The sequence below is a fragment of the Hirundo rustica genome, chromosome 2 (genome assembly GCF_015227805.2).
Source record: "Hirundo rustica isolate bHirRus1 chromosome 2, bHirRus1.pri.v3, whole genome shotgun sequence".
Lineage (NCBI taxonomy): Eukaryota > Metazoa > Chordata > Aves > Passeriformes > Hirundinidae > Hirundo > Hirundo rustica.
This window is the reverse complement of record NC_053451.1, coordinates 33854584-33998762: the sequence shown is the minus strand read 5'-3', so window position 1 is coordinate 33998762 and position 144179 is coordinate 33854584. Positions and strand designations below refer to the sequence as shown.

General features: G+C 39.7%; 3 protein-coding genes across 26 annotated transcripts in view; 1 reads left to right on the top strand and 2 right to left on the bottom strand.

The window, feature by feature from the left end:
- Nucleotides 1-19089, bottom strand: part of SYTL2 (synaptotagmin like 2) — a 53575-nt gene extending 34486 nt beyond the window's left edge. For 6 of the 16 annotated variants that reach the window (XM_040055356.1, XM_040055358.1, XM_040055359.1 and 3 more), the window contains exons 1-2: nucleotides 18986-19089; nucleotides 5345-5758 (exon numbers count right to left, since the gene is read on the bottom strand). In XM_040055356.1, coding sequence (XP_039911290.1) covers nucleotides 5345-5445 — 101 coding nt within the window. In that variant the 5' untranslated portion in view covers nucleotides 5446-5758; nucleotides 18986-19089. Of the gene's footprint in view, nucleotides 1-5344; nucleotides 5759-10506; nucleotides 10532-11948; nucleotides 11992-12072; nucleotides 12163-13547; nucleotides 13620-17287; nucleotides 17361-18626; nucleotides 18671-18985 lie in introns of those variants that run through there. The other 10 variants (XM_040055347.2, XM_058419243.1, XM_040055348.2 and 7 more) reach the window with 10 other exon arrangements.
- Nucleotides 19090-26325: 7236 nt separating this feature from the next.
- CCDC83 (coiled-coil domain containing 83) lies at nucleotides 26326-44794 on the top strand. 3 transcript variants are annotated; one of them, XM_058419514.1, is made up of 11 exons: nucleotides 26326-26457; nucleotides 28949-29033; nucleotides 30527-30649; nucleotides 32115-32283; nucleotides 32909-33076; nucleotides 35846-35937; nucleotides 37064-37132; nucleotides 39842-39963; nucleotides 40991-41070; nucleotides 42541-42692; nucleotides 43644-44794. In XM_058419514.1, exons 1-11 carry the CDS (start codon nucleotides 26372-26374, stop codon nucleotides 43830-43832), a joined length of 1335 nt encoding a protein of 444 aa, XP_058275497.1. In that variant the 5' UTR covers nucleotides 26326-26371; the 3' UTR covers nucleotides 43833-44794. The 3 variants fall into 3 exon arrangements, with proteins under 3 accessions (XP_058275497.1, XP_039912942.2, XP_058275498.1); XM_040057008.2 differs by lacking the exon at nucleotides 30527-30649 and having other exon boundaries at nucleotides 43644-44791; XM_058419515.1 differs by lacking the exon at nucleotides 42541-42692 and having other exon boundaries at nucleotides 43644-43848.
- Nucleotides 44795-49597: 4803 nt separating this feature from the next.
- Nucleotides 49598-115328, bottom strand: PICALM (phosphatidylinositol binding clathrin assembly protein). 7 transcript variants are annotated; one of them, XM_040056999.2, is made up of 23 exons: nucleotides 115058-115328; nucleotides 89827-89969; nucleotides 87575-87650; nucleotides 86248-86350; nucleotides 83947-84040; nucleotides 83326-83437; nucleotides 81827-81933; nucleotides 80601-80642; nucleotides 79820-79905; nucleotides 78514-78637; nucleotides 78039-78175; nucleotides 75605-75705; nucleotides 70730-70879; nucleotides 68816-68896; nucleotides 66247-66354; nucleotides 65229-65360; nucleotides 65109-65139; nucleotides 64188-64287; nucleotides 62419-62442; nucleotides 60335-60394; nucleotides 57947-58051; nucleotides 51837-51939; nucleotides 49598-50943 (listed from the first exon to the last, which is right to left on the bottom strand). In XM_040056999.2, exons 1-22 carry the CDS (start codon nucleotides 115185-115187, stop codon nucleotides 51847-51849), a joined length of 2139 nt encoding a protein of 712 aa, XP_039912933.1. In that variant the 5' UTR covers nucleotides 115188-115328; the 3' UTR covers nucleotides 49598-50943; nucleotides 51837-51846. The 7 variants fall into 7 exon arrangements, with proteins under 7 accessions (XP_039912933.1, XP_039912935.1, XP_039912934.1 ...); XM_040057001.2 differs by lacking the exon at nucleotides 51837-51939 and having other exon boundaries at nucleotides 115058-115325; XM_040057000.2 differs by lacking the exon at nucleotides 62419-62442 and having other exon boundaries at nucleotides 115058-115325.
- Between the last annotated feature and the right edge of the window lie 28851 nt (nucleotides 115329-144179).

Below are 144179 nucleotides of genomic sequence, written 5' to 3'. Positions count from 1 at the left end.
ACTGTAATAGGTCATTTCATGAGCAAAGAGGGAACAACTCATCCCTGTTTTTGAAAAAAGAGTATCTAGCAATACGTACCTTCCACATTGTATGAGCATGCCTCTTTAGTCTGCAAATATCTATATAAGGTATAGGAAGAAAGGCTGTTCTGACATTTGTTAGAGAACTACACCCAAAATATTTGTAGTGAGCAGCCCCAAATTACAAGTAAGTTATCTTTTCTCTGGTAGCTGCATATGATTTTACAAAACCCTAAAAACAACAAAAAAACCTCATCAGTTACTATTTAATTAGTTTAAACAATAGAGTAATATAACTTCAAACTGTTTGAGAGCTATATTAGAAAGAACAAAAGCAGACCTTTGGGGTTATGCAACCCTTCCCCACTTGCCTTTGGGGTCTCTCTAGACAGCAAGATTTTTAATAGTCAGAAGTAGCTGGATACATGAAAAAACAAGCCAATTCTGTTTGCGGTAATGCATGTTCTTCCATTTTATGCTCATTCAGAAGTGTGTGCGTATTAAGTCTACTAACAATACCCTGATGAATGAATCTCAGGTATCATCTTGCTTTTGGGTCCTTGGAGAACTGCCCAGGCTGTAGTCAGCACAAGTCTTGATGACAAGACAAAGACCTGACATCCTCTCTCAGGTCAGAGGGAAGAGAGACACATCCCAGCCTGGAGCATCAGAATGAATGCATGAACAAGAAACATGCTCAGAGGTGTGAGAAGTCAATTGATTTTGGAGAGAAAGAAGAGAAAACATGAAACTCTGCTGCCCACTGAAATATGGTCTCCATCAGGATCTGGAACCAAAACTATGACCCTGTGACAATAGACTTTTGATGTTAGAGCCTGCCTGGACAGCAGCACAGGACAATCGGAACAAGGGGTGGAAACATTGTTAGAAAATATGTAACTGGCAGGTTCTGCTCACACTGTGTCCCCAGCTCTTCACAGGCTTTAAAAGTAGGCACATAAAGCATAAAACCAGCCCCACCAAATGACACATACAAGCAAATATAAGTGAGCACAAGAGCCTGTATCACAGCTCGCTTCACACTACCAGCAAGGACATCTTTCCTGCTGTGTGAAAGAAAAGGTTGCATTTAGGATTTCAGGTGAACTACATATCAAGACTAATCTAATCTGAAGACAAAGGCTTCAGTTTGGCACTTAATATTAAAACAGTGTCAGGTTCAAACATGTGGTAAGTCTTACCAATAAAGTCTTTGAATGGTAGGGAAAACCTTGCCTACAGAGGGAGTCCTCAATATACAGGTTAAAAATTGTTATTATTATCCACTTTTTCCTTTCAGTACGTTCTTCTACCACACAGGGTAAGTCCCATTTTCCCTGCTTCACTAGCAGTTCCAAACAATCACCATCCTGTCAAACAATTTATCTGCTACTAGTAGACAAAGTGGCAATCAGTATTGGGAAGAGAAGGTATCAGCTCTTTTCTCAGTGTAGTCCAATGCTGCATCTCTTACCAAGACCAATAAGAAAGGTCTCTTCCTTAAGCCCAGCTATCTCACGTGGTCAAGATGAAAACAAGGTGGGCTGGGACCATCCTCTCCACCTTTGTTCTTATGTCAGTTGGCTTTTTTAAGAAGGATAAATAGTGACAAGAACATTCTGCTAGAGAATAAAATTGCTCTACTGCCTGAATAGTCAGTGTATTTGGAAAATCATATGTGGTGTTAAACAGTGCCCATAACAGGGATTTCATCCAGAAGACTTGAGCTTATCCTTTTCTGTCACAACAGGTGTGCCAAGAACCTCCTTGCTTCTGTTAAACACACTCTCAAAACTGTTTCATGTAACAAAAAAAAAAATATTTTATGACTATTTGAAGTACCTATTCTGATGTCAGTTATTTTCATGTTACAGTAGTAAGTCTGGTTTCCCCACTGCCAGTGTTAACCTGGCTGTGACACCTTAAATATATCCCACCTCACAAAAGGGTCTTCCTTCTGACAGTCAACAATATTAGGAAAATTGCCGTGAAAAGTAACTGGAGAGAATATCTGTTAGGACTAGCCAGAGACAAGATAACATTTACATTAGGCTTTCAACAGGCACACACTCCCAGCAGAATCAGACCCCTGAAGCTTTCTCTCTTTTTGCAATGCCACACCGATTAATGTCTCAAAGGGGTTTGGCACACAGCAGTCCCCACCCACCACACAAACATCTCCACATGAGAACCTCCCCTATCATTAACCTCCCTCAGTTTACACAGAGGAGCAAACAATCACAAGCAAGCACAGCCCACAAGAGCACTGCTAGGGGGTTCTGCTGGAAAGGGCTGATGGCAACAGCAGGGAACCCTGTCACAAAGGTGACCACAACAGCTTTCTGCCTCAGACACGCTGGTGCCTGGGGCGAGCTTCTCAGACCTCTGAAGAGTCACCCAACCACACTCCACAACTTCAGACAAAAGTATTTCTGCTCACTTTGCTGTCTACAGAAAGGGCTCAAAGTTAAGTTGATTCTGAACTATGCATCTGTAAAAGGAGTTAGGGGTAATGTTGAAGCTACTGCCAGGACATTCAGTTATGTATGTAGCCCACTCATTTGTTCAGTGCTGGAAAAGGACATATCCGAGATTGCTGAACAGGAACGATGACAACTAAACCAAAATAATTAAGTCCATAATATGCTGAAAAACAGCTCTAGTCTTGACAAGCTGTCACCTGACTCTTGTTTTATGCCTTTGCCTCACCCCCAGCAATGCTGCCACTGAGTGACCCACTGCAGCTCCCAGAGTAAGTAAGCAAAGAGGCATCTTCTTGCACTAGGAATAAAAAAGTATACCACGTTTTTTGCTTTCACCCCCTCTTGTCACTAGAGATTTCTTCATCACCCTTTTCCCAATAAGAACATCAAAACCCTCTTTCCTTTGAGACAAACCTCAGCAGAGGTGAAAGAGGAAGCAGGCATGCTGTTGCCAAAGCAATGCTGTACCTGAAACTAATCGTGCTGGTCTAGACCAACACAAAAGGAGCCACAAGATGGGGAAACACCTATCACAGCCCTGAACAAACCAAGAATTAAAGCAGACTGCCTTAAGGAGGCTGCATGGGCCAGATTAATCAGAGCAGTTTTATTAGATTAGTAATACTCGTAACTGTTAGCAGAGAAGAGACTATCAGGTGATTTGTAAAATTCCACTAGGAAGTGGCTCCAAGAGGATTTTGTCACGTTACCAATTTGTCTACACTCCAAGAACATGGCACAGATTATTAGAACACCCTTCAAACCTCAGAATTTCTTCTGGAGAGGAAAAAACATCACATTGAAAGACTTCCATTATATACACATATAAATAACACGTTGTCTGATGTTTGAACGATGACAGTTGATCCCGCTCTTGGAATCTCTCAGCTGTGCAAAGCTATAGAATCCAAACCAAGATACTGCGTCTCCTTGGCTGGAGATATAATCAAGCAGTGTTTTAATATATAAGATATGAAAAGCAGGCTCCATGTGCCCCAATTAAGCAGAAAAATCCATTTCATATGTAAGTTTTGAGTTTCTCAGAAGCTATAATATTTAGAAACCAGAAGAGACTTTTTATTGTAGCAGCAAATGTGCTGATTACAGGCTGCTACAACCTGCAGTCTCCTGCATTTTCCACCACACCCTCTTGAACTAGAATTATAAATGGCAAAAGTAAAGCTACAGGGACAAAAATACTTGCTGACAGTCCTTTCAGACCACTACTGAGAGTGGCTGTTCTGAATTTCTGTTCCAAGAAGGGTTCCTTTCCCTAGATACTGTTTTCAAAATCTCATCTACAATTACTTACCCTGAATGCTTTCAGGCCTGGCATTGATGTAACATTCCAAGACTAAAAGCAGTGGTTTTCTACCTTCAGTAAATAAAATGCCTATTCTGTCACAGAAAAGTCAGTTAACTGCTTTTTGAAGCAGAAGACAGAAGTGTGTGGTGAAAATATTTACTCAGGCTTCACTAAGATGGGGCCAGGAACTTGGAACAGTGCCGGTAATGACTTTACCTTCAGCAAAACAAATGCTTTGAGAGGAAAAGTCTTTTTAACAAGGAGAAGCTAGTGGTCTACACTTTATTGCTCTTAAAAGAGGCAAGTAGAATAACTCAACAAAATGCTGACCACATGCTGATCGAAGAACCTCAGGGCTGCACAAGCGTACTCAGCAAAAGGAATGGTGCTCTGAGGGCAAGGGGCAGGCTGCCTTTTCCTTTGCAGGATCTAGGTTATGCCTACACCGAGGACATTTATCAAAACAACAACAACAACAAAATCTTTCTCAGTAGCAAAGAAGCATCAGAGATGCATCATGGATGGAATAACTTCAAAGCATTTAAACTGGAAATACATTACCTCATGAGGAACATCACAACAAGAAAGAATCTTAGAGAAGATTACCGAGTCAGTGAGAGAAAATCCTGCCTTCGCTGAGGCCTGTAAAAATTTGTTTATTTTATAGCACTTGGAGTTTTCAGCACCTCAAGCTCCATTTTTCATTATCTGTTCAGATATTTTGTGTACCTTGTAAAGGATAATTTCTTTCACACTGGGAAAAAAAACCCCAATGCCTACCAAAATCCTCACTCTTGAGCAGGCAACTATCTATATCAGCAAAGGAACTATTTGACTGTTATTTATACCTGTGTAGAGAGACAGCTTTCTCAGAGACATCTGAGAAACACCACTTTCCATCCATGCATTTCAAGTCATGGCAGTTACCCTAAGAGTAGCTCCAGTAAAACCTCCCAGCACATAAAACACTCCAGAATAACAACACATTGCTCCATCTGTGTAAGGAGCAATTTTCTGCTTTATCTGTGGCAGTGGGGCATAGTGTTGGTACTTTATCTGAACTGCAGATCCATTATATTGCAGCTCCACATATTTTAGGTACAAATTCAGCATTCAGACATATTTGCTGACTGCAACCATATTTTGGTTTGTTGGGGGTGCTTGCACTCCTTTTGAGCCAAGTCCCTCACTTACTAGTCGTTAGTCCAGTCTGCAGTGGTTCTGACACTTACAAACTGAATCCTCTTCTGAGGAAACCAAGGCAGAGGCATATCCACACAGACATGTACAGGGTGCTCTTGGCTCCTTATGGAATTATAAAGGTCTAAACCAACTTTGGCCAGTAATGATCACTTGTGTGGTAGAGGTATTTCATTCAGAAATCTAGTCAAAAGTAAAAAAAAAAAAATCTCCAAACCGCATATACTGAGGAATATGGGGCCCTCAGCAACAACTGTTTTAATCTGTTCCTGAGTAACACAGTACAAGAATTGTGTAGGTCTTCCCAGGACAAGCAGGGTGCTAGATCCCTTACCTGACTCTCTCTTCTTCAGTTCTTTTAAGCTCTGCATCCCGTTGCAGCACCTTCATTATTGCCTCTTGTTCCTCCTCGGTTAGGAAGCTTAGGTCAATCATCTTGATCTGTGCGTCGGGCTGGAAAGGTGTTTGGGAAGATCTTGGTGAGGACACGCTTGTAGCCTGCTCAAAGTTCTAGAAGTCTTTTTCAGCAGGCACTGACAAACCTGGACCAGCTTACAGCCAGTGGCTTAAAGAGTCACAAAGGTTGCTTTCTTGCATGTTCCCCTAGATGAGAGACTTCTGGGAAAATGTTGCATTCCGGCTTGCCATCACAATAATATCTTCTCAGTTTGTCCTCTCAACTCTGCTTCCTGGAGTAACAGTTCATTGACCCAGCATATCCAGTGCTTGAGAACAAACAAAATATTCCCTAAAAAAGAGACAAGGAAGAACAAGTTGCAATATCAGGGATCAGGGAAGTGGATTATGTATGCACTTTTAATTAAAAGAAACAAGTTTTTCAGTGTGATTAAATGACTTTATGAAGTTCAAATGGTCACTTCAAGTCAAACCTGTTTTACAGGCCTCTTGAGCAAGGTGGCCATGAAAACATATTCTTCCCCAATATGACAACTCACACCCTACAATGTAGAAATGAGTGTCATACTATTGGTACACTTGTATCATACAAGTATATTTTAAATCATCCTTACAGTTAGCAGAATGATTTGGAGGAAAGGGGAGATAACCACGCCCCTAAAGTAAGCAAAGAGCACTTATCACAATGATTTAAAGTAAAAAAGAGGAGGAAAAAAAAGGCCAAATCACTGTCCTACAGACCATATGGAATAAATGTGAACTAATTTATACATAATCATATTGAGTATGTGTAATTACAAGTCATGTGGTAACATGAACCTCACTGCTTTATACAAGCCAAACTGCATTTACAAGTAGTAATTTGAAATACTGTTTTGTCTCTGTTTCATAAGCCATGGTTTCAGGACTATCCACTTAGAGATAATTCCAACTGTCAAAGACAAAAACCTCTTCTTCAAAAAAACCCTTAAAGGAATAGAGAGAGTAGCATGGGGAGGAGCTAGTTGTGTCTGTGGTAGGGTATCTTAGTGCCTCAGGATTACAGAGACGTGGATGCCAAAGCCTGAGAAAAAAAGAAATAAATAGCTTGAATTTAATGCTCAGAAGCATGCCTAGTGCCAAACCTGGAGAGACAGAAGAGAAGCAGATGCTCTCACTAGACATGTCTCTGTACCAGGCAGCTCCATCACGGCCCTCCAGGGTTGTGGGTGTCTCCCTTTGGCCCCTGCAGACTGACACTGTGGTGTGGCTGACAGGATGCTGACCTCATATCAATCTACCCAGCACCGCAATCGTGCAATGAGTCACTGCATTCGCTCCCCCGGCCACAGGAGTGCAACCGGGCCATTAAAACAAGATATTGACACAGGCAGGGCTCAAAGAGAAACTTCATTCTGAAAATAACAGCATTCCTTTTAGATTTGGTAGGGAGCTGTAGCCACAGTACTGATGTGATATCTCCACAACAACTCCAATGCCCAACCACCTTCTGCACGCTTTTGCTTCGCTGTGATTCTCATTGGGATTTTGTTGCACGAGGTTGATACAAAAGCATCTCAAACAACCTGCCATCTGTAAACTTCATTTGCATTAAGAAAATTATGGGTTTATAATTAGGCAAAAGTGAAAAGTGCTTACTGATAGGACTATCAACAAATACAACAATCCTAAATTTGTTGAGTAGCTACAAGAGTACTTAAACCTTCAGCTTAGGAACAGGTGTGGATATTGGTTTCAACTGTCACGTGGAATCTTTCTAAACCGTCTCACACAGCAAGCAGCATCCACACTGAATCCAAAGGCCTGGATGTTAGTTGAATGGCAAGTGTCCCACAGAAACTCATGTTGCAGCTACAAACCCTAGACAGCTGTGAACTGGAATAATCAAAGATTTTGCTTTGTTTCTTGCCCAAGTTCAGTCAAGTCTGCAAGAAAGCTGTTGCACAGAATAATATCTTGCCACATCTTTGGTATTTTATGTTTAAAGAAGACCAAAGGAAGATGTGTTACATTGTCTTGTTATATGAATTTAAAAATCTAAAGTGAATAATTGGGCAGCATTTACAAAACCACCTGCAGACTTCACTGATGTCTCTTAGCACTCAAATCAACAAAATTAGTGGAATTAGGGCTTCAGCCCTCCCCATGTGAACAACAGTTTGCAAGGGCACATCCAAACAGGCTGTGAGAGCTCGCAGCAAGCAGCACTGCTACTAAATTTTCCAGATACCATCATTCTGCAGAGCAGTTTCTTCAGCTATGGTTGCACCCCCACTTTGTTTTCAATCAGAGGTGAGATACCAAGATACCACCCACCCTGTCAGGCTCTTCACCCGTGATTCCACAGTTCTTCATAAACAAGAAAACCTCTTTCTGTGTGTGTGGTGCACGGCCAATCTCATGAGATTGTCTGATACAAGTTACTGCAGGGCTGGCTTTCTGCAAAAGATTGTCAGCCCTGATTCCAAATACAGATGGTAAAAACTGCTAGCTTAGAGTATAGAACCTGCTCCAAAACTTAAAGTTCATTTAAAAATAAAAAAAAGGTGGGGGGGGCAGGGGGGGAATCAATGTCTTTCTGTTCAATTCACACTCTAACACCAAGCCAGCCTCAATTATTTAGATTTCTTTTGACATTGTCTTCCTCTTTAAAATTTCCTGTATATGTCAGGAAGAACTGAGAGCTTTGAACAGTTTGTTTGGTGTCACTGCAAGTTCAATGGCAAGGGGTTTTTTTGTCAGGAAAGTTTTCAGACCTAAGTTTCAAATAAGACTGAAAGATCCCTATCAAACTGATTAAATCATGGAAATTGATACCACATTGATTGACTTCTGACACAGGGTTCTCATGTGCTAACATTTGTGAGTCATGGCATATTTGGCATAATTTTTTTCTTAAACATTAAATTCAAGTGAAACCACAAAAAAACCACCTTCCCTTTAATGGAAGACTCCCAGTAATAAATAGGAATCTGAAATTATGTTTTATCCAACTCATGCATGAAAGCTTCTATGTTTTGGCAATAAAAGAAACAGAAAGGCAACTCAAAATATAGTTTTGCCCACACACACTCTTAAGCTGCTCTTGGTTTCCAAGTGGTTTAGGCAGGCACTCATCCAAAAACTTTATCTTGTAAAATTTCTCAGAACCTCACAGGCAGCTGTACACCTCAATTGCTTTAAGTCAGAATTCACATTTTTCTAAAACAGGAACCACAAAAGAAAGACAACTTAGTCCACAAACTCATTAATTCTACAGAGGACTCTGCTTACCCCCACACACTGCTTTCCCCTAAATACAAAAGGGAAATGTTAATTTGCATACTGCATTCCAAACGCTATGGGATATTACATTAAGAGGTACTACAATAATAGTTTAGGTTTCCAAGTTTTTACTCCATGTAAAACTATGGGATGCAATGAGGGAGGCTAGGAAAATGTTGGAGTACTTTGCCATGGCTGACAGGGACTTTACCAACAGTCAGAAAACAAACAGCAAAACCCCAAAGTCAGCTGTTCCATTCAAACCAACAAGATCTCCTTCTGCATGCAGAAACCTCATAATGTCCTAAATTTACATTGCGAAACTACTTTTCAAGTGCTCCTTGTAGAGTAGACCTAAGTTGCTAAAGCTTTGATCCAGAGAATCTGTCTTGCAGCCAATGCCTCCTAACAAGAGGAAGAAGGTGACAGCCCCATCCCACGCTTCTGGCTGCTTCACACAGCTCCTTGTGCCAAGTCCTTCAGCTGAACAACTCCCCTGCAGGCCTGGCTGATCAGAGACTGCTATCTGCACACATCCTCATCCCAGAAAGCATTCACTTACAAGTAACCTACTGGCTCTTGAAAATAAGATGGTTTGGATTTATGTGCTTGAAAGCTACACATTTTTCTAACTATGTTTCTCCACTGCTAGAACATACCAGTGCTAGCAGCTGGGATGAGTTGGAAGTCCACACATAAGGCAGCAGGAAGCTGAGGAAGACAGATAAATGTAATTGTGCACTACAACAATTTGCATGTGCAGAGGAATTCATACTCAAAAGTAACCAAGTTTGGCCTACACCCATGCCCAGGAAATCATAAACCTTTATTTGGAAGCAGGGAAGCCAAGAAGAACAGCAAGAGCAATAAAAGCCTCGGAGAACTGGCCCCTATGGCCCTGGGAAGTGACATTAGGCAGTAACGGTACCTCTGACTGCCGGCCCCACAAGCTCCAGCTTTGCAGCAACAACAAACAAATCAGTCTCCTGAATAAATTCCATTCTCCAGTGATATTTAGCAGTACAGTCACAGGTAACGCAGCACCAGCCTAGGCTTGGAGATAATTTTTCTGTAAATACATGAGGCAAATCCCATGAAGGCAGAACAGCTAATTAAGCTAAACGCCTGTGTTGGCACAAGCACAAATGGTCATGAACATATTTGCTCAGAAGATCAGAGGATTATGGATTTCAGCTTGAGCAGTGGAGAAGGAAAAACTATTAACTTTGAAGAGGGACTTAAGTCACAATTCACAGGAGTTTTAAAAGCTGTTACCTGCAATGATCAGGCCAAGAATTTAAAACAAGCACAAGAAGGCCTGTTGTCATTTTTATTCTTGAAGGGGCAGAAAGGAAAAGATCACCAGTAAGATATGCATAGCAGTAAGATATGCATATCTGCAGCCAATCCAGCTGCTCGTACAAGAGGTGCTGTCAGAATATTTTCAAAATTATAATAGCACAGTATACACACCATATCATATTTCCAACAGTCCCAGAGATTAATTTAGAGAAGAGTGTTTGCCTGTATGGATGTTTAGTCAGTGGGAGGTAGGGAAGTTCTTATCTAGCTAGTTGTGAAGAGTGTTGGTAGAACAAGGACTTTTGCAGAACTGAGGGATATCTATTTTAAGAGAAGTTTCAGTGTTGCCTTATTAATATGTCAATGCTTCACTTTATTGCAATAATAAGCCTATTTGTTCTCCTGTGCAGTATTCCTTACAACATGGTTAAAGGAAAGAATAGGACCAGAAAACTACTCCAAACAGTCACAAAGGGGAAAATATTAGAAGTTACACAGAAGCTTCGCTCTCACCTTACCCCCATTCAGCAGCATCAAAATAATCCTTGCTGGTTTTAACCTGCAAAATAGTGGCAGTCTCAAGATATTTTCACTGACAGCCTTATATAATGGTGTTCAACCAGCTGAAAGAGGAAGAAGTTCAGCTGGAGTAACACAAGCATTTCATAAAAATTCTCATTTTCTCCCGGAACATCTGATTTGTTGGTCCACATGACTCTGCCTGTGGCTTAATTTTATTCCTATTTGGTGAAACATTAAGACCTTCATCACTTTGAAGACTATAAAAGCAATTTACTCTGAAGAAGAGTTAATAACAAAGAGGATAAGAGTTAATAACTTAATATTGAAACAGAAAAGAATAATTTGCTTTGGTTGTGGCGTAATCCCTCTAATCACATATGGCAGCTTGCCATTTCTTTCACAGGGCTTGGATATTGGCAGCACTGCCTAAGAATGTCAATCTCTATACCTGTTATGGTGTAAAACCATTAGGCCAGAGGTACTAAGAGGACATGGTCTCTGGAGAAAGAGGCTCATAATTTAAAGAGAAGCCTCAGGAAAACACCTAAACATTCATTTTCCCTGTGACCACTGTCAGACTAACTGTACATGTCATGCCACTTACTTCACACTGCAATAAATATAAATCTACTAAAAATATATAATTCAGAGGATCTTCAAAATAACAGAAATTCCACCAAGTTATTGATACTAACATCAACATATTTTCAAACCTAGTTATATTCCTTTGCACGTTATACTATTTGTACTTGGCCATGGTGTAATCCCAGTAGGCACATTGCTTGAATTAGTAACAGTTCATTTGAAAGAACTTCATTCTTCTGCCTAATTCTCTTCATCAAGAATTACAAAACAAGGAATATCTTCTCAGGATAATGGACTTGAAATATAATAAATGAAGGTGACTGAGTCCCATAGATCTCTGAAGGCAGAGCACTGTCAGTGTCAATTATTCTCATCTCCATTTAGACAGCAGAAGTGTGACGCTCACGGGACTTAAGCTCCTATTGCCGCTTTCTCATTCTTCATGTCAACACTGGCATTAAATTCAGACAGGGTCCAGACTGAGGGACTGTTTTCCTATCTTGTTTAAAAATAGATTAAAGCAAAATACTAAAACCTTCAGAGAGATCAGAAGCAAACCAATTACTTGGTGGGAATCACCTCCTGATCCTACATATCTGATCCAATTCCGTATTTAATGGTTAGCTATTTCTGAATGTTTTCCCAACACAAATACAAGACAGATTCAAATTCTAGCAAAGAAGTTCACACACCAAACAGCCAAAACGTTGCATCACCTCTCCCTCCCAAAAAAGATCCCAGCAACAAGAAACCCTGAAACTCATAATGCAACCAACTGATCCATTTCTTAAGAAGGTTTGTTAAGAAGTCATGACCTTCCTTTCATTTCACAGGAAAGAAGTGCTTACCCTCTTCTTCTGGAGACTTGCCATCTTCAACACACGGATTCAGCTTGGAAGATAACAATGAGAATGTGACAACAGGACCTCCATTCCCTTCTCACAAACTTTTATTGCAAAATGGAAAACACACCTGCCATTTCTCCCACTGGTACTATCCCATAGAGGACATTCATCTATAACCAGGAGCTGCCAAACTCTTTCTTTTCTTCTATTGCCCACTCTTAAAAAAAAAAAAAAAAGTTATGAAAAAGGCTGAAGTATGAAATAGAGGCCTTGACAAGTTTAGATATTGAGATACTGGAGACTTTAGGGGAACTATCTGACCTCTACCCTCCTTCCTTGCTCTCCAAGAAGCATTAGCTACATTTTAGCTAGGGTTCTGCTTTATTGTAGGAATTGTACTATTGAAGAATGGAAGTATGCAAAACAGTGTGACTAATTAACAAGTATTTCCTATCAGTGGCTATTGGGAAGTGACACACTTCCTGCACTTTGTTAAGATATTCTTTCTTATGTGAAAACAAACTGAGCTGCAGTTTACAGTCACTGTGAAGTTCTGACTCTGCTGGCACAGACAATCCAACAAAAGGGCTTATTAAGGGGCTAGCAGCACTGATGAGAAGAAATCTACGTTTAAAAGAGCAGACAAGGATTCGCATTCAAATACTTAGAGTGATGCTAAATTGAGCTGACCATAAGACAGTTTGTAGAGCGTTCCAGTCCTAAACACGAGCTGGAAGACTGGAGCATATATGTTCTGAAGAAATCTTTTCAAAGTTTTATTTCAAAGTCCATGGACATGACTTCTCAGATTTTTATCTCATTATGGAAATCCATGAGTCAGTATCTGTTGCCTTCCTGTGACTTTGAGAGTCCTGCTGTTACTCCTCATTGGAGCTGAGGTGATGAGCTAGTTCAGCAAGGACAGCCACCATCACTGACAGACTGATTTTTCTCCATTACTTTTGTAAAACTGGGAACCTGTGAGTTAGCAGGTTGCCCCTTTCCATGTATCACTTGGATCTCCTCTAAAGCACTGTCAACACCCAGCTGCTCAGGTCACTGTTAGTAGCTCATTGCCCCTGCGGGAGGGTGCAAAATACAGCTTTTTGGTACGTATTAAGCATAAAATTGCCTAGTCAAGACAGCAACATTTTACATCATCTTTGCTTTCCTTGAGAGAGGCCACTGATCCCAACTCCTCCAGAACACCTCTGCCTGCAGCCCAACAGAAATTTGGGATCACACAGAACATATCGAAAGGCACTCCATGTTCTCAGACAATTAACTGCCTAAGTACCTGTGGAATCAAAAGAATCCATAACTCACCTGAACCACTCTAATTTGTCATTGCAACCTCCGTGCTTTTCAGCTACCAGCCTTGTTCTTGTAACTACAGCTCTATTTAACTGGTTACTACAGAACAGGCCCTTTGTCTGCCCTTTCTCACTGGATGACTGACGAACCACTCACCTCAGACACTCACTCGTGCAAATTCTGAAGGTTAAAATTACCTACCTAGTAAATTACCTGCTCTCAAGGGTACTAAGAAAGTTTGCGTCAATTAATCAGGTCCTTGCTACCGTAACTAAAGCACACACCTACCTGAAAACGGGGCCTCACACAATTGCCAGCACAAATCAGGTGCCGGAGGAAAGAAAATATCCTTTAGGAGTCCTGCAGTCACAGAAACAATAAGCAAGCCAAAGAACGAGTTGCAGGGGGGAAAAAAAAAAAAAAAAAGAAAAAGAAAAAAAAAAAAGAAAAAAAAAGGCACTATAATAAAGTTCCCACGTAAGTTAAAAATCAAAACGGTTAAAAAAGGTAGCATTCAAAATGGTTTAAAAAAAGGTAGCATGCAGTCTGTACATAGACCAGTCAGCATCAGGTCTCTTCTCAGTCACCAAAATTACCTTAAACTTTGTCATGAAGCATTTATTTCAGGGTTATTGGGTTTTTGTTTACTTGTTTTGCTGTTATTATCTTTTTTGTTTTTAATAGATACATTTTTAAAAGCTCACAATAGCTCCCTATTGAGAGGAAAATAACTTATCCTCCCAAGCATAATGTTTTAACAAATAGCCCCATAACATGAAAATTTTGTCTGCCATTGAGGTCATTCTGACTGAGCTAAAATCAGCCAGCAGCAATGTTAGTCCTCCTTAATACTGATATTAAATTGCAAGGATAACAGGAAGTCTATCAGCCATAAAAATTTCACTCATGAGATTGTTTGCACTGCTGGGTTGGGCTGTATCATGCAAAATTGTCTTCTCCCTGACTGGCACCAGTTTCCCTGAACACTTAGGGCCGGATGCGAGCAGAGAACTCTGACACTGAAAAACGAGGTGTGCTATGGTGCAAGGAAGATAAAATGCCATGGCAAGAGCTAAACCAAACTGAGAACCATGAAGCAGGGAACAGTTTCTGGAGCAGCCTTCAGTTGCACTGGATGAGGTGAGGTGTCAATTCGCCCTGCGTGAAAAGGATGTGCCCTACAAATGATGCTGAATGGCACAGGAATAAGAAAGAAGGAGCAAAAGGCTGTGGCAGGAATTGTTTCTCATATACAGTCAGCTAAATCAGGAGTTCAGAGTTTGTGAGGCTGGGCTTTGGAGTATCAGGCCTGTCCCTGAACAGGTATTTAGTCTTGCAGGAGTGGCTCATTCTTTAAGAATATAGCTATGCAAGGTGTTAGCTCACTTGCCCAATAGCTACAGCTACATACCCAGGAAACAGCCAGAGCCAGAGCCCCCATGACCACTTAACCCAAGAAGATTCAAATGCACCCCCTTGTTCACGAAAATAAATTATAATCTCTGAAGGGTTTGCTTGGTTCCCTCTTGGCCCCTCCTAGGCCTGAACAACCAAGGATTAAACCTCACAGAATCATTATTAAAGTGATGTCACAACCTTGCAGGCAGAAGCAGGAAGCCAGGTACACTTTCTCTCAGTCAAGCCACTATAAAAAAATTCAAGGTCTCTCCTAGCTTCCCTCTCATCCAGACAGACCTGGCTATAGAACAGTCCAGTTCTAATAGGGCAGAGGGAACAGGAGAGTAACCTGAGGGTATTCATTTTTAATCCAAGTCTCGTAACCTCCAGAGAAGCAATGTAATCACTATGAAGCAAGGTAAAATTAATGACATTTACACTAACCTAAATTATCACAGGATTAATAACCAAGTTATGCAGGCAGGACCAGGATAGAAGGTTAAAAATCTGCTACTTCTGCTTGTTTGACAGATTTCTGCCTAGGACTTAGAGACATACCTTTTGCTCACAGTGCTTCAAGTGCAATTACAATGGGTTTTTGGACCTCACCCTTAATTTTTCATAACAAATGCTATTTTTAAACCACATTAGACATTTAAATTCATTAGAGAAGAATAACGTGGTGGCAGATCTTAACATCTACAAGCTAATGGTGTAGAAACCATTTCTAACACCGGGGTTCTCAAATACACTGCTCTAGTTCTGGAGCTCTAGTTACATGGCTGAGATCACACACTCTGACTGTAATCCATCCAGCCTGTACAGAGCTAAATCTCTGTCAGTTTATCAGTCAGCCTGAATCAGACACTGGGCAGGAAATTTCATACAGAATTTACCAATATTGTTTGATGCTTTTATAGAGCAAAAACATTTTGCGGTAAATCTAGGATATTGTTCTGCTAATTACTCCACAGATAAGTGTCACCTTTCTTCTTGCCTTTCTTTTTATTTATACTCAAATACATTTAGAGAAAGATGAAGTTCAAAATTTCCTTGACTGGGATAGAGAAATAGAAAAAATTATTTTTAGAAGATTTATACTGCAGAGAAAAAGGAACACACCAAGATGTAAGGGGAAAAAATGGGATCATAGCATGGTTTAGGTTGGAAGAGACCTCAAAGATATCTAGATCCAAACCCCCTGCCATGGACAGGGACACCTTCCACTGGTCCAGGTTACTCAGAGCCACATCCAGCCTGGCCGAGAACACCTTCAGGGATGGGGAGACCCCAGCCTCGCTGGGCAACAAATGGTTAAGTTGCTCATTAATTTGATGTATAGGCACAGGATATTGAGTGGGTTACAGATCAAAAATAGTCTGGCATTATCATCCTGAAAAGGAGCTATAAAATAAAGAAGGGGAAGAAGTATTCTTTTCCTCCTTCTCACATGCACATTACATCTCCTTCCCTTTGCCTCCCTCGATGTAATAAGCAGACACAAATTACATATAGCAAGGAAACCTTATAACACGAAGTAGGAATCTAGCACAGCCAGTTGCTGTACCCTGATGAATTGGAATGACTCCCTGCCACAAGAATGAATCATGAATAAGTCTGCTGAAATCAGCTGTCACTCTCAAGTTATGCCCAAATAAGTTTTAAAAATGGAGACTGCTGATACAGCACATGAAACATCACTGGTTTGACACACACATTTTGGGATAAGTGTTTTGGAGTTGGAAGGTCAGACTATGGAGCCTCCTTAAGTTGAATTCTGATCAACCTAAATAAGCTGCCTTTAAATGCAACAGGTGATGGACTTCAAGCACCAGAAGGGTACCAACTTCTTTTGGCAGTCATCCATTAGTCAGCCATCCCAGGTGAAAAGCACCTTCTGTGCAGAGAAAAAAAATCTTTACTATATTGTTTAAAACAAGTCAATCTTGAACAAAGAGTGACTTCCAAAGGATAGGAGCATCATTTTTAATTTAAGAAAAAAGAAAACTAAACATTTTTCCCAGTGAGAGACTACAAATTGCATTTATATTTCCTTGTAAATAATGTTTTCTTATTAGATATTTGATTTTTCATCCTTTTCTGTCATTAGCATAGGAAACAATACAGTGTGGAAAATAAGTAATTTCTTTAACTTCATCCAACAGCTTTCCTGGTTAATCCTTTTTTCCAGATACAACTATCAAAAATTTCCTCCATGTACTAAACTGGAGCAGTATTTTCACTGGGGAATCTAGCAAGAATCTCCTGCAGAGTAACAGGAGTTTACTCCAGTTTTACTGGTAAAACTCCAATTTTACCTGCACATGGTCTCTATCCAGCAGAAACAGCACTCCTGGAGTGTTATCCAGTGTCCTAAAGCACTGGCTTTTAAGGGAAATTACAAATTCACTTTTCTGTCATCCGTTTTTGGGGGCAAGGGAGTGTTGTTTACTCTGGCCTTTGTCAGAACTGGAAAACAAGAACACGAAGACCTATTTCACTGAATTTTAAAAGTCTGAAAGTGAAACTGGTAATACATTCTTTTGTGATGCAAGAAAGGCTGGAACGACATTTGTTTAACAGGAGACAGGTCCAATGACAGCTTCAAGACATTCAAAAATGTAACTTACAACTAAAGCAGAGAACAGCTGCACACATAAGGTAGAAGCAGACTAAGATGCTCATTATTTCCTTGCCTTAGACCTAGACATAAACACATTAAGGTATGGTAATTAGTAGCAGTGTATAAGCATTTTGTCACACAGCAACAGTATTAGTAGTATTTTATAACTCAGTATACATGAATAACACACAACTGCAAATGAACAGAGACTTGCAGTATACTTGTCCAAATAGGGCACAGGAAAGCGTATGCAAATAGTAAAATCTGCAAGATAAGAACAAAGAATGTAGAGCGGTCAGGAAAGATGTCAGATGAAACTAAAATAAGATCACAGAACAAAGAGAAGATATGTCTGATGGAACCAGGATAATCCTCCAAAACAAATAAGAAAGATGCTTAGCACCACCACGGTAAGCTTATTACCTCAAATAATATGAACTACATCATCTGAGATCACCCCTTTTTCTTCCAGGGAGGAAGCAAAGTGAACAATACATGAACAATTAACAAAAAAGAAGGATGATAATCTATGAAAATCACAAAACCCTTCACTTTGATTCCAGCTTCTCTTGCCAAGGAGCTCTCAAGCACCTTACTGTGACTCCTGCAACTGAAACAAACCAAGAAGAGCAGTCATCAGTGCTAAATATAGAGCACCAGCTCCAGGGTATTGTATCCTTCAGGTTTAGTACCACTCATACATGGGATTGTTAAGAACTGTTTGGGAAAGAGGTAGTAACAACTAATTGTAATTAAGAATTAATGACTGGAAAGATGCATTGTTGCTGTGTACAAGTTTAAGAAAGTGCTTTGATTCATTAGTCTTTTAAACAATCCATCACTGAGAGCTTCAAAACGTAAGCATGCAAACGTTTTAGTACATCACTTTGATCAGTTTTTAGCTAATAAAATCAAGTTTCTCCTCGCAACATCCTGTTAACCATATGTTGCGAATCAACGTGGGGGGATGCATCACCACAACATGTTCTAAGTCCCTTCCCTTTACACTTTCTCGAAAAGTTCAAAAATACTTGTCACTTAACAATCTGTCCCCAGAATTAAGTGACCTTCATCCCAGCAATCTTCTAAGCAGATTGTTCTGCTCACACAGAAAAGGCACAACCGGCTGCATTAAACTTTCAGGCCAGGTCCAATCCTGCAAGTCACTCCAGAGACAGCGTGAATGATGCGACTAATTCACTGTTTTCAGATTAAAAGTGTTTACTGTTTACGCAAAGGTCGTTAACATCTCTCAGCTGAGACCTAAGCCCCTTATCTAAATAAAGAGAGTCCTCCCATTCCAGCAGACTTCAAGGAGCTCTGTGCAGGGAAGTTCTGACAGTTACCCAGCTCTCACCCCGGGCAGAGGCAGCAGCAGCGGGGATGTCCCGGCGCTCGGCTCCCGGGGCACGGGGCACTCGGGAGCGCTCCTGAGGAAAGGCGCTGACCGGCGCCACTTTCCCTGCGGCCTCACCAGCCGCGGCCGGGCGGGCGAGACACCTGTGAGCACCGCGCCGTCCTCAGGCGAACGAACGGGCCCTGCCAGCCGGCCGCGGCCAGACGCTGCGGAGCGCGGGCTCGCTCTCACGCCGTCCCAGCGCTGCGGGCGCGGGTGGCTTCTACGCCCCTTTTTGACTCCGAGTCGCTCCATTAACAAGACCCCCCTCACCTCCCACCCCCGGAGTCTCTTCTAGGTCAGCCTCACCTCTCCTTCCGTCCCCTCCGGCCAGAGACAGCGCCGGCTCCCCGGTCCCGGCGGGCGGCCGCCGTCCCGCGCCTCCGCCCCGCTTGTCGGAGGGCAGGGAGGCGGCGGCGCGGGGCGGGGGCGAGGCCGAGGCCGAGCCCGTCCCGCCGCCCCGGGCCAATGCCGGCGCCCGTCCCTCCGAGAGGGGCGGCTCTCCCCGCCCGCGCCCGCCCTCCTGGTGCCACCTGCGGCACCCACGGGTGTGCCCGGCGGGGCCGTGACCGCCGGGGGCGGTGACACTGCCCGCGGGCCGGGGGAGCTTCGGCTCGGCTGTCAGCGGGCACCGCTCTGGGAGAGCAGCTCCACAGCGGACAGTGCCTGCTTTACACGAAGCCCACGCAGGTAGTGTCGGCTTGACTTGACGAGCTGCCTTGAGGGATAATGATCAGTATTTCACTTCACCTGGCGATGGGCAACCCGAGAAGTGTGAACATACGCCCCTGTTTGACTAAAGATACGGGCCGCGATAGCAGAGGTTTCAGTCATCTATTTGTTCAGGAAGCCGCTGTAAGTGCTTTTCTGTTTAATTAGTGGCACAAAATACACATGCCGCCATTCCATGGGGTGTTTCAGCTTCCCCTCAGCAGCCAGGCACCGCGGCGATTTCTGAAGCCTCTGCGAACAGGGTGAAAGCACCGAGAGAAAGCTCCCTTCGCATGGGGAGAGCTGGTGTGCTGGTATTTTCCCCCTAAGCATGTTCTTCTCACAGCGCTTGATCTAATTGATTGAATTCTGGTTTGGGGCAGCCGGAGACTTTCAGCGTCTGGCGCGCCCGGGAGTGGGGCCGCTTGTGCCCTGAGGGCAGCCCTGGTGTCACCTGCCCGCGTCTGCTGGCTCAGCTATCGCCCGCAGCAGCTCTGCTGTAAATTACACCCCCACTGTGTTCCCAGCCTGAGTCCATCCACTCCCCAAATCCTATACCATCAGCCCTGGCTTCCTGCTAACAATAAATTCTTCTGTTTCTCAAACTTGGATATGGTGAAACAATTTTTAGAGAAAATTTAGTGTTCATAGCATTGGTGTAAAGTTTTGGTCAATTACTTGTCTTTTCAATGTCATGCATTTGGTATGCAGCTCTTCCTTTTTGATGACAAAATAAGGGACTAGAGCATGCTTTTCGTGAACTATGCAGTAAAATTCTGGCTTAACAAGCCTTTAATAGGGCTTACGTTCAGCTCACGAGGATCAGAGTGAATTGGAGACCTTGTGGAAGATTAAAAGGCGCTTGCTCCCCTCAATAATTTTCATTCAGACACCTCTCATCTACATATACTGTTTATTCATCCCAATGCAGCATCCTAAACTGTATCCATTCAAACCCACACTAAAGTGCCGTTCAGTGCAGATCAAGAAACATCACTTAATTAGAAGTGATGCGAAGCCCTTCTGACACTCTTCGTAGATGGAGCATAATTTTCTCTTGTGTAAAATACCTCATCTCCCCCCTCTCACAGCAGTCCCGAAAAGGGACGGTATGAGTAAAGCAGTGTTTCAGGACCAGACACGTCGTATCAGCTGGCAGCCCTGAGTGCGCTTGACCCCTGCTGGATGGAATTGGAATTGATGGATCTGGTGTTCCCACTGCCCGAAATAGTTCCCCCCCTAATCAAGGACTTTGGAGCCAAGCTTAGGAAAAAGCAGCTCCTTGCTGCTAAACGACAGAGGTCTCCGGCACTGTGAGAAGTGATGGCTAAGAAACTCTGTATGCGGTGTGTATTGTGTGTGTTAAAATACATAGCTGAACTCTCCTGCTCAAATTTTATTTATTGATGTGTTCTTGAAATGGATTCAGATGAGATCTGTGGGATTATGTGTGTAAGGACTGTGTCAGCTCACACGAGTTGCCAGTTGATATTTTCATAAAGAAGAAACTGAAAGTATTTGAATGCCCTTCAGGACATGGAATACCTGAAGAGCCCTCAGACTCACTCCTCAGTAATTGCAGATGGAAAAAGCCTGCACCCAGTATCCAGCCTGTCCCCACAGCTACTCTGAGGTGGTGCAGTACACTTGAAGAATCTACGCATTTCATGTAAGCACAGAACAGCTGGTTTTCAAGTGAATTGAGCCTGAACACTCTCAAGGTGGCAGCAAGAGAACAAAAATTAGTCATAGAAGGGGATACTCTACCCACCCTCCTCTTTGTGCTCCCCAGACACAGTCACAGAGTTGTTAAGTTCTCAGCACAACCAAAAGATATAAGCATGGTTTTGATTACAGTGTAACAGAGAGCATTGTGGCATCTTCAGGAGAAAGACCCAAACCATCCAAGTCTGCAGATACCTTTGTATAGTAGTACTGCTATCAGACTCATAAAGTGGATCACCTTTCTTCCTTCACCCTCTCATTCAACATGTCTATCTCTCTAGTAATTTCCCAAAGTAAAAAGGAAGTCATCCCATCTTCTCCCAATAATGAAAAAATTAGTGAGTGCCTTGGTGTGGTTACAAAATGACAGGTATTAGTTGAAGAGACAGTAACTTCCAGTGAAGAAAATCGAGCTGATAATGCTTTCCTTCCTCCAGTTTCCTCCCGTTACTCAACTGCCTTTGAAACTGAGCTGCTCTCTGATGAGCTAACACAAATCACAGCTAATCCTGATGTTGTTCATTTGATGGCTGTAGTGATATTTTCCCAGGTGGCTTTGACTACATCATCCATCGCTTTTCATTCTTCAGTTGGTTCCTGGGCATAAAGGTAATTTTTTGTTTCCTTTAAAATCTTCCACACTGTTAGGTTATGCCATAAAAAGTTCTCCACATGTACAAAGGAAGGCAGAGAAATAATGGTGAGTGGAGGAGCTGGAGAAATACCCTGCCTGGCTGCCCCCAAGTCCACCACAGAAGCTCTTGGACCATGAAAGGTCCATCTCTTCACACATGAAGGAGTGCAGAGTCTTTAAAAAGTAAGCCGTCAAAAATATTTTAGAATTATTTAAAATTTATTTTAAAGCATTATAAGAATGTATATCAGAAGTGCAAACTTTAAAAAGAAACTGTGGATAATTTCTATTACACTGTACAGTGTTCTCTGTAAAACAAATTTAAGTGCAGCTGCCAGTGACCAGGGCATTTTTAAATTTACCCTCCTATGCAGCATGGCTAGAGATCTCTGCCTGTAGGACTAAAAGCATTTTGTCCTTACTTTAACAAATGCATCCTAATTACAGAGACTGCTCTTCTGTGTCAAACAGGACTTGTCAAATGAAAACACAAATGCCCACAGGAATGGCCAAAAATTATGAACAAAGTAAGTAAATGTGAATGTTTGTCATGGAGAAAAGGCAGCTATGGGAAGACCTCATTGGAGCCTTCCAGTCCTTAGAGGGAGCTTATAAAAAAGAGGGAGAGTGACTTTTTTTACACAGGTACATAGTTATGGGACATGGGTGCATGGTTTTAAACTGAAAGAGGAGAGCCCAGAGAGGTTGTGGATGTCCCATCCCTAAAAGTTTTCAAGGCCAGGATGGATGGGGCCCTGAGCAAACGGATTGATGACATCTCTGCCCCTGGCAGGGGGTTAAAACTAGATGATCTTTAAGGTGCCTTCCAACAAGCCTTTCTACGATTCTAGGCTGCCCAAGAATGCGGACAGCAGCATTTTAGTGATTGATAATTTATTTTTGTGCTTGACTATGGCTCCCAGGATTATGCGGCTCAGGCACTGATACCCTATGAAGGATGGAAATTACCGAAGCCTATCCAAAATCTATTGCAGTCCACTGGCGAGGAGGAGAGAAGCAGTGGCTCAGTATCAGACTCCAGCCTTCCTTTCCACCTTCTCGAGCCCTGTCCCCACCGCTGGGCACGGCCTTTTGCACTGATGTAGAGCAAAGGGGTCACAGGCCACAGAGTACAGCTGTTGTTACCGCAATACAGGAGCCACCCGAGGCTCCGTCGCAGTGCCTTGGGCTGAGGGAGCTGGTTCCAGCTCCGCGGCGATGGGTGGCCCAGCTCACATTCGGTGTGGGACTGTCCCACTACGGAGCTGCGACACGCTGTCTTTCTTTAAGAGAGCTCCAGCTTCAGGATATCAGCCTGGCACCGCACTTGGGCGAAACCCAGGCCGTCCCAGAAGCCGTTTTCCCCCGCGCCTCTCACTTCCCGGGGCAGAGGGCGCCGGCGGTCCCCGTGGCGTCGCGATGGCGACCGGCGGGCGGGGCGCGCGGCGGGGCCCGGGGCGGGCCGGGGCAGGCGCAGCGCGGGGTGCGGGCCGAACGCCGGGCCGCGGGCACCCTGAGGGGGGAGGCGGGTGTGGGTGGGGCAGGGCCGGGGGAGCTGCCTCAGGGGCTCTCCGGCGGTGGCGGGGGGGGCTGGCGGGGGGCTGAGGCGCAGGGTGACGGTGCCAGCGGGATTTGGTGCCGGCGGGCAGCGAGGCGCTGGCCCGGCTGAGGTGTCTGGTGGTGGAGGAGGCTGGGGGAATAGTATAAGAGACATGGGGGAAGTGTTAGCCGGGGACGGATTGAGGGCAGAGGGAATTGTTAGCCTGTTTTGGAGATTGGGAAGGGGTTACAGTGCACGATGTTGTAGCGTGACTGGGGTAATCGATTTTCCGTATTCTGCACCTGGAACGGGGCAACCCCGGGTGAACTGACAGACTGAGGAGCGGCAGGATGAACATCAGCCAGCGGAAAAGCACCTGGGGGTCTCGGCCGATGGCAGGCTGAACGTGTGTCAGTGTCAGCAGTGCCCTGGCAGCCAGGAGGGCCGAGCGTGTCCTGGGGTACATCAGCATCACAGCCGGGCAAGGGAGGGGATTGTCCCCTCTGCTCTGAGCTGGGGTGGAATCACCTTGGAGTTTTGTGCACCACAAGGAAGAGATTAAGCTATTGGAGAGCGTTCAAATAAGGGCCACAAAGATGGTGAAGGCTCTGGAGGGGAAGCTGTGTGAGGAGTGGCTAAGGGCATTTGCCCTGTTTAGCCTGGAGAGCAGAAGACTGAGGGGAGACCTCATCGCAGTCCGCAACTTCCTCTAGAGGGGAAGAGAGGGGCTGGTACCAATCTCTCTGTAGTAACCAGTGAGAGGACCCCAGGGGATGGCCTGAAGCTGAGTTCAAGGCGTGTTTGGACAATGTTGTCAGGCACATGGTCTGATTCTTGGCGTATCCTGCATCGGGCCAGAAGCTGGACTCGATGATCCTGACGAGTCCCTTCCAACTCAGTGTACTCTGTGAGTCTGTAAATGTTGGGGACTGAGGGAGTGCAGGCTTCTGGTAGTGCAGCTGCTCCGTATACGGGAGTAGTTATGTGAGTGCCAGTGCTACTTTGGATGGCATTAATGATGATGATTGGGCTCACGAGAGTGGGGAGCTGCTGCACAGGTGGTCTCTGTAAAGAGTGTCTGGGAAGTCACTGTAATTGGGTGGCAGTGTCGGAAAACTGCCTGCTCCTTCTAAGGATGCAACGGCAGTGTAGTTATTGCTTGAGACTGTGGTGGTACTGATAAAGGAGGTCAGTCAAGAGCCTCACAATTTTATTTGTTTAGGAGAAGAAATATATCCTTCCTTCTGCAAATGTTCTCCTGTGGGTTTAAAATGTGCAGTCAACCCTCAGTCCCCTTAAATATGTTCCTTTCTCTCACGTGTGTGTATTTTCTATGGTTTGCAAAATCCTTTGTTGTAGTATGTGCTTTTCACCTTGTACAGCTTGGAGGCTTTCTTGTTCCTCTCTACTTGGGAAGAATTTCGTAAATATATCACTGGAGCTCATCTGAGTCTATAGTTAAAAAAAAAAAAAAAGGCCCTAAGCCTTTTCAAAATACTTCTGCTCAAAATTCTGTGGTTTGTATCCAGTTTTAAGCAGGGAATTTGATTATTCATTTAGTGAAAGGGACAGAAGCAATTTAAAGAACACCTTAGGGAGTGCTCTAGTGATCTTCAGTTTCTGAGGAAATCAGTAAAATAAATGCTCAAGTGGAAATGGAATCAATAGCAGTCCAGTTAATTCTGCACTGAAGACATGTGATGGATTCTTTTTTACACTTAACAAGTGTATCCTAGACTTGTGCATTTGGTTTGGGAATTTCAAAGGATTCTGGGAAGAGCAAAGTACCTAACTTCCTGCCTCAGTGAGATTTTTTTCTTAATTCATTTGTTTGGGTTTCTTTTAAATCTCTGGTCTTAGAACAGCCATGCCTCTAGGTTTTTTGAAAGTTTTGTGAAAAAATATTGTACTGCAAAAGTTGTATGTGAAACAGGATAACAGGTTATTTTGTGTACAGAAAGCTGACATTGCCTTGCTTCAGGGTATTGTGAGTGTGGTGAGAAGGCATAGGACAGTGTATGGATTATAGTGCATCTGTCAATAGTTGGTTTCACTTCATTCCCTTGATTTTACAGGCTTGCTTATGTGGCTTTTTACTAATTTTTTTTTTTTTCCTGTTAACTTGTGCTCATTTTAATAGGAAAAAATATGCAGCCTGCTATATTCAGTCACAGAACAAGTTTTTATCAATTTCAGCTAGTACTGTAAAATTCAGAATTTAAATTCAGAGAAGCAGTTTAAAACAAAAACAGGTTATATATAATGTTTCTACTAATTCAGTAATAAAACATTCCATATTAAAGAAACTGTTTTGGTTTGGACATTTGATTATGTGGCTGCTAATGGTGAGGAATCTTCATAACTGTCCTTTTCTTGTGACATTTTTTATTTTGTATAATATATGCTACCAGTTCCGTTGCAGAACTGTGCATTGCCAGTTGAATTCTGAGCTTGGTTGCCCAGGGAATACTGCTGACATGCATGTCCCTTCAGAAAGTGCTTTTGTTCCAGCTCTGACTGGTGTCAGAGTTGTGGTGAAAGGGAGATATTCATAGTGCTAGGAGAACAGAAGGAGAGGGAAAGAAAGGCATGTGAACAAGTGGACTTGATAAAACGAGCCTGATAAAGGAACAAAGGACTGGAAAAGGAAAAACTGCTGGTTTGATTTGCAGAAACCTAAAAGACAACCTGCAGCAAGGGATGCAATAAGTAACTAGTGATAGAGACCATTGTATTTACTCAGGTATACATTACATGTAAATACATGACATATATATGTATATATACATATATGTGTGTGTGTGTGTGTATACACACACACACACACACACACACACATATATGTGGGCCTGAGTGCTACCCCTGGGCTGGATTATTGCTGTCAAAAAGCCAACTTGGGGTGGTTTTTTTTTTTTTTTTTTAATTTCAAAACTGTTCCAAACTTGTCACAAGTGACAAACGCCAGTGAATGCACAATGTTTTGTAAATCCTTCATCTCTATACTTTTTTTTTTCCTTCACTTCTAGCACAAGTATTAAAAAAAGGGGAAAAAAAAGAAAAAAAAAAAGAAAAAAAAAAGAAAAAAATGGAAGAGAGTGAGAAAAAGAAGAAACCAGAAGAGCAAGTTCAAGATCCTGAATCTGATTTACCAGAAGCCTTATTAGAATATCAGTAGGTTTAATTATTTTAACTTTTCACTCATATAGGATATGTGAATGAAGGAAGCAGATAACAAAGGCAACTTATACAATTTAGAGCCTGAGCTGATTGTTTTGAGGTTTCGAAGCTATTTCATAAAGGTACACTTTTTAAACACTAGCTGTAAGAAAGCAATTCAGTGAGTCAGAAATTTTATGCCATTAGGGTATAACTTGGGAAAAAAATATATTAAAACCAAAAAACCCTGACTTTTTTTTCTGTTAGGAGCAAGCTTTTGCATATGCTGATATGCTGATCAAATTGCAAGATCACATTTGACTGTATTTTTTAGGATACCTTGGTGTTGGTGGAGGCTTGTTGTCACTAGTCAGAACCTCAAGACCTACAGTTTGCTGTCTTCCTTGGTGCAGCTGAGAGCAGAGCACAAAATGTTTTATTTTGAAAGTAAGAGATGGATAAATTAAAGGTCTCTTTAAATCAAGCAGAAAAAAATAAGAGCCAAGGGGCAAAATATCTGAAGCAGTTACAAACCAGTCCAACTTACTTGATTTCGAGTCTCTTGAGTATGTGATTAAAGGAGAAAAAGTAAGCTTCATGACTTTTATCTAAGAGACAGAAATTGAAAGGGAAATACCTCAGGAATGCCCAATATCCAATGATTATCAGCCTTTAGGGAGCAAGGAGTAAATGCCTTGGTGTGGAAATGAAAACTGGAGTAAGCAAACTGAAAAGTATGCTCCTATAGCTGTAGTGACATCTATATGAGTTCACAGCATTTATGTGGGATTTTCTATTTCATTTTACAGAGCACACAGTACAATTTTCCATAGTGAAATAGCCTAGATTTAGCTGAATCATATCAGAAGCAAATACCACCTGAAAAGTCCAAAATTAACTATTTTGTGAAGGAATATGGAAACTGTATTACTGGGCTGAGGAAAAAAAACAACCTGTACTACTTTCTGGTAAAATTATTGTTATGCATATGCAAATATTCAAGCAAATGACTCATTTGTCTGGAGAGTCTTCTACTGAAATAGGTGCTTCACTGAAGTGGAATATGTAGTTTCTACAGCAATAGTAATGGAAAAAGGCAAAAAAGTATTCTTCTTGCTGTTTTTATCTTTCTCCTTCTCTCTTCTCCATCCCTCTTGCTCTCCCTTTTTTTCTCTTCACCTCTGTGATCTGTAACTTCTCTGTACCACTTGACTGATCAAAGGTGGATAATCATACAAGTGAATAGCTGTTGCATTCCACTTTAGGATTTATCAAGTGTGTAGTATTTATTTAACTTCCATTCCTGTTTTTTTTCCCATACACTGAAGAATGATCACTGTTCCTAGGGAGTCTGTTATTTTATATTTTCATTAAAGTTCTCAATTTCAGTGTTTGTTAGGAATGACAATTTTATGATGTACTTTTGGCCGTGACCACCATACCCCCATCTCTCTCTAACTAATACCTTTCTACTTAAAAGAAAACCTGAAGAGTAGCTTGGAGCACACTGCCACCAGAAGATGCAAATTTAGTAACCTGCAATTTGCATGATTCAGTGATCTGAAGTTAGCAAATTAACCAAGAAAAAAAAAAATTCTTTTAAAATAGCTTAAGGCAATAAGGAAGGAAAAAACCACCCCAAACCACAGAAAGCACCCAAAATCCCTGAACTAAAAACCAAAGAAAGAAGAATTGTTAAAAGAATAAAAGACTTTGTGATAATTGTAATGCTTGCCTCTATTGTGCCATATGATGAATGAATGCTGGGAACAGATGTACGTATTACAGAGAATTTTACAAGTAGATACCATTTGCAGCCTGTTTCTCCTTCTAGAAGAGAGAACACCAGAAAGAAATGTTTCTTTTATAGCTGGGGCAAAGAGCATGACAAGTAGCCTATGAAAATGTGAAACCAGTGAGCTAGTTCTTTGGCAAAAATATACAAACAGAAGATACTACTAGGGCAGGAGTCCCTATTCCCTTAGTTCTTCTTCAAGGCTGACAAGTACTTGGTGTACAAATGTAGTTTATGAAGCTTAACAAAGCACATTATCAGAAAAATTGAATCCCATTGGATTCTCCAGTTTGGGATTCATCTGACCGATGTGTGAGTGAATTGCCTAGGCTTTCTCTATAGCTGGTGATGAGTAATATTTTCTGGAGCACGAATTGTCTTGTCCTGAAAGTGACCTGTGTAACAGGTCAGCTAAACCTCAAGCAGGATGAACAGACCAGCTCCAGCCTCTCAGGAGGCTCCACAGGAACAGTATAACCAGGGAGTCTGCTGCTCTGTAGGGGAATGAAATCCAAACTAACATGCAGGCCCAGATGTACATGGGAAATCATTTCTTTATGTGTAGTAAGCAGACAGTGGTATTTACCCAAATTAGTCAAGCAATATGATATGAAAATAAACATTTTGGTAGTATTTACATCTAATCTAGCTTAAATAGCATTCCTTTAACATTTTTGTAAGAATGTCTCTTTCTTTTCTCTCTCTTCATAGCATTGTGGCAAAAGAAGCAGCAATTGAACGGGTTTTGTTTCATCTGAAAGGACTGGAAGAAAAGATCAAAGAAAATCTTAAAAAAGTAAGTGACTATGCAACAAATTTTATTTGTGGTATTCTTACTCACAGATTGAGTTTTATTCTTTCCATTCTAATACTACGTACATTAAAATTAGTTATTTTGGTGAATTTGTTACAGTCAATGAAACTAGAGTTAGTGAGTCACTTTATGTGCCTAAAGTTAAAGTGTTATCTGAATTAAATATGACATATAGCATAAATATCCTAAATACAACATGCTAAAAAGAAGCTGCAGGAGTAGATCATTACAGAATAGGACAGAGCAGTAAGGTAAAGTGAGTTCAGTGCAGGTGCTTTCCAATGCACAAGAGATCCTTATAACCACCTACGTATTCCATGGAATCAGAAAATGGTTAAGGATGGGAAAGACTTCTCGGATCATCAAGTCCAGCTGTTTAACCCAGCAGCACTGTGTTCATCACTAAACCAGGTCCACAAGTGCCACATCCACGTCTTTTGAATGCTTCCAGGAATAGTGATTTCACCACTTCCCTGGGCAACCTCCAATTCCTTACCACCCTTCCAGTGAAGAAATTTTCCCTAGTATCCAATCTAAACCTTGTACAATTTCTTTTTCCTCTTGCCCTGTTACTGGTTACCTGGGAGGAAAGACCAACCTCCACCTGGCTGCAAAGCTGTGTCAGGTGGAGAGAGATAATGTGCCACCTGAGCCTCCTTTTCTCCAGACTAAACATCCTCAGCTGCTTCACATCAGATTTGTGCCCTAGTCCTCTTATAAAGTTTGTTGCCCTGTTTTGCCCTCTTTCTTTGCAGCAAGCACAGGACAGCAATGGTAGGTTTCCTGCAGGACATTCAGATATGCCTTTTAACCACTCCTACAAATATTCTTCAATATTTCAATATGTGATGAATAAAGGGTATAAATTTAATTTTTGTCAGTGGTGTTAGCAGACCTAACCAAGCACTAAGAATTGCTGACCTTTTTTGAATCACTTCTGAAGCAATGGAATTGCACAGGCTTCTGTGAGAATCTAGTTATTGCTGCAAACTTAGTTACAATTAAAATTTAATAAAGTAGAAAGACCATTGTGCTATTTACTAGCTGTGATTTCTAGCACTGATTGATGAAGACATACTTCCTCATGGATTAAAAATTGTTTTGGGTAATTTTTAGAGCAAGGTTGTATAATTACTGATCGCACCTGGATGACACTTTAAAGAACCATGCATATAACCTGTATATAAACAGCCATAATATGACTGTGAGCAGTGAACTTTGAAAATTGATATTAGAGAGTCACCTATTGAAAGTGCTCAAAAATCCACATTCTGGATCATGTTGCAGCTGCACTTCATAGCAGTGAAACACTGAAACAATGTCTCTCTGTCCTTCCCATGCTGATGCTTGCCCTGCTTTTATAAGCATCCATCTGTTTAGCTTTCTGTGGTACTTCTTTCAGTCTTGAAGCCGGGATGGTATTTCATTTGTGGCTTGACTATCACTAGAAGTGGCAATTGCTCTTCTTTCTGCAGGCATCTGAAGGCTTTTATGATTATTGTTGGGTCTTATGTCTCTTGTGGTTATGTTGCTGGATTGGAGGCTGGTTTGACTGCCTTGTTCAGGGACACAGAACAACAGCACAAGGAGAACCCTCAGTGAGTCTCCCTACTTTGAGTGTGATACTGACGGCCATGAAGGACTCACCCACTGACAGCTTATGCAATGATGCTCTTTATTAACATAAAGTTGTGACTGATTAAGGTTTGAGGATTATATCGCTGCAAAAACATATTCAAGGCAATGCACAGACAAGCTCTAATCCCCAATGGAAGTATTCATTGCCCACAAAGTGTGGTTCTAACTCAGTAGGTGTCCCTATGAGGGAGAAGACAGGTTCAGCCTCATGACTGATACCAGCAGTTATGATGGACTTCTCAAACTTCTCCCCATTCCTAACTTCCTTTTATACTATTTCTTTATGTTTAGGTGGAGCTTGAGTGACTCTAGTCATTCATGTTCTTTTCTCTCCCCTGGCTGACAGGTGCTATGCAGTTTATTGGCTACAGAGTGCCATTGAGTTCTCCTCCCTACAAGGATTTCTACACAGCCTGGCCACGGTGTCTCCACTCTGTTCCACTCCCTGTTCCATCCCCTTTAGCATAGGCTGTGGTTGCAGATTGTAGGGAATCATCATGGAATAGGTTTCAAGCATGCCAACTGCATTCCATTCAGACAGCAGCAGCTGCATTTTACCCTATAATTTCTGTAGCACTACAACTCCTGTTAGGATATGAATGCAACTTCCCAGTTTCCTCTAATTTTACCCCCAGCTATTTTTCTACAGTTATTCTCCCAATTCACTACTAGTTCATGGTCTTTTAAGGACTCCATATTTTAGATTGAGCACAGTACTTTAAGGTGTGGGTGAAGTGCTATTGTTTTAATTTAATCATGTTTTGATAGTGCTTTGAGTTCCATTCTTCATCTCCTATAGTTAATCCTAGAAGTGAGGTATGCGTGAGACTTTCTACTGCCTACTAATTGTTACTTACTACTTGTTTGCTCCTCTGTGGTATCCTTTGGGAGCAAACACACACAATCAGTAATTTCAAACAATCTGAGTGTCACTAGAGAGGGCCATGGCCAAGGGTTATGATCACAGCTGTGGGATCAGGAGGTATAACTAACTTCAGCTCTGACAAGACACTTTGCTGTGGTTATATGCAAGTGACCTGATTGTCTCATGATTTTTCTATATGAAGATGGCATGTTCTCATGAAGAATGTTGAAATGAAACAAATAGCTCCTACATATAAATACTGTTATCAAATTATGCCCAAGCACCTTTCTTTCCAGGCAATGGAAGATTATTGGTGTGCTGTACCAAGTACAGCTGTCATTTGTCTTTCATTTCCTTCCAGTGCTCTTGAAGTTACTGAGGAAATGTCTGAGCTTTGCAAAATCTCCCTTCTGCTCTAATCTTTCAGAATATGAAGAACAGGTGTTTAGCGGGGTGTTCTTGCATTTCATCTGGCACTAGGCCAGATTTTACTTTTTTTTTTTTTACTTAGATTTGTCACTTTGAAAACATTTTAATATAAGCTGTGTCTTTTTTCTTAGAATGTTGTTCTGAAGGAAGAACAGAAGGTGCTCATCAGGCACTTAGTAAAGCAAATAGAAGAAAAGGAGAAAAAACGAGATGAGAAGGAGGTTGTAACCCGGGATGATGTGGAAGAGTCACTGAAAGCAGTTTTTCAGTTTGTGAAGGACAAAGAACAACTTCTTCAAGGTAAGTTTTGAGTTGGGGAAATGTGGTTTGCAGTTTACACACTTGGTATGGAGTATGTGTTGTTGTTTTGCAATTTAAGAAGAGATTCAACTTTTTTGTTGTATAAAAAGTATAAAATTCTCCTCTCCCAAAATTTGGCTCTCTCAATTTAGTATGAGGTGGTGGAGGGCTTATAAATCAATCTGTCCCTCTCAAGTGGTGTATTGTATTGTCCAAGTACAGAGACTTCCTCTTTTTTGAAAATCATGACAGTCCTAAGCACTGGCTCTACTGAAGATTAAAATTAAAATTATTGATGGCAGGAAAACAGACCAGTTTTGAGTGTTGAAAATTCTGGCTGCCATACCTGCAATTCTCTGTGGGAGACAGGTGACCTTGGTTACAGCATTTTGGGGAGAACTGTTGTCTCTCCTTGGAAGAATAAGATCAAGCTGTTTTCAGCAATGATGGTGGCCCTTGAAGTTATGTAAGGCCATCAGCTTGTAATATATTGTAGTGTGGAAAAATGCCCCTTCCTTTTCCATTCCTAAATGGAAGCCCCTTTCCTAAAGAAGCTGACACTGTAAGAATTATGAGTTAAAGAAATCAGTAATGAACTTGTCTTTTGATGTTCTTATTTTAATAGATCTGTGCTCCAAAATTGAAGAAACTAAGAAAAAAATTTCAGAAAAGCAGCGTGAGAGAGATTATTGGTTGGAGTACAAAAATGTTGGAAGTGAAATACATGCTGAGAAGATTAGCAGTCTGGAAAAAGACATTGTGGAAGTCAAATGTGAACTTGAAAGAACTGAAGGTCAGTTTACAGCTGGTGTAATGCAAATCTTTGAGTCTTTGCATATTGCTTGCAGGAATTAAATGATAAAATTAATTTTCAGTCAAGGTCTAATAACTTATATCAACTTTTCTAGTAATTTGCCTGAACTTTTCTAGATGCACCTAAGATAGGCTACATAATTCTGAAAAATATAAGGACGCCCTTTCTTTCTTTCTCTCTCTGTAATGTTCCTTTATTAAAGAAACTGATAAAATTTGCAAAAATTATGACACTTGAAGAAATGGATAGGCTGGTCCTTTGGTTTTCTTGTAAAATACAGGCAACCCATTAAAAAAAAAGTTACTGAGAAGCACTTTTTTAAAAAAATAAGTTACCCATATTTAGGTCACCTACACAGAGGGCTCCCTTAGTAGTCATGCTTGAAAATGTTGACTCTGCTGCTGTTACTCCTCATCATCTACAAGCACTTCACATATTGAAAGCTCCTTTGATAGGAAAGTAGTATGAGCTCATTCTTGGAACAGTTTTTTTTTATGGAGCACACTGGTTTACACGCAGGACTAGAGGGAGCTCTTTAGCCAGGTCTGGACCTTTCCTCCTACTCACACAGTGTGAGGCCCTGAAAAATCACCAGTACAGACATAGACACATACTGGGAACTGTTTCAGCCACTGTCACAGCAGTGGGATTAATTTGAGAGTTTATATATTGTGGTGCTGAGTGCTTTACAAAGATTTCTTTATTACTGCATTATTTTAAAACCATTTAAATATTTTGTGGTTACATAACCCATGCTTCCAACAGGAGAAAGATGTCCTGGTTTTCTTTCTTTATGTCCCTCTCAGTATGCGTGACGGCAGCCAAGCAGCTGGTAGTAACAGGCAGTGACACTGCTCTAAGGGTCTCTGTATATTCTGTGCCAGCCATCACCAGGCATCAGCTACTGTGAATCAGAGCCAGCCAGCTATCTTTTTGTCTCTCAAAACATATTTTACCATGATTAAGATCTGCTCTGTGATTTCTACATTTCCAGACAGCTTGTCAGATATCCACGTCTGTATTCAGGAGAGGTTGGGGTTTTTTTTTCATTTTGCATTTTCCGTGTTCTTAATTGATTTAAAACTTTGCTATATAGCTGCCAAAATGTGAAATGAAAAAAGAGGATGGGCTTTTATACAGAATGCCAGTAGGGACAGGCAGTCTGACCTCCTGCGTGTCACGGGGTACAGGATGTCATGGTTTAACAAAAATTCACGGTCCAATAGAAGTGGAGTTGTTGAAAGTCATGTTACGGTGGTACATATGTAAGTGGCCAACATAACATACTGGAAAATGGTGCTGCCAGTACTGGATGTTTGCCATACTATTTTGCTTAATTCCCTAAAACTGACCCCAGAAAGTGTCTGGGGAGTACAGCCTTCCAGCAGAAATCTAACAAGCTTTCAGAGCAAGGCAGCAACAAATTTGGCCAGTTCACACCTTGAATGTGTAACAGGCTTAGAGAATAAGCAGAGGTGAACAGGCTTTTGTCTCTGTGTGCACCACTGAAGGGCTTGAATCTGGCACAGTTCATGTTGTCTGGTGGTGACATTTTAAACAAAACAGCTGGAGAGGAAGCAAAAGAAAGCCACACATTCAGGTGATGTGTGGGGAAAACAGTGTCGTAGTGAGAGGATTAGCGGATGATAGCCTCTTTAGGAACTGTTCAGACATAGTTTCTCCTTTTTCATTCTCCAAGTACAGCTCTAGTTATTTAGCTGTCTGAAATAATGAGAGTGAATTCATTATAGTAAGGAAGTACTTCCTTTTCATTCTGCCAAGTCTAGATGGTGGATTCCAGCTTCCACAGTGTTAAATTAATAATTAATGCAAAACTAATAGACTTTTCTTATTTGGCTGCCTTTGACTCTACAGTGCATCCATGAGCAGATATTCATTTCCAGCCAGATCAGAAATAGGCTCTCTGCAACACAAGTGCAGTGAAAGACTGTATTTCAAGCCTTTGGAACAAGTATGCAGTGCCTTCCTTCAAAGAAAATTACTACAATCTCATTCATTCCTTCAAAAGGAGGAAATATCAAGAAGAAGTGGGCTATTTAGAAGAGAAAAAAAACAACTAAAGGGAGGGATGCAATAATTAAGTAGCAAGTGACTAGAGCATGAAGCCAAACCTATTCAGTTCAATGTAAGACACACTTTCTAAATAATGAGTACAAGTAATGATTAGAAGCAAATCATTGTGGCAATGGCCATGTTCTCCATTTTGTCCTGTTGTCAAATTAGAGCCTTAGATAAGTCAGAAAATTTATTAGGCACATTGTAATACCAAACTGAAAAAAAAGTCACGTGAATAAGGTGAACCAATATGCTTCTATATTGAAAAAATAAATTTTCTAAGCAAATCTCTCACATGGCTTCAGGAGCTCTGCTAGTGATAGATACAAAATTTAATGTTAAGATGACAATATTTTCAGAGAGAATTGCTTAGCTCAATGATCAGTTAGCAGTGAATTGCTCAGCTGTTGCAGTTGTCAATAGAAATGTATAAGTCACTTGCAATTTCTAGTTTTGTAGTTAACAGTACTGTTTTTTGGGTTTAGAAGGACAATTTCTGTGGAGAAGGATATTTGAATCCTTTTCTCGGAGCATCTATGCAGGTGACACTCACTGATAAGTTCCAGTTTAGTAACGACATGCCCATTATCTATCTGTTATCAGGACAAATTGATGTCAAATAATGATTTCTGATTTCCCTGTGGGGTTTTTTTTGTTTGTTTTGTTTTGAAGAACATTATAGAGAAGCTTTGAAGGTTGTGAGAGAAGAAAATCAGAAACTGTTTGACAGGCACATGAAGTTACTCAGTGAAGAAGCTCTTAAGGTATTCTTTTTGCTTTTTTAAAAAAACTGCTAACTGCATTATAGTTGGGATACGTGTGCTCTGCATTATTAATTATTTTAAATCGTGTTAAGACTTCAAACTTTTCTTGGTACACATGGATTTGGTTATTGCTATACCTACATATGCCTTTTTTTTTTCCTTTCCATCATGATAACAGTGGGTACATGTGAGGGCATTTTACAGACAAGGCACAGGAAACTGGGGCACCATGCACTGACAAGGCTTGTTTGAGAACATGTTGTTTTTGCCGTGGCCTTCATTTTGACATTTACACAAACTTCAGAAAGCAGTAACATACAAAGAGATTACATGAAAGTACACATCAATTTGAAAAAAAAAAAGGTTTTACTGTACTTGTAAAGTACGTTTTTAAAATGCCACAATAGTGCAGTCTCAGGAAAATGTAGGTTTATTGATACACTATTTTTTTTTTTTTTAATCTCTGCCAGCTCTGATTTGAACACATAGTTTGCAATAGCTCTAGTGACAACTTCTTAACTTTTAGAAAATGCAAAGCATACTTCAGTACAAACCACTAGGCCCATTAAGTGCTTAAATTCCCTGACTTCAGTGATGGATTTTCCAGTCATGTGTGGACGTAATCCAGAGGACTGTGTTTGTGGTGATGATCTACAGGGGCATCTTCCCTCCTAGTTCTTTCTTTCTTCTTTACTGACATCAGTGATTAAATTGTAGCCTTGGCTCATTAGCACAAACCTCTACATGCTTAGGTCACTCATTTGGGGTTTTACTTAGAGTTCTTAATTGCTGAAGGTTTGATTTTCTGAAAGTGGTAAGATTTGAGCAGTACTGGGAACAGAGAAGAATTTGTTAGACAAAAAGGGAAATGTCCTATTTTAATATGAAAATCAAAAAATGTTGGTAAATTGCTTGACATATAATCTGCTCTAGGCAGGATGATAGAGGAGAAACATCTGGCCTCGTGAACTAAATCCCCTTGTAATCCCTCAGGGGATGCTACAGTCTGTTGTGTGGATGTTTCTTAATTATTTCCTGCTAAAGAGCAGAAGGTTCTTCTTTATAGTATGCAGGACTGTCAAAGTTCTGCTCTCAGATGAGATGATCTTAAATTATGTTTTCTCAGAAAGCTGTGGGATACTTGGACAAAGACTGTCGCAGAGAGATTGAAGAGAATGAGTGGCTGAAAGAAGAGGTAAGAGCATCACTTGCCTGCAGTTTATTGTGACAGTTTATGTTTGAACTACTGGGGCCTACGGTCAGAACTGTCTCCAGTCATGGGCCTCGGGAGACTTCAGCTGGCAAAGGAGAGCAATTTTCCAGTAATTAATCTGTAATCCTCATCAGCAAACAGTGCAATGTGGTGAATAAAGGTAAGAGGTGAACATCTGCTTTCACAAGTGGAGGACCCCCTTTCCTGCCCAAGCTGTTGCATGAAGGACTACAATGTTCCATACAATTAAGGATTTTCCTCTGTGGGGATTGGGATCCTGTGTAGTATAAAGGATCAACCAGGACCAGGTAAGTAGCTGAAGAGGGGAGGTTTGAATCACATTGAAGTTCTAGTGCTGCTGTATTTGAAAGAAAATGCATATAGATGTTGGAAACATGGTGTCTGAAGAAATGGCTTGAGACAACATTAAATGGAAGGTCATAAAGAAACCATGAGGACTCTACACTGAAGAGAGGAAAATCAAAAACATATGTAGTTGTAATTAAATGTTTGATAGCTTTTATACCGTCCTTCAATGAAAATTTAGAGCTATATATTAGATAGCTGTAATTTTCTTGGTAAGAAAATATTTCTGTGAGCCAGATTTAAGAAACTAATTTTTTCTATGGTGGAAGTTTGATTTTATTTATTCCAGTTAGTATAGGTTCTTTGTTTCAACCAAATCTAAGCATAAGATTGGTGAGTGAAATGCCTTTCCTCACTTTTATAGCCTCACAGTTAAGAACTGAGCAAAACTTTTTAGGGAGTTAATAAATGTACTTCTTACTTTACCGTGCCACATCAACGAACCTGGCAGAGGTTTCTTCATTTTAGTTACTAAATTAAGATACTTGCCAGTATGCAGGGACACAGCTTTCCTTCTTCCCCTTAATGAGCTCTGAGCATGCATCTTTAACTTTCCAGGGAGGGTGTCCAAACCACAGGTTCTGAAGCAATGAGGGTAGAGAAAAGAAATGGGAAAGAATTGATGTTTTATTCTGTATAAACAAATAGGAGCTCAAATCTACATATCCCATCGCATATCCTATCCCACCCCATCACTGAATGAGTATGAGTTCTCTTCCCTTCTCCCTGTGTCACTGAACACTTACAGTTTTGACACACATTAGCAGTGCCAACAAGAGAGCACTTTGGAGTACTCTTATGTCCTGACAGGCCCTCACCTCAGAGCTGAGGGATTTGGATTTCTTTCCTCTCAACTAGAAGTTTCCTATGTTATGAATTACTTTCCTATGTTGCTACTTTCCTATGTTATGAATTAGTGCTTTCAATTTTGGAGGAAAACAAAACTATTATCACTAACTTCTCCAGTTCTCTGAATTCACCCATTCATTTTCTCTGCTTTTCTTACATGGATGAAATATTTTTTTCTCAGACTAATGTTTATATGTAGCTGACAGACTCTTTCAGTATTTCCTTTGGGGGAGATAAACCAAAAAATCTAGTTTTGTCTCTGTTCAATTTTTTTTTTTTTTTTTTTAATTTGGCCACTGAACTGAAAAATTACTTACCAAAATAGCTCTAGATTAGCTACCTCTGAAATTAAACAGATTTGGAGACTTCAGTCACATTTTTCCATGGTTACTGTGTCACACCAAGATGGTGCAAAGCTGCATCACCTCACTGTGCCAAGCCACATCCTGTTACTGGTTAATTTCCAGCCATTTTCACCTTTTTAATCCTTGGGAGAAGTTGGACCTAGTTTTAACTGCAAATTTGGATGATTATAGCTGGGTTAATTTGGTTTGAGAATGGATGCTTTTAGATCACTCAGTACTTCTGTTAAACATGTACATATGGCTAAGCTTTCTGGGAAGATACCTTTCCCAAAGTACATTCCCCTTCCCAGTGAAGGGGGTAAGGACTTGCTTGTATTCAAGCAAAAGTGGGAGGAATTGTGGGAACTGAATAACTGGCATCCTTTGGTCAGTATAACTCCACGGTGATAAGGGGCAATTGCCAGTCTGAAAGCAAGTAGTACCCAGGGCTTAGCCAGTGTCAGGGAAGCACGGAACATCCTGAGCTGGAAGGAGCCCACAAGGGTCATTGAGTCCAACTTCTGGTCCTGCAAAGCCCCAACACATGCCTGAGAGCATTGTCCAAATGCTCCTTGAGCTCTGTCTGTCTTGGGGCTGTGACTGTTTTCCTGGGGAGCCTGTTCCAGAGCCCAACCACCCTCTGGGTGAAGAAGCATTGTGGTAACTTGGACTGAAAACTTCACTAATTCTGGGTGAGAAGGTTTTGTGTATAGGAAGGAATTAGAAAAACAACACTTGCTGAGCAAGACCCTGTTCTTTCCCTCTGCAAAGAAGCTTTTCCTCTCTCAAAGCTCTGATGTGAAAGCACAAAAGAAAAATCCAAAGCTCCTGTCTAGCAGACCTGTTTGACTATACAAGAAAGTTTTGCTGTCAGAGCTGCATAGCCCAAATGTGTGGTTGTGATTGACACACATGGGCTGTGACTGTGAAAGAGTTCTAATAAAGGTGTGATAGAATCAGAGAGACCTTCCCTTAGACTGAAAGTGTGTCACCATGTTTCCCCACCAAATGTGCAGTCTTGCTGATAGAGCTACATTTTTTCTAGGTATGTGCTGGTAAAGTAGTTGCTATCAAAGCTTTCCAAAATTCTAAGACCTTTTTTTTTTTTTTTTTTTTTTTAAATTGTCTAAAGGTTAAGATCTACCGAAAGGAAGAAACGGATTTGAAAGCTTCTGTCCAGCTCCTGGAAGAAGAAAATACCAGTTTAGTGGCAAAACTCATTGATATCAAACTTCAGCATCTACGACTATCAGGGTAAAATAATGCTTTCATGGACTCAAAAGTGATTAATTTGTTTTTTAAGATAATGTTCCTGTCTGCCTCTAGAGCTACTTGGGCTCTCCCACATTAAAGCCAAGGTAGTTTCCTAGTTGAGGGAAGACAGGATTTGATTGAGTATAGGTGGGAGTAGAATCTCTGAAGGATGTCAGTAACATTGTGATTTCCCAAGTACCAAATTTCAGGGAAGAAACTGGGTCCTTAATTAATCTGCTGAGACCTAGCACCACTTGCTTTATATCACTGAGGCCTGGAAATAATTTCTTTGTGTTGCAATTATATGGTCTCAGCCCCAGCTTTTCAGACTAAGTGCTGAATAATAGATTTTTCCTTTATTGTTCACAAAATGTTTAAGGATGTGAAGATTAATTTGCAAATATAGGGGGTTTGCAATCTTGAGTAAAACAAATTACCTGACACTGAGAAAGGAAGAGACCTTGGGAAATGTCTGTCTGCAGAGGTGTCTGTAGAATTAGCTTCTTTTGCATTAAAATGATTTAACTTTTTCCCTGGAGAAAGATTAATTTAGCTACAAAATGTCAACACTAATGGTATCAAAAGCACAATGCAACAATGTGAGAGATCCATCTTCAGTTTCCAGTCCCAGCTCAGTGATTTTAGCCATATTGCACAAAAAGTTCCAAGTCTTAAGAAGTGACCATTTTTCTCTTCTTTCTGAACTTTGGATTTATTTGAAGTGAGAGCTGCCAGCTGTGGTCTGAATCTTGGACTGACTGGAGACTATAACATTTGTTTTCTTTTAGTCTCATGGACATAGTTGAACTAAAGCACTAAGAATAAAAAAGAGCAGCTTATTAGCCACTAAGCTACCTGGCTGCCTCCATTGCATTTTTGAACTATTGCGCTATTCTGCCTTTGTGGTTAAGCAGCAGTGGTTCTCAGAAAGGGTGGCCTCCCCCTCACCCCAAAACATTGCACAGGACAGTTTAGAGAAAATTCAGACCTCTATTATGGGTTTCACTTTATATTTTTTACTCCATAGGCATTTGTTTCTTACAAAGGGAGCTGGCTTGCAAGAACTTCCTAAGGATGAAATGAAAAGGGAAAACAGACAATGTGCAGGTAATGCAAATGCCAGCAGCTTATAAGGCTTGATAAGTTACTGAACATTTACAGACTTTTTATTTCTGAAACTTTTTAATCAAACTACCTGTTTGACATGGTGAACACTTTATTTCCCTCTTGATTGCAGCCACCACAGCAATGATAGATTGTAATTTGCATATGCAGACAAAATCACAATCTATCTGTAATAGTTTTTAAATTGAAATTGGTTTCAGATTGTGGAATGTAATTACTCATCTAGAGCTACCCTGGAATACAGTTTACAGGATTGGCCATCTTTTATGAAGATGTGAATCATATCTTAATCAGTTCTTTACTGATCCATATAACTTCATTATAGCTTGTCCCTGAGAGGACACTCTTAAACTTTGTGTTGGCTTTCACTTGAAGCGTACATGAGTTTTGCAGTCATTCAGCCAATACACCAGAGTTCAATTATAACTAAATCCCTAGCAAGAGCACATGAAGCTACATGGAGCTCAGCCTGAACCGAAAATCTTGGTGAGCAGTACTGAATTTGGGGCTGAATCTCCATCCCTTTTGATAGGTGTGTCCAAGGAAAGGATATACTATTAGGCAAGAAGGAGCATGAGCCTGTGCTTACCTCTTTAGGACAGTCTCTGTGCATTCCTGAGTATCACAAGTTTTATTTTACATCTTTGTGCGAGTAGAAGAAAGAGGATTCTAATATATGTATTACAAAATGAAAGAGACACGTTAGGAAAATGGGAGTCATACAGTCATGAATACATGAAGAGGTTTGTTGAAGTTCTGATCAGTCCCAGCCATAGGTGGGCCTTTTGAAACCATCAGGCACCAGCAAACATGTTGACAAATACTTCTGTATTAAATATATGTTTGCTTTGAAAACCTTTGCTAGACTTTTACAATAGTTACCTGGAGGAGAAGGCTTTGTTCCAATAAGCTGGGTCACTGCCCCAGGCAAACCTGTAACTTGGCAGTCCATGTCCAGAATCCTTTATCATCCTGAGAATTAGCCAGCTACACATGTGATCTCTTTAGGGGAGTTATAGGTAGACTAATTGTGTTTTAGAAACTTATATTTACATACCTATAAATACGCAAACATGGGTATAGAAGGAGTTTATACTTGTTTTTGCTGCCTTGCTTATTCTTTTTAACTATTCAGGGCTCTACAGGATTTAAGCTGAACTGATAAAAGCTCATTTTTTCTCTGCCCCCTCCCACAGATCCGTAAGTTCTAACTTCTAATCAATTTCAGTTCCTGGGTCCTGATCAGAATTTGTGAACAAAAAACACATTAAAAACCCCAATGTAAATGAATATTTGGCTTGAATTCCCAATTAAAAATGCTACCAAGCTGTTCTTTGCATCGCACGAGCTAAGCTGTATTAAAGATTGCAGGCCATGCTCATACCAGGTACTGATTCTGACTTCCATAAGGCTAAACAATTACATACACTTCATTTTTCTTCTCTTTAAAAGCAAAGACAGATGGAAAGAGCCTCAGAAGTGCCTTTCCAAAGGTTCAGTCTAAAACAGATCATGAGAAGCCTCAAGACAGTGATGAGAAGCTGTGGAAAAAATTCTTCACTCCAGCTGTGGACAACTTTTTGTATGAAGATGAAGAGTTCCAAGTATGAGTTAGAATTATCAGAATTATTTCACTGACACAAACATCTTTCAGTGTGGGGCATGAGCTACTGTCAGGACCATTCTGTTTCCAATGGTGTTGTGGCATCCACTGTCCTTTACCTGGTGGGCAATTCAGATGCTTGGATTGTATTCCTCTGGTGCTGTTTGGGATAGTAAGGTCACTCTATGTCCTTCAAATGCTGGGCCAAAAGAGCACAGATTCTGTGTCCTTTGGACCAGCCTCATGAGGCACATGCTTTGGCAATTGAGTGGTGTCCTAGGAATCATCCCATGGAGAGTCAGGATGAAATTCCCCTAGAAAGAATTTTGAATGTCACCTAATGAGAGATTACTTTGCTTGAATGGTAATGGACTGGTCCTTTGGAATCTGTTGCACAGTAGCATTAAAGGATCAATATTCCTTCAACAGAAATCCAGGATGAAGGCATTCCTGGGTTCCTTGGCCTTTCCTGCAGCTGATTGACCCTAACCCAGCAGAAAAGCTTTTCTTTTCATTCTCCCCCTGAATTAGTTTCTGTTGGGTTGGTCAACCGAGTAGACTCAGAGATTTGAAGAAGACCAGAGCCAGTGCAGATGGGGCAGAAGCACATGGCTGGCCTTGGACCTCTCTTTTTGGCAGGAGTGAGCTGTTGGATTAGTTTAATTCTTCTCACAGAACTGAATTTGAGATTAGAATTTGCTTTCTAGAGAAGGTGATATTGGTGAAAACACACAGGAGAAAGAAGGGGGCAGCAGGGCTGTGGCCTCCTAAAATGAGTTGTCTTGCAAAAGAAACCCCTTATTACTACTAACAAACACAACTCCAGAGCATCTCTACGGTTGCTTTAAAAAGAAAAGTTGCTGGGTTGTTGTGGTTTTTTTTTTTTTTTTTTTTTTTTTAAGAATGGTTGCTTTCCTATGACATTTCAAAGGAAACATATTTTCTTCTTAAGGCATACTCAAAACTGGGACCTCTGAAGAGAAGGCTGTACGTGGTTGGAAAAGCTGTGCCTGCTTGTAAGGAACCAGAAGAAAGGGCAAGCAGGAGCCACAGAGAAGAGGACACTGCTGGTAAATCAGATGGGCATATCACAGCTGAGATGATCAAGGCCTTATTTAAGGAAAACATTGATGAAAACTAGACAAGCTGTGCTTTTGACGCAGAAATGTAACATTCTCAGTTAATTAAATATTTGCTCTCTTCTGTGTGGCATGGGGCTTTGAGGAAACTATTTTAGAGTGCCTGAATCATGATTATAAGTTTCATGAGAGGTATGTCTGTGTGCAGAGGGTAATTGAAAGGTTCCTTTCCTCACCACTGAGAGAGGTTTTGTGCACTTTTTGGGGTATTTAGTCCACGTAGCAGCACATGTATCTACTAAAAGGTCTGAGCTAGTATTTAGTTTGTGTGGTCTTCACTTGCAGATGTGGAATTCCCTCTTGCTCAGACAGTGAATGGGTCAATGCAGGCTGCCATACAACACAGCACTGTTACAAAATACTTAATGCTCTGCTAAAGCAGAATTAATTTATGCAAGCATAATTCAACTCTTGCTATAAATTGAGTGTTTGAATACTTTTTATATCTATTTCCACAAGACCCCTACTTAAATACATTGAAATAAACAAAAATGATTTTTAAAACAATTTAAAACCAGCCTAAAAATCTCTAAGGTCTTAAATACTTTGTTTATTTGGAACTGGCCAAATCTATTGTGTAAGCTCGTTTCCCTGGTTTGTGGCTGGTCTCTTTGAAGATCTGTCTTAGTGCATTGATGCAGTGGGGGTGTTTCCTCTGGACACTATCTCAGCAGCACACAACAGGTCCTTCTCACATAGAGGCTCTGACCTGTGCATTTCCTCATCAGAAACTTGTGACAGCATTGAATAATCTGATTTAAACCCTTGACAGGATGATCAGCTGTTTGGAATAAAGCTTTTAAAAAAACCCTTATGTTGTAAACAACCCCTATCTCTGTGCAGTATCACAGTGTATCTATACTTCAGTGCAAACACTTCTGCTTTTCCAAGCATGCTCAGCTATTCCTGCCCAGTAGGTGTCTCCTTGGGGTGCAGGTGAGTCCCACCAGTCTCTGGGATCACAAGCAGTCAGGTAAAAGTGGCAGACTCCACATTGATTCCCATTTCTCTGCCATGTGGGGAACAGTGAAGTGAGTTTGGACGTGCTCCTGCTGTAACCCAGTGGTGTTACTGCCAGGGCTGAGGTGATTCCTATCCCTTGAGTGTCCAGGGAATGGGGATCTGCTCCGGGGCAGCTCCTGCTGCGTCTGCAACCCAGCAGAAGCCTCCCCTCGGCTCCCCTGCCTTGTTCTGAGTGCAACACAAGGCCCATGAACTGTCTGACTTGAAAGAGAAATTAGTTCTTCTCAGTGATTAGTTTAGCTTCTCCTTTAGATGCAGAATTAGAATGTGGCTTATGCTGAGTGGCTTTTCTGTTAGAGAAAGGCCTCTCCTTCTTCCCACCACCACCCAGGGATTTACATTTTCTGCTGGTGTAAATGGAGGGCCCAGCTCTAGGCTTCTTGTGGTTAATGCCCATAATGCAGAACACCATGTGCAGACATAGGGCAGGACAACATCAACCTGCACCTTGGAAAAAAGAACCATTGCCTACTCCAGTCAATTTACCCTTTTCCCACAACAGCCTGTGTGGGTGAGAGGGAGTTAAAAAGAAATCCCAAACATGCTAATTAGGGTACAAGCCCCAGGCAGCCTGCACAAGCCAGAAGCAACAGCCTGCAGCAAAACATATTTAGTGAAATGTCCCAAATCCCCTTGATTTCTACAGGATTAGCGTTAAGGCCATGGTGAGGCTTTCATATGGAGAAAGCTGGGTCTTCAGCCCAAGGCATCTGGATTTGATAAATTTGTTACTGGCAAAATCTCTCAGAAATGAGCAGCATGTTGTAAAACAGGGGGCTGATCAGTCACTTTCTGGCAGCACAGCCAGTGCTTTCCAAGCCCCACTTAGAGTTCACTGCTCCAGTTAGGACCAAACTTATGGGAGTCACCCTTGTATTCCCAGCATTATGAAATACCTTTTCTTTGCTGTGTTAGTGTTGCACAAGGCAACTCCAAGGATGTAAGCAAGGCTCCAGGTGTCTCCACAACTGTAATCCAAGCTAAGCTTCAGTTGAGCTGGAGTTATGTGTTTTAGTTAAACACAGCTCAAAGAAAGTTGCAGTCTCAACAGGAAGAAAAAACCCAAGTATTCCTTGGAATTCAAATTAAAGAAATAAAAGCATCACTCCAGTTGCATGGAAATAAAAACTATTTTAATAGAACTGAGGTCCATGAGCTGGAAGTGAGAAGCATCAATCCACAGAATGTCTAAAAAGCACAGTGGGGAAAGGTGTGCTCAGAGCCTTCATCCACTGCAGTCCTGAAAGGAGCTGCTTACCTCAGCCCTCTGCTGGCTTGGACCCTCTCTGAGCAACTGGACTGTACCGCTCTATCGTCTGGCTGTGCTGGCATGCTCTCCCCAGCCTGAGCTGCAGGGAATGTGGGTTGATTTCACTTTTGGTCTGGTTTTTGTGAGGTTTGCAGCCTCTGCTGCAGCGAGGTTATATAACAAGGCAATCTTTCCACAGGTTCAGACCTGCACGTTTTGGGAAATGAGAGTAAGAGACTCGTTCTGCAGCATTTCTTCTTGTTTGGCTGCTTTCTGAGAGAGAAATTATTAAACGCTCTGCTTCTGTGGGCTAAAAGGAGTTTGCCAGAATAGGGTCAAGGCAGAAGCTAATGGACTGAAAAGTTACACTACAGTGACAAGCACAGAACAGAGAATCTATTGGTGTTAGCACCTTTAGCCACTGATGTTTCACAGCTGGAAGTTCCTCCAAAAAAAGGCTTTTCCTTGGATTTTGAGTCAACTGTGAAAGTAAGGACGTTTTTTGCAATACTACATTGCAGAGCTCATGTTCTGCTGTCTCGCACAAACACCATATTATTTTAGGACATAGCAACAAGATGCCAACAACTGTTCCCATATGTGGACAGCTGAACACAGAGCCACGCTAAAAACTAGGATTTACCATGGTGCTAGATCTTTGCTCACTTAGTGATTAAGGTAAAACAAGAAGCTAAAATTGTATCAGATACTTTTCTAAAACAACCCCAGTACTTGGGCAATTGCTGTAGCTGGCACAGGGAAGTTCAGCAGCTAACGCCAAGAACAAAGCAGAGATCCATGCTAGGAAAAATAAACCCAAGACCTCAGTGCTCCTTGTGTACTGCAGCTGCTGATATCCAAAACACTGTGTTTGCATCCAACACATTCTCTGTACCCATTATCACCTCACATGGAAATTTAAGCAAGCTGGCTCTTTGTTCCAAGGCTTTTTAATCTTTGCTTCAGGAAGTTTCAACATCAGAGAAGCAAGAAAAGAATTAAATGTGTTTTACTCACTCCTAGACTGATCTGTTATCTCAGGGAGGCCATCTCCCATAGTATTACTCAACCTTCAGGTACAAAAAGGAGCTGAGTAGGTGGCAGCAATGTTAAACCTTCAGGGAACCTGCCCAGGGTTCTCTCCTCACTCATTCTCCTGCCCCAGCCAGGATGCAGCTGAACAATCAGCTAAGTCCCTCTGTGCTCCAGTTTGGACTTGGAAAACATCAAATCTCACAGATTTTTCTTGTTGGGCAAACTCAGTGGAAGATGGCAAGCCCATTTCTGCTCTCTCCATTGTGGTGTGAGAGCGCCCAAGGTCAAGTCAAGAGATTGACAACAGGCCAAGGAGAAAGCTCTTGTTCAGTTTACATATGCTGCCACTAGCGCTGCTCATTTGTCTGTATTCAGCACATTTTTTCACTGCCCCTCACATTATCTTGTCAATCTTCTGCTCCCATCAGCATTTACTATCAGTTCCCAGTGTTTTTAGCACTTAATTCTCATTTCTCTGCCACAATCTTTATCTCAGTTATGTCATGGCCTTTAAGTTGCAATTCATTTATGCTGCTACAAAATTTGTGTCAGGCCCTGAAAATGGGCACTTTTTGTCTAATGAAAGATGCAGGGTTTCACCCTGTCCCTTTTTCTTGCTGAAGGGCTGTTTGGCAACTGGGAATGTCTGTGACTTATTCGGGCAGTTGGCTGAATGGAACCTCCTATGCCACAAAGTCAGAAAAAGACAGACTTTAAACTTATCTGAGGTACCAGCTCAGTTTAGTTTGTGACTTTGAAACAAGGAAGAAAAGCAGCAAAGGAATTTAGATCTATCTTCAGATGAAGACTGCACATTTGTGCTGTTAGAAAATTCAGTTAAGAGCAGTTGAAGTTCTTCTTCTGGCAAGAGTAAGTGCCTTAAGAGGTCAATCCAGTTGTTTTTGTTATATAATTCCCTGATTTTAAAAAAATTAAAATATTGTGGTTATTCTGACACACCAGTTCCCTACACAAAGCTTTAAGAGGAACCACATCCCTCTAACAAAGCACTTCATCATCCTCTGCTAGGCAGCTTCCCTACACAGTTTGCTCCTGTAGATTAAACAGCTTTTCAACTCAATTCTAAAGAGAACAAGGTTTTCACAAACCCTTATTATTGAAAAATGCTGGTAATTAAAAAACAAAATACGTCTGTGTGCTGTGCTTTTTAAATTAAGCTAAACTGAGTGCTATTTCAATGATACTGAAAGCAAACACTTACTGGGAACAAAGCAAATGAGAAAATACTACTCAGGAAAATTCTCAAGCCAGTTTGTCTCTGAAGAGTAAACCAAAGAGCAAGGGGTGTTTAGCAAGGCCTTCAGCAAGAACACTTAATCTGCACAGCAGCTATTTCAAGGAACACAGAGCAACAAGTGAGCAGTAAAGAGTAACAGGAGTTCAGCATCCCTGCAGAAGACATGGTTTGAGTGTTAGCAATTCTTTGGCGCTCTCATGATTTGCAGCCTCAATTCCACAGCCACCCAAACAGTTTAAGAGATCGAAGAGATTCGGGAACACAGATCTATCCTCAGCCAAAAGCCTCAAGTTAGACTGCAGAGAACACCACAGACCTAAAAAGAAGGTTGGCATGTTTTATAATCCAGCTCATCAGGCTCCAGAGGATGAAGGTCTGCCTTCTTCCTTCACACAAGGTCTGGACTGTATTTCAGAACAACCTGGTAGTTACTGATACAGCTAACAGGTCATAGATGTGCACCTTTTTCTCCAGCTGGCTCCCAGTTCAAACAATTCACCTTTTTTATATTCTGACCACAAGCAAACCTGAGTTGCTCTCTGAGGGCACCGTCCCACACTGAAAGCCTCAGTGGTAGCAAGGCAAAATTTTAGTAAATGAGTATGAAACTCCCCAGATGTGGGTGGTATGTATTACATACTCTATAATAGGTTCTGGAGTTTTTTATTCATGCTTTGAGAAAGAAATTTTAAATCTACTGACCTGTACTGCTCAGTTTATGACACTCTGGCCTCCAGGACAAGCCTCAGGCTGTTGTGAGGAGGAAAAGTTCCACTTCTTATCAATTCTTCCTGTGTCTAATTACAGAAGATGGTCTCAGCAAACCGTTCATAGCTTTTCCAGCACTACCTTCCACTGGAAGACAATTATAATTTTTGGGGACATATTTATGCTTCTTGCCAATGTTATAAACAGTACAAGTTTATTGCCATGAATATTTTGAAAAACTAGAAGATGGTGAAATATCAGGTTAGGTCAGAAGAAGGAGACACCTTGTTACTGGAACACCGAAGCTGTCTGTGACGCCAGCCTGGGAAGAGGCTGCATGGATCACGTCAGCCACAGATTCAGAGCACTGCACTTCCTGCAATACAATATGCACGTATGAAATACATTTGGTATTTTATTAAGTAAACAAAGCAATTATCAGTGCACATTTTAAGCAGCAAAAAGAAAAGAACCTCAGACTTTCATACCGTAACAAAAGTTCTGTGGAAGCTGCATTTTATTTGAAAATCCACCCATTTTTGCTAACATACATTTTAATATTTTAAACAAAAATAGAATCTGCAGAGACAATGCAGCAAGTATGCTTAATTCATGTACAGAATTGCTTTCGTATCATTGACTATCCTTCTGAAGGCCCCACTCCACCCAAAAGTTATGATGTATTTACACAAAGCACCGATCAACAGCGCTACTTTAATACCTCGTGAACTAAATACCCACTAGACATATGTAAGGAAGCTACTTCCCCTTTTTTACTTTTAAAAGGTACATGGCACGAGCCAAATGAAAAGGCTTTCCCTCCAACACACAACACCTCTTTTTTTTTTTTTTTACAGAAAAGAAGGAAAGTCTTAAAAGTGAAAGCAATTCCTCACATTCATCTTGGAAAGGCCTTATAATGTCAAATGTAAAAATAATGACATGCCAAGCACAAAGCAATAAAGTTCCTTCCCAATGCACTAATGCTGAATTAAAAATGTAGTGCTTCTTCTAGTCAGTTAACTGTTCCCTTGCAAAATCCTAGGCACAGAATTGACTATAAGGATTAATGCGTTTTACAGCTCTTCCCTAATTCCCATATATACTGAGAATTCATTAGATTCAGACCTTTAAAATATTTAGTGCTCTGTATGTCAGCTGAAAAGCATTCTGAATCAGATTCATTCATTGTGGATAAAAATCAGACATACTGTATACATCCATACTCATTTTCATAAGGAGTTTTTTTTGATACAATATTAATGTTAAATTGATAATCATAAATAAATACAAACAATAATACATAAGGAATGTCTACTGCAAACTGAATATATAATTTTTAAAAAAAGTTAATTTCCATTACTGCTGTGCCTACATTTGTGAGGACTGAAGAAAAGGTAACTGCAGAATTAAGAGTTAGGATTCGACCCTCCCCTGCCCAGAGTCTTGTTTCGAGTTACGGTAAAGGACATATCTCCAATCCAGACAGCATTTCCAAACACCAATATCAATCTCCAGAATAAAGGCCTCTCTTCATACGTTACCAATTAAGGATATTATTAGAAGCTGAGAGTATTGACGTGTTAGTCACCAGGACAAGAATAGATCTTGGTCTTAATTCATGGCAGTTCTTGGCTTTGTGTTGTGTACTGATGTCTTCTTATGGAGGTGTCCCAGCTTCCTTCATTGGTCTTCATCAATCCACTGCATCACTTAATGGAAGAGGAGAGTTTGAGAGACTGAAGTTCATTTTTTTCTTGGAAGTGGGAGTTTACTGCTGAGCACATCTTTTTGGGAACGTTCCTTTCGCTTCCATCTAACACAGTTACATAAACTGAATCTGGAAAGATGAAAAACCCTGGGGTTAACATGCAACAGAAGCAGCACTTTTCTCTTCAAAACTTTCCATTCTTCTGATGCCCAAGCTACCCCATGGTCTGAAGTTTTGAACAGAAATGAGGTATTTTTAAAAGTCAGGGCCAGGAAACAACCAAAAGTCATCAGGATGTTCTTCCAACGACATCAGCCTTTGGAATAGCTCTGCATTAAAAATAAAACCCACCTAGTTATCCATGCAATATTGTCACCATCGGCAGCATAACACAGACCAACACCATTATGAAGAGAACTCAGGGTCATTTCTCATGGTGAACCAGAGGAAGTGCATGACGAAAAGCAGCTGCTGTGTGCAATAAGCCTACTCTCTCTTTATACTATGGATTCTTGAATTTCTTTTTCGTGTTTTCACTCATTTTACTATTTAGTTCCCACCTGCCCCTGACTGGTCAAAAACGACACAACTCCTCCACTGCACCTCTGTACCAAAACGGATCCCTGGCACACGTGAAACGAGCATCTCCTCCTGCATGAAGGGAACTCTGGCCAAGCCATGGGGAAGTACACAAGCACTCTGCCGGCAGCACTCAGGGCTCTGCTGCTAACAGAGAGCGCTGAACATCTTCCTGATGAGATGGTAAATACCAGACAGCACCAGTTCCTTCTCCCTAACTGCAGCAAGTACTACATGAGCTGAAGCAAAACCACTCAATCAGCCTCTAAACTGCTGAAGTTAAATACACAGTTTCCAAGTCACTTCCACAGTGCTTCCAACTCAACAAGATTTGGGTTTATTTCCTTCAGAAACATTTCTAGCCGTGTTAATAAAACTTAGAATTAGAACTTTTTTGTTTCATATCACAAACACCAGCATCTCCCCAGAATAATGGACAATACCTAAGTTGTTCTACAAGAAATCCTGGAGAGAGAGCTCTGCAAAGGGATCCTTTCCTGAGGCTCTGTGAGGACTCTGACTGGAAGGGCTGGATGCTGCAGACAGCTAGTAAGAAAGACGACAGAGAAAGGGAAAGAAAAAGAAAACAAGGTCTCAGAATGACAGAATATGAAAGCTGAACGTGTAATGAAAGGACAAAGGGAGGTTAAGAGGCAAACTTGGCAGAAGTCAGCTATTAAAACAAGGTGTTTGGTCATATGGAAAACAAAGCCTCTTCAATGGTTGGTGTAATGCAGAAACAAGCTGGACATGACCCTCCAGGAAGGAAATGCCAGTGGCATTTGCCAAATAAGCAGATAACCTCACACTTTCACAGCAGTTTTCTTCGAAAGAAGATACAAAATGTTCAGCCTGACTCCTGTGAAACAGGTTAGTCCTCTCCCTGCCTTCCTGGAAAAACTATAGCCTGGCAGGGAGAGATGATGCTGGGGTCTGGCCAGAGCATGGCAGCTTTCCAGATGGTTTCTCCAGAAGGAATAGCTCTCAGCATCTTTTCTTGTCAAAATAGGATGCATAAAAAAGGAAGCTGGATAGCAGAGAATAGATATTTCTCATTTTGGGACCTAGAAGGAGAACATGGGATATATTCTGTGAGTAGGAGTAAAAAAGAAACAAAAAAAAAAAAAAGGAAAAAAGGTGAGAATTTCAACTGCTACTGTGGCTGTTATAGGTGAGAACTGAAGACTGCGACTGATAGTCTGTACACTCATAAAAATTGCATCCTACAGTCATGTACCTAAAGCACCACACCACAAACTCAGTCATATAAAGCACATAACTTGGAGGTGGGTAATACTGGCATTCCAACTGCTGCTGCTGGCAAGCACCAATAATCTGCAGGCTGTACTTGCAGGAGTATCTGATATTTGTTGATTTGTTTGTCCTTCTGTGTTAGTACTTTTCCCGTTATAAATGGTGTTTTGTTAAATCCTATTTGCCCTCCCCCTGGGTAGAAAATGCATGTTTTTGCAGTTACAAATCAAAGTCACCATCCTCCAATTTGGGTTCCTCACTGGAACAGTTTGTTCAGAACAGAGTCACTTGCACTCCGTGCCCATGGCAAAAAAATACTGCATGAAGACCTTTTCCTTTGGAAATGCCAGGCACCTGCCAACCTACGCATGACGGAATCTGCTCATGGGAATTGCTTGTAGAAGTGCTGAGTGTAAATATTGCCATTGCACGTTTAAATTTTTTACATGAATGTCTATCTCGGAAACCACATGAGCAGGAGGACTTCCTTCAGGATCAGGACATGCTAGATTTGCGTTGAAATCTTCATCTCCTCCAGAAAGCCTACTCCCAGTGGGGTACTCAGATCCAGTCACCATAAATAAATCATGGAAAAGTCATGAGACAGAATGGGAAATGCTTGAGAAGCAGTTTCTGGATGTCAGAATTTCCCCTCTTAAAACTTGGTTCTTCCTTTTGGAAAGCCATAGGCAAACTAGTGATATGGTCCAATAGAGTCCTAACCTTAGCAAGGAATGCCTGCTGCCACTTGATTTCAGGAGACATTCTTCCTCTTCATGGTCAAATGCCTTGAAGTCACATACTAAAACTTCTATCAGACTGAGCTGCCAAATCTCCATCCCAGTCCAAAGTATCATCCCAGTTTGAAAGCAGTGTGGAAGACTGGTAGGTTGGAGTCACTTGAGCAACATCAGCACGTAACCAGACACAGGGGAAATTTCAGGAAGCCTGTTCAGGTTAAAATCTGAGGAAAAAAACCTGACAATGCTATTACCTAGATACCATAATTAAACTCAGATAAGACACAACATCTTGCAGTAAATACATATTTTAACATGATTCCTCTAATTATTAAAAAATATATATGGAAAGTATAGTTAGAGTTTCCTACATTGCACCTCTCCAGATTACTGTTTATAAATAGATCTGAAACCAGGACTGCTCTTAGCAGTTTCTAAGGAGAAGCATTTAAAACAACAGCACTGGCCATCAGTTTCTCTAGTGCTGATCTAAGTGGAGCAGTGGATTTAGTGCCCCTACTGCCCATAGCTGGTGTGATGTGAAATGGACCACACTGCACTGCTCAGACAGCTCAGTCACACTAAGCTAGTCCAGCACTGCCTCCAACAAAGCCAAAGACCCCTGGAGTCACAGTAAAACCTAAGAACCCGTCCACAGGCGAACATTGGGCTGATTGCCATCATTAGCTACATTCTAGTTTCCCATGAAACAAGTCTGTCAAGCTGTTTTAGCACGTATTTTAGGGGTAATGTGCCAAAACAAGCATCTCTAAGGTCTACTTTCTGGCGTAAGTCTGTCCTGAACTCCATACCCTGCTCTTACAGTTTTAAATACCCCTCAAAACCCATCCCCCTACACCCAGCCAAAAAACAACCACAAAACACACCCACCAAACCAATTTACTCATTTGCACATTGACCTATTCCCTATCATCCAGGCAATCACTCCTGTTACTTGAGTGTACAATTGGCAGTGTTAACAACTGCATTGTTACAATTTACAAAGAAGTTGGCGGTAGGTGGAGCGATTTCTTTATTCTATTCCAAATCCTAAATTTTGCACTACCCATCTGCTTCCCCCCCAGGGCTATGTCCTTCTGGGGCCAATCACACCAGAACACAAGGTGTGAAGGCACACGGATTTGTCCCAATGGTACAGTTTTATATTGGCCAACACAACGCGGCTGTTGGTTTACCAGACAAGCCCTGCTGCCGCACCTTGCGGCACTCGGGCCTTGTGATGGGCAGACACATTCCAGCCCCTGGACATCGGTCAGCTCTGGCTTATCAGGAACATTCTGCACTTTTTGTACTGTATCACATCTGCCATCCCTCTGCCTGAACCACTGATTCAGCCTGCCCCCTCCTCAGACACACACACACACACTTCCCCCTCACCAGCTACAATGTCATCAAACAGCTCCAACCATTCTCCCTGTTCTGGCTAGCACAATGTCATAGTCTGCAGTGGGTAATGCCCACTATTTCATCATGATGAAAACCAATTTTCTTTCTCAGGCAGGAAATACTGCAAGATAAATATTTTCAAAGAAAATTTACACATCTTTCAAAACTATGAATGCCTTCTGCACTCAGATTTTCAAAGAAATGACTGTTCCAGTTTCATTCTCAATTATTTCAAATTATTTTGCCCTTAATAACCAAAATACCCTTGTTTTTGACCGCAACAATTAGGAAAAAAGTTGCAAGCATGTAAAGAGAACACTTGGAAGAGAAACAAAATAGGTATGTCTAGAGAGAGAAAAAACTTATTTATTAAGAATAATCTTTAAGAGTATCAAGTTATGAACAACAGTTTAATTTATACAGAAACTACACAACATTAAGATGCCTATTTTCCCAGCGTGTTTTCAACTCACTACAACTTGGCAATTAAATTTTTGGCAACAACTTCCTATTTGTCATCATGCTTTTAAGTACTTTCAGCTTTCTTTACTGTAGACAACACCCAAGATCTACCAGGAGACTGGAGGTGATATAATCTGGTGCTTTAAAAGAAAACATGAAAAACAATTTCATTTTTGGCAGTGATGATGCCATGGACAAAACCAGTATTAGAATAATGGTGTTTACAGTGGTCCATATGGGCAGTTTGAGCTGTGTGTCTTTCAGACAACCATTATTTATTCTTTAAGATTTGTTTACTGGCCCCAAGTATATGTTTCTATTTCTTTTACTTTCCTTTTTCTATTTCTGGCACAACAAGAGAATTAACTAAACTTAAACTGTGAAATACACTCTCAGAAGAGCCTCAAGACTAAGCACACAGTAAATTCAGTGGGATAAAAGTGTAATTCTCCTCTGTGGCTATACATCAATAAACTCTGCTGTGTATGGAGAAGCTCTCACATGCAGCCTCTGTTTCATTTAAGATGCTTTACTGATGTCAGGCTTCTGAAAACTCAACACCTTCCAGCAACACAGACTGTGTGTCTCAGGGAAAACCCTCCTTGGCCACAGCAAATGCTGACTCAAAGGGTGTGTTTCCAATGAAATTAATTCTCACAGGAGCCAAACACTGTCAGATAAGAGAATAAATATAGCTCCACACACCTCACTTGTGACTAATTCCTCTTTCTCCTGTTCTGACAGCCAGCTGGGATTCAACCTAGGCCACGCCCTGCAATGTCAAATGAAGCAGAAAGGTTCACTGAGCTATTCAGACCCATCTACCTGTTCATAACTGAATCAGGCAGCTAGGCAGGTTTGGTTTTATTTAAGGACCATTTCCATTTTTTTTTTTTTTTAATGTAGAGAAAACTCCTATCCTTGAGGATCCTTTCACTTGCTCAATATTTAAAAACTGTCATAAATTTATCCTCTTGAAATGGTATAAAACCCATGTGAAAAATACCAAATCACTTAAGTGACAGTGAAGGTGCAAAGCATCTCTCAGAAGTCCAAGAGAAAGCCAGTTGAGAACTGCATTTCTAGCTAAAGAAATTAACAGTATCCTTTCAGATAAAGCATTTAAAAGAAGATATTTAGAAAAAATCCCTAACCACAAGGCTGTATTTTGAAGAAGACAATGGGTATACAGCCCACTGGCAGCACACAGCAGATCCTTTCTTGTTAAAGGATCAGATTAAGGCACTGGAATATGCTTGAGGCTCTTTTTAGTTCCAACTTCCTGCTGAATTCTCTTCCCTCCACAGTCTTGTCCCAAACAGTGCAGTTACACCAACCTATACCTAGGTGAAGTTATACATGAATACTTTTAAACAGTCACCTATAGAGACAGAGCTCTTTATAGTAAGACCAAAACAGAGGCACAATAGATTTCATTTTTCTAATAGAAGTCTGATGTACAGAGTCAGCTTTGAAAAAGGAACATCTGATAGGTGAGTAAAACCACACTTAATCCTGGAGCTTCAGTCTGCCAGCTAAACTTGGCTCTGCCTCTAACTGCAGTTTGCAAACACAAAGTTTTAATGATCTCAGAATTTTCCAAAAATAGCATGAATGTGGTCAGGGTTATCCATCCCCTCTTCCTCCTACTTTTTAAGATGTTTTTCCTACCGGTAAAAAAAGCCCCTCTTAAGATGCCTATTGGGTTATAAAAGTGAGTTCAGATAGAAATTTCCCAGGGACAGACATTTGTAAAACAGTAAAACAAACCAATAACAGGTACATATTTAACTCCAGTACTGATGCAGTCAGTTCAGAGTGGCCCTTTGGCACACTCACTCCAACAGGTTAGGTAATCAATCTGGACACAACACATCCTGAGAAACAGGTAACCGGGGGATTTAAGGAGCACTCCATCTAAGGAAGCACTTAACAGGGAAAGGCCAGGTAGATGGGTATTGCTGTTGCCATCTTCACTATGCTGCAAATGCAGGCTCCTGCAAAGCCATGGAGGAATACAAAACCCACTGGAGACTGTCATGGTTAAAACTAGATGGATGTGCCATGTGCCTCCCACTGAGGTGGTCAGGACCAACAGCTGGGTGGTGGGTGGAGGTTTCACCAAGTTGGATTCCACAATTTTTTCAAACCCATCTAATGCAGTCATGGACACAAAAGGTTACACATACCCTGTCTGGCCCCTGCAAAATGCTGTAATGCGAGCCCACACCTTGCATCTTGGGTACTTCATAATCTAATACTTTGAAGTGTAACAGGGGAAAGAACAGGAACACACATACTTAGGAAAAAGCTCTAATAGCCAATCTCACAAAGCCACACTCTGAGGGTAAGGCAGTGTGGAACATGACTTTGGGGGAAAAGCTCATCTTCAGCAAAGAGCACAGACATCAGGTTTTCCTATTCTTTGTCATTGTCATATTTCCAGAAAAACAATGCTTTAAAAAAACCTACCCTCTTTGCCTTGATAACACCAGCTTGCTGTTGTCAACAAGGATACAAGCAGATAGGAAGCAAGCCTCCCATGAACCTCTGGGCTCGTGCAATAATTTGCCCAACACTAATAAGATGTATTAATTATATCTATGTATAAAATTAACATATTAAATATACTTCTAAAGAAACTGCCTCGTATAATCCATTCCCAGCACCAATAAATTGAATATACACACCTGTGCTCCCGGTACAGGGCCAAAGGGGTTTGGTGGTCTCATGACTGGCTGACTGTATATCAAAGTTGGCTGCGTCATTACTGGTATGCCTCCCATCTGTGATGGCTGAAAAAACCCAGACAGCATCAAATCACACACAGCATTAATACATTGCAAGTGTTTAAGGAGATAAAGGAAAATGGCAAATGGGTGAAAAGCCTTGGTCTTATTTGAGATACACAACCATGTGAGATCCTTCTATAATACTCTGCAAATAAAGGTCACCAGAAAGGAACATAAGAGCCTTTCCAAGGAATTTTCTCAATAGCAACTGAGGCCATTCAATCTTTTGCTGCAAAGATCTGAAGCACTAAACCACTTGTTAGAGAAACATTTGTGCTGGTCTTCTGCTCCCAAACACGAGGTCTGACAGCACTTCCCTGATTGCCTCTGAAAGCACAAGCACAGTTCTGCAGACAGCAGTGCAGTGCTGACAGAGCTCAGGACAAAACTGAAGACTGAGAGCTGTATGCACAATTAATGTTAAGTCAATACACAATCAGAGCCACAGTGTTACCAGCACTCCAGCTGAGCCAAATTCCGAGTTTAATGTGTATTGATGATCTTACAAGTCAGGTTATATTTATCACAGATGCCCATCTCTGGCACTGCTTTTGGCATTCCCTCAGGCATGGGTTGACAGCCAGCAGCAGTCCTACTGAAGCAATCCCCATTCCAAGCAGCTTTTCCCCGACTAATCCTAGTGGTGGTGACACTCCCTCCTATCATGCCAACCAGGTGTTTGGGCCACCACAGGGTGAACCCATTCAATAAACTGACCCTAATGAAAACACCCTATTAAAAAAAATATAAGAACAACTGAACATCTGCTGGCCCAAGACACAGGAAGCAGCAGCCAGGGAATGCCCAGCCACAGTGCTACACTACTAAGAGTGGTGCCTGTCCCTGCACCCTCACAACATATGGGAGCATAAGGGAAAAGCCTGAACTTAGAGAGGACCATCCTCAGAACTCTGGTCCCCACTACTGTTTTTATGAAAAACAAAAAGGACTTACAGCAAGGGTTGGTAAACTGAGTCAACATTTCAGAGATTCTTCACAGTAAATGTCCTAAGTAAAGCCTGAATGAGCCAGGGCAGATTTCAGGATGTGCGACAGAGCCCACTGGTCATTCTGTAATGGCTGACCTCAGATACTGCACATGTTTGAAAAAGCAGCAGCAGCTCAGGGTAACAGAGTCACGGCTCCTTAATTCCAGTTTCCATTTCACATTGCATTTAAGCCCCACAATTAAACACAAAACAGCAATGTAGCCAAGATCACTTCTCGTACACTGTGTATGTTACCTTCCCCTGCTGCTGACTCAAAATAACTATAAAAATGCTGCTGGCACCCTAAGAGCAGAGTTGTGTAGATTAAGTTTGAATCCACATTAATGTTAGTTTAACCATAGCCACTTTGATCAAGAATAGGGGAGTTCATGGATGGGTAGTGGGGAATGATATGATATGTGATAATCTCCCAAGAGCCCTCAAGAACACAGCTGGCTGCTTCTGCAGTTCACTTACTGAGTGTATACATGTTAAAAGCCATTAAAGTAATTTGGTTATACAATGAAATATTTAACTTTTTTTTTCCGTTTATCTGTGAGGCATTTAATAGAACAACTGCTTGAAGGAAGTTTTCTTGCCTTTTATTCACCCAGGAAAGCTGTGCTGCATCAAAATCATACCAAAAAGAGCTAAGGTATATAATTTCAGGAATATTTTAAAATTTAAGGTAAGAACAAAAAATTTTAGAGTAAAAAGCAGAAAGGTCAGGTTTACATCAAAAGCCTTGAAGCACTGCTGTGTCACTAATCGATCCAATTTGCAACCAAAACCACACCATATTGCAGTGTCACAAACTTGCACTTTTGCAGCAATAATCATCACAGACACTTGCTCCCAACCTCAGCAGTAGGTATTTAAGGAAGGCTTCATTTCACCAAGAAAACATTTCTGTTTTGAAGGCAGCTATTTATACTGACATGGTAAACTTTCTTCTATTATACACTTATTTTTATGCCAATAAAGACCACCAAGAACAGACATTGTGTTAATTTTCATAGAATCACAGAATGGTTTGGGTTGGAAAGGACCTTAAACATGATGTAATTCCATTTTAAGAAGTTTATGAATAAAACAAATGAAGTAAGGAAGGATTTCAGACAAACAGCATGTAAGTGGTTCAGAAAACCAGAAGTTAGTAATTCAGTGAGGAATAAATGAATGGGAGTTGAAATTCAGTCTTCAGTAGAATAGTTCAGGAAAACAAGAGCTACCAAATTATAAGCAATCAAACAACATGCAGCATCTGCCTGGCTGGAGTTGTAGGAATTCCACTCACCATCACATAGCCCATCATTCCTGTTGGCGTTGTGGCAGGATAGGCCATTACAGGGGGTGCCTGGTGTGAGAAACAGTGGTGAACTGAGAGGAGAAGAGACCATCTGCATGCTCTAAGACATTGTTTTCTAAAGATCAACTGCAGCATTCAGCTTATTATGAACATAGCAAAGAGTAAATAGGATTTGCAGTCTGGTGTTAAGAGTGTATCCTAATTATTTCAGATGGAGTACAATACCTAAGCTCAAGTTTTTGGGCATGCTGGGCAAATATCTAATAATGTATTTGCTTTTATCATGTTTAGATTCTCACTGTTTGAACTAAACAGCAAGCACCACTCTCTCAGCATCCTGTTTAGAGAACACAGTACAAGATTCAGAGAAGTTTGAGAGAAAATACTCATAACGCAGAAGCACTTTCTTAACTTCATGAAGTATATACTTATATTTCAGTATCAAAAGTAATGGTACACAAGGAGTCTTAAGAGAGAATTTGGAAGATTGAAAGACCAAATTGCCATTGCTTCTGCTGAACCTTACAGGAATTCTCTTTAGCCAGGATGGACACACTGTAGGGATTCTCCTAGCAGGCTTTGATATAAATTAGCCTCTCACAGGAACAGTCAGTTGGCAGTCCCTCTCCCTCACTCACTCCATTTGAACATGCTAAAAGTCCTCTTAGTACTTGACAGATACATTTGTATTATCCTGATGTGCTTACTGTACTTTTATGAAGGTACAGTAGAATTGTTGTCAACAGACAAAACCTGGGTGAACTTATGTTTTGTAAACAGCTTGGCAATATACATGTAGAAAAACAGCTGATAACTCTTAGAAATAGAAATAAAGACAGTTCTTCATCTCTTAGCCATATTCTTTATGCTACAGATTATTATCCACTTTCTAAACTAGTATTAACTACCATAAGGACAAAAAAGCTGGGTTTTTTTATTTTTTTCCAGACTAAACTGGTGCTTACAGATGTTCAGATTGCTTGCTGTCTATCCACTCCACCTCCTGTTAGGTTTCCCTTCTAGAAAAAACCCAGTCATTTTCATGCTTTTGCTGTGGGGATTTCTATTCAAGACAAACACCGTAAGTATTTCTTGGTACACAGACATTACGGCTACAGAAAAGAGGCAAATAATAAACCATTATTAATACTGGATTAATTAAAGCAGATAAATTGTTTAATCAAGAATAGGGCATCAGGAAAGCTGCTTCTGAATTCAGTTCTAAGGTATCAGCTGCTTTTTCTTATATAGTAGAGCCAGGGCAACTGGCATTTCAATTGCCATGAGAACAGCTAGAAAATCATATGGACAGTGTATTCGCCATATATTTCACACAGAGGGCAAAGCTATCCTGAAAATTACAACTTTTTGTTTTGTTTGTGTACACACACCTACACAAACATGCTGAATAAACTTATTGTTGCGTGCTCAAATAGGAACCTACCACCCTTTAGTTACAGAGTTACCCTGGAATAAAAACAGAATACAAGGGGAAAAGACCAATATTACTGTTGACATAAAGAAAAAGGTCCTTTGAAATGAAAGCCTGCATTCCTCAGACAGCAAGCACAGGTTATTTCTTCCCCTTTGTAAACCACCTGCATTAGTTTCCTTTTTTTTCTTATGAGCATTCATGACATATTGGTCTCTCCCCACTTAGAAAAAAAATTTAAAAAATCTAGATCTACCATAAATGTGGATCAAGTGCCATGTATAACAGAAGCCTGTGAGGTTTCATGCAGTTATTCAAACACAGTATTTTTATCTTCATTCAGAATTCACCAAATGCACTGAAGGCAGCACAGACACACACCCCAGCTCTCTGGCAGCAGATGGTACAGTTTAAAGCAAGGAAAAATAATCTCAGTATTTCCCATGCCATCATTCGATTCAAGAGCCTGCACACCACCTATGAAGTTTGTGTATGCTAGGAAAAGCTCAATTTTTGGCACACCAAAGATTTTCAAATGAGAAATGTGTAAATAGCGAGGAGGTTATGAGATTCTGCAACAGCAGTGGTTAATATCAGCATGCCAGTTGATTGCAAAAAGGCTGTGGGTTGTTTCACTTACGTATTGTGGAAAATGCATGCCATTCTGTATTTCCCAGGGAGAACAATTACATAATGCAATAACACTGGATTAGAAGCAAATACTTACACAACAGAATATACACAGATAGCATTTTAGTTCACAAATACATTAAATGTTTACTCCAACACATTCTTGTAATTCAAGTCATTCACTGAGACAACACACCTGTGATACTGTCATTGGTATTAGGTTTGACATTGGTTTGCATAGTCCACTTATTTGGTATATGCCTTTTTCACCAAAGATTTTCAAAAGCATATTTATTTAGCAAGCAGCAGCAACTCCACAATAAATGGACCAGTAGAGGAAAACAAAGCTTTTTTTCCCCCTCACATTATTTATTTTTAAAGTTTTTTACATTTCTAGAACAGTTTCACAGGAAGTGTCTCAACAGTATTTCTCAATAATAAAAGCTGTTAAACATTATGACTTATCAACACAAGATGTAGATATAAGACATGAGTTATTAAAGAGATTGAAGCACACAGGTAAACTCAAAACACCAGTCATTAATGCAGGTAAGTAGTTACGATTTCTTCAATATCTACACATCCTCTTGTAAGATCCACAAACATATTTCTCCCTAAATAAATGTAGTGAGTCAATAGGGGACACCTGGTAGGGAAGAGGTGGCAGATCCAGGGAGACAAGTTCTATCTCTCCAAATCCACAACACTGCACATTACTACACTGTGGATTCAACCTCCCCCAGTCAGAGCCAGATGCAATAAATCCTTGGGGGCTGTTTGTTATCTTCTCTGTCCAGGTACAGTTCTCCAGGTCAGTGGTGAAAGGGTGAGTAGGATTCACATGCAAAAATGTCTGTGAACATTGTGAAAACTACTTCTGTAAAGCCTTAACACATAATTAAAAGCCCTCCCCCTACACTGCTACCCCAAAATCCTTGTCAATACTACCTGTTAAAATAGACATGAACTTGCTTATCAAAGCTGACACGGATTAAAAACAACTGCACACACTGGGGCAGGAAAGCAGTAGTTATGTACATTAAGAAAGCTGTAGCCACAGACACCTCTGCAAGTATCAGTGGGGCCAATTCCCACCCCCAGAGCGGGCCAAGTTACAGTGTAATGATGTGTGACCTGTAAGTGCACCCAAAGGACACTTTCACACTTCCACTGTTCTACACTGCAAAGTGACTCCTGACTCCTTGGAATTCAGAGTTTCACATCACAAACTCATAAAATGGTTTGAGTTGGAAAGTACTTTGATGATCACCTAGTTTCAACCCCCACCTTCCACTAGACCAGGCTGCTCAAAGCCCCATCCAGCCTGGCCTTGAACACTGCCAGGAATTTGAGCATCCACAGTTTTTTCTGGGAAACCTGTACCAGTGCCTCACCACCCTTGTAGTAAAGAATTTCTGTCTAGTATCTAATCTAAACCTGACCTCTGTCAGTTCACACCCATTGCCCCTTGTCCTGCCTCCACATGCACTTGAAAAGTCCATGGAATGAAACCCAGAGGCCCCCACCTCCCATGAGAGAGGCAACTCAAACACTACTGAAGTTTGTCCTAACCTGCACACATCACATCACAAGCTATTTACTAGTGTCACAGCCAAAAAACCCAAATCCCAGTAGTACACAGCTCCAAATGACCACTTCTTCAATTTTCTATTACCTTTTTACTGCAACTATAGACCATTTTCAAATTCATCCATTATACATCAACCTGTAGATCTAAATTGCAGGGAACTCACTATTTTAAAATAAGCATTTGCTTACCAACGTTGGAGCGTTCCACGCAGTTGTAGGTGCAATCTTGGGTTGCCAGTTGGAACCACCTGTTAGTTTCTTTTCACCTGGCTGAGTCCAGTTTACATCACTTCAAATAAATTTTTTAAAAAATTGTTAGAAAACATTGGACTTTCTTATAAAACTTTCTCAGGTAAACACCATTTCCACTTAGAAATGAGGCTTCTCTTATAAATGAAGCTCATTTAGCAAGGGGTCGATAAAAAATTTCGTGACAACATGGTTTGGCTTGGAAAAGTAAGAGAAGGTGTTCAGCATGAGCCTCCTTAGCATCTCAGTCCAGTTGCCCAGAACAGGTAAGTTAGTGTATCTGACTCGGCTCAGGACATTTGAGTTAGATTCAAGACAGCATATTAGATTTCTAAATTATTTCAGATTCATTGGCACAGATGGTCCCAATAAACTTAAAATTTGCCAATCCCATTTCTCAACTCTGCTGCTAGAGCAGATGTTCACTACCCTCAAATACACACACCCTGCTTCAGAATTCACCTGTCTCAAGGTCAGCCTCAAAATTGAGGCTGCCATTTCACAATCTCTAAAACAGCTCTCCTCACACTCAAATCATACCAAGTATTTAACGAGTGCTATGACTACATGCAACAGCTAGAAAGAAACATTTTGATGAACTAATTTTTTTAATATACCTAAAGTCTGAAAGGAATCAGAGACAGGACACCTTGCCTGCTGCTATCACTATCACTGCTCCACAGTCTACAGTCACCTTCCCACAGCTCTCAACAATTTATTACACCTTGTACAAGAAGTACAGTCCCACATGTGCTCTGAAGGCTAACATTACGCTGGTATGCACAGGTTTCAACATGTACATTCATGAAAATTTACTATCCTGAAAATCCAAATGCTCCACTTCTGATTAAACATACTCACTTTTTAGTAGTTCCATTTCCAATGCCCAAATCTGTCACAAGGGAGAAAAAGAGACTACTGAAATTCTGTTTGTTTAAAAGAAATCAGTAAGTATTTACATGTTACTAGTTCCATACTTACTGCCTACAAGATTGGCTAAAGATGAATCCAGATCATCTGACACTAATTTATTAGGCGGTACTTTGGCAACTGGAAGACTCTGGTTTTGAGAGGCCACTGTTGGTTTTAGGAGACCACCTAGTTCATCAAAGCCTTGGAATGACAAACATAAGTGATTTGAACCACATGCCTCCAACAAATGTCATGACATTCAATTAAACACACAGCAAGGTCAACACAATGGCTAAAAAATAGAAAATTTAACCTGGTGATTCTATTCTATATAAGAAGGACAAAACTTATTATGCCTCTTGATATAGAAGATATTTACTATGGAAATAAGATTTCACTTCAGTGGTTTAACCAATGGGACAATTTTACATGGAATGGATTCATAGCTACTGTAAAGCAATCAAAAGATAAAACAAAGAAAAAATATAGAAAGTGTTCCAATCTTACAAAAACATGTATTTGCTTTTAGCAAATCGTTGGCTTACCAAAAAAAAAAAAAAAAAAAAAAAAAAAAAAAAAAAAAAAAAAAAAAATCTGATGTCAAGATTCTAATGCAAAAGATCAGAAAATATCTACTTTTCCAGTGCTCAAAAGAACAGAAAGAGCACTACGAATTCAATCTAAATTAACTGGTCATTTTCCAAAGCAATCTTAATGTCAAAAGAGGAGGCAAAGGAGTGCCAAAACCATGCTGCAGATACATAAAATGAAGATGAAATTTTACCTCTTCCAACCACACTCTACAAACACAGACTTAATTTCAGCTGACAGTGTATAAAAATTAAGGGCATTTACTGTGTGAAGTTTTAATGTACAAAATATTTAAGTGAGGGAAATCAATGTAAACATTTCAGCAGAGTGTAGAAATAGTCTGTAAAGAAAAATTATTTGATTAATGCTGTTATTGACCATTTAAAATCAGCTTTCTTTATCTGTCCAAGTAGTGTAAGTAAATACATATTAAGAGATTTATACCTCAAGAATAAAATAAATTACAGGATGTCATTTATTTTAGCAAGTGTCTTACCACCAGAATCTGGGACAACATTAGAAGATTTATTTCCAAAAACAGACTCAAAGTCAACATTAAGGCCAGCTGATGGCTGTGGTTGAGCAACAGGAGATGGAGTGAACCCTGTGGGGAAAAAAATAAAAGAATTTGTATGTGTTTATACAGCATTTCCCACAAATCCACTTTTATGCATGACAAGCCAAATACGTATTTCAGCACTACAGAAAGACTAGGAACACCTCAAAAGTCCAGATTACACCCTGACACTGAGCAGTTTATTTGGTCTTTATTTAAAGTTACTCCTCCAAAGGAAGATTTTTGTCTCAAAAATTGAACAGACAGGCCATAAAGGTTGCTTAATCTCTGGACACCTTTCTTATTCTTTTACAATATGCTTACTATAAAATTACTAAGGAAAAAGTCACCATGCTTCTCCAGGAGAAGAAGCTAGCTAGTGTGAAATCTGCTTCAAGATTATTTGACCGGAGATTATTCCTCCATGTTCTACATTAATCCAGCAATTCTCTGAGATACTACTGGAGTAAGATCCAAACCATTCCAAGGTGCCTGAACTAGCAATGCCTTTGATTAGACACTCTTAATACTAATAATTTTCATAGCTCTTAGTTATTTGTGGACACACATTTTGCAGTTGACCATGCTTTGCAGTCAAATTTCTAGAAATTTTGCAAGATATAGGGAGGTACAGTCACATTTCAGCTCCTAGTGCTGTCTAAACTTTGTCTTCTGTAGTGTTCTATAAATACACAATTATTTTTCAACACTGAAAATTTATTGCAGCATGAAGCATTGCATATGATGATCAGCAGCATTAAGTTGATAGTTCAGTAATAAAGAAGGTAATAGCCACTCATTTGTAGCATTTTTTTAATGTTATATATATCACACACAAGCATGTGCATCACCTTGGTATTCAGGCAGTAACAGAAGTCATTATTGCTCTATATGAAAAGCACAAAAATAAAAGCAATGCCACCTTGAAAATTAATTAGCTCTTCTGGTTTCTAACAAAAAGTATGACATGGAGAAATGAAAGGATCACAACTACTTCAGCAGTAGAACACTGCAGTGGGTAGAAATAACTGACAAAGAACACTTCTTCGATTTAATTTCGCTTGTCGGGACAGCACCTCATTTCAATTTTAATGTTTTTATGAAAAATGCCACATTTCACCTAAAAAAAATTAGCAACTACAAGATGTTATTCTTAAACACAAACTTCACAGAAAAAAGCCCAAATTTGGGTGACCTGTTTCTTTTTGTCTTAAGGAACATAAGACTCCTAACTCCATTATTAAAATTTAGACAATGTAGCTTTCATTAAAAATAAATCAAAGTAAACTGTGTACAGCAAAACATGGGAAGCAGTAATGTGGGAAAAGAGAGTAAATAATCAACAAACCAAAATGAGTATCTTTACGACATGTATACCATCAAGTTGTAACAAGCCATTTCAGAGACACTGAACTGCAGATAGGAATTCCTTTGATGGGATGTCCTGCAACTCTTAAAACCGTGCCTGTACCAATAGAAAACTTGACTTACAATAGCTCATATTTTGCTTTAGCAATCAGTCTCAACTGAAACAAGCTGAGTTTCCTGCTCTCACATTTTAGAAGTCTGAACAATACACAGGACTCCTTTGAATCAGCCCTTGAGAAAGATCAAATCCTACTCTTGATATCAACCACCAACTCAGGGCACTTTGTTTAACGGGGATATTTTGAAAGGTGCAAAGGTTTGTGTTTTTAATGGAGATTCTTTGAGCATCAAGACTTAACAGAAACTAATCCTGCTTTTTTAATGAGGAACAAAGGGAACAGAGTAATTTGTAGTATTTAACCTTTTGTTAAATGATGCTCACTGATTTTTATGCAAAAATACTAAACCAGAATGTGACTTTATGGGGCTTTTTAAAACTAAGCCTTCCACAAACCATTACCAAAGGTATTCCTAAGCCTTGCATTGCAGCAATGTTTACACACCCCACTCAGCCTGGTTTGGACCCGTCACAGCACACAGTCTCTCTAGCAACTATCAGGATGGTGTTCTAGAATCAGCACCAGTATGGGGTTACTACAAAGATGTGACACAGCTGCACAGATGATTAGCCAGTACTTTAATGCAGCAGAAGCCTCTTTCTCCCATTGTGTTGCAAAGCTTAACACTGGTTTAGCGCACTGTTTAAGAGTAACGTATCAACAAAATTGCCATAAGCAGCACGAACATCCCAATCCCTTTATCTTAAAAACAATGAGGTAGAGCAGGATGAGAAGCTACTTATAAACATGCATGTCTTTTGTGTGGTATGTAGCAACAAGTAAACCACCAGATTCTGAAATGGGGAGATACTCATTTCATGTTTAGACTAAATAAGCCTTAGTTTGGCACAAATTGAAAAAATACATACCATTCGTGACCACACACCTGGCACAAGCACATGAATAATAGTTGGAGCCACTACAACAAGGCACTTCTGTAGTCAGTAACATGCCTACTAGTTCTAGGCACACAACACAGGGAAACTTCTGTGTGTGTGGCAAGGCTGGATCCCATTACCTACCTCCAAATAGACCAGCTACAGAAGAAGGCTCATTGCGGAAATGAGAAGCGTTAGGATAAGCTTGAGGACCACAAAAAGAATCTGATAAGGAGTATCACACAAGAGAGAAAGCCAGGAAAGGAGAAGAGGGAGAGTTACAGAAAGAGAACCAAGATACACTGTTTATCTGCTATTCAAAACTTTAATTTCACATCAGTCTATAAATCTACATACAGTCTAATAACACAGAACCAATGGAATGAAATCAATACACATCAGACAGACGGTAAGAAACAAGTTTACACAATTTCTAACACAAAAGGGGAAAGCACGTTTCAAAGAACAGCTATATTAGGATCATTTTTTTTTTTTCCCCAATCAAATGCCATGTTTTACACCCTTGAAGGAAATGAGTGTAAAAGCTTCAAGGCATTTTTCTTATACCTGAAGTATATTCATATTTGGTTGCCACAAAGGGATTTTGTTGAGTAAATGGATTGTAATGATCTAAAGAACCAGAAAGAGTTATTAAACCCACATTCACATTATTGTAGTGCCTTCATCATAGCTACAGCTAAAACTGCATCTACATGTCCCATATCAATCTGTCAGGAGGCCACCCTCTGGTTCTAGATATATCCTTAGGGCATGAGACACTGGAAGGGAATGTAATGTAACAGTGCCATCCCTTTCCAGTGACTTCAGAGCTGTCATGTGATAAATATTACAAAGATCAGTAAGCATGACAAAAACCCACAAGGGTCCTTGTTCACAGCTCAGCATTGCTGCAACTTTTTGTGTGACTGCAGAACATGTTAGACATCTGACTAAATAACCATCCCACCAAAAACAAACAAACAAACCCAAAAAACAAAACAAACAAAAAACCAAACCCAGCTGTATTTCAAATAATCATTCTACATTTACATGAACCACAAAAATTTAATTGAAGCATGGAAAAGATGGATTATCACATAGCACTACCAATTAGAAGTATTTTATATATATTTAGAGATATCTTTTTCTTGCTTGCTTTGTTTTTCCAATCAAGACAGGCTAGGAAACTAGTTAGTTAAACTGACAAATTATAACTAGCATGAATATATTTAAGGAGATAATCCCTTTGTTCTACCTCTGTTAACAAGTACCAGAGGTATCAAAAAAACTCTCTTTGTTCTAATAGTGTGTATTTTTCTTTGATCAATTCTAGTGGGGTTCAGCCAGCATAAATACAGCCTATGGTGTACAACTATCTTTAAGCTTGCTTTGTTTAATAGGATTGACAAGTAATGATTTGTCATCTATGAAAGCAAACTGAATCTTCATATTAAAAAGTAATTAAATTACTATAGAGCTGCACCAACACAAATGTTGGAAGGACTTCTAGTGAGACAGCCATGCTGAACCATATCCAAAGTAAGAGCTGAACAATTTTTAACAGGTGAGTTATTAAGTTATTGCCCCATAGGTAAACAGTCTGCATAGATTATGCATCAATATGTGCGTGGCTTTATCAATAACAACATGACTGGGGCAAAAACATCCACTAGCAATAAAAATATCAGATTAGGCTCCTTGGTTTAAGAAGAGCATTTCAACCTGAGGAAAAAAGTAACAGCATTTTCTTTTCCTTCTCAGGCATATGCAGCATTTTACCTTAAAATTCCCCAAGTACAAGAGACTGTAAAACTGCACTCAAGCAACTGCTCTAACTGCAACTGTTTCTTTACATCAGGTTAGAATCTAGGCAAACAAGCAAGGATTTTAACACCATTTTTATTATCCAGCTACTAAATCAAATTCTAATGTAGCACAAAACCAGCCCCAAATGACCAGCTTTTACTTTCTGAAAGGCTGTAAAAAATATTTTAGAAACTAAAATAATGTTGGGGTTTTTTTTAGGAAATAGGAAATTAGTTTAAAATGGTACTTTACCAACAAACATTTCATGTGTGGGTGTCCTACTGGTGAAAGTAGATACATCAGAAGACACAGACAGATGAGCAGCATCATTAGTTTTTGTAAGGAAAGGATTTAGGTTTGGAATGGCATCATCAACACTATCAACAGTAGCAGAAAAAGGATCTGTTCAATTCCAGAGAGCAAGAGAAAGAAGAAAAGGGAGACGGATTTAGTTTTCTCCTGACATCTCTAAGCTTGGGATGATCTAGCGAATTACTTAATTTTCAAGTTGTCCAGGACTGCAGATACTAGCTACTAGTTTCCTTTTCTAATTAAAAACACCATCTTATAAACTGTGTTTCTTCCTGAGTGTGTTTTAGACTGCAAGTAACTATGTTATTCCTCTTTAAACACAATCACTTTTTGTTTCTCACAGTCCCGTCTTGATATTTGCAACAAAGTCTCAGGAGCAGGGGACGCCTGTCAGCAGTACAGACTTGAGGCGCTATGGGAGGATTCAATGCAGTAACATCCCCAAGACAACTTGAAAAACCTCAACAAAACCATCTGAGCTGAACTTTTCTTTCTCCAAACTGTGTTTATGGATTTTTCTGTTACTGAGCATCAAGAAATTTTCAAGAGCTATGATTATACCAAGGTAGCATACAGGACATATGTATGCTACCTTGCTGCCTGGGGCATCAGGAGCAAAGCAGCTTGCTCTGGATGTGCTGTTACCTGCAAGCAAGTGAAGGACTGCTCTGCCTTTACAGACACTAAGCCATAATGAGGAAAATGCTCCTTACTACAAAAACTGCCAGACTGTATTGAAATGAAGGAAACATGGATCTATACAAGTGACTTCCCAAGGCACATAGTTTCAAGGTTTCCTGAGAATGGATGTAATTGCCAAGAACAAGTACTCCTATGATTCAGAATCTAATAGATAAACTGGATAGAGAAGGCAGCTACAATACTTGTTGACTGAAGGAGCAGTGGTTTAGCTGTCTGGTCTCAGAGCCCATGAACCCTCGATGGAAAATTCAAGAACTCACTAGGTGAGATCAGCGAGGGTTGTATCTAGTCCTACTTATCGTGGTGCCTAGAACTGCAGCTTACTGCTCTAGACAAAGCCACTACAGAGAAGTTTCTGAATAATAATTATAGGAAAGGTGTCTTAAATACTTCAGTTCTCAGCCTTTTTTTTTAACCTGGCCAGTTTATGCATTAATCCAAAACTTTTGTAAATACTATTGTGCTGCGTGAAGCAGTTTTTAAGTGTAAATTCTTTTCTCTCCCTGAATCTGACCTCCTGATTCTTAGCTCTAAGTCCCACATAGCTTCAAAATGTGCTCAGCTGTACAAAAGTCGTAATGAAAACAAAATTTAATAACTATAACTACATTATTCTTTGCAAGCTTACTGCATGCTTTTGATTTGCTGCAATCTCTAGATTCTTTATTAGGTATTCCCCAAATTGCTTGGCTATGTTGCAAGAACAAGTGAAATACCTTAAAATACCTTCTCCTAAATCATTCAGTGTCTAACACTGAATAAAAGATAAGCAGAATAAGCTAATATTTGTAATATATAACAGGAATGCAAAATTACATATTGTCCCAGGTATGTTTTATATATTGAACATGCCAATCAGCCTGAAACTGAGTCCTTGTTTCAGCTACTCCTAAAAACTGCTTTCTGCTTTGAATGCCATTTTAAAAGATATAGAACAAACAAATTTGACAATAAAAATGGGGCAGATTATCCATTCATCAGTTCTTCCTTGCTCTTTCTGTTGCTGCTTCACATTCTGCTGATTTTATTGGTTCTCTTTATATATATTGTATAAGTGGAAAAAATTCAAACAGATGGGTCAAAATGTTCATTTTCACACTGATACATTTGTTTTGCTTCTGAAGTTGAGGTACAAACTGATAGCTGGCAAATACAGCAGACACAATTGGAATGGTCTCCAAAGAACCCAATAAATAGTGCAGACAAAAAAGAATGGAAGAAATAAAGAAGCACAAGTTTTTAACTGTATTCATCTGAATCTACTGTCCACTAAAATTATTTTACACATGCAGTCATCCAGAAAATAACCAAAACCTACTTACTGTTCCCAATTCCCAGGGCTGTATATGGAGCTTCCTGTGTTTTGACTAGTTAAGACAACATAATGCTACTTTAGATTATCAAGATTTGCTCAGAAATGTACCGGTTCTCAGATTGTCTGCTTGTCTGACCCATTCTAACTCTAGTCAGCATGTCCAATCTTGTCCAAATCTCAGCACTTGCAAATGCCAGTATCAAAACTGACATTAATCAGGTTCGGGTAATTTATATCCCTGAATAGTCAAGTTTTAAAAACTGCTGTATATTCTGTCCGCAACACCTCAATGTTTCTAAAGTCCAATTTCATCCTTGAATACACATGGCAACTGTTTGCATCAATGGAATCACTCTGCACCTGCATGCTATCACTAGGCATTAATGATTTAGGTGCATTTAAAAGTAGTTTCAATTCTGCAAATTTCAACTTGTAAGTTATCTAAGTATTTTGTCCGAAAAAAATGGTGATAAAGGAATTTCAGTGGCATCTTTTACAGTCTGAAATAGATAAACTGAAAACATACAATCACAGAACCCATTCCCCAGGAGTTTAAACTTGATAGCGTTAACATTTTTGGAAGCACAAAACTAAAGGCAGGAACCCAAATACAATGTATTGGTTTATTACACACCTAAGAGCTTTTCTGCATAAAATTTTTAACAGTAACTGATTTTAGCTGATTTGATAATCTTCTCAAAGCCACCATATACACCAAATACAAACATCATCACGTCAGAAAATTACCTAAGGGAGGGATGCTGTGCAGTGGTTAGAGCACAGGACTGGAAATAGTTCAGGTTCCTTTCTTGGCTCTGCCACTGACTTGCCGTATGACTTCAGACAAGTCAGTTAATTGCTCAGATTTCCCCATCTGTAAAATGTGGAAAGCACTTCTTATCTACCTCACCTGTGTGAAGTGAGTGTTCATGTCTGTAAAGCTGAAGAGCTGGGGGGTTTTTGATGAAAGGTAGTACAAAAAATGGTGATCCCAGAATTTTTGCCAAAAATTTTAGCAGACAATCCAAAATCTGCACAGTTAATTAAGTCTTATAAGTATTTAGAAATGTGTCAATAGTAAGCAGACATATCAATGGCTATTACTGAAGACTCACAGCATGAGCAACACAACATTAAACAGACAGACTTTCAGGCTCAACTTTCAGGTTAATAAAGAAATGCTAAATTGTAGTGTGACCTTTAAGAGGCAGATAGTTCCCCTTTTATCTCTCACCCACAAAACAAACAGGACAAGCTGAAACAAAAGGTATTTTGCAGAAAGCAATCAAGATGAGCCAAATAATTTTTCTCCATTTCTAAACTCTAAGCCTATTATAGCACTGAAATTTGTATGCCTAACTCCATACATTCCTCACTAAATCTTTCTCCAAAGAGGCTTTGCTCAGCAAAACTAAAAAACAAGTAAACTACTCATTTATTTTAGAAGCTGCCACATATATTGGTAGTGCCTTCCTCACTCAAAATTGTGTTATTTCCCTACAAGCAAATGTGAGAAGGTATACAAAACACAGTACACAGCAAAAAGTGAATAGGAAAGTAGAATATATAGACAACTTATTATGAAGATACATTAGATAGCTGGAAAGATGTTAAGAAGAGCTATAGCTCTTAAAAAAATAGGGAAGTAAAATTTAGAACAGGATTGTTCTGATGCCTATGAAACTTCCTAAAGCAGCAATTCCCAATTTTTTGCATCATAAAAGAAAGTATTTTTGCAAGCATCTAGTTTAGACAAAAAGGATCTGTAAAGAGTCACATAGTTCAAGAGTTTACTATTTTATTAAGTGTCATTTAAGTAGAAAAAATTTTACAAAACCCAAAAAAAACCCCACCACAATCTCCCTCTCCCTTTGTTATAAAACTTTGTTATAAATCCTCCACCAGTATAACCAACAGTTACATTGGCAATATAATACTATATCTGTATTATTGTGGAACATTGCAAAGCAACCAAGAACTGAGTAAACATTGAAATGCTCCAGCACTCAAACCAATCTTGAAGGAAAATTCGTGACTTTCTAGAACTCTCTTGCTTGACCCCTTAGTTTGAGGACTTGACTGTACCAATAAGATCATTTCGACTCATTCAGTCCACCCTAGAAACTGGGCAGAATGAAGATTGGGGTGTTCTGGAGTAGATTTCAGAGGGAAGAATACACTTTTTGTCTCTTCATTTAAGAGGTCCAGCCACAGCTTTTTGCTAATTTGCTGTTATAGTTAAGTGAAATATAGCAGAGAATTTTTAAAGAGAAGCCTTATTATTATTTCAATAGCTAACTCCGGCCTTTCTTTCTATGCACAGTTGTCACGAGTGCCTCCTACAAGGCCTCATCCAAGTTCTGCAGTATCATCACCAGCAAATTTGATTAACATTAGACAAAAATAAGAATATGTATTAAAACAATTTTGCATTCAGGCTCCTGTGTTTGCAGCACAGTCTACCTCAGACACCTTCACTGAACTGACTTCTCAACAGCTAAATTTCTGCAGCTGGCTATGTGAATCTTGAAGAGAGCAGTTATGAGGTGGACAGAGATGGTCAAAAATTAAAGTAACTTTGTTTATAAGAAGACATTTCAAAATAATTTAGAATCACCACACAGTGCTACATTATTTTAATCTATACACAGATTTTACTTTTCCTGATCCATTTATTCACTTGTAATATCTTATAAAGATCTCTCTCTTTAAGGAAGAAATAGCCCTCAGAGTAGGGGCAACATGTACAGGAACGTGGCCATAGCAATTAAAACCTTAATCCAACTAAGAACTCTTACCTCCCCAGGTACTTCCTACTTGTGGAGCAGCAGATATAGGATGTACAGACGGATGAAAAGTTGGCTGCAAATCAAGCAGATCATTTGGCAGCTTTGAAGTGCTACAAAGATAAATTGATACAACTGTTTGAACTACATCACAGTTTACAATATAGGCAAATGCTAGCCACTGTCAACAGTAATGAAAGCTTTGTCATAAAATGGTTATTACAAAACGGATAGAATTGAGCCAAAATCGGAAGGGCTGGTGAGCCCCATATTTTCAGTTCTGCATAGAAAAGTTAATTTAGCAAGGTAAGTTGTATGTTATGCCAAGGGACTTTTGGCAAAGCTGTCTAAGACAAAGACAGATGTCCTCACAGTCCAACACCAGGTTAGGAGATGTTATGTTCACAACTCTTCATCAGCTTGGAGTCACCCCCTGAAAACTCTATAATACTACAAAAACAGACAGATAAAATGAACTCTAATGGGCTGCACCAGAAAAATTCTACTCCAATTCCACCGCTCCAATCTTTTCACTATAATCAGTGCTGAGAAACTACCTCACAACCATGGGCTATTAAAGAACTTTGGGGAAAGCACAATGTAAGAGGCCTTGAAACACTTCATCATACATCAAGCATGTGAACGAAAACATATATAAACGCACATTTTAGATAATTCAAAACCAAATCTAGACCTTATAACATCATATGGAAATTAAGAGTGAAGGCTTATATACAACTGCTGCATCCATTTAAAGAGTCAAACAGGAACAGTAAAATTCATCCTCTTGCAGAGAACTCATTTCACACTTTGAATAAGCCTTGCAGAAAAAAAAGAAAAAAAACCAAACAAACAAATAAGCAAAAAAACACCCCAAGTACTGGTGTTCTCCCAGAACCTTTTAGGACATGAAATGAACTCAAATCTGCAAATATGGCTTCTACTATGCACAGAAGCTGATTCACTGTGACATCCAAACACCCCTCTAAATGAGACCAGCACAAGAGTTTAACGGCTAGTAGTGACATCCTAGATCTCTGCATATTTTCTTGCTCACCCAATCACTTGTATAATCCAGAGCTTCCAGAACTGCATGATTCATTTCAGTAGTGATTGCAATCACGTTTTGCCACTATTGGTTCTGTTAAAAAGCAGCATGGCCTGGCAATTCCCCGTAATGTGAGCAGCTGAACAAAGATAATTTTCAAGGTAAAGCTTGTTCAAGATAATGACATGGATTAACCAGACATTGCATCTAATAGCAAGCCACTGAACTTCTGACCCAGCATATCCCCTTCATGACAGCTCCTGCTGTAAAATCTGTTCTTTGCTCATAGCAGTCATTCTGCCAGCAAGTAAATTTGAACATGAAGAAAAACTAGCATTTGGAGTGTTTTTTTACAAGAAAACACTCTTGTCCTCACTATGCAGTATTTCTGTCTGTTTGAAAAAGATTTATCAGATATTTCTATGTTTCAGGTCTCTTAAGAAGCAGGATCAGATATTCAAGTTCAAAGCACACACGCATTTCAAGTTTTCTGGCCTCTGAAAAGCAATCTAAAAAAAATATTTTTACAAGGAAGTCTTTCAGTTACTAACACTGACAGATTCTTACATGTGACTCAGCTATTCACCACATATTTGGTGTCAAGTAATTTCCTACAATAGCTTTCTAATGAGAAAAGAAAGCTGTCAGAAGAGCAAGATTCTTATGTGAGCTCTAACAGAGCAACTGAGCAATCCCTTCAGGTTTAGGATCATGCTCGAAGCAAAAATATGACTTCAGAGCACCAGTTCCTTCTAGACTGATAAAAGCATTGTACCTTCTGCTGCTGCTTAATTTGACAGGTATTTTACAGAATGAAGATCACACACTTGCTCATACCAACAGCTCCTGTTAGTCAAAGATCAGGATTAGCATGCAGCGAGTACTCTTGCACTTTCTTTGCAGGTCCTTGCAGAGATGTTCCAGATACAACACAAGACTGAAAAACCTGCCTCCCATTTCAAACCCTGTTTCAGGCTTTTCATTTTCTGAAAAACTAGCCAGAACATTTGCCACTCTATTTCTAAAGGCTTAGAAATGCATTTTCTTTATGACTTCTCAAACAGAATTTTTATTTGACTTTTCTCACATTTACTTGTAATGCTGTTTGGGGACAAAGCATGTGTGTTTTACAGTTCCAACCGTCTGGCTTACCGACTAAGAACAGCTACAAGGGCTGTAAGCAGTCAGTTCACACCAGAAACTTCTGCAAACATGATGAGAACAGAGCTTTATGTTATTTATTCCAATAGTCTATTTTCCCATCAGCTTCACTAGAATTTTTTATCACATTGCTAATGTTCTCTACACCCAACCAATCTCATGCAATATACACCGTGTGGCAGAAATTTAGAGGAAACCCTTGCTGCAGCACAACTCCCAGTGGAAGATTCAGCATACCTGTTAGAGGAGCTAGGGGTAGAAAAAATATCAATGGCTGGTGTAGTCATTATGCTTCCTGCTGCAGTTGACACAGGAGAAGCTGCCGTGGTTAAAGAGGTATGAGGTTTCTTTGCAAGTTCTTTTAGACGTTGCTCCTGTTGGGAAAGGGAGGTGGTGTAAGAAATCTGAACATTGGAGTGTGTGACATGGGAGGTACATAAAGCAGAACTAAAGAATTATTTATTCCACACACTACTGTTAGCCACTTGTAATTACAAGAGTCAGCACTGCCACAAATGCTTCGGAAAACTATTTTAACAAACACTCCACAAGCTGTACCATCTCAGCACACACAATTCTACTTCCAGCATTTTGCCAACAGTACGCGTTCAGTATTAATAAGTCTGTTTTCCCCTTTGCTTCTTTAGGAATCTTAAAGCTATCAACAAGAACATAGGAAAGGCATTTGCAGTTAAAAATTCTGTATGCCTACCTTTAAAGCTTTTAAGCGAGCCTGTTCTTCCTCTAACGCAGCTTGTTTTTCCCTTTCATCCACTTTTGTGAGGGACAGGCCAGTACTTGCAAGAGAAGAGACTGCATTGGAAAGGGTGGTAGCCCTAAAGTAATTGGACAGGAGAAAAGCTGGCTGTTAACAGATGACACGTGATAGGAGCTTCACTTGTATCCACCCAGTCTCCTTCTGAGCTCTGTGTAAAGCTCTGCACAAGTGAAAAGTTTAAATAAGATCATATGAAATGCAAAATTAAAAATGCCCAGAAATCATGCTGTTGGCTCTAATGCCTCTTGGATTTTCCACCTTAAATGTTTCCCCTCCAAACTGCATCATAAAATTCACATTTGAAGCCTTTGCTCTTTTTCTTTTTGCCTAAAATGACATTGTTTGTAGGCACACTGCAATCTCCAATCATCTGGGCTCCATTTCAAATTGTTGTTATTTTAATGGGCTTAGTGGAGAAACTATCAATGCTTTTAATATATCCCAAAGGAAATTTGTAATTTATCATCATGTTTAAGAGTATGCAAAAAGATTGTAAACAAAAACTTTTAACAGAGTAATCTTATTAAAGAAACCAAATATTCTAAAAAGTAGTGCCCTAACAAAATAGTGCCCAAATAGTCACTGCCATAAAGAACTATAAAATATTAGTGCTCTAGTTTTTGAAATTGCAATTAAAAAATGTTATTTAATTTTACAAGTCTTACCCCAAAAATTATGCTTTGTTAAATTTAAACAATGAAATTTGGCATGTAGAGGACTTCTCTATATTGCCTGTAATGTTTTGGAAAGCCCTCACAATAATTTAATGCCTTATACCATATGCATTATGGCTTTAACTTCCAATTACTTTCAAAATTCATTTTTAATGCAAAGATTTCTGGAAGCATCTCCTTGCTTTCGACAAAACAGGGATTAAGGCTGAAATGTAAAATCTAAGGACACATATTTATTCATGCTGCATGCCTTACAGAAGTCTAATTATTAACATAAAATGAATATTTGTAGGCAGTATGTGAAAGAAACTTAGTTCCTCTTCAGAAGTTCAGGATCAAATGCTAAAAGCCTAAGCAGGGGTTCTAGAGGAGGCCCTTACAGGTCCTTAGATTCTAGTTCTGTTGACATAGAAGGTGTTTTAAGATATGACAACTTGCTAATCCATCACTGCTCATACAATGGCTTTAAGGTAGCCTCCTCAAATTGTAATTTACAATGAAATTGGAAAAAAAGCTGATTTAATACTCAATTTGACAATCCTTCTAAAGGACAAGAATATAAGCACCTGCTTGCAGCTGTGGAATCTTTGATTTTCTTCCCTTCTAGAGAAGCTAAATGTTGTTCCAAAGCATCAAGAAGGCTACTCGGTGCCTGTAGAGAGAGACATTGAGGAATATATTTGAGGAAACCAAAACTTAAAATATTTTCAGAGAATGCAACAGGTACAACAGCTCAGAACATTTCTACCCCCTCTTGGCATTCTGTAGGTATTTAATGACTTCCAGTATAAGGTGATGTATTCTCCTCACTACATTATTCCACCACAACAATTTATCAGCAAGGACCGAAATAAGTGAAGAAATGTTAAAATTACAGCTAGGAAACAGCAAGGAGACAATCAGAAGCAGTCAGTATTTTAAGAGACACTAAGAAGGAAATCGTACCTAAAGTTATTTCTCTGTGCATGCTCTGCAAGCCTTCACATTAATTTCAATAGGCATATAGCAAAAGCAAGGCTACTAAAAACCACAGCTTCATAGTATCATGTAAGAGTTTCATTATGTGACCTCACAGATATAAACTGTGTCTTCAAGCATGATGGAAATAAGGTTATCTTAAAATTCAATTAGAGAGTAATAGAAATTACATAACTATTTTACAAAAGAATCACTGAATATAAAAGCCAAGCCTCGACAGAGCTTGGATTTAATCACAAACTTAGAGATAACTTGGTGGCAACGTATACAAGAACACATAAGCAAGTACCACAATGGCAGTTTTTTCTGATAATGCAAGCCCAAAACCACACACAGATGCACTGGCAAACACATAATAGGTTTATGTACCTGTGAGAGATCTGGTATGTCTCCTCTGTCAATTCCAACTTGCTGTAATAAAACAAATGAGTTTCAGAACTTGTTTCCTTTTGTTGAAGGCAGAGATGCTCAGAAAGTAAACAACATTAACATGCAGTAATGCAAAAAGCACAATTCTGTTCAAGATACATTTTATATATCCAGAGTCTGTACTCTGTGATGGTTGGTTGTAATAAATTCTTGTTAAATGCATACACATTGAAGTAGGTGTATTACACAGATATTTTAACAGATAGAACCTTAGAAATGAGAGTAAGAACCCAGTGTTTTAGAACGTGGAGAAGTTTGCCTATCTCACAATTTACATGGCAAATTCATAGATCTGCTGATGCAAAGGATATATTTGATGAAACAAAGCACCTTTGAAGTTTTGTAAAGAAACGTTTTTCTAAAATGCAGACAAAACTTAGGATGTTTGTAGCAGGACATATACTGTTACAATAGAATGATCAATACTCAATTTCAATCATGGTCTCATCAGCTGAAGACAGGATCTCTGACAGAGACACTGTCAGGACAGACAGCAAGCCAAGTATGAAGGCTTATTTTTTTGTTGAGATATATGGATAACCAAGGAAATAAAAACAGGAAGAGGAGCACACCTCGACTGAGGAATTCCATAATATTAGGACATCAATTTAGCAGTGCTCTAGAAACAAGATGGCAACAGACTAAACACTTCCTTTTTTAAAAACCCACAAACTAAACATTTTGCAAGGTAATTGCTTTTCCCTCTGTGAACACACCTACAGCAAGAAATCTTGAAAAAATCCCATGCTCATTTGTTTGCCTCATTTGCTTATTTGTGAAGCTGTTATTTCACATAAAACCTTTGGTAGAATTGTGGGTTTCAACCTAGAATACAGCTAGAATCATAGAAAGCAGATCACCACAAAGGTCCTTTGTTTGTTTAAAGTCTGTTCTTCAAAGAAAGATCACAAATATTACATAACCAAGGAAATTTTAAAAAGCACATGAATATACCCTCCTCAAGTAAAAGATAAACCAATAGGCATTCCACAGTCAGGTTTTTCAATATAGCCCTCAAATGAGCTAATCTCCAGGACAGAGATGAAAAATATGACCCTTGAGAGAATAGCAAATAAGCAGGAAGGAAGAAGCATCTGTTTTATGATAAAATAAGCACTTTACAAGCTGTTTCAAATAAAGGGCAAAGTTGACTGACTTAAGTTTACCTCTGCAACTTTAAGGAACTCTGAGATCCGCGTCATTCTAGTAAGGAACTTTTTATATATATCAAGGCCTTCTTTGCATTGGTTCTTTTTCATGTCAAAGTATTTTTCTAGAAACAGTAAGAATATTTGCATTAAATAAGAAATCAGGATTTGCAAAGGATATGCAAAGTAAAAGCACATTAACCAAGACAAGCAGAAAATACCTGCAGATCTGTTATGATAACTGCAGAAGTCACTATGCCTAACTTGTGCCAAATGACAAAAGCTCCGTCAAATGTGAGCTATTGGTTCCATGCATGAAATTACACTTTACCTTGCAAAAGCATAACCACCTTGAAGACAAACAAGTTTAAGAATAGTTCACTCAAAGAAATGTAAATTCATCTTTTTGGGAAGAAGAAACAAACAAAAAAAAGGCAGTTTTACAATCTGGCAGTCAACTATCTACTCTATTCCAATGGCCAGATATCAGGAAAGATTTTGATCTTCTCTGACAAACTGATGCCTCTTATTGTGGTCTGGTGTAGTGAAGAGCAACTGATTAGAAAACACCAAGTGTTGAAAGCAAGAGGGTCCCACCCCTCTTTTGAAAAGCCCTTCAAAAGCCCTGTTTCTTTTTTTTTTAATTAAGCTTCACTCGAAGCATAAGTGAAAGCAACCGCATGTTACTTCTTACTAAGGGAAAACAAACTGACAGGGGCTTCAGACTGGAAGACTGACTGACTTCAGATTGTCCCTTACTGACTTATTCTGGATTTTACTTTTAATTTTGTAAGCACTGGGTAATGACAGCAATCAGGTAGCTTTATCCAATCACAGCAAACAACAAAATCAAGCAACTCAACAGATTACTCTCAACTTAATTCTTTTCTAAATTTAGGCTTCCCTTTATCTCCAGTATGTGCAAGTCAAAGGGCCTTAACACTAAATTTGTAATTCTCCTTAAAATCTAAGATACACCGTAGGAACATAAGACAACCAATCATGGAAATAAAGCAACACTGAAGTTTCAACAGCCAAACAATCACGGATGTGACTGCAGGTCTTGTAACTGACCATAATTGATTCCTTTACTACAAAACACAAACTGTTTCTTAAGAAAAGCCTCAACCAACATCAATATTGTAATTCAGGTTTGCCATGCAATATTTCAATAAGACAAAATTTAAAAAAAAACCAAAAAAAACCCAAAAAAACCAACAAAACAAACAGACCAAAAAAACCCCCCAAAACCAATGCACACAAAAATCCCCAACAAAGCAGTGCAAGAAAAAAAAAATTAGGTGAATAAAATCTTGGATGGGCTTTGCTTTCAGATTTTACCTATCCCTGGGTACAGCACAATGTCAAATGCAACTGCACAGACAAACATTGGAAATAACAATAAAATTTTGATGTTTTACAGTAAGACTGCCTCAGTTTCTCAAGAGAGCAGCTCTTGTGAATCATTCACTGAGATCCCCCCAGAGCTGAGCATTGCAGAAAGCGGTTGTATTTACCCAAGAGGTTAATAATCCCTTCGTTATATGCCGCAAACAGTCTAATGGCATCTTTGAAGAGGAGCATGAAGGCAGCATTAATTACACCATTTGTGAGTTCATTGCTATTAACCTAGGAAGATCAGAGAAAAAGTTAATTAAACTGGATTGATCTTTTACTGGAAAACTTCTAGTTAAACTCCAGCATGCTATCTTAAGACAGGCTTTCCAATCATCTCACTGGCTATTAGCAGCAAGCAGCACCATAACAAACCAACAGTTTCTCTCATCACAGAACTAAATCAAATCATTTTGGCAGACATTTTTGTTAACCAATGCTAATGTTTACTAATATAACTCACAGACAGAGGGCAGAAATAATCAGCTTTTCAACAAACAAGCAATTCTTACATAACATAAACAATAAAAACACAGTAATTTAGCACAAAGCATTCTCTCCAGCGAGCATTGTATCTATTTTTTCTGATTTCTTGGGGGTATACCAATGAACAAAATTATTTGTGCTCTTTAAGCTGTGCAGGTAACATGGAACCAAGTGCAAGACCTTTAACCTTATCCTATTTTACATGTTTGTACAACAAGTTGACAGTATATTAGAAATGTACATGCTGCTAAACTTACATTAAAGTCAAGAAGTGCATCCATTTGATTTTGTATAATTGGTACAGTTTTTAAGAGTTTTTCTGTGCTCATTGTTCTCATCACTCCATCAGCCCTGTTGTGAAAAAAAAGAAAAAACAAACAAACAAAAATACAAGAAAATTCTTTACATGAATTTTGAAGGCAATTGTTAGTAAGAAACAATTGAAAATATATCACGTCAGAGAAACCATTTAAGTCTTTGCCATACAAAGCCATCCTTGTCATGTTTAGGAATGGTGTCTAGCCAATATAACCGTAATAACAGCAGCACAGAAAGACAACAACTTATTTGGTGAAAATATGAATCCAAGATGAAATTTTACTCAGAGAAAATGAAACTGATAGTGTTTAGAAATATAGGAGAGCTACAATGAATCAGGTAACAAAAGAAGATGTAAAGATTATTTTTGAAGCAATTTTTTATGTATTCTTTTTCCAATCACCCAATTATTATTTTGTGTCAGTTTGGATTCTTTTCAACTTAAAGAGTTAAGAAAGAATAGTAAAATGCAGCAGAATGTTTTTCAAGCTTTTTCAGAAAATTCTAGAGACTTTCTCTAGAATTTCCTTTTAATGGCTGACTACCAATATTTGGTTGTTTATTAATTGTTTAGAATGAATAGACTAAGAGTGGCTGCACATTTGGAAAAAACCTATCAAATGAATACCAAAGATATCTTAAGAAAAGCAACAACTGAGGAAGAGACTAAATCCCCTCAGTGACATGAAACAACTGGTTTCTGTAAGAAAAATCAGACAGCCTTGCAATTCATCAGCATGCACACAGCAAACCAAATGCTTCCTGCAAGTGCAAATCTCCAAGTGCATCTTCACAGGAAAGTTTGTGGCTGTTCACCAGGTTGGAAAGCAGTGGGGAGCATGCTGCTTCCAGCTCTCTACTTCTGCTGTATATTTACCCCTAGCAGCAAACACAAGAAATTTAATGGGGCAGAGCATGGGTGTGAGGGCCCTGAGAAAAACTGAGGAGTAGAAAAGGCAGATCGCTGCCATCAGAACAGTTATTCCTATTGGCTCTCAGAAGGACCTCCAGGCACACGGTGCAGGCTAAATAATTCAGCTCTTTAGACCTAAAATACCTGATAAAAAAACCTGTATCTGTCTAGAGCAGCTGCAACCACTGTATCAAATCTTAGGTGTGGAAAATGCTGTTTTGTGTTGTTGGCAATCCAAGCAGCTCTAAGGGCAGAAAGAGCAAAAGGAGCCCAAGCATCCTCCTCTTTACCATCACACTTCAAACCAAAATGGGCTCTACAGTACTAGCAAGGAGGGAAAAATGATTTGGACAGCGGCCATTCCAAATGCCTTTATAACATTAATGCAAAGCATCATTGGACAGCCTATTACTACAATTAATTCATTCAATAGTTATTAAATTCAGATTTCTGTGGATTAAGCATTAAGTTTTTAGTTTCAATATAAATTCACCTATGTATGGATGATATAGGACACCCAAATGTAAAAACAATATTATGCTTTTAAACCGTAAAAAGCACCATATAAAAAGATAATGGGCAAAGATGGAAAGACTCAACTGTGATTGATACCTTCTCTCCAGCCTTCCCAAAGAAGAGCTCCAGATTAACTCCATTGTTCACTATAACATGTAATTTACCAAATTACCGGTGCTCTGCACTGTGTTATTTTACATGTAAACAAACAGGTACCTAGTCTCAAAACAACTCATTTCTCTTAAATGAGCACACTTTCCAGGGAAAATTTGAATTTCTGTAAACCAACTCAGGATAGCATCTGCTGTAATGTACTATTAAAAGTACATATTTACACTACCTTCACAAAGGTAGTAGACTTTGCACAGATATTTTGTGACAAGAAGAGAGAAACAGCAGGAAGGATTGCAAGGTGTTTCACCTGTCATTTAAACCTTCCAGAGCTACAAGCACAAATAAATTGCAGTCCTCTATATCACATAAAAGGCAAAGTATATAATCTATTGTGAAAGATTTGTTCAAACATCTACTTTTTTTTAATATAGCCTTCCATGCATACCTTGCATCTTTCATTCCTTTATATTAAACTGTTAACGCTTAAAGATAAAACATTACAAGAACTGGAGTAAAATATTTTTTGCAATATACATTATTAGGCAGTTGAGCCTTTGTGTGTCATGGGAAATACTCAAAAGAGAAAAGGAGTCATTATTGTCTGCATTAAGCCTGAGCTAACATCAGTATTTTTCACTTGAATTACACAACATATGACAAAACCTCAAAATCAGTAGAAAAAAACCGCAGTCCTTACCCTCTTTTTACTTTTGTGAAGTCAAAAGCCACTTGTCTATAGGAAACTGCTTTTTCATTCAAATACCTGCTATACCGCCTAATAAACGTTGACATATCATAACCTAAAAAACAAGTTTCAGAGGTTTATAACCTACCTAATCAAAGAACAACAACATTATTCAAAATAAAGTGCAAAATATTAACACAAGACAGCTTCATTGACGATGCAAAATTGTGCAAAAATATAATCTGAAAATAACTGAGTATGTCATTGTATTCGCCATGTAAATCAAGCAGACAATCCCACAAATATCTAGACAACCTCAACTACGTAAAAGTTTACACTTCACTTCATAAGGAAATTATTTCCACAAGCAAAACAAAGTAATTTTTATGCAAGTTCTCTTATACTACAATAGAAATTACTATAAAAAAATTAAATGATGCATTCACAAAGGCGTTCACATCAGCTCTGCAACACATTGTCTCATTTGCAACTGAATAGAAAAAAAAGGCTTTGATGGAAACTCTACTATGTGACAAATTTTTCTCTGTTAAGACAAAAGTGATTGGAAATATTTTGATAACTGTCAATCTAGGGATATAGACTAAGAAAAAGATCTGTTCATAGCCTATACTGAGACCATGGAACTTAAAACTCAATAAAAAGACAATTTGGTAGAGCCTTGGTTACAACTGAGAAGGTTTCTGTCTTCAGGCAATCACTCTGGCTGCCTGTTCTAGTACACTTGTGGCAAAAATCAGAAGTATATAAGACAAAAAGGCAAAGTAGGGAACCACCTTAGGAGAAAAAACAATGACAGCTACATGTATGGTCAGGACTGCACTGAACTGCAGCATAACAGTTTGGAAGACTATTTCGGTTGAAAAACCTGAACCAGAGAAACACTTATTTGCCCACTGAATTAGACTCAAAGATAAATGGAATGGTCTTTGTCAATTTCATAAAAAACTAATTTTTATTTCTTTTAGATACAGTTCTCGTCTCACTGATGTGATGCATGATGCATTTTTTAAAAATTAAGCTAATAATCAAAACTGCCTCATTTAGAGAGATTTATCTCTCTAGAAATAAGAAGAATACTGAGATCTGTACCATTAAGGAAGTCAGAAGCCTTTAAGTAAGCCTGTTAGAAAAGATGCAACATGTTCCTACAGCAGACAGCTCCTGCCACACCATTACAGCATTTTATTTAAGAAATGCAGCCTGGGGTAAAATGGACAGGAAAGTTACTTCCTAAATGACAGGGTTCATTAGAGTAACCAAGTCGTCTTTTCTGTTCCTCAGCACATTACCAACTTTTAATGAAATAAAGACATCTTACCTTGCAATCCACTTTTGTCTAGGAAATTGCTCAAATTAAACAACGTGTTTCTGGACGCCAGATACTGGATAAACCGCTAGATGAAAGAGAAGAAGTTGAATACTTTTACTGTTTTACCAAGGAGAAAGAATTGAGGTAACAGTACTAGAGACTTGTATATCCACATTAAAAAATTCAGCTTTTATGCCTTAAGACTGACTTCAGATATGGAAGTTATTACAAAAACAGCGAAACTGTTGAAGTAAGCCAGTTACTTTTTTATCCATCAATCTGTGGACAAAAATCCAAGTAGCATTTTGTATGAAGGCCTCATTTAGTTGAAGTTAAATTTAAGCCAGAATATCAAACTCTGAAGTTCTGAAAAAATCCCTTCAAATACATTCTAATTTCACAGGCTCATAGTTGTTTCACTGACTTCAATTTTGTATCAACTGATTTAATTTTACCAATTAGCCAAGTCATCTTTGCTCAGCATACAGTTGTAATGGTACTTAGCTTAAATATGAAAATAAGGTGATGTAAATGGTAGTTTGCTTATAAATCAAATATCAAACATAACAATCCATATAAAGCATTAATGCTATATCACAATACTTCTAATTATACATAATTATAAATTATGTTTCACAAGATGAATTATGCTATATTCACCTTGTAAAGACACATTTCAGATCATTGACACAATTTAACAGGAAGAAAATTTTGTACAGAGCTGCTGCAAAAATAAGCCAATCATTCAGTTGCAAGAAATATTTTGACAAAAGACAAAACCAGTGTTGACTACTGTAACATGTAAGTACTTCATTACATTCATTATCATACATAGGTTACATAGAAAAAAGACTGGAGAAGAGTAAAGGCACTCTAGCTATAAAGGAACTATGCCAAACGTGGAGGCACCATCCCTGAAGGTACTTGAAAGACACACAGATGTGGCATTTGGGGATATGGGCTGGCAGCTGGACTTGATCTTAAAGGTCCTTTGCAATTGAAATGGTGCTATAATCAGTTTCCACTCTCATTGTTCAAGTACTATTTCCAGCTGTGAAAACTTTTATTTTGAGCAGCACTCTTACCCCCACTACTTCTGGAACAGATTTGGCAAGCAACATTTTCCTGGAAATTCTATTCTTAATGGAAAGTATTTCAGACAGTGGTCCCATGAAATATCCTTAATTACTATTTACTATTTTGGTATCAGTTTAAAATTCATATGACTCAAAGCGCAAAGTGTACAGACTGTGTTTTGAAAAGTGTCAATTATCTCAGTGAAAGAGTTTGTGCCTCAAGTTAACAAGTTTGCCCTCTTGTGGCTTAGTTAGCTTCACAGGATCGATTTTCACCCACAGGAGCAATAACCTGCAAGTGAAACCAGCATAGGTTTAAAAACTTGACCTCCCCTTCCAAACCAGACAAGTCAGCCAGAGGAAGCAGTTCCTCTGAATGCAACCTGAAATGAAAAACTTTGGTCATTTGCTAAAGCTATCTCAATTCCAAAGTTCATATAGTTTACCTTACTCTGACTGTCTGCAGTAAAAAGGAGCGTTCATAAACATTTTCTAAGAAAGCCTTAGAAATATATTTTTTTGGGTTTTGTTAAAGGCAAAACATTCAAGCTGCTGCTATGCTTGGCTTGGTATTTGAAACATAAAGGCCTCACAGGAATTCAAATTGTGAGATGAAACAAGGTTATTCCTTTTTGTGTAACTTGGGGTTATGTTTGTTAAACTGTTCAACTGTTAACAGTTTGGTGTTATTTCACCCTGTCCTAGGGTGACCCTCAAAACCAACTCATAGGCACACAATTTTTTTCATTGTAAAAGATTAGGGGGTGATGGTAGAAATTAATTTAGAATCAAGTTACTTAGGAGAAAAGACCAGAGGGTTAGCTATAGCATGAAGGTAAAAATGCTTCCATTTTTAACTTTTAGGATCCCATGTGAGTTAGGGGGGGTTTTTTGTGTTTTCTTTTTTTTCCTTTCAGTATCAACACAGATAGAAAGTACCTTCAACATTTGGGACACTTACCTTTTACTCTAGAATTGCAAACTTTGAAGTAGAAACAACAAAAGTTGAAGTAGAAATAGCAAAAGTAGAGACAAACAAAAAATGAGACCTGTGTTCATGCAGAGTTGGAGCCAAAAAGGCAAACCCAAAGATTGTCTTACAAAAAGAATTAGTGGAAGCATTTAGCTGACATTTACAGGAATGAGGGGCTGCAACTCTTCTCAGACACATCATTTTTGTATTACCTCATTTCCATACACCATTAGATGATGGGTTGTGATAAGAGATTTGAAGACCACTACCCAGCTACTGTTGGTAGTTCTCTCAAATAAACTATCTGCCAGTTGTGGGATGTTCACATTCATCTCATTCGTGCACTGGATTAAATCTGAAACACAAAAATTTCTGTTCTTATTATCAGTTCTGTGAAGAAAGATCAATAACATTCCCTCAAAAAAATCAGTAGATTCATTTTATTTAGTAATATTTTTGATGGAAACTGAGGGGTGTTCCAGTAAAATAAATATTGAAAAGCACCATGGCTCTGATCTTTTAGAACTTTATAATACAAAGTTCACTCTGCTCACTGCCAAGATTCAACTGCTTTTGCAGCTGCCTTAGAAGGCCCTGGAACAGAAGTACCATAATGACTTACACTACCTCTGACTAACAATTCTCTTCAAACACCTAAAGCACTACATATCAAAATAATTATTACATGTAACCATTTAATTAAGTTCTACTGGAAGATTATGACTAGAATTAACTGTAATCTCAGATTTCTGGCTTCTTAATGGATCAGTAAACCCTTTCAGACACTGGTTCAAAGTGAATAATAAAAGATTCAAATACTGCTTAGTCTTGATACAACGCAATCAACACCTTCAAAAGGGCAGAGGAAATGTTAAGTGGAAAAAGGACCCTCTAGCAATAATGCCAGAAGCTGACAGATCAATTTAATTCAAACAAAGTTGGACTGTTAACCAAAAAGATGGTTAGGAGCACAAGACCTGAGGTTGGCTAGCTAAAACGAAGCTTTCCAATTTCTGTTCAGCCTGGGCACAGTCCCACCTGTGTAAACATGGGAAGCTATACTTTCAGTACAACTTGTCATCATCCAGTAACTTATTTCCAAAGGCTGATGAAGGAAGGGATGACCTAAGATCACGACACTATGTTGACAAATACAACAGAAACAACGACATGCTAATACAGCTTGCTATTACTTAATATGAAGCTTAACTTAATGCAACATAGTCGTGACGAAATTTTTCTACTATTACTGCTCCAAAAAAACCCCAGTAATTTTCACTCAAACTGACAGCCCTGCCAAAGGCTGTAGCTCAGTAAAAACCAAGACTTCAGAATGTCTAAGGACTACCCAGGCATACTGGAAACACCCATTTAATCTGAAGGCAAACATTTCGCCTTTCAAGAGAGTTTTGTATCTTGCTATGAACAATCATTCACCTTGAAGGACTCCTGAAAGACAGGACCTTCCTTCAATCAGAGCAGCAGATAAGCATAACTACCACACTGGGAACTAGTATGGTCAGAACAGAAAAAGCTGCTATTTACATGTTAAAGTATTAAAGGAAGCAAGCAGGAAATGATTTCCACATTCATAAATGTAATGAGATGGAGAGATAAACATTCTTTTATCTACAAGTAAAATTGTGATGACTACAGGCATTCATGACCTCATTTTTAAGACATGGTTATCTATTATTGGATGATGATTTGAGGCTGTTAAGACAATGCCAGGATATTACTCAGCAAGAGACGTGCTCTGAACTGGATCATTAAAACCAAGCCCTGCAGCTTCTTCACCTTCAGGTCTTCCCTCCTAAACAATAACACAAGCAGTTTTGTGCAAGGCTGTCTGGCAGGAACATTCATTAAATACAAAGGTACACACATCACTGGATGTCAAGTCATACATTTTGGCACAAGAGGTGCAAGCACATCTTAGAAAGTGAGAACTTCTATCCTTAAATGCAACATTCGCCAACAGACCAACACTAATAAAAAAAAATAATTAAAAAAAAAAATAAAAAAAAAAAAGAAGAAGAGGTGGCACTCAAAAATCCACTATCTAAAAACATTAAAACCCCCCCACCTAAATAAATATCCAGTGTAGGTGATATTTTGTGCTGGGAGAAATGTTTTCTGAAATGCCACTGAACTTTGAAATCATTATCTGTTGCAGTGTATAAAAGAAAACATGCTCTGTAACCCTGAGAAAATCATCCCTCACAGGACTGATGAGTGTTTATGTGAAAAGCATATGAATGAACCTGGAGGGGGGTGGGGAGGGTGCAGAGGAAGAGTGCAAGCACATTAGGAAGAACCAGTAACCAACTGGGAAAGAACACAGGCAAGAATCACAGAGGCAACCCCAGGCTTCAGTGGAAGTAAATTTGCCAATGCAAACAAGGGAGTCACTACAGTACTACAATTACTACAAACTAAATTTAGTAAAACATGAAATTTCTCTCTCTCCAAAATGCTGACTGAACAAATACACAACAATCTGGTATGTCTTAATACCTCAAAGTACCTACACCATATAACATCTCAGAAAAGTTTCATCTCTCTGAAATTTATTTTGAAAGTATTTTCATTAACAATGCTAAATAGGTAAAGAAATATTTGCACAGTTATACCCAAATTAGAACAGCAATTTTTGTGCTAACTATACTATAAGCAGCATAGGACAGACAGCAGAAGATCGTATCCTTCATCCCACACTGCTGCACTACATCCCACACTGCATATACAGTGTTCTTACTTATTTATCCAATTCCCACAAACATCCTTCATTAAAGGAGAGGAACAAACATATAGTTACTTTCACATCCTACACTTAACACAACTCGTCTCACACCCACCTATGAAAATACTAGCTATGTGTTTGGAAACCTAAGGGCCCCAAAGCAACATATCTCTAGACTGCTGCTTACTGGAAATGCTATGAGCAATACCACAAGCAGGTGTACAACCAAAGGGTATAGCACTAAGGGGAACAGCTTTCATCCTAGAGGAAAAATAGAAGCAAACAAAATAATTAAGAAAACAAAGGATAACCCTCAGTGAAAGAGTGATGACTCCTGTCATGGGAGTCAAGGAGGAAGACTGAATAGTTACTCCCATCAATACCACAGAAGAGAAATCACTTTATGTATTGACCTTCTGCATTAAGGCCCAGAATACCTCACAGCAGAAAAGGAAACTCTCCTGGGAAATATAAACCGTCTAGAATCATGGAATTCCACAATTCTAAAATCTGTTAAAACTTCCACAGCATGAAACAGCACACAGGTGTTAGATAACAAGTGTCATTCCTTCTTTCAAGGAAGGCAGCAATTAGCAGCAAGAACCTCAAGCTTGCAGCCGGCTGTGAGACTTGTATGAGGGAAGCTTAAAAAAAGACCAGATGTGGCACTCGATGCCATGATCTAGTTGAGGTGTTAGGGCATGGGTTGGACTCGATCTTGAAGGTCTCTTCCAACCTACACATTCTGTGATTTTGTGATTAGACAGCACCAAATGCACAATTGTATACATGGATGTGGCAGGGGACAGCCAAGGGACAGGCTACCAGGTTGCCCAGGGCATAAAGCACATAATGCACAAGAAGTGGTTGAAGGAGGTGGCTTTGTTCCACCAGCAAAACAGAAGGCTGGAGGCAGAGAAGGGGAATATAAATACTACCTTCAAGCAGGTATTTCTTGGAGTTTCACAGAAAAAGGATGAGAAGAACAGAAACAGTCAGGCACCAGAGCCTGTAAACAGCCAGATCTGTTAATGTTCAGCATGGTTTAAAAGCTGGGGTTCATTACAAAAGCTGAGGGCCCTTCCAACCTAAAGCAATTTACAAATCTATGCAACATTTATGGAAAAAGAGACTAGGGGCAGGCAAAAACAGAGAAGTGACTTACAAAGTAAGTTGAAGTTGGAAAGAGCAGTCCAACAGGTATTCTTAAAGATCAAAAACCTCGGACTTATCTAAATGATTGAGAACACAATTTACCTACCTACCCTAAACTGCGTATCAAATTTCAGCAGAGATTTCAGAGCCAAAACTAGATTTTCCAAGAAAACACTTATAGCTTGTTTTTAAATAGTGTTTAGATTTTATTTTTGTTATAACAGTTAAAGCTTCCACCATCAAGAGACTTCCCCATAATTCAGATCTGTTTGGGTCTTTTTCCACCAAAGCAAGGGTTTTGTGAGGAATCATAACAAAGGTCTGGTCAACAGACATTTCAGCAACACTTGAAGATTTGCAGTGGCACCGTACAGGTGCAAAAGCAAGCATATTGCCTAACTCCATTCAAGCTAACTACTACAAAACATACAGCAATACTGTACAATACTCAGGCTTAGGAAAATAATACACTCACAACTCCCAACCAGGAGTTCTACAGCCTTTCAGCCATTCAGCCTTTATTACAGGAAAAAAACAAGCGATTCATTGCCTTATGCAATTCATAGTTACCAGGTGAAAAAAGCAAAAAGGTGTAAAGTAGAGTAAAAGCAGAGCCAGACTGAAGATTCATACACAAGAAAGAAGCAGCAATCACACAAAGCAGTTACTGCAAGGCTATAATGATGAAGTACGCTGTCCACTCCCCATTAGGCATGTAGATGTGGATTAGCCAACCCATGGTAAGAGATCACAAGTCTTGACCCATGGCAAACATGAGGCAGTCAGGCTAGATAATAAAGCATCAAAGGCATCTGTCCCAAAGTACCCCAGAGAATGCATGTGCTTTCAGCATGTGCTTGTGACCTAACTCCTTGTGCAGCATCTCGTTCTGCACCAGGCAGCCTGCTAAGACCAAGTTTTTAATAATCGGTTTCCTTCCCCACAAACAAAAAAACCAAAAACAAAACAAAAACAAACAAACAATAACAAAAAAAGAACCAAAACCCACAAGGTATCCTGAAAAAGTCTTTAAGATTTCTTTTCCCAGAATCTTATTCATATTAATTCACAGTGAGATTATAAAGAACCAGGTTGAGAATAGCTTTCGTTAACAGTTTTAGTTTCAGATACACTTTCAGACCGTGTCATCTGTGTAGACTGAACACAAGCCAGACTGATATATTTCATGTACCTGCAGTACCTGATTATTTCCATTCATTTACCTGTGTCTTTCATTTTGGGCAAAACTTCCATTCAGAAGTATCAATCTGAAAATATTTGCAAGAATAAGAACTTCCAGGCCAGAAAGTGTACCCTACACCCAATTACTCCAAAATACATCAGACAACTGTGACAGACATCCATCTTTCTAGCTTTTGCTTTTTCATCTTTTATACCACAGATACTACCTAGAATAAGCAAGTAATTGGTTATATCCTGCAAGTTATTCATAGCTGTGCCATTTAAAAAATATATATATAACGGGAGAGACAGGATCCTTTCAGTAAGCAATTGAACTATTGATCATCCAACATGAGTAAGCATATAGTACCAAGAGCTAAGCACACTATACTCTTCAGTTCAAAAAAAATACAATAATAATAAAAGAATATTTAAATACATATTGGTGGATCCACGACACACATCAGATCAAGTTTACTCAACTGGTAAATTTAAAATTGAATTCAATACAGCAAGCTTGTTTCTTTTTTGTAATAGAAAAGGAAATATAAAACACCTGGCAACTTCAGGAATTTGGTGAAAAATTTCAAAGATCAGAAGTGAGCAAGTTCACATCAAATTGATTAATGATATGAAAAATTATTGATTTTAGGCCACTGAGAAGTCAGCCACTAGATAAAAAACTCCTTCCTTTGATTTTTTGTTAGGAATACAGTTACAGCAAGCTTTAACTATTTCTAAACAAATTTTACAGGTTTAAGATCAAGTTTCCCCTACTTACCCCTAAAGAGCTCATGATCTATATGCCCACATAGATTTTAAATAGCCCTGTTACAGATTCTGGGAAAACACACATGCGCCTGCCACATCTTTCCTTCCCAGAAGGACATTGAGAAAATTTCACAAGAAGGGGAAAATATGGGTTATTGGAAAGGGGGCGGGGAGAAGAAATAAACATGTTCCAGCTACACTAAGTAACATTTGTCAGCAGATGCTAAATGAAGGAGAAACTGAATTTAGCAGCAAGTTTTTTACAATCTGTTTTTATTTTGTTATTCACTGAACTAGAAGTGTCTTTTTAACCAGAGTGGTTTGCATGGAATGTAACATAAAATACTAGAAATATCTAACCTCTGTATATTAGATATCTTTCTCAGTTGTTTTTTTTTTTTCTTCAAATTTCTATAACAGATCATCTTCTGCCCTTGAATAATTGACAAGTCAAGGTAGACCCTTATTTTCAAAGGTTCAATACAAAGTATCAAGTAGAGCTTTTCAACTGGCTACAGATGACAAGAAATATTTTGGATTATGGAGGCTATTTTTTCTATTCACCTTGACACAATGCTTGTGAAGAGTGTGCTCTAATTTTATCCAGTTACAAAATTAACAAAATTGAAATGTCTTCACAAATACATACCAGTTTTATTCTAGCAAAGCTCTTTGAAAACATTTCTAGAACATTTACAGACAGTGTTCTCTAATATTTAAATACTTGGAAGACTTCACTGTGCCATTAAAGGACGCTAATAAAAACTTCAAGAAATCAGAAATACCAAAGTAAGAACAAAAGAAAAAGGGTTTCTGTAAAATCTATAATTAAAATCTACTTCTATAGATTAACAGTTCTGATAATTGCAAACCCTGACATATTCAGATCTGATTTTACACATTCCAACTGACATTTTAAAAGCAGATAACTTAATGTGAGCATACAGTAACTTTCTAAATAATTTCCCACTTCCTCCGCAGGTGATGTCCTTATTTAAATATGGAAAATAGGATTAGAAAGTTCCTGGATATTAATAAGTACTTTTCATTATAGAACCAACCAGTTTGTCTAAAAATAATACTCAGAATAATTCTGAATATTAATGCAAGTGGGTAAAATTGTAATTTTAAAAAACCTGATTTCTTCCTCAAAACAATACGTTTGGTAACTAAAAATTAAGCTTGTGCAAAACCAAGGATACTCCAAATGACATACTGCAGTGATAAAATGAGACACAGTGATGTGAAATTTCATTCTGAGCCACTCACTAAAGGACATTTAATCTGCTGAATTTAATCTGAAGAATATTATATAACAAGCATGTATTTGAAAACTGAGTGAATACTTCAGTATTTTTCTAATTAACAGAAAATATCTATGTTTGAAGTTTGAAACAAAATATGCCATAAACACTATTTGTTCTAAATTTAGGCTCGTTTCTCTTCTGAATAAACCCATTTGTACCAAACCACTTTACTAGAAGTAGTTTACTACATCAGATTGCCCCAGGGCTTCACCCAAGTCCCCTGGATAAAGTGGACAAGGATATCTGGATCAAACATTTTTAAATTAACAATAAAAATTCCCCACTGTGAATTCTTTCTCTGCATACAAACAGCATTTTAACAGCTACATGCACTGACTCAGGAAAAAAATTTATGGAAGAGTTAAAGAAATCTGAGAAGACTAATTCTATTCTGAGCTTTCATGTTTAAAAAGAACTATGATTTAATCTAATTTATATTAGGTAAGCAGGATTAAAAAATGAAGAAAGAAGATTTATTATAATGTTGAAAAACTTGCTCTATAGCCAAAAGTTTAGATTTTCATTTCATCAAGCTGTATCTTGCCTTTTTCTTCCAATTCAAATGAGACTATCATGTTCTCTCCTACTTAAAACCTCTGCTTCTAAGTGGAATTCTTAGAAATTACTTTAAATCTCTGTCAGTAACCCCGTGAACTCAGCATTACTGCCTCAGGTATCTTAACTCTACATTTTTCTCATATGGTGACACTTTGAGTAACTTACTACTTCTGCTTGAGAACTGTAAAAACTAATTAAGATACTTTCTGCAAAAATTACAATAAAAATTAGTTCAGTGGAATTACTGCTTTCAATGAAGAATTCTCTGAAAACAGTAGTGTCTACCAAAACTCCTCAACAAACAAAGCACTGGTAAATGAAACAGCAGAAGAAGTTAAAAATAAGGGAAGCACAACTCAAACCATCATGTAGGTCACAGGACATTCCTCGGTCTTTTTTTCTTTACTTTACCTTAATTCCTTTGTACTGGAATATGCCACATTACCACTTGATTTAATATTCATAATGATTGTTCAAATTCTCCAGTTACAAATACTGTGGAAATGACAAGTGTGACTATGTTACCTTTGGAGAATTGATTTCTCAAGACAGATTTGAACATTGCTTTCATCTAAACTTGCCAAGTACCCCCATCACATTTTAAACACTAATATTAAAATACTGCTAAATATTGCCTCAACAGTTTGTAAACACAACATTCTGTTGTTAATTAATCCAGAAACAGTTACAACCAGATTTACACAAGCATTCAGTGTACCTTGACAGCACATAAACAAGCTTGAGCAGTTTAGAAAATGAACATACCAACACCATAATTCTTGCTCTTATCTGCTTATCTAATCAGATACATTTCTCCTTGGAAAAAAGTGACAATTTTAGGTTGGTCTGTTCATCCTGCAAAGAATCATGTTACAATTTCAGCTGATTCTCTAAAGCTCAATGTAAGAAAATAAGCTGAATTGCCAGATCATCATAGCAGAATAAATTACTTATACACACATTTACGACCACCGACCTGTAAAATAATTCACGTTGGCCAGAACCTCTGGACAGCTTAAAAGCTCCAGTCAGCTCCTGCAGACTCCTGACTAAATATACAGGTTGTTGGAGCCTGGATCCCTCTGAGGAATGATCTTCTAAAGACATTCAGTTGTGGAACCACTATCAGTGACAATTACTTTTGTTCAGTTTTTGTTTCAGTTCCTTCTGTACATGAGCAAAGGCTATTTAGCCCACAATTGACCAGACTTGGAGCTAATGAAATTGGCTTTTATGGCTACTGCTACAAGTTAATCCACTACCGCGTTACCCCAACATTTCTACCATTCAAGCAGAACACAAACCATAGATTAACTCACCTAGACCTTCATGCCAGTTTAACACTGCAGAAGTTAGTTATTTTAGATCAACACAAATTCATGATATATAAATCACAGGCAATGTTTTCATGACAATTCATGACAAAACAGGGTAGTCCCACTCCTGTCTCTACCTGCAAACATTCACACACTTCTGTTGCTTATGTTACGTCAGCCCTAGTGTACTTCTCTGAACCATACTGACTTCTCATAATAGAAAAAAAAAACCCACACAAAAACCCCTGACCTCAGTGGTGGTGGGTGGGATAATGGGGATGACACATGAGGTGATACAACACAGCATAGTTTTTTCATTACCCTACAAGATAAAAATGGCTCACTAAAGACCAGAATTGGCAAAAAAACACAGCAAGAAAAGGAGATGATGACATGCAAAGGTAAGAAGAATGAGAGGAAAAAGGGAAGTGGACAAGTCCTCCCACTTTTTGCACCAGTGAGTGACTGTTACTCAACCATCCCACCGCAGTAATCTGTTCTTCCAAGATGTCTTTCTCGTCCTCAGTGGTCACTGTACATCTCTACAGTTCCAAGTTTTCTTAGATTAATATACCAAAAGTCTGATGTTCTGATGCAGATTAAAAAAGAAATTCCCCTTGTGCTTCTCAGTGGAGACTGAATATCCATACTCTCCATAGAAAAAAAACATCAACACAACACGAAAACTACTATTTTCCTTCTTAATAAATTTCCTAACATTTCAGTCTTCTTAACTCATCTGACTTCCTCTGGACTCTCTAGTTTCACTGATTTATATATATAAATACACACACAAATATATATGAATGTATATATTCATTTATATATATAGTTCAGTATAGTGTCCCAGCTGGATAATGGAAATTACTTCCTTCTACAGGCATAAGGAGAGATGCCCGTCTTTCCTACGTTCTCATGGTGGTGGTTTATGATGAAAATTAAGTGAGTCAAACCCTCTTTGAGTGTTTCTGCACATTCAGATAACCCTTTAATACTCAAGTTTTACACCTTTATACATTTAGACTTCTGCAAGCATTCATAGAGCACTACTACAGTTGATCGGTGTAACTTCATCGTCTACTCTTGGTCTGAAGAGCAGCTGCGAACATTCCTAAGACAATGCAATTCTCTGTTGACACAGTGTGTACCAACATACCAGTTACTAATAAAAAGCATCATTAGAACTGCATATGGACATATTCTCCATTTTAAGTACCCCCCAATCCACGCGTAAGTAATGTAAGCAATCTGTATTAAAGCAGTATTCTCTTGCTCCACTAAGTTTGAGAATCAAAGAAAAAAAACACACTAAACCCCATGGCTGTTACGTGTACCTATCAGTTGTTATAACAGGAGATAGCTATCTTCATTAAAATCTTAAAATACTAATAAATACAAAAAAGTATCTTAAATATATTAGTTACCTTTCTAAAGATTAATTTTCCAGCTGCCACCCACTCTTAAGAGTAAATTCTTCCTCAAAACAGAACAAATCAACAATTGCTTCAGCTCCCTAATACCGAGAAATATGCATGACATACTAAAACTACTGAATACTTTTGCTCTGCATTCAGTTCCTACACTACCCTTTAAAATCATTTTATCGTGAAATCTAGTCCAAAAGAATTATTAGCTCCCACACATACACTGGCACATTATTCCCACAGAAAACTATCTGTAAACTTAGAGCCTTGAATCTATCTTTACAAGCATGCTTAATAACGGGCCCGTGAATCATATTTTGAAGATGATCCTTGATGAAAAGATGAAAAATGTCTGTATCTATCAGCCAACTAACATGACAATTCTTGCACAAGCTATACATTCAATCTGAATATTTAACCCGCTGGCCTAATTAAACCAGGGAGAAACCAATATTCTTTTTCACTGATCACATACTAATTTCAGTGCATTCATGAATAAATTATGACTGGTTCTTTGTTCAAGATTATCAGTATTTCCAGAGTGCATAGCTGCAAACACTGGAGGATGCACCCCGTTTCAGGTTCTGACAAGCAAGAAAGTAGGTATGTACCCTAAGGGTTCTATATGAGCACTGCTGTTTAAGAATACATTAGGACAGGTGGCTGGGCAGCTTTGATTTTGAATGACAGCCACTGGCTTGATATTGAAATCAATATTTAATATATTAGTAATAGTATAACAGTAAATTACTATATTAAATATGATAATAATTTACAATAATACTTAAGCATCCAATATAATATTTATAGTGTGAATAGTCACACACAGTGGACGGATGGAAGCACGATGAACCGCATTAGGTGGGACATTTTAATTTTGATGAAGACTAATTACTTTGAAAATTGCATAGCTTTAACACTGCTTTTATATGCTACTGCAAACATGAAGGTATTTCAAGCAGGCTGCATACATGTGAGTTTATCCTATGATTTCACCTCAAGATGCATAGAGAAGGCACATACATGCTTTATAGATAGCTGAGAGATGAGTATGTGATGCCAGGGATATTAACCCTCAGGTCTCCTCATCACCTATATGTCTCTGACAGGAACAGGGCCCAAGCCATATGCCTTTGCATACCCCAACTTTTTGGTTATAGTATGCACTCAAAGCCCTCTCTGCTCCAAAGAACCTGTAAACGTTCTATAGCTACTACACCTCCATGCAATAAAACACAAGTTGTGCTAACAGACATGTTTTTAGAACAAGGCTTGTGAAACACACGTACAAGCTGCTCTTGTACTGCCAATAGCACATAACCAATCCTTGCAGATTGCTCTGGAAACCTCCTGGATGCAGGCATAGTACCAACAAATGCCTTGCAGTGGTAGAGTAACATTACTGTAGCCCAGCCCCCTGGAACAGGGAAACCATTTTGTTAATTGCAGACACCACGGAACAAAAAGTCCTCAATGACCACAAGTTTACAGTATTTCTGAGAAGGTAAGCCTTTAAAATAACTAGGGTTTGCTTCAGTACCTAACCCTCCTCAATCCCCCAAGGAACTCCTAATCTCAACTTTAGCTTACCTGGTCATATTGCATTCAGATGATATATGTTACCCAAAGACTGTCAAAGTACCCATCACAGAAGCATAGAATGGTTTATGTTGGAAAGGACCTTCAAGACCATCCAGTTCCAACACCCCCACCACCGCAGGGATGCCATTCATGATCACGCTGCTGAAAGCTCCATCAAATCTTGAACACTTGAAGGGACAGGGCATCTACAACCTCTCTGGGCAATGTGTTCCAGCGCTTCACCACCCTCTGAGTTAAGAATTTCCTTCTCATATGCAATCTAAACCCACCGTCTGTCAGTTTAAAGCCATTTCCTCCTGTCCTGTCATTATCTAGCGGTATAAAAAGTCCCTCCTCCCTCCTTTTTACAAGCTCTCTCCAGGTACTGGAAGGCTGCAGTGAGGTCTCCCCAAAGCCTTCTTGTATCCATACTGAACAACTCCAGCTCTCTCAGCCCATGCCAACTTCCAACATCTGTGACTTCCTTAACCCTGCATTACAGAGGAGCAAATAGAAAACGCCAGACTGCACACAACACATTTTTGGCAGTAAACACTTCTATCACACTTTCTGAATCTAAATATATATATCTTCTAAATATACAGTGTCCACACAAGTGTAAATTAGGGGTTTCTTAGATGTTTACCTTCCACACCCCTTTATTCTAAAAGATGCACCAGAAAGCAAATTTTGCAGCAATGATGTACCATCACAGTAGAGAACAGCGAACGGAGACCAGTGAGCATTAACATCACCCTGACCTCCTGCCACCACATCTCACAGAACAGATCTTCAAGCCAAAAAATCACCAAGACCTTTGTTACTCTGGAATTAATCATACACCTGTAATTCACATTCACTTTCTCTTTGAACAGCAGTGCAGCATCTTTAATTAGACAGGTTAACAGACAAAACCAAACATAAGAGAAAAACCAAAGCCATCTGACCTGAGGTTTTCCTGCTTCAATAGCTGTCTCATTTCAGCAGCTCAAAAGTCTTAGTCCAGCAAAATTGTTTGGAATATGTGTTATTCTCTCCCATTTTAAAGCAAGATTTTGGAACCCAAATTTCCTTCTGGATAAAATCTAACTCTGAGCATGAACAGCACATTTTTCCTGAATGCCTTTGGGAGATATCAGGAAGCACATATTTAAGTAAAAGGAGTTATTTGCCTTCCTCCATTAGTGCTGAAATTGCCAATGAAGATGTGCATCTCTTATACATGGCAGGACACACTTCTTGGTAGATACCACCCTCTACATCTTCTGGTTAATTACTGGAAAAAAACCCAGCCAAAACCCAAACTTAAAATTGTGTGGAAATAGCTTTCCTTTTGTCCATGCTAGTACATCATACAAAACAGCTGTACTCTCAAGAGAGTCTAAAGGTGTCAGCATCTACAACAGGTCCTTTTGCCCCTGTAGTATACTGGTTAAAAACCAACACACATTTTATTGTTTCTCACATATTTATACAGATTTTCAAAATTAACATGATAAAGGGGAAAAAAAAAAAAAAAGGGAAATTTTTGCACCTCAGACTGAAAAGGTTTAAGCCATATTCTAAAATGGTTTGAATATTACATCATGTTCTTTCAACATTATAGAGATGAAAAAATTGCTTATTTGGGTTTGTTTTAATATAGTATCGGAAGTCCAATATATAAAATTGCTGCAAGTTGTGCTTTTCTGGCATAAAACAAATAGAAGAAGACCAAATAATTTAGATTTTTAAAATCAGTACTATTTATTACAAAACAGTGCATATGCTTTTCCTTATAAATAGCACAATGCCCAGCTATAGAAGAAAACATCCTCAGGTCATAGCTTTAATACAGATTTTTACTATGAATAAACTTCATACACATCATACTACAATCCAGCTATGCAGTATTTCCTATTTTGTATGGATAATCTGCATCTTACTTCACTGTGGGTCTCAGGAAATACATACAGCAGCATCCTGTCAGATGCTCACTTATTCTTACAGCTGACTAAACAGAGCTTAACAGGTCTCAGTGTAGCACTGATTTGACAGCTTATAAACATTGACCTAAGCAGCCCAAAACCTGAAAAAATGGGGAAAATAAGACAAAAACAATTGAATCATGGGGCTAATAAGTGACAAACAAAACACAGATTTCATGAAGGAGGTTTGCTGAGGAATACTTTTCTCCTGAATTTTCTATAGAAGAAGCTGGTCAACCTCAAAATAGTAACTCACAAGATCATAAACTAAAAACACTTGTCCAAAGGTTGCTGCAAAAACGTCTTTACCAAATCTCAGTTAACAGACCAAGGAGGAAAGCAGTTTAGACTATTTGCCTATTATATCATACAATGAATTTTCTTAAAGAAAAAAAAATAAACTCCTGACAAAAGATCTGAATGATCAAAGCAGCAAATTCTCAAACTTCAAATATTTATCATTCAGTGAAAATCAAACACCATCCTTCTCCTACAAAGTGACTGGCAGAAAATCACACAGGCCAGAACAGGTTTACACAGTTGGGTACTTGAGCTGGTACCTCAGATATCAAACAGGCTAAAATTTTTACTCCCTGGTGTTATATGAAACAGTCTGACTGAACATACAGTTTTACACAATGTGACTGAGATTACCTTTCTCTATACTGACAGAAAAAAAAAATTACTCTGCACACAAGACATTTTTACATGACTTCTGTCTACTCCTAAGTGAGACTAGTCTTCATTTTTCCCATGAGGAATAGGAGAAAGAAGTGTGACAAAATGCAAGAAACTGCTTCTCTCATGTCAACGTACTTTGTGACGAGCAAAATTCTAGTAATTTTTGTTAAAAAAGTGTCACTACTTCATAAACTATTATTTTTTAAGCAACAAGGAAAATTCATGATACATGGATTTAGAGCACTTCTGCGACCACTTTAATGCATGCTCCATCAATTCCATACAATCTATTTCACTTTTTGCACTTATAAGTAGGTGAACTCATTTAAGGAGATCTGTTACTGACAGCCACTTTCATAGCTTTTCTTTTGACCAAAAGAGGATCAGATTTTGACATGAATTGTTAAAAAACTGGATAAAGCAGAGCACGAGAGCTAAAAAAAAATTAGAAATCCCCACCCCTCCACCCATAAAAACAGACATATCACCACAAAATTGTTTCAACTGACACTCACGTACTGTGAGCGTGCAGCTCTTCCATGAAGAGAGGCAGTCAAGCAAAAGTACAGCTAAATTCTTCCATTCTATTAATAGAAATGTTGGAAATGCCTGCCTAATTTAGCTTTTACTTCCTTTTTCAATTTAGACTAACATCTCCCATGAGATATTTGGAGCTCTCTGACCAAACAAGACTCACTCTGGCTCATCCCAAGCACATCTTCAAAGTACATTTGAATAGCATTCTTTTACAAGGGAACAACAAAACCATCCCTTATGGACCACGACAAAGCTGCTCAGAGTAAAAATTTTAAAATACACTGTGATAAGAGGTTAGGATGGCGCAGGAACAACCTTCACGTAACACACAGAGTAAAAAGGAAGCTGAATTTTTCCAGGACCATACACTAATTCTCGGTAGATAAAGCAGAGGACTTACCAAAGGGAAACATACCCTCTTTACAGCAACACTTATGTCTGAGTTTCATAAATCCAAATCAGTTCTTTCCCTTGTGCCTCACTTTCAGACACTGTTCCTGAGCCCTTCATTAGTGACCATGGGGTCATCAAGTTTCACAAAGTTTCAGAGACAACATGGAATTTCAAACTCTTAAGTCTGAAGCTAGATGGGTAAAGGAAATTGTATACAGAAAGAACTCCTCAGTATCCACAGCTTTCAGCTGGGAATTTCTCTGTTTACCATGAACAAAGACATGTCCCTATCACAAACAGCCTCTAAGATAAACTAAAGCCAAGAGAAGTAGTAAATAACATCTGTCTTTTGGTTTTCAGTAAAAGGAAGGAGACCTTCAGCCAGATTCTATCCTTCAAATGAAACTGTTTCATAAGAAAAGCTCAAAAAAGACAGAAATTAGTTATCCCATTTACTTCAAAGTAAAATTTGTTCATTGGTTAAAACCTCAAAGAGCTAAAACTAAAATGGAACTCTGGTAAAACTATGTGTAAAGACATCTTGAGTCAGCCCTAGCATATACCAACAGACTGACCAGATTCCTGTCTACAAAGACTCCTCATTAACAGCTTAAAATAAGGACAAAAGCATCTCCTCCAACTCACTGTATTTTACTTACAGATCATTAAATATGAAGAAAGTCTCCTCATAAACTATGTGTAAACAAAAAGTAAAAAACCTCAGCAAAACAAGAGAGAAAATCAGCCCCTAGATGCTTGAGCTTCAAATTCATAACAATGAAATTCCAAGCATATTGAATTCAAATTCCAAATTTCAGAAGTTAAAGTAACTGTGCTGTTCCCTAGTATTTGAGAAGTAACACAAAAACTTCTTTGGATTTCCATCCACTTACACACGAAATTTAACACTGAAACAAACTTCATATATTCCAGACTTCTAATGCAAAGAAACCTGCTTGGAAATTTACTTAATGTATGTTACATTTGATAGGCTTAAATGATGCTACATAATGGCAAAGCATTTTCAACTGAACAGGTCAGGGAAAAAAGCTCGGGCTAGCTCCTTATTAACTATCAAGAACCTAAAAATACAAGTCCGTATCTTGAAAACCATTTTTCCTGAAAGCCCAACAGTGTATTAGTCCCTGTGTGTCAAACAGCTTACAGCTAAGAGTTGTGCACCCTGAGCTTTTCCACTCAACTGCTAATCAAATGTGACAACTCACTATGCATGACATATCCTTATTAGAAATTACTACAGTCCACAAATGCAGAGATGTTCATATTTGGGGTTTTTTTTCTTTTATTCCTGTGATTAAAATCTACTTCACATGTATTTTTGATACTCTTAGTCTTATTGTGCAGTGCTGCACTGCAACATTCATGACTGAAATGCAATTTCTCTAGGGAGAAATAATCCCTAATGAATTTAAGACAGGTTATTAATACATAACAGAAAAACTGATTTAAAGGATAATAAATCCAAATTCAGACATCTGAATAAAAACCAGCTGATGGAGAAGCAGAGAACTAATTCAAAACTGAAAACTACCTAAGGATTCCAGTAGATTTCTAAACAGTAAAGAAATTTCACTTCTCAAGAGGATAAAAGAACATAAGGATATTGTTCAAAAAGACATTTTTCTTTTTTATCTGCAACTAGGATTTGAACTAGTTGTGGTTCATGATGAATAAAAAGTAATTGCAAGTAAAACACCTGAATTTCAGTACTAAAACTTACAAACTGACAAAACCACTTACATAAATATTAAACTCAAGTGCCCCTTGTGAGACAGACAAGTGAAGGCATTTCATGAGTAAGCAAGACTTGATGAAGCCAGCTTTACATCAACCCAGAAATGAAGAATTGTTTTGGGAACTACAACTGTATGAGACTGCAATACAAAATCAAGTAAATATTCCTAACAAACTGGTTTTTAAATGAAAGTTATTTTTAGTCTCCCCATAACAGTATACAATCCCGAACTATGAACACCCATGTCTTCTGGCAAATAGAAAAGGGGACAGAATTAAACGTGATCAAATAACACCACTACTCCCTGGATGGAGACTTAACCATCACAACAGTTCAAACAAGGTTTTACAGCTCACATAAAAAATAAGGTCAGATCTAGAATACACAGTCACTGATCAGAAAAACTCAAAGTTTGAAATAGATTGCAATGATGGCTGAAACTACTGTAGTAATACTGGGCAGGGAGAGAAGGAAAGGGGATAAAGCAGATTCAAGTGTGACCCCATTTCCAGTTAAATATTGACCCATTTCTCAGCAAGAGTGGAGGTATCAGCCAGATAAACCAAGTGCAGCCGCAAGCAAATGTAGGTGAAATGGTGATGCAACTTCTGCACATAGGGGAAAAAGTGGGGAAGGGAGGGACATGCTACATATCAAAACTAAACCTGAGACAAAAAGCACACACTGGAACAGCAAAAGAGGCATAGAAACACTTCACTTCATTTCACAGGTCAGTATCCACCCCAGAAAAACCCAAACACTACCAAGAGCAAAGCAAGTGACAAGCAGCCCTTAAGAAGACCAAGGAGCATGCAGATACCAACTTCTACCTTTTGATAGCCAAGACACTCAACCTTCTCATCTGGCAGACAGAGTAACAAACCACAGACAACCGAGCTGCTCTGAGTGGATTTACTGCCAGATTGAAGGCAAAGATTTTTTTTTTTTTTTAATTAAAAATCAGTATTTAAAACGTGCTTACCTCTGTGCATAGCTTTGTAGCCTGAGTTTAATTTAAAACTTCGTATGTTACCCACTTTGGGTCTGAAATCTAGTTCACTATGGTAAGGTTAGAAACTTATGCTGTGCGGATGAATACCAGTGGGTTGGTTTGGTTGGGTTCATTTTTCTTTTCTTTTCTGAACAAAAGTAATTAAGGAATGATATGAACCTCATTATCACCTTTTCATAAATGGATAAAAGAATAACCTTTTTTACAACTTATTAACATGGAAATTTTGTTTATACACTAATTGTTTACCTAGGAAACAGTGTTATTAAGGATTCACAAGTTGTGTTTTAAATTTTATTAAATCAACTATTCAAAAAAATCAAGAAAGGTTACAAACAATACAGACACTTTGTTGATGTCATAACACACAGCCAGCAGCTGGAATAGCTGAGCTACTGCAAGCACCATATTTAGAGTAAATATGTGAAATACCAGAGCAGTTTCAACCCATGCAAACTCCTCACTTCCCACATCAGCGAAAGAATCACTCCTGCTAGAATGGCACAACTGCTGGAGCATAGGAATGTTATGCCTGCTTGGGAGGAAGCAATAAAGGACAGCAAGTAAAGATTTCAAAAGGGTCTTCTCAGGAGAAAAGGAAAAAAAGGACTTGGTGAGGAGAACTCAGTAAATTTACTTAGGTATGAATGAAAGTATATAGGAGAGCTCAGAATGAGTATAATCTCCACCTTGTGAAGGTTTTTTTATTTATTTTAATTTAGTCTATTTATGTCCTGACCTGAATAAAAGTCTCAGGATTTCCCTTTATGCCACCACTGTTCACTCCAATAAATTCTCATACGCTTCACTCTGTGAATTAACATGCCCAAGTCAAATTTTGATGTAGATCTTATTTAATTTACACCCTCTCTTTTGAGGTAAAACTTATAAAAACCTAATTTACCCTGGTATGATGTTGCAAATGATCCAGATAAGCATTACTTTAATAAAAGCTCCTTTAGCAAAATAGCAGAGGAGATTTTTAGCCACAATCAGAAAATCCAGAGTATTTGCTAAATCTGTATGAAACGCTTAACTTCATTAAGTTATTCTCACACAGTTAAATACAGCTCACTTCCCTAAGTTCTAAAATCCCAATCCTGATTTGTGACATATGACTCATAACTTGGATTTGCTGTTACTAGATTTGAGACTACCACACCTTAGTGCTGAAATTACTAACATTATTTTTAGGTTTAGAAACTACCAGCCAATTGATAAAGCTCTGATATAAACTAGGGGTGAAATACAAGGTAGAACAATATTTCTTCTTTAAGTTTTGAAGGATACAGTTACTTTGAAGTTAGGAAGAGTTCATAACCTGCCCACTCGCGATCATATTTCACAATGGAGAAAACAGCCAGAAGAGCAAGGAAAACACCAAACCCAATAATTTGATAGCAACACAAGTTTCTTTCCACTTGATTGCATTCTTCTGTATTAGTTACCTGTTGGTTACCTTTAATCAGCTGCAGATATAATCAGTAATAAAATATGTCTCATACCCAAGTCTTTGCAAGATAACATTAAGCTCCAAATTGCAACTACTCACAAAGTTAAGACCTTGACCAGCAGAAAATGTAAATGGTTAAATTCACACACTCATGAACAAAAAGCAAAGTTTGCAGCAGAAGAGTTTGCTAAAATACTGCTAGAAGGACACATGCTTGAGATTATTGCTTTAAACTTGTATTGCAAACTACTTGAAAATACTAAGTGACCGCCCCAGTAGAGGGCTTCAGGACTTTATAAAACCTATAATTCTTACCTGATTTCTTCTATCATGCTTGAGAAACAGCTGCTTCACAGTTTACAGAAAAGTGCACATATCCTACCAGTAGTAAAGCTACTATGTGCTATTTTTAAAGCCTTGATTGATGTGCAAGATGTTTTGAGCGAAAATATTTTAACAGTATTGAGAAATTTCATTTTAAGAAAGCTGTTTAATAAATTAAGCTGTCAAATAAAAAAGGTGTCTCTGCTTCAGAAATAATGTTGCATTAACCAGAGGGAGCAAGACATTGGTAATATTTTTAAGTGAACTTTCCCAGAATTCTACCATCATCAACAAATCACGTACTTTACAGGACGCAACAAATGCAAAAGTCGGGAAGCTGTAAATTTGAGGTTGGATAAGTCATCTCCTGTATTATTATGCAAACTACCATTACTTCGTGAGACAAGTCATCAGGGACCACTCAAAACCTTCACATCTACAAATCAAAAACTGATTTGAAGATTAGGAATTGAAGACAAATAGATCATTAGGTCACAGGCTGAATGGCGAAAGAATGCTTTTCCCAAGTGTACCTTTAGAAAATGCGAGAGATGAGTGCACCATTAAAAAAAAATCTTAGCTAGAGCTATAGCCCAAAGTTATGTGAGACCTGAATAATCACAACTACTGGGAAACAATGGGGCTATGAAGATTCACAGGAAGCTGACTGCAGGTGTTGTACAGCTTCTCCTCCTTAGCTCCCGCCTCTTACTTCATCTGAAGCAGAATACTGCTTCAGGCTAAGTAAAATAAAACAACAGCTGCACAACTACATGGCTATTCTTTCGGCAAATGAGCAGCTGTAGTAGAAAATTGTCCCTCTGGCAGCCAGGAGTATGATAGTTCTAATACTCTACTAAAAGGCACGAAGAAATATTCCAAAGGAATTCCAGTAAAAAGGAGGAAAGTTGGCTAAAGAAAGAAATGGTGAAGGAATCAGAGAAAAAACTCAGAGAGAAAACTGAATACTTCAAAAGGAAGTTGTAAAAATGCAATTATCTGTATTTGAAATAATTACAGCTACAAAGAACATTTTTAAGCAAAAATAACAATGGGTTGCCTCCAGAAATTTAAGTCAATTACAGAACGGGAAGCAAAGCTGCAGGAAACTTCAGGTGATTCTGCCAAAACCAGACAAAATATGAGTTTGTTGAAGCGCTACAATACCATAAAAGGAATGTGGATAATCTGTTTCTACTGGAGAACACAGAAGTATCCACAGAACTAGGAGTTAATTCACATCAACACCCAGTTACACTTTAGCATGTAAAGGCAAGTGAACACTTACAACGCTGGTTTTCTACAAATCTCTAGGGTGATCCAGGGAAAAGCAATGATCCTTGTCCCTCAGTTCTACAAGTCACTCGCTTTGTACCATCTCATTTTGAGACAGAAGCTGTCCCCAGCACAGACATGAAGTAAGTCTTTAGCTGGGCTTTTCTCTGTCTTAGTTGTAGCCTCTAGACACAACCAAAGCAGCTGACACCAGAGACTTAGGAATTAAGTTCCTAACGAGCTCCTTCAAGTTTACTTTCACTTACACAGCTTCTCACAGGCATCTACCCAACACAGAGCAAGGTTCTGATTTACTGTCTTCCTTAAAAATACACATTTTCTTTCACAATAAGAAATCAAGGAAATTACACTCTGGCTTAATTATAGAGATATTTCCTGTTAAGAATGGGTAATTGCAGCATCACAACTTCCTTCCAAGTCATCCGTCCACATTCTCCTTTAAAGAGGGCTACTCCATCAGCCACAAGCAGATAGGGTCACTATGCCATGCTCGTTCAAGAGGCCAGCCCTAAATGTGTATCACAACAAAGCTCTTTTAAGTACACTCCACAACATGCACATGTACACAAACATTTTCATGCTACTGAGCTATCACTGCTACAGCAGTTTCACTGAACCAGCCCAGAGAAATCCACTTGACGTTACATTAGTATTAGGAACACCTGAAGTTATCTCCAGGTATTCCTAATACTAATTATCCACCACACCTACACACACAAGCACACCTCCCTCTCACAATCACGTAAAGAAGGAGTGAAATCTGGCAACAAGTTTCCTAGCACTATTTATATTGGAAGAACCTAAAGCACTTGTTCTTAGCATCACTATCCATCACTCAACTGGGGACAAGAAGCTAACTAGACAGAAAGGGTTGTACCAATCTCAGTGTGCAAGTTAAACCCACAAACCAGTTTAGAGCTCCCACTGCTCAGATGGGTGTAGAAACTGGGACAAAGTCCTAGTGAAACTAGGTTTTCCATAAAAGAAACCTGTGAACTATGCTTTGAGTGTTCCAAGACTATTAAACCTGATTTCTGTAAAACAGTAATCCATCATAACAAAAGCAGCATTTAGATTACCTAACAGAATCCTTAACCCAGCTCTAAAGCTGGACCTTCAAAACAGAAGAAAAAAATCAGTATCATGAATGTGTACAGAAGTGTACAGCTTCAAGATGATGTTACTACCCATCATAAGCCATGTCCACTTGTAAATTAGAAGTCTTTCTCCCTCAAATCAAACAATTAAGCTTTGTAATGGGAGAGAAAGCATTCTTTGAAGTATATTACATTTTAACCATCATGGCTAAGGAAAGAATTCCTTTTTACGTCCCTTGATTAAGATAACCGTCACTGAGGGAAACAGAGGTGACCTAGGATGGAGAGCACTTCCGTTTTCAAACTCCATACACCGTCAGGAGCAAGATAAATAAGAACAGGAATAATTATATTCACGAGTATTAATGTCGGACTTCCCTCCAGTTTTATGAGTTAACATGAGGCTGAGCTAGTTAAATCTGTTCATGACAGCTCAAGCTTAATGAAGAAAGAATTCCAGTAAAAGGACAGTCAGAAATCTTGAGATCTGTACAAGAAATACAATTAACAAGAATATACGCCATGGTCACAGAGCACAGTACAAAACTAAGACTACATTACGGGACAGTGCAGGAAAACTCATCTACTCACCCAGGACACAACCTATAGTGAAGTAAGTTTTAACTGTATTATCATAATAAGCAATAATCAGAAAAATATTAAGGCAGCATGCTGCCTGGAAAGACTGGTATATTAATTGTCATTTACAACGAGATGTCAGTTCATAGGACTTACCAAGTTAAACTGTTTGTCGTAAAAGGAAGATATGTACAAATAGTTCAGAAGTGGGGCTTGAGTCACAGCTTGTGTAAAAAAATATTTATTTTAAAGCATGCAACCATACAGGGCATGAACAAAGAAAAAGTTCAAAATACAAGACCATGTGTCATTTCCTGATGCCAGGAACAGAGACTTCTAACAAATATATTAGAGCAGCATACAAAACATCTAGCCACGATCTATTTTAACCAGTAAAAAGAGAGACTAATTAAAAAAAGAACCAAAAAAACCCCACCAAGTTTGCATTGCTTTGATAAAGGAATTCTCAGAGAGAGAGGCAGAAACTAAAACTCCTGACAGTCTAGAGTAGAAAAAGGAAACACAGAATTGGTCTTCTCATCCAGCAACTACCAGAGAGCTTTCTAAGGAAGTCCAGGCGCCCTTCTGCAGCAGCACCCTGGAGGTGTCCATCAGGTTGTCTCCTAGCAGCCCTGCTCAGAACATCACCCTTTTACACACACTGCCACCTGAAGAGCAGTTTTCTGGCCAGCTTTATATTCTTCTCAACAAAGCTTATAGTACAAAATAATTCAGCTCCTAAATGCCTTATTACTGAAACTGTACTTTTAGCACTATTACAGGCTAAATCTGAGAAAGTTTGTTTCCAGGAAGCCTCACTTCTGCTGTGTGAAATCCAGTAACATCATGATCTCATACATATGCCAGATGACAAGGTGTTTTCTCTACCTGCCAGTAAGTTACTCAAAGCCCAAAGATTTCCTCAGTGTTCTGACACCCTCAGCTAACAAAATTAACAAGACCACTCAGTTATGATCATCTTCAGCCAAAAGATGAAATGAATGAGGAAATACCAAAAAGAGACAGAGACAGCTATTTTGGGGCTACCCTAAAAAATTAATCACACTGCTCTCAGGTACTTGCAGAACAAGAATTTCTAAACCCTTAACATGCACACGTTTTGGTGGAAAGAAAAAAGAACTACAGTACAATTAATCCTACTACTATCATCTGGAGTGCTCATTTGGATATAGAGCAATTCAGAAGGCACAATCTCAAGACTCAGGAAGACTTAACCTCCTGTAGACGTGGGTGGGAGGAAGGGAGAAGGCCCACATATAGAAGGCATAGACACACAGTCTCTCCAGTACCTTTTATTATATACTTGGGAAAGTGAAAGGGAGCGGGGGTCTGTCCTTAAAAGGCCTAGAATAAACAGATGCAAGACAATCAGGTAGTCAGACCAAGAACTTCCTCAGTCCTGTGACCTTACAGCGTAGTGGGAGACACACTAATGGGAACTTTGGTATTCATCATTCTCTTCCTGATCACCTGGATGCATCACAGTTGACAGAAAACTTTTTAAGCCTTCCTACCTTTGATTTATTCTTAATAGAAGCTGAAAAATGGCCAGACCTTGTATGATATGTTAAGATCAGGCAGGTACTGAAGTTCTAAAGAAGTCATCTTAGACACATCTTCCCAAGTGAATGAGACAGACTAGAAAGAAGACTAAGAACATCCTTACTGAGAGAGACTTGCCCCTCTAACAGTCGTTTCACATATTTTCCTATACAAAAGATTTACATGATTGTTAAAGAAGGCTTTGTGGTTTTTTTGGTTTTTTTTTTTCCTAGTAGATTTCCTGGAAAATAATTGAGATAACTGATCAGCTATTCCTTCCCGAAACTCTTGCACCTCCTCTAGAGAATGGGGGAGTGTTGCCCTAGCACGACGCAAATGAGATCAATTAGTAAGGAAATTGCAGCCCATTCCTATGCCTGGCCTCCGTGGTTCTCTCTCTCCCCCGAAGAAAGGGGTATGGGGCAGGTCCTGTCCTTCAGAAGCCCACACTGTCCGGGGCCCTGTGCATAAGGAAGAGCCGGCAAGGCCCCTTTCGGAGAGCAGATACACTGAACAGCCTCTCCCAAGCTCTCCATCGCCACGTCCCCGACCCTACGCCCCCGCCCTCCGGGTATGCCCTATGCTGAAACCCTGAGCTCCTCCGCCTGAGGAGGCTTCCCGTTCCCACGAGGCCGGTGGGATGGGCGGCAGCCCCGCAGGGGGACCCCGGGACAGGCCGGGCAATCCCGCTCCTCGGCGGGACGCTCGGGGATATTCCCTCGGGCCGCCGTCCCCTCCCAGTACTCACAGTCCAGGTGCTTCTTCTTGGGGCCCATGACCTCGTGGGTCGTGGCCTTGCACACGGTTTTCGAGACGGCCGAGCCGGTCACGCTGTGCTGCGCCGCCGTGATGCGGTCGGTGAGGCTTTGGCCGGACATGGCGGGTTCGCTGGCGGCGCTGGAACCGAGCGCGGCTCCGCTCCCTCCTCAGGGGCCGGGACGGGAGGAGTCGCCGGGGGGATGGAGCTGCGCGGGCTCCTCACCCCGCCGTGCCGCAGGCGGCCCCCGCTCCGCCCTCAGGGACGGACCTGTCACCCGAGCAGGGACCCCTCCTCCTCCTCCTCCTCCCGCCCCCTCCCCCGGCCGCCGTCCCCTCCCCCTGCGCGCCCGCCCGGCCGGGGACAGGGACACGCACTGGGCGCCGCAGGAAAATGGCGGCGGCCGAGCTCCTCCTCGGGCCTTGCCGGGCCTCTCCCGCGTCACGTGACCGCCCGGCGCCCCGCCCCGTGACACGCGCCGCCCCCCTCAGCGCCGGGGGCGGGAGCGTCTCCTCAGGCCGGGATCGCTTCCCCCGGGATCGCTTCGCCTTGGGCAGAGCCTCCCCTGGCCCTGAGCGCCCTTCCTCTCGGGCAGCCTCCCGTTCCTCTGGGCAAACGCCCCTCGGGACATTCGGTGAGCTCCTGCTCGGATTCACGGCCGGGTAAAGTCTCCGTGGAGGGAGTGAGGGGCGTCTCCGCCCCTGGAGGAAGTAGTTTTGTATTTCTCAGGCTGGAAAGTTTTTGTGGAAACTCCTTAGGCTAGAGAAAGCTCAAAGGGAAAAAAACCTGGTTTTAGGCAGCGAGTGGTTCGGAGCCGGCTGGTTGCTGCGACCGGGCTTCTCTTCGGAGTTATTTTTATTCGAAAGCTCGCCAAAAATCTCTCGAATGTACATCACGGCCAGCACAAAAGCACTGGTGGTTTTCAGGTCTTTCACGATTAGCCTCCCACTGTTCTGCTAGTCAGCTAATGCTTCTTGGACTTACTCGGTGGCAGCCTGGGATTTTGTACGAAGTTACTTGGTTTCTGTTCGTAAAAATCAGAAACTGTTCCTTGAGGTGCCTTCTCCCAGGCTGGTACCTACAGCTGTAAGGCTGGGTACGTGTATCCCAGTAATGACAGACCGTGAGGAGCAGCTCCTTGGCGTCCTTACCTCCCACCGCCCATTGCCGCAGCGCCGTCCCAGCCTCCCGGCTGCCTGCAACTTCCATTACTCCTTGCAACAGGGCTCTTCTCCTCCTCCCCAAACACACAGCGGTGATTAACACAGCAAAAACACAGCATTCCGGCAGACAAAGCTCTTCCTCTCCCAGAAGTGTCTCCTGAGGAGCTGTCCTGTAAGTGTCCCCCATCCATGAAGCCACTGAAATATTTATTGGGCAACTTAAAGAGAAGCAGTATAGAAATGATACTCAGCTCTGTCTGCTGGACAGGATATGTTAAGTAGGATTATCTGTTTATAATGCGTAAGGAAAATTGGTGTCAGAGGAAGAACATCTGGTGAAAGCTGAACTCAAATAATGCAATTTGCGTATGTGTGTGTAAGGAAGGCTTGCAGCATGTAGAACTTGCTTTCTTCATAATGCCAAGCTCTCTGAGGATACTGTTCTGTCTGTATTTCTTGGCTCCTTCTGAGCTGCTTTAGGAGTCCCAAATACCCATGCTGGGGAAATAAATCACTGCACACAGCAGCAGACTCTGGCATAAGACAGCTTTAGCATAAAGCTTCACACCATGAATACACAGGGGCTGCTATAAGGCTACTGATACACAACACATGCTGGTATTTTTTATGCTAACTTCAGCTAGGACCTGGATTTCAACACCCCATTTCAAGCTGCTATTTGGAGAAATTCCATTGAATTGGCCTGAGTGAATTAGGCTCCATCAGTTGTTCTTTGATGATGCCCATCACTTTCTCCAGGAACAGTGAAACTATCCAAGCAGAGGAAGCTTGTGACTCTAGGAGCTACTGAGACCAGATATGGGCAAAATCTCTTTCCTAAGGGAACAAAAAGTGACCTTGATCTTAGAGGTCCAAAACTAAAAATAAATGTTGCCTTTTTTACAGCTCCTCTTGCTCACAGAAAGCTCACAGTTTTACTCCACACTTAAAAATACCCCTTGTAATGCTTGTTCATAAACAGAAATGGGTGAGAGAACTGATGGCAAAATATATTTTGATAATCTTTTGTTGCTTTTTTAATTGCTTGGGAGACACTTGATGCCATTACGGCAAGAAGCTTGAAGCACTATGATAGATAATATCTGAGTACCTCCCAAAGATTTGGAAATTGAAATCAAAATATTATCTCTTTTCCTTTCCAACCTGGAGAAAACAAGTTTGATTAGTTTATAACTCATTTGTTTTTGTTTGTGTGCCTGGGTGTGCTTGAGAATGAAAGGAAGGGACTACATATCTGAAGAGAAACTACTGCAGAGATAGGAGCCCTAAATTTAGTGAGACAGCAAACCTAAACAACATTCTTTTCTCTTGTGAAAAGTTCTTCCAGAATTTGAATCTAGCTCCTGTGAAAATGCTGTATCTTGCATTCACAAGCTCCCCAAAACTGACAGTATTTTGCTGGTATTCAGCTATCCTGAAAGGACAAACAAGCTAACAGATCTGTTTCTTCCCATGTGTATTGTATAGTACTGAAAACCTAGCCTCAGCATGACCTCTGTAATTTATTATGTATATCATTTTCTTGCAACAGTGTCATTTCCACTCTGTGAGGTGCCTGCCACAATGTAGTGCCTGCAGTCTGCCACAGTGATTTGCTGGCATCCATGCCCTTCCTCCTTGCTTCGTGCAACTGTACACAGTTAGGAGAGCCATGGGTTGGGGGCACTATTAATCAGCTTCAGATCTAAGTAAGGTGTTTTGGCTGAATTTCAGATCTATTAGAAATCAGACAGTCTGAGACACAAAACTAGTAAGGAGCAAAGCTGAGCACATGCTGATAAATTTTGAAGGCTCATTACCAAGGATTTGAGGCCATATCTGCTAACAGCAATGAAAAACTCCTATCAACCATAATTTGGGAAGCTAAGGAGGCTAATGAAGAGAAGTTGAAGTGAGGGAATAAGTTTGAAATAGGGCTGAGCATTGGAACAGCTAAAGGAATGGTAAGAGTGATGGGGCAAGGAGGCAATGAGGAGGAAAAGCAAAGGCAGCAAAGCCACCTGTGTAAGGTTGGGAAATGTCCTCTCAGTGTTGTGTAAATGGTTTGGAAACAAGTTACAATCCAGATGTTTCACATGACCTATTTAACGATCACTGTGTTTTCATTTGCTGTGAAGGGTTACAGTATTTTCCCCTGCTTTTCAGGGAAGGTGATTTTGATGTCAGCCCCAGGAATTTGGCATCTGTTTGAGTAGACATGAGATGTAGAAGAGACTGTAGGAAATAGAAAACACCAGCTTCCCAAATGTAGCTCTCTGGCATTTGTCCATGTCTGGGGCCACTATAGGGTCCACTTCTTATGCACCTCTGGCAACAGAGAACTCTAGAGCAGGTGCACAGCTAGAACCGGGCCACACAATGATCATATGCAGAAATCTACAGTTACTGATGTACATTTGAGTAGCCTAATTTTGCCCAGCCGAGTAGAACTGTGCCAGTTTAACTCCAGTGTAATAATTTCAAAACCACGTTCAAAGAGTTTGGTAAAGATTTACCAATATTTTTCTGTGGCTACAGTAAGAAGCAATATAATTTGCATCACCATAGCAACTTAATCATATAATTTTATGGACAAAAATGAACTTTTTCCAGCAATGCATCTAAGAAGATAAAGAAAATTAAACTGGAACAAAGTGAAAATATGGTTAAAATAACACTTGTCAGTGGCACAGTGAAATGAAGTCATCCAGGAGTGTGGTTCTTCTTACTCATTCATGCTGCCAGCAAGAGGAGAAGCCAACAGAGGTAGGCAAGGTGGCCACATCGCTTGGCTAGGGGAAAGGAAAGGAGGCAACAAGATCACTGATCATTGCAATATGGAATATTTCAAAATAGTCATGAAACACAGTGGAGTTAGGATACTTTTTAAAGTGAGATACCTCTTCAGTACTCCACATGTGCTTGTTCACAGGTTTTCCTTTTACTTCAATGGTATCCAGTTTCTAATCCTTCATACTTTTAGTACTCAGCTCCTTCCTTTCCTAATGATAATTATTTCATGTTCATTCCTTTTTCAAATGCATCCTTATCCACCCAAATATCCACACTGAGTCTATCCATAATTTTCCTGCTGAAACAGGGACATTCAGCTCTTGCTCTACATTCATCTTATAACACCTATGTTTTTTCGAGCTCCACGGTGTCCTCACATCTATTCCAAACCTATTAATTCTCAAATCTATTCCAACTAACTCCTTGCAAAGACAACTTCCTCAAGCCCATAGTGAATCAGGGATCTCTTTCCCAATTCTCTTCCCTCTTTCTGGAAACAGTGACAGCTTTCATGTTTCTTTTGTTCCTTCTGCATTTCCTCTTTTGTGCCTCTCTCTGTAAGGCAAATATCCAACTTCCTCATACACAGTATTCTCAGCTCTACAGCTTGTGTCACCTTCTCATGCCGCTCCAGTTATCTAATAGTCAATGTCCCTTGTGGTGCTGTTCCCTGAAAAGAAGCTGACTTTGTCAACAAAGAAAGCAGCTGTCCAAAAGCTAATGTAATTTTGACATGAGAAAAGTGTGTAGGAAGGGACAAAAGTGAGTCAGTATCATTGCACAGGAGGGGAGCAATCAGAACTAATTTTACTGTATTCACTTAGGAGCAGGATATCAGGGTAGGAGCTCCTATACCTCATGAGAGTATCTAAGCAGAAGTAGAAAACAAATACGATGCTTCTGAATCCTCTTGTGTGTTCTAACACCTTGCTCTCCTTGTTCTGACATGAAACTTGCACACTGCAAGATTGATCGTGTCATTAATGCTATTAGCAGGATTCCTACCTGGCTGACAAATGCACATAATAAATGTCTTTGAGCGTGAGAGAGAAAGGAAACGAGCTCCCTTACATTTTGTTCACACTTCACAGTGGATGTGTCAAACACTGGCACCTCTGAAGAGCAAGAGGCTTGCTGTCTTCTGCATCTGCTCATCAGTAAACATTCCTAATGCACTCCTGATGCTGCTCTTTCCTACTGTGGTTTTTTACACATCTTTTCTCGGCAGTGGGCACTCTCAGAGTAACTCCCTTAGAACAAGAAAAAGCAAACCTTACCAACACTCACCAGCATGGTAAGTGCACCTATACACTTCCCCAAAATTTCTGGAGACCATCTATCATACAGGAAAAGAAGTGGCCCCGTCCCTGCCAGTGACACTTGTCCTCATCCCTTCCCCCTAGTTTGATGTCGAAAACCGAGGGCCTTGCTGCCAAATGCTTCTCCCAGTCATTGCAAGCTGGCAGTGTTTGTGAGACTTGGCAGGAGACAGCATTTGATAAGAATCCTTCTCTGGGCACCTCTGAGAGGGCACTGTCATTCATTCCACTCCCCTGCCAGTTCACAAACACCAAGCCAGCAGGGCCAGTACAGGAGGAACTGCATTCCTTTTGGGCTCCTGTAACTTGAAGGCAGCTCCTATCATTTTCTTCAGTCACCTTTGAGCCAAAAGCAAGAACACACTCCAGCCCCAAAGGAATATTTTTAAGGAAAGATGTAAGTAAACAAACAGGCAGGGAATCAATCTAACAACCACTGCTGCCAAGCTAAAATTGGTGCTTATGCTCACACTCTTGCACACATACACATGCAGCAGAGCTTAATCAATTCCCTCATTAATGTTGAGGATCATGTGCTCATGCTCTGTGTCTGGGAAAGCTTTACACCCACATGAATTTTTGATGTGGAACTGAAACAAAAATGTTGATGCTGGCAATGCCAACTATAGAGAGTAAATAGCTGAGGCCTGCCAATGCTGACTTGAATGGGGCTTCTCACCCAGAAGAAAACCTACATGTTAAAAGTATTCTCATGATCAGGTCTGTGCAGTAGAAGTAAATCCTGGTTTTCTTCCTCAAGCAAATCCATTTATGCCAATGAGCTGGTTTCAAGCCTTGTATGGGTAGGTCCCACTCCCTGGTCTTTATGTGAGATCTGAATCTTGCCCACTGGAGTGAGTCAGGCTATCGGTGTATGGCTCTGTGTTTCAGGGGTCAGTGACTGCATTTACATGTGGGCAGACTTCATGCTGATTAAATCAAACTACTGCACTGAAAGGAACATTAACTAAATGCCTCCTAACATTCTAATGGTGTATAAGCTATTCTGAATCTTAAAATCCATAGAGGATTTGATCTAATTCATTCCCGTACACACAAGTACATAAATGAAAGTGATTTCTGTTTAGTAAAATTGAGGAAATGCACAAAAAAGGAAATTAATGGGAATTTAAAATTGCTTTTTTTTTTTTTTTCAGGATCTGAGAAACAAAGAATTATGAGTAATATTGGAATGAATGTTCTCACCTTCTGTCATCCTGTGTTTCCACGTGTTATTTCTTAGAACTCAAAAGGCAATTCTTTCTTAGTAGTGGCACAGCAGGCTTGTCTTGATAATGTGCTTCAGCCACACGCCTTGTCTAGAAGTGACTGGATGATATGTTTTGCTTGTCTTCTCTACTGAAACCAGATGCAGGCTAGATGTCAATATCAGGGACACAGCACTCCCTTCACAACTCTGTCAGGCACCCACCTTTCTGACAGCTCCATGGCCTTGAGGAGATCCCACAGCAGAGGGCCAAATGCAGGAGAATGCATACTCACAGTCCTGACTCAGGTTGTGCTTTCTCTACAACTCTCCACTGCTTGTGGCTAGTGTTGAGGTGCCAGAGAGGGAATGAGATGATGTGCTGGGAGCAAAGGAATTGCCAGCACTATGCCAGTGGAGTGGCAGAGGGGCTACCAGAAGGGTAAAATTTCCTTGGTAACCTCCCAATAAATCTGTATCAGTTTAAAGCTACAAGTGAATCTGGCAACAAACTTCTGTGACTTCAGATCCTAAGTCACCCACTGTGTTGAAAGCTGTTTGATGTGGATCTCTCCAGTGGAAACTGGCTGCAGGCCAACAAACTCACTTTCTATGGATCACAAAATCACCACAGTTTTTACTGGTCACTTTTTTCCTGAAGGCAGGAGCAAAGGGTAGTAGAGGATCTGTGTTTTTTATGCATCCACCTACCCCGTTCTTTTCTTCAGACCATCTCTGTGTGCTTTTGGTAAGGAATTAAGCCCGGCTTTGCCTTTCACACAGCATCCCTTTTCAATGGAAATCCAGACATGTTGGCAGTGCTTGCTACCAGAGGAGTAAGGAAGGAAAAATGATCCAAAAGGAAGTATTATAGTCTCTCAAATTGCACTGGGATATTCTCAAGTTAAACAGTAGCCCTGCATGTGTTGGTATTCACTTCTAATATTCTTCAAGAAGGCCTGTTCATTGCTAGACTTTGTTTATTGCAAAGGCATCTGAAACCTAGGAAGAGCTACAAAAGCAAGATGCTGATGAACATTGTGGGCACCTGTGTTTTTTTTAACCCTCACAACCAAAAAAACCCAGTGAACGGTAAAGAGCAAAAATGGATAGCAGATGGATTGAACTTATTTGGATTAGATAACACAGTTTGAAGAAAGAGGAGAAGATAAGTAGTTGGTGCAACATCTTGTTGACCTGAAAGATCAGGCACCTAAAAGAATATTTTACTAAGAACAGCTGTAAAGAAAAGAGTAGTGTGGGCAGGTAAAATCACAGATCAAATACTTTGCAGGTCCATATTTCATCACATGGCTGTATGTTTTCAGATGCCAAATCCTGTTCCTATTGAATCTATGGCAAAATGCCCACTGACTTCAAACAGAATAGGTTTTGTCCCTCTAAGCTATGAGTATGGCCAGCAATACTAATGAAGGATAGAAATAAATTGTGTAGGTGAAGAGTAGGGAGTTGGTGCTGGAAATTTAGTGCCTGCCTGATCTTAATCCTTTTATTTTCAAATTAACAAAACCCTTTCACTCTTAGAACATTACATCAATCATTGGGTTTTTTGATCCACAATATTTTACAGTCCATTGGCTGAAGTGATTTAGGCTAATAAACTTTATTTAGTAAATAGTTTTTTAAACAGCTAACCCAAGTTTTCAGAAGCATTAGAAACATTCTTTTCAAAACAAAACTCTTTGGTATTGCAGCCAGTTTTGTTCAAGAAAGGCTTTTAAATCTTCTCATTGGTATTCTCTGTTTTTTTACTTCCTCCTCTGTTCCATGATATTTCCTTTAGTGAAGTTTATCCAAATCTATATTCTTAAACATTATCCTGAAAGTGGATTTGATAAGTTTTTGTACTTGATTGATGGGTCTCAGCTTTATTGCATGTATTTGTGCACGGACATGAAAATGAATAGCATAAAATGAACTCCTGAACTTTTTTTACATTAAAGTAATTTTACATCAAAACAAGTAAAATTTCCAGCAGTGTATCTGTAGTATTTTAAAATCAGATAAAAATAGGATTGCTGAATTCTTTAATTAACATAGCTGAAAGTTAGCCAAATCGGCTTTGGACACAGCAGGAGACGTACAGTTTGTCCTGATTTTGTGGGGAATGAAAATATGTAATACTTGGCACATGAACTAACTGTGCTAACTTAAATTGTTACCAAAACATATTCAACTGAATAAAATATGGTGGTTTACCAGAGATTAGCCCACATATTTTAACAGAACATAGGAGCACAGTTTTAAAGTTGTGGGTTACTGAAAAAAACAAAATCTAGAGAAGGTGATTATCAGTGACATGAACATTTTGAAGAAAACTATGTACATATTGAAATCAGTGAGGTCCTTTGGCCAAACTCTGTTGTTCTTACTGGTAGACATCAACATCAACCCCTACGAACAGTTCTGTTCATTTGGGAATCCAGTCTTTTATGGCAAATGAAATCTCAAGGTGTTTCAACTGGAGTGAACATTTTCCATTGTCAAGATGCTAAAACACACCACTTTTTAATTTCTATCTGTGCATTTGCATGAAAAGGGTTTTGATGATGTTAGAGGTATCATATTATGATGGGGATAAATTCTTTATTAAACAGAAACAAACATCAGCTGAGTAAACATCATTAGTGCTTACAAAGTCTAAACTAGAGGTAGTACCTGTGTGTGATGGAGCTTCAGTGTCTTACTAAGCAGATAATTTCTTGTAGAATTTTTAGGGCAATTCTGTCATTCACAGATGCGCATCCTTAAGCAAAGAAACTCTCATGAAAAACTTATGAAAAGCCCAAGTAGAAAACCTCTGATGAAATCAGATGTGGTTTTCAAAACAGTCCTATTACAGAAAGGTAGAACTGATTTTTCCTGAGGCAGTGAGGACTGAGTCCAGAGAAATTCCTTGAGGAGGGACACTGCTACCCTCCCTGCAAAGCTTTACTATTTTAAATTGCAGTTCAAATTCCTGCTAGTAAGGTGAGGGGGCATATTCATTAAATTAGTTCATGTGGCAGTTGCTCTCCCCATTCACTTTTCTGTGGACAGCCCAGCTCAACTTGGAAGTAACACTGGCCCCTGTATGAGAAGGCTGTGTGGAGACATCTACCAAACTTACTTTTAGTGACCTTTTCTGTCTTTAGAAATTATTTTTTTTCCTCAAGGATTTTATTATGAAGCTGCCTCATTCCCAGATACAACATTTCATGGTGTTGGGAGAAACAGCTACCTGCAGAACTTTTCTAAATTGCTACATCCCTTGGTGTTTCTCTAAATCCAGATAATTTTGTTTCCTAGAAAGTACAGCTCATCCTTTCAGAGGACTGTTTTCCTTGCATGGATGGTTTGCCTGTTAAAAAACTTGCCTTCAGAAACCAGAGTATAACATGCACACCCTTAGGCAATAGGTCCTGACCAGAATTAAGTTAGGTAGTCCCCTCCTGTGAGCCAGTCTGAAGGGGAACTTGCAATGAGAAGAGGGGTTACTCAAAAGCCAACTGGATGCACCTTACTCTTTTACCAACTTCCATCTTTCAGATGTCTGTGAGATGCATTCTATAGTCACAGTGGGTGAAGATTATAGTAGCTCATCCATTTTACAGACAATAAACACCAAGACAGGAGGCACAAAGACAAGAAGGGCCCTGCAGATTAGAGGGTGAGGCAGAAATCTTGTCTTTCCTCAAGTCAGGGCCACTGATTCATTTTGCAGCACACTCCAAAGAGCTGTGATCTCTTTAGGTGAGACACAATTTTTGGGCATCATTCCTCAAAGATCCTCAGATCTCTTTTCTGCACCAAACCCATACTCCTTTGGTGGGGGAGGTAGGATGACTCAGTCACTCCACAGGCTCTCTGTCACTTCCCCCTGATACACACTCTCAAGCAGAATGCATCCATGTTCTTTGGTAAACAAAGGGACGTGTGGGAGCAGTTGTCCGCTTAGAGACTTTGAGATATTGCATGGGTAGATGGAGCAGAGCTGAAAGCAAAGACCTAGTTCCAGTGCTCCTGCAAAAACATCTGGCCAGCACTGTCTCTTAAAAAAAACAGACTGGAGGAATGTAAACATATGTTTGGCCCGTGAAGGAGTCGTTACATAAATGTTAATTATGAAGAGGATTTCCCATGAGTACAGAGGCTTTTGACAGAACTTTGATTCCATGCAGGACACAAGTCTCAGGAGTCACATGCTCTGCCTTGGAGCTGTGCTGACATTTCTCTGAGCCGAAAGATGCAGCAAGGGCATTTCCTGTAGCACAGGAACAGAACAAGCTTTGAGGATTGCAAGTGAAGTTTGCACAGCATCATGTTGAAGCAACTCTGTGTAATTAAACAATTCCACTGATCAGAACATGTGAATGTTTTCACCCCAAAGGGTGAGGCAGCTTCCCTTAGGTCACTTAAAGAAGATATCTGAGCATTATCATATCATTTGGCATAGCAAGGGCTATGGAGCCATTACATTTCTGCTGCTATGGTCCTGAGATTCTTCTCTTTGCTTTCAACATTTTGAGCTGTTACGATGTGACTTTCATGCCTTTTTCCTCCACAGTCAGGAGGTATTCAAGTTAAACTTTCTGACCTTTCCAAAGGGATGCTGAGATTCTCACATGGCTAACATGACTCCAGGCTTTCATGGGGATCACAAGATCAGAGGACAACCTTAGGCTTTCTTTGCTGTGAACAGTGACTCACTGTATCCAAAGTGAAGCCTGCCTTCAAACCATTGGAGTGAAGGCACCAGAGGACCAGCTTAATAATCACCCTGTTTGCATTGCTTAAACAGACACCATGAATCTCCTCTTCTTCTCCCACTGTGGCCACCCTTTCCTCCTGCACCACCCGTGTTCTTGCTGCACTTTTGCTGCTGGGTGATGAATCTGACCAGGGAACTTACCTGACTGAAAAACATGGTTGATGTTTATCCGGCCTTTTTTGCTGTGTTACTTTTTCAGTTGGATCTGAGTTCCCTGTTCCAATTTGTGATGTGGCTCCAAAGTCTGTCAGCAGAGTAAAGACAATGAGAAGTGGGAATGTTCAGGAGAGAGTGGGAGTTCAGGAATATGAAAACCGTGGGTCTTTGGTGTCCAGTGACTGAATATTGAGCCATGCTTTGGGACTGATACCTTCTGCCTGCCTTGCCTGTTAAACTCTTACTGCATGAGGTGCTCTATAAATAATGTCTTTTGAAACTATAGCAAGCCTACTTTAAAAGAGAAACAGGGTTACTGAATTTCCACTATGATTTATCTGCCAGCCCTCCTCCTTCCCCAGTGGCTGAACATCTCACTTATGTATTTCACAAATGTGGACAGAATACTCCACTGCTTTTCCTCTAATCTTAAATGAATTTGTGAGAATTCAGCCTTTCAAAAGGACGAAGAAAGGCAGCAGGACTTCTCCTCAGGAAGAAAGAGAGTGATCTAGATTTAAGGCTTTAGGGAGTTTCAAACAGTGAGAAAGACTTGAAACATTTAAAAGCCGGGATTCCTAAGCAAACTTTTCACTGTTTTTGGTGGGTTTTTTGTTTGCTTATTTGTTTGTTTTATTTATCAGAATTCCTGACCACATCCAAGAACTCCAGAATAATTCTATACTAGCACTGGAGAGTTTGCAGTCAAAACATAAATGAATGCTTTGACTTAGTTAGGTTATTAATGCTGAAAAGAACATTTTTATTCCAAGCCGTAAAATATGAGTTACAATTCTGAAGATGACACAATATGAAGCATGTTTATTTGCAGTAAAATCTGCCTCTGAAAGAGGAAATAATGGTTTGTTCATTGGCTCTGAAATATACTCAACAGTGTCAGAGGGCCAGCTTTTCCAAGGAGATGATTCTGTGAGTGCCATTGGTACCCAAAGAGCAGGTGATGTATTATGTATCCTTGATCTGTGTCTTCCAGCTACATTACCTGTTCTCCTAGTGATGTAATAGCAAGGAGTCAAACCATCAGCTGTATTTAATATTGACTCACAAGCCTTTGTCAAAGGCGAACATGATTTCCTGATGTGTTTGACACCCAGAAAAGAAGGATGACTGAGACACCTATAAATCTCAAAGTCCTCTTCTAGACATAACAGAGCGAAGGGGAGAATATTGTGACAACGTAGCATTTACATGGTCAAAGTACTGCAGTTGTAATAACATCTCGAATACCCTCATAAAGCTAAGGAGTAAACACTATTATCTCCATAAAGAAACTAGCCAAAGGCGATATGCCCTGGAATTTATTTTACATAAGTTTAAGGTCTTCAGTTTCCCTCTAATAACTAATAAGCCACGGAGAAGCAATCTTGTAGCAGAAGTAAGACTAGATAGTGGTTCTTGCCATGATTCAAGCCCATGCCACCTCACAACTATCAGAATTTCCTGTCTGAGAGGTAGATGGAGGCTGTATTAAAAGCTTAAAAGTTTAATTTTTGTCTGCACAATGAACCAGTTGTCTGGAATTTGTCTCCAGCAAACTTCATTTGGTGTGTCCCTGAAAAGAAGTAACCCTTGTTTCCACTTCTGATGATAAACCACAAGTTAAAACAAGCAGGGTTTCCTTGAATGCCAACCAGCTGCTATTATTATACAATTTGTTATCAGATCAAAGCAAACATGACCTTAGCCCTTGGACAGTACATCATAGTACCATACCTTACTCATGGAAAGAAGGAGGAAGGGGGAGGAGAATATGTATCCTGCTTTGCTCTCCAGATGTGACTGCAGGTACTTTAAACCATAATTATGGAAGATGCTAAGCTCTTTGACTTTCATGCTGATGGGGTGTCTCCCTTCCTCAGCCTATTTCTGGGTGCTGTAAGTATTGTTCTCCATGTAGCACGAAATAACTGATTCATGGCCTTGCTGTCTAATGACTCAGAAAGGAGTCTGAGGACAGATAGAAGCCACAGCCATTTCTGAAGTCACTGGCTCAGCAAATCAGTACAGGTCGATGCAGCCTTTATACCCTAGCAATAGACCTTGCTGCACCTGAGGGATCCTGTTGTGACAGGTGCCCTACCTTCAACCTGTCCCTTTCTGTGCCTTGCGGGACACGGACAGACCAGAGTTCAAACTTGCCACCTGTAAGAAGCCTTGGCCAAGAACAGAGGATGCTTTGCCAAGCTAACAGCTTGAATGCTAACATTTATAATTATTTGCATTTTACATTAAAGCCCATCTTCTGGAATTTAGCGGTTATGTGAGAAATCCAGCTTTTGTTTTTTTCTTTGGAAGGTTTACAGTGTTCAGGTTTGGAAAGAAAGAACTTCTGAATTCTGGGCTCAGAAGTTAGGAGGAAGGGGAATCGCTCTCCATAATTGCTACCTATAGGAAATGGTGAGATTTTAAAACAAATTTCATAGTAATGAAATATGAGTCATGTTGTCTTAAGACCTGGGCTGCTGATAGTGCCTCTTTTAATGTCCTTTGCATAGTCCCACGGACTCTTTCACATCTGGTCATAGACCCAGTGGACAGCTTGTGTTTAATAGTAGTACAACAGGTTTCTTGATACCTGCTTACATCTCAAAAGTCATGTCAAGTAGGCACTGCTTGCACCTCCACATTTAGTTATTTTCTTTCCAAGTCAAGGAAGAGCTTTAGGCCAAACGTGAATGGCACATCTCACAGGTGGTGGCTTTTCCCCACTTTTCTCAATACAGTGTTCTCATCAGCATTAAAAGTGAGCTCAGTACACAGCACTCTTATTCTCAAAATTATTTTTTCTGTAAGGCTTCAACTCAGCATCACTTGGGCTCTGAAGGTGATCCCTTTTTCACATGCCGGTCCCACTTTTCATGATAACATTTTGAGCAATTATAGATACGTTACAGACTAATTTATCCCTCACAATCCCCCTCGGAGCCATGCAAATGTGTTTTATTACCCTTCCTTTACTGACAGTGAAAACAAGACTTGGGGATTAAAGGCAATATTCTCTCCTTTGTTTTTGTTCTTGGAAAAGAGCCAAATATATTAAATTCTGGCTGAAGGTGGGGGTGGAAACTCAAGATGTGGGGACTGATCTGGGACAAACTCCTCCCATTCCTTGAATCCTGTTAAAAGCAGTACTGCCACAACCTTTGGAGATCAGGTCTCTGGGAAGTCCTGGAGATGACAAAAGGAGGTAAGAGGTAGCTTTGTGATGATACAATTTTTCTATTGGTCTGACTTGAAGGTTGCAGTTTGTCACTGCAGAGACAGAGAGTTTATAAGGAGCCTGCATTTACAAGGGCAGTGAAGTGGCTGTGAGAAGTGACAGGGCTTCAAGTTCCCTGAACTGAACCTTGAGAGGAGGGACTGCTGTTGAGGACAATTGGGAACAAACACCATGAAATCAGGATGGTGGAAGGTTTGCAGTGAGCCCTCCCTGCTCTTGCTGCAGCTGAATTGTTCCTGGCTTGCAGAGGGAAATGCCAATCCATTAGGAAAGACAAAATTGGGCTGATTAAATTAAGCAGAATTTGGAATGCATTTGCAAAGGCTGTAACTCCCAGTGAATAAGATATGTAATCCAAGTATGGTGGGGGCCAAGAGAAGGCCTCTAACTTATATCCTACTGGGAATGTCAGTGATAGAGAGGTATTGTCCTCACCCGCTTAGGACAATGCATTCCTTGTGGGTTCTGGATAGGATTCCCCAGTAGAATTATGAATTCTACATTAGATGAGGAACTCCTGTACTTAAAAAAAAACAACTGAAAAAGTGTCTAACTGGTACATGGCAGAAAGTCTGTGTTCTTACACTTAAATTTATGCCACAAACTAGTCTTCCTCCATTCAGTTGACTGTCTCAGTAAGGGCTCCAAATTCTGGAAAAGGAAGGAGATGCCTCCATACATCATCTATTTAAGACTCAGTTGACTTACTGCTGTCATTCCAGAAGAGCAGAGAGAAATACATTGTTCCTCTGAACTCTAATTCTGTAAATTTGTTTGGGATTTAGAAAACAGGGTGATAGAGGTCTTCTAAATGTCAATGACAAGATAGATAGGTGTTCCTTCCTTAACCTACCATTTTGTTTTAAAGTGCCGCTGTATGTTTACAGTCTTTTCTTGTGTTCAGACCTGAGAAATAAGACCTGCTGGCATATACAGCACAGACAGCCCTGATCCCAGCCATGATCCCTGACTTCTCAGCACTCCCAGAACTGTACTGGTAAAGTGTCAAGAGTGTCAAGCTCTGTTGAAAACAGATGCAAAGAGAGTCCAGTCATCATTTACATAGCTCTGTGCCTTCACTCCCTATATGCAGGAGAGTCATTAGCCCAAACGTTCTGTCCTGAGAATTATATTTCTTCCTCTCTTCCTGTTTTCTTCATTGATTTTGTTTAGCCTGGTATCCAGTCTTTCACTTTATATTCTGATCTAATGTCTCTGATCACTGTGGACAAAAAGTGGAAAAAATCCCACTCAGGCAGTGCATTTTTTTACAGTAAGTGAGGTGAGGCACTGGAACAGGTTGCCCAGAGGGGTTGTGGACGCCCCATCTCTGGAAATATTCAAGGCCAAGTTGGATGGGGCTTTTAGCAACCAGGTCTAGTGGGAGATGTTCCCACCCACGGCAGGGAGTTCGGACTAGAGGTTCTTCAAAGGTCCCTTCCAACACAAACCGTTTTATTATTCTATGGTTTTATTACAGAAATACATTCATAGAGCAGCTCATAGGCAGAATTATGCCTTTTCTGCAAGATGAGGGCTATCACATATTTAGATAGTGATTGTCAGTCTTTTTGCTCCCATAGAATTTCTTCCTGCAGCTGCACTTTTCTTCCCACCTTTTTATTTACCTTTATCTCAACTAAGACTCCACCACAATGTTAGACCTTCTCACCTACCTCCTTCTGGCCTTGGCCAAGCCAGTCTGTTGTGTTAACAGGACTGAGTTTCACTGATCTCCAGATCCGTGAAGTTTCTTTTCATTTGTCCTTCTGCCCCTAGACAGAACAGCGCTGCTGTTCCAGCAGCTCATCAGAGTGCTGGAAGTGTTGGGAGTCCTTTGCTCTTTGTCCCTCTGCAGTTCCTTACTTTTAATTTTTTAACCATTTGTTGCTATGTCTTTCTTTCTTTTCAGCCGCTGTTCCCTCCAGCCCTTTGGCTTGTTCTTTTCTCTGCCTTCTCTCTTTTTTCATCCCTTCTTAGTTTCTGAGGGAGTACTTCAGTGGTGTTTCAGAGCTGGACCGATCCCCATCCCTAAGACACCGGGACAAAAGGGACAGTGGCCAAACCATTAAATGAAGAGCAATCTCCTGTTGTTTGTTTCACACCTGGCCTCCTTAACTCCCCCTCATGGCCCATGCTCTTGCACTGAAAGGGAGAGTGGCCTAAAGAGTTTGTTCGGTGTCACCCACAAACTGCAGGCAGGCTTTGGGGAGCTGTCAGGCCTTGTGTGATTTAGGCTGGATAGTCAGTGTGCAACAGTTCCCTTGCTGAGAACACAACAATATGAAGCTTTTGTGGAATGCAGGAAGGGGATAAAGACAATGCTCCAATAAAAATCAGAGGTGTGGATGACATGAAGATATTTTCTTTGTCTCTGCACTCCATTCACAACTCCATTCTTCTCCACCTCTCTCCCCATTGTCTGTCCAGTGCAGTGGGACACTTCTGCGGACACATATGGAACAGTGATGATGTAGTGATAGTGGAATTTCCAACTCCTTACACAACTCTGCATGTAAATATGTGGAGATGCTTTCTCTGCATATTTAAATGCACAGCTCTTAAACCAAGGTACTTACTCTCTTCACATCCCTTATAAATACATATATGCCCTCTTTTTCTGAGTCAGACTTTCAGACAGCATATTCTTGCTGCCTTGTGCTTGCTGTTCATGTCACATTGGTCATCCCTATGGATTTATGGCTGCTGTCCAATGCTGGAATAGGGCAGCCAGCATGCACTCTGGAGGGAATTTAATTTTACAGAGTCATAGAGTCACTAAGGTGGGAAAAATCAAGGAGTCCCCCCATTAACCCAGAGCTGCCAAGCCCAACACTAACCCATGTCCACAACTGCCACATCTACATTTCTTTTTAACCCTTTAGATTAAAAGTAAAAAAATCTTAATATTTACTCTACACCTCCCCTGGGACAAATTGAGGCCATTTCCTCCTGTCACTTGCTACCTGGGAGAAGGGACTCACCACCACCTCACTACAACCTCCCTTCAGTTGTAGAGATTTATAAGGTTTCTTTTATGGTACTTTTTACATGCAGTGCTCCATGTGAAACAGCTATGTAGCTGTAATGGGCCAGCCTTATGCCATTTACAGAGCTGTTTAAACAAAAGCTCGCCAACCTAAAACACTTAAATCTGGCTGCAATTAAATTTGATATCTACCTGCAGTCACTGTTGGAATCCTATAGCTTTTCCAGTGACTGCTAATGACTGATGAGGTGCCCAGAATGAGCTATTCCCTGGGTTGTATAACCCACACACAGCTATTGATCTTGTTAACATAGATTTTGGTGAGTGCAGTTGAATGTGCTGCCTTGAGAAATGCTTTTTTCAGTGGATGCTAATCTTGAGCTACCAAAAACCCCATAGGTACAGGAAAGGCAGATTATGTTCTGCAAATCATACACTGGGATCTAGTCAAGTACAAAAGAAACCAAACAAGAGCCACAGCCAAGCCTTTGAAGGTAAAACAGTGTGAAACATTTGCTTCTGTTAAAAATACTTCAACTGCTTTTTTTGTGTGTCAGTCTTCCTGCAAAATCATTTGCCTCTATGGCTTTTTTCCCCCCAACTTTGGACACAAAATACACACTCTGGATGGCTACCAAAATGGTGAGGCAGCTTCTCTTAGGTCGCTTAAAGAGGAAACCTGAGCATTATCAGTTGGATTTTGTCATGTAGTGAAGGGAATGTAAGATTTTTCTGCTTCTCCAATGGTACAGCCTCTTGCAATATTTCAAGCAGACTGTATTTTCATAGCTTGTTTCAGAAGTGGCTGCATTATGAGCTAGCCAGAAAACTAAAGCCAAGGTGGTTATCTCATACAGTTTGCAGCATTGATGAGAAGCCAGTTCCCTTGTGGCTAAGATTTTCCAATGATACTTGAATGCACTAAAATCTTTAATATCTGAGTGGCCTCCACAAAATATCTCAGAAAGTCTGTTTTTGGAAAAATCGTGCTCCTCTTTTGTGAAATTGAGACTTTCTCAGTTGTCGCAAGGTAAATGGTCAGTAACAAAAATCACAGACACTTAAAAATCTTGGCTACATTATTCTTTGACCTTATAGTTATTATGTATGTTTTAAAAGACCCTGAAAACTTGTTTGAATTATTAGAATCTACCAGCACTAATCCTGAAGCCTTCTCAGATCTGTCTTGTTTAGATGTGGATTTAAGCAAGCAAATAAGAACCTCTTTAGGATGGAAATTGGGAGCAGTTCGGCAGAATTATCAATGCTGACTTTAGCTTATTTCCTGAGGTAAACATGAGTAGTGTCTGCCCTCTCCCATTAACTTTCTAGATCCTCAATAAAACATTCTAGAGAATTAGATTCTTCTCTGTTGCCAGTTTGAGCAGGAAACATTTAGTGCTGGTGAATAGTAAGTATTTTCCATATGCAAATTTGCTCATTTGCTGCCCCTTACTTCTTGTTAAGGGAAAGGGTCATTTATTGTGCTTAAAGCCTCCTCTCAGAGCTATTCAAATTAACAAGATGCTAAGTGTTTTACTGAGGAGGGTCTATAATTTCCTCAGCTGGTACAGCTGGAAAATCGACATTTATTTATTCTCTGCTCAGAAATTACTGGGACAGAGATATACATTTGCTATGTAAAATACATTGTTAGTTTCTCAGCATGTATCATGATGCTGGGCCAGAGTTAAGAAGGTTAATGAAATATTTAAAGCGAATTTTTGCATAGCATTTTTTTCAGTACTGCAATGGATAAACCACAAAGCTAAGAGCATGTTTATATAAGGTATTTAATCAGGTGTTTTCCTATAGAATGTATAGAGGCTATTATCAAGATGTTCTAGCACCCCTTGAATGAGATTAAGCTCTTTATAAATACTCTCTTTGCTTCTAAGGTTGTATTGCTGTAGTAATGAGCAGCAGAGCTGATGGCTCTCTGAGTTTGCTTTGATTTATACTATTTTTAATGCCAAACTGGCTGCAGTTGCTTTTGGGCTTGAGATTTTTAGAGGAGATGCACCTGTGTCACCCCTGTCAGTCTAAAAGTCATTGTAGCTCAAGGGCTCTGAGTATGTTGTGTATAACAAAGGCAGTATTTTTCACTAGGTCCCCTGGTCCAAGACATCCAGACCATGGACATTGTGTAATGTTGACTTTTGTCTTCCTCGCAGAACTCCTCGAGCGATGGAATTTCTTGAATGTCATCAAAAGCAGTCAGACCCAGATGTGGATTGTTCCTGTTTGATATGCCAGGAGTGAAGCTGGCTTTCTGTAGTTTCCCATGCTGCGGTGAGAGAAGGATTAAAAACTAAGGTATTTGAACACTTAAATTAGACACAAATAAAACAGTTGATGTATTCAAAAGGGCTCTTTACAAATAAAGAAGTAAACAAAAAAAGTCACCACTTTGACAGAGCCAGGCTTGAAAAGAACATGCCAAGATCAAATAACAGCTGTACCTGCTGAAGCTGGAACCAAACCAATCTGGTCCACTTGGTTCTCTGCTTCACAAACAAGGATTTCGTTGATAAAAATGCTCTTAAGCCTTTTCAGCTGTGTGGTAGATACAAGATTGCTCCAAAGTGCCTTTACAGGAGTAGGTTGTACTGGTAGAGCACGGCAACAGTTTGACATTTTTCTAGGTCGTGGGTTTGGTGCCTGCTGATCAAGTATAGAGTCATAGAGTGTGTGGGAAGGGACCTTTGAAGATCATCTCATTCCCACCTCCCTGCCATGAACAGGGACATCTTCCTGCCCTTCCTTCCTTCCAGCTTCCATCCCCATCCAGCCTGCCCTTGAAAGTATCTAGGGATGGGAAAACTTCATCTTCTCTCTGCCAGTGTCTCACCACCCTCACATAATAATTTCTTCCTAATATCTAAACCTGCCCTACTTCATAACTCCATTTCTTCTTGTGCTGCACTACATGCCTTTGTCAAAAGTCCCTCTCAATCTTTCTTGCAAGCCCCCTTTTACTGGAAGGCTGCAAAAAAGTCTTTTTGAAGCCTTGTCTTCTCCAGGCTGAAAAACCTCCTCTCTTCAGCTTTTCCGCACAGGAGATTTACTCCAGCACTCTGTTCACTTCTGTGGCCTTTCTCTTGCCCTGTTCCAACAGGTCCATGACTTTCCTCCATTGATCGCTCCAGGGCTGGATGAAGTACTCCAGGTGTGGTCTTACTGGAGTAGAGTATAGATTTGAGAACCATCACTACAAGCCAAACACAGTCTGAAAAAACCCTTGGAGGTCTAGATATCTGTTTTATTTTTATTCTGCATTTAGAGTCAGAAGCTGCCATCTTCAGTGAACTCATCATTAACAGGATGTGAATGATATGGGACAAGTTTCTGACCCTATTCCTCTTGTGGTAAAGCTGAACTAATTCTGACTGTTGGGATATTTTGCCATGGGTGAGCACTTTTGGGCATTTTAACTGTTTATCTAGTTCCTTCAGCGGAATCACTGATATCAACAGCAGGCAAGCATGGCCTCAGCTGGCTAGTTGTCAGGATTTTAAGAGAGACAGAACTACTGAGAGATGTTTAAAGCATGATTTATTGCCTTAGTCTCAAGGGGTCTTCACCACATACACCAGGAGTTCATACTGGTCATCAGTGGACAGTGGTCATCAGTGGTCACAAGATCACAGGTTACAAGGTCTTTTAAAGGTTAATTAGCCAATAAACTACAGCCACAAAGAAAGTTTTTACTTTCATACTGATCCTTAATTAATTTGTCTTATACATGTCTGCTGCAGTGCAGACTCTCTTGACCAATCATCTAATGACACACAAATTTACAGTACTACATCTTAAAACTTATTACCTTTATAACTACTTCTATACCTTAAATTTTAAACTCTAAAACTTTCCACTACCTAGCTTAATACATCTCTGCTTAAACTACAAACTCACATTCTTATTTATGGTCTCTAAATTTGGAAGCCTTTTCCAAGGTCTCAGGTCAAACCCTGTATTCTCTGCTGTATTTGGGCCTGCATGCACGAGGTTTTGAGAATTTTCTGTTCCTTGATTTCCCACAGCTAGGTATTAGATAAAGAAGACAAGATTGCAGTTTGGGGAGAATTTGACACACACACAGCACCACTGACCTTCTCACAGTGGCGCAGTGCAGAAAGATAAACTGTAGTGGTTATAACTATAGGAATGTGGCATCTGAGACAGAGATGGTTTAACTTGTGTATTTTTAGAAGCATCACAATCTATTTGTTTGGGAATTTATTTGATTGTTTTTTTATGTTTTAAAAATCTAAAAATCAACTTTCTCCTTTCTGGCAGCAGAGAATTTTTCAGCAGTTTCAGGAAAATAAATATAAGGCATGGGATCTTGAACAGATATGGTTTTCTTCTGTATATATGTCAGAAATTGGAGTTAATGGGTAGCAACAACAGAAATAAATGAAAATTCTACTTTAAATGGTGGACAAAATGCTTTAAAAATGGGTCGAGACCCATTTTTTTTTTTTTCACTTCATGTAAGACTTATGTTCTCCAATCTCTTTTCCAGGATAAATGTAACACAGACAAACTCTTTTTAAATCTTCTGCAGCTATCATGAAGGAACAAAGAATTACATCAGGCTTAAAAATCTCTGCCTAGATTATCTGCTGAGAAACATCTTGCTAAAACCAAAATTTTTCTCACCAAATTTGAGAATTGTGGTCATTTGTAATTGCAAATAAGCCAGCCATGCTAGTTAAGGCTCTCAATATTTTTAGCATTATAACTGGATATGCACAAGTCAGTGTGTGCCTCAGCAAAACTGGACAACAGAAATCCACCAGCTTAAAAGGAGAATTGCATTACACATAAAAGGAAAAAACCTGTTCATTAAGAATGGTTTCATTTGTATCTCACAGCAAATTAGGATCCTTCAAAATCTCCTCAAGGGACTGAGGCATCATGAAGCCTTTCATGAGGGGCCCCAGACTGGGCTGTGCTTCAAACTTCTTCAGAAGAACAGAACAAACATCCTCCTTCCACTGAGCCGGATGTTTTCCAAAGGTAGAACAAGGTATCCTCTGTACCTCAAAGGGAGGAAAGGATCACATAACACCAGGCATAAATGTGAAGTTACCAGTTTTCACAGGCTTTTATATTATTATTACTTCCTTAAACCAGAAAGCTTTCCCACATCCCAGTCAGAACTATGAAGTTCTATGGGTCTTCTCTGTTTTCTGACATCCAAATCCCAGACTCTCAAACACAGTCATTATGTGCTGGGCACCTTAGCAGATAGAGAGTGGCTGGTAGAATATTTCACTCTCATAACAACCCTATGACAAGTACAGAAATAGTGTATGTGGAAAATTATTTATCAGGAAGCATTTAATGTGTTTTTAGGTTCTCCTTTATAGCAATTCAGTGGATGGAAAGCAAAGGAGAGGCGATCAAGTTCCTGGCACACTGCCAGTAACTTCTCTGTAGACTTCAGCTTTGGAACCAGCCACACATGAGCTTTTTCAGAGTTGTCAGCAATTCAGATCAAAATTGAAGCCTCTTTCTTATCACACCATACAAGCAGCAGTTCCTGCCATTTTCTTCCCTTAACTGAATAATATCCTGTTAATCCTGTGTGAGGCATGGGAGCAGACTGCCCAGGGAAGTGGTGAACTGTCTGTCCCTGGAAGTATTCAAAAGGCATGTGGATATGGCACTTGGGGACAACATTTCACAGTGAACATGGTGGCACTGGGTTAATGGTTGGACACTACAATTTTAGAGGTCTTTTCCAAAGTAGAAAATTCCATAATTCTAATCAACAAAAGTTTGTATGAACTTTGTCCTATATTGATCACTCTCCAGAATGAAACAGGTTGGTGGTGTTGTAGAGTTCAGCAGGAGCATGGAACAAACCATAACAAGGGTCTTTTTCTCTAGCATACTGCCTAAGTTTAAACAGCTCACTTTCTTCTGGACTTCTCTGTTCTTGCTTTAATGGTTTTGCACATTTTGCCTGCATATGCAAAATACTTAGATGTTGTTTAAAGCATTCTGGAAAATTAATTTTTTCATTCATGCCCAAGAGAGGAAAGGGCATGATCAGCTCAAGGGATTAATAAAAAGGAATTTGAAGTTTTTCACCTCCTAGGGATTCACTTCTAGGCTGCAGGTTATAATGATTTCAAGACTGGCCAGTGGCACGCTGAAGAATGTTTCACACTTTTAGTCCCATTTACCTACACAGGAATGTCTGTCACAAACCTCAGACCACATGGTATTTTCTATACATCTCTGCATATTTCCAAGGTAATGGACTAAAAAATGAATGGTCTGGAGATGACCGATCCTTTTCTGTGTGAAGGATTTGTCTCAAGGACAGAAGAAAGTAATTTTATGGGTCTTTGTGATTGATTTATTATCTTGATAATGCAAGTTGTTTTCTCTTTTGCATAGCAATGCCGTCAATCTCGTAAACTCATGTTTACAGAATAATGAGTATTTTTAAACATTGTAGAAACAATGACTACATAACCAGCAGCAATGGAAGTTTTAACATATCTTCCATCACACTGGTACTTTAGTAAAGCTTTTCACACCATTTCCCACAGCATTCTCCTGGAGAAATGGCTTGAATGGGTGCACTGTGGGTTAAAAACTGTCTGGGTGGCCCAGAGAGTGGTGGGGAATGGAGTTACATGGGGTTGGCAGCCAGTCACCAGTGGTGTTCCCCAAGGCTCAGTGTTGGGGCCAGCCCTTTTTAACGTCTTTGTTGATGATCTAGACGTGGGGATTGAGCACACCCTCAGTCAGTTTGCAGATGACACGAAATTGGGTGGTAGTGTTGATATGCTGGAGGGCAGGAAAGATCTGCAGAGGGATCTGGACAGGCTGGATCGATAAGCCAAGGCAAATTGGATGAGGTTCAATAAAACAAAGTGCCGAGACTTGCCCTTGGGTCACAACAACCCCAGGCAGCTCTACAGCTTGGGGAAGAATGGCTGGAAAGCTGCCCAGTGGAAAAGGGCCTGGGGGTGTTTGTCAGCAGCAGCTGACCCTGAACCAAAGTCTAGCCGGGTGGCCAAGAAGGCAATGACATCCTGGCCTGTATCAGCCACAGTGTGGCCAGCAGGAGCAGGGCAGGGATTGTCCTCCTCTCCTCAGCACTGGTGAGGCTGTACCTCGAATGAAAAGGACCAAGAAGCACTGATAAAGAACAGACCCCTGGCTCAGCCAGCTTCAGAAGATAATCACAAGCTTTCTGGAAGCCAATTTAAGTGCCATGCCAGAACACAGTCTAATTTTGCTGTTAAGCCCTTTGCCAGGAAATAAACTATTTCATTCAAGATGTTATTGCATTAAGCAGAAATGACTAAGGCTGAGATTCTGAAATCCAGTTCATGCTGAATGTCACCTCACTTGACAGGCAGATCTTAAGTAACAAAAAAGGCATTCAAAAAGCGAGCTTTTAATTCAGTTATATTTTTAGCTAGGCCTTCCTGCTTACCTCTAGATATCTCATTTCTTATCAGAACAAGTTAAAGCTTCATGGAGCATAAGATGGAGGAAAGCTCAGCTGCTGTGGTGCATGCCTTTATATACTGAGTAGGATCAAATGGGTAAGAAATTGGTGATGCCGGACAGGAAATAAGATCCCTTTCTCTTCACAGAGCAATGCCCAAGTGTGGTAGTAAGCAGTATCTCTTGAAAAAATACAAAATACAAATGTATTCACAAATAATTTAAAGAGTTTGTTTTACTCTGACTTCTACAATTGGAATTATTCACAAATAGTTGGATGGCAACCAGAATTTTTTTCACAAGAAAGCCATTTCATTGTTCTGCTTAAAAAATTTCCGTCATTCAATTAGGGAGCTGAAACAATGTCTTGGACAAAAATGACATGTTCGCTGCAAAGCAAACAAAACCCAAAACAAGCTCAGTGGGGTTTTTTCCATTAAGATTGCTGTCTTCCTCCAACTGGCTATCTCAGTTTAAATCCTGATGGAAGCAAGGCTCAGCAGCTTCTGTCTCTGTAAACTCAAAGAAAAATGCAGCTGCAGAGAGCTGAGCTGATCTGGCCCAGGTAGCTTGTAGAGAAGAATGGATCCCTTTCGCAGTGAAGACAAAGCCTTAAGGAATCAACCACACACTATGAGTAATGGATAGTAAAGTATGCAAAGAAATGATTCATAAATAACCCATGGACTGAGAGTTATTAATTGATTTACTCACTGGATTCTGACACACACCACATTTTTAAAGATTTCTTAACCAAAAAAGGCATCCTATTTGTTGCAGATTTTACCCAGAACTTTAGAGTGCCTAGAAAGAACAACATTGGTCTGAATTTTGGGTTTTTAAAACGGAAATCGAATTGAAAAACCTTCCTTTGTATGAAACATTTGTATGACCACTTTTTTATCATTATGACTACTTTTCACTGAAGTAGGGTGTTAACCTCTGAGATGTGGCTATGTTCCAGCTCAGATGTTTTTCTTTCTTCCTGAATTTTCTCTGTAGTTTCAGCTGGATGACGTATTCCTCACTTCCCTTCCTTTGTGTAATCCTGGTGGCACAGAATGGGAAAGACTGCTGTGTTTACCCACAGAGATTGCCTGCTGCAGCTAGCGAGGGATATGTGCACAAGGTGAACTACATCCACACTCTTCGAGGCACTCAAGGGAAGCTGCATATCCACGAGGCAGACTTTGCCCCCAGTTTATTAAGCATGCTGTTTATTAACCCTCCTTGGATGACAGCAGTGCAGAAATAGGGAGTGGTGTTATCCTGAGCATTGTTCATTGTCCATTCTTTACCCAGAGAACCCAGGTTATTTTTATCAAGCCTCAAAATTGACAGAGAGGGTCGTGATTAGCTGATGAAACTCAGCAATTCCGCAGCATAATTAAAGACAAAAAACTCCAGAGGGACAAATAAACTGTAAGTGGCCCATCTTTATGATACATAAAATTACCTTGAAGAATTAAAAAGAAGTCCACTCTGGAGTTCCACTCCTCTCTTTTACATTAAACTTTTTGCTTATCCACGAGTAAGAAAATCTTTAATGCCTTTCTCTGCCATGGTGTCTTGTCAGTAAGTGGTACCGTTTGCAAGCAAAGGTATTTCTCACATATTCCCATGGTACTGTTCTGAGGTTCTCTCTTTTATAGGCAGGAATCTGGGACAGTCCTTTCCTAAGGGTCTCTGGAAGGTCTGGGCTGGCATTTTTCCACTGTACCACAATCTCCTTCCTAACACAGCTACATCTCTGGGCCTGGAAATAGTTTGCTTGTTATTTTGGCAGTCCACAACTAAATAAAGGCTGAAGAAGAGCTCGGGATAATTTTCTGACCCTAAAACACTATTCAGTAAACCCAGGAAAAAGTCCATCTTGATATTGCTAATATTGCATAGGAAATCCCTCCTCATCCCAAGATCTTATTTTTATAACCTCTCAGAATTTCTTTGTGTAGTATAGAGACACATTCTTAATTCCTTGAGGATAACTTCTAAATCTGTTTCAAAGACGTAGTGGAGCAACACCTTGGGATTTAAGTGCTTCAAGCTCCTGAACAAGCCAGATATGATATTTGCAGCTGAGGCCCACCTCTGCTCTGAATAAAGCCCATTTCATCAGTGTGATTTTATTTTTAAAAGCAGTTTTCCTGGCAGACTTCTCTCCCTTTAGCCGATTACGTAAAGTAAACTATTGACATATGCAGACCAGTTGAGGCCATTTTCTCCATTAAATTCAAACCTTGTTTTAAAAGTGCAGTTTTAACATGTTGTTCTTTCTGAAATATTCCACAATATGTGCTTTCACATTTGGTTATATAACATTACATTCTTTTACAATAATAAAGCCGAGTGTATTTTGGAATTGTTCACAGACTGAAGCAGTTTAACACATGGGACACATCCAGATGTGAAAAAGTTCTGTGGCTTGGCTAGACATGTTACTAAACCTTTTCTCAGACGTCCAAATGATGCTCAGGATGAATTTAGATTTCCTTTCTGAAAGGGACCTAGCACTTTCCTAGTATGCACAGGGAGAACCATCCTATTTCTGATGCTGGGCTATTGCAGTTGAACACAAAATATATTTTACTTAATGTTAATTCAGTAATATGTTAAAACTGCTCCATGCTATGTTAAAATGAGCTTCACTTAGGTACTTATATAGCCTGCTAATGGCCTTGATACAGGAGAATATCCAAATAATAATGCTGTATTGAATCAAATGTCTTCAAGCTTCAGCCTAGGGGCAGGGATGACTGGTAGTAATGCAACAGGAAAGCCCTGTTTGATAGGATTTCACGTATAGGCAGACTGATACGGTTTTTTCAAATTCATATGTAGGTACTTAAACATAAGCCACAAGGGGATCTGCTATTCTAACAGAATAAATACATTAATTTGTAAGTATGTGGGGCTTTTCTGTTTCAAGAAGCTGATGAAGGGATGTGACATAAGAAGGGCTACTGCTATACAGCACCCTCTTGGGTGGAGATGGGCAGCCCCTGTGCTGCAATGAAACACCTCTTTTGTCTGAAGGCATTTTCATGACCCTGTGAAACTGAAGGCAATTCAGGCCAGAGCTGTGGTCTGCATCCCCAAACAGACATTTGAGAGATGCAACATAGCTCTCTCTGCCAAGGGTGTGACATCACTGACATGAGTCTTGGCACAGGGGATCCCTTGCCCAGATACCATCCATTGTCTCTGCATTATCATGTGTTGCCATCCCCACAGCAGCTACATGATCTGCACATCCAATTGCTATAGCACACTTCTCACCCGGGCCCTGCACTGTCATCAGCCCTATGACCTCGCAGGTTAGATCCTGCAGGATTTACATATAGGGATCCTGTATTGTATCTGCACAAGGGAAAATTCTATGGACCTCAGGGATTTCATTACAACCTGCATGTGTCACTCATTGCTCTGGTCCTTCACTGTATAGGCGCCTTGACACTTGTTTTATCTATGGCCTAGGGGTGAGAGAGGGTAAAAGTTCTACAGTAGGATCAAATAATCTGCTTCAATTGGCTTATTCCAGTCTCAGATTCTGGTCTGAATCAGTCAGGACCTGTCCCATTAACTGAACAGTGTTTCTGTTAGTATGAGACAATGGGTCTATGTCAACAGTGTGCTGGTTTGGCTTTACATCACATTGAAATCAAAGCAGTCATCATGTCATCAGCCTGTAGAGACACAGTGGTAAGTTCATCCACAACAGTTATTTAAAATCTTTTTTTTTTTTTTTTTAGCTGACTTGATGGAAAACTCTGGGCTGGTTGCCTTTGAGTTTGCTATTTTATGTTGTTTGTTGTCCTGCTTCCTGGTTATTATTGATATCCCATCATTATCCAAATACTTTCTAACCACAGGAATTAGTGCAGCTACAAACTTTTTTGTTTGTTTGTTTCTTGTTTCTCCCCTTTGTTTGTAACTTATGAATATGTATTTGCAGAGGCCAAATGTCATGTCACAAAGTGTTTTCTATCCTT

Coding starts and splice junctions, on each gene's coding strand:
- CCDC83 (XM_058419514.1), top strand. CDS start 26,372: ATGGAAGAGAGTGAGAAAAAGAAGAAACCAGAAGAGCAAGTTCAAGAT. Junction 41,071..42,540: donor GGAAAACAGACAATGTGCAG/GTAATGCAAATG, acceptor TCTCTTTAAAAG/CAAAGACAGATGGAAAGAGC. Junction 42,693..43,643: donor ATGAAGATGAAGAGTTCCAA/GTATGAGTTAGA, acceptor TTTCTTCTTAAG/GCATACTCAAAACTGGGACC.
- PICALM (XM_040056999.2), bottom strand. CDS start 115,187: ATGTCCGGCCAAAGCCTCACCGACCGCATCACGGCGGCGCAGCACAGC. Junction 79,906..80,600: donor ACATACCAGATCTCTCACAG/GTACATAAACCT, acceptor CTCTCTCTACAG/GCACCGAGTAGCCTTCTTGA. Junction 60,395..62,418: donor GCATGCATTTTCCACAATAC/GTAAGTGAAACA, acceptor TTCTCACACCAG/GCACCCCCTGTAATGGCCTA.